At 32.9% G+C, this 112,500-nt stretch overlaps 10 protein-coding genes and 1 long non-coding RNA gene across 11 annotated transcripts; 8 read left to right on the plus strand and 3 right to left on the minus strand.

The window, feature by feature from the left end:
- Positions 1-1,028: 1,028 nt before the first annotated feature.
- LOC134256292 (ankyrin-1-like) lies at positions 1,029-4,404 on the plus strand. Its single transcript, XM_062738949.1, has one exon. The coding sequence runs from the start codon at positions 1,153-1,155 to the stop codon at positions 4,402-4,404; it is 3,252 nt and encodes a 1,083-aa protein (XP_062594933.1). The 5' UTR covers positions 1,029-1,152.
- A 5,213-nt stretch (positions 4,405-9,617) lies between these two features.
- On the plus strand, positions 9,618-10,968 carry LOC134256301 (cystatin-A-like). The gene is made up of 3 exons (XM_062738958.1): positions 9,618-9,823; positions 10,125-10,232; positions 10,555-10,968. The coding sequence occupies exons 1-3, from the start codon at positions 9,692-9,694 to the stop codon at positions 10,675-10,677; spliced, it is 363 nt and encodes a 120-aa protein (XP_062594942.1). The 5' UTR covers positions 9,618-9,691; the 3' UTR covers positions 10,678-10,968.
- Positions 10,969-15,638: 4,670 nt separating this feature from the next.
- On the plus strand, positions 15,639-16,602 carry LOC134256295 (uncharacterized). Its single transcript, XM_062738951.1, has 3 exons — positions 15,639-15,809; positions 15,977-16,087; positions 16,411-16,602. The coding sequence occupies exons 1-3, from the start codon at positions 15,651-15,653 to the stop codon at positions 16,540-16,542; spliced, it is 402 nt and encodes a 133-aa protein (XP_062594935.1). The 5' UTR covers positions 15,639-15,650; the 3' UTR covers positions 16,543-16,602.
- Positions 16,603-17,872: 1,270 nt separating this feature from the next.
- LOC134256290 (uncharacterized) lies at positions 17,873-20,825 on the plus strand. Its single transcript, XM_062738947.1, has 6 exons — positions 17,873-18,218; positions 18,391-18,423; positions 18,837-19,157; positions 19,399-19,743; positions 19,908-19,986; positions 20,125-20,825. Exons 1-6 carry the CDS (start codon positions 18,155-18,157, stop codon positions 20,729-20,731), a joined length of 1,449 nt encoding a protein of 482 aa, XP_062594931.1. The 5' UTR covers positions 17,873-18,154; the 3' UTR covers positions 20,732-20,825.
- Positions 20,826-26,668: 5,843 nt separating this feature from the next.
- LOC134256296 (uncharacterized) lies at positions 26,669-29,647 on the plus strand. The gene is made up of 3 exons (XM_062738952.1): positions 26,669-26,763; positions 27,618-28,939; positions 29,401-29,647. The coding sequence occupies exons 2-3, from the start codon at positions 27,739-27,741 to the stop codon at positions 29,604-29,606; spliced, it is 1,407 nt and encodes a 468-aa protein (XP_062594936.1). The 5' UTR covers positions 26,669-26,763; positions 27,618-27,738; the 3' UTR covers positions 29,607-29,647.
- Positions 29,648-35,296: 5,649 nt separating this feature from the next.
- On the minus strand, positions 35,297-49,493 carry LOC134256294 (NADP-dependent malic enzyme-like). The gene is made up of 13 exons (XM_062738950.1): positions 49,365-49,493; positions 48,728-48,869; positions 48,088-48,371; positions 43,468-43,543; positions 42,221-42,382; positions 41,970-42,073; positions 41,759-41,868; positions 41,488-41,585; positions 39,743-39,856; positions 39,544-39,655; positions 39,226-39,368; positions 38,596-38,766; positions 35,297-38,292 (listed from the first exon to the last, which is right to left on the minus strand). The coding sequence occupies exons 1-13, from the start codon at positions 49,424-49,426 to the stop codon at positions 38,044-38,046; spliced, it is 1,827 nt and encodes a 608-aa protein (XP_062594934.1). The 5' UTR covers positions 49,427-49,493; the 3' UTR covers positions 35,297-38,043.
- A 245-nt stretch (positions 49,494-49,738) lies between these two features.
- On the plus strand, positions 49,739-57,345 carry LOC134256300 (CUE domain-containing protein 2-B-like). The gene is made up of 9 exons (XM_062738957.1): positions 49,739-49,787; positions 51,398-51,491; positions 52,694-52,837; positions 54,278-54,336; positions 54,735-54,835; positions 55,182-55,349; positions 55,652-55,728; positions 56,050-56,110; positions 56,528-57,345. The coding sequence occupies exons 2-9, from the start codon at positions 51,409-51,411 to the stop codon at positions 56,672-56,674; spliced, it is 840 nt and encodes a 279-aa protein (XP_062594941.1). The 5' UTR covers positions 49,739-49,787; positions 51,398-51,408; the 3' UTR covers positions 56,675-57,345.
- A 4,752-nt stretch (positions 57,346-62,097) lies between these two features.
- On the minus strand, positions 62,098-65,173 carry LOC134256291 (molybdenum cofactor biosynthesis protein 1-like). Its single transcript, XM_062738948.1, has one exon. It carries the CDS (start codon positions 64,946-64,948, stop codon positions 63,776-63,778), a length of 1,173 nt encoding a protein of 390 aa, XP_062594932.1. The 5' UTR covers positions 64,949-65,173; the 3' UTR covers positions 62,098-63,775.
- A 214-nt stretch (positions 65,174-65,387) lies between these two features.
- LOC134256297 (coiled-coil domain-containing protein 191-like) lies at positions 65,388-71,124 on the plus strand. Its single transcript, XM_062738955.1, is given in 3 exon segments — positions 65,388-65,500; positions 68,078-68,604; positions 68,606-71,124. Coding segments are annotated over 2 exon segments (2,922 nt in total). The 5' UTR covers positions 65,388-65,500; positions 68,078-68,201.
- Positions 71,125-73,897: 2,773 nt separating this feature from the next.
- Positions 73,898-87,587, plus strand: LOC134256298 (uncharacterized). The gene is made up of 16 exons (XM_062738956.1): positions 73,898-74,412; positions 75,228-75,328; positions 77,801-77,839; positions 78,380-79,068; positions 79,231-79,257; positions 79,841-79,894; positions 80,517-80,650; positions 80,778-80,892; positions 81,695-81,789; positions 81,985-82,063; positions 84,207-84,359; positions 84,683-84,775; positions 84,876-85,067; positions 86,236-86,406; positions 86,657-86,876; positions 87,490-87,587. The coding sequence occupies exons 1-16, from the start codon at positions 74,204-74,206 to the stop codon at positions 87,585-87,587; spliced, it is 2,469 nt and encodes an 822-aa protein (XP_062594940.1). The 5' UTR covers positions 73,898-74,203.
- A 23,058-nt stretch (positions 87,588-110,645) lies between these two features.
- LOC134256299 (uncharacterized) lies at positions 110,646-111,707 on the minus strand. Its single transcript, XR_009989699.1, has 3 exons — positions 111,350-111,707; positions 110,896-110,992; positions 110,646-110,697 (listed from the first exon to the last, which is right to left on the minus strand). It is a non-coding gene; the product is annotated as an uncharacterized LOC134256299 (long non-coding RNA).
- Between the last annotated feature and the right edge of the window lie 793 nt (positions 111,708-112,500).

Here is a 112,500-nt window from a genome sequence, read left to right on the forward strand (position 1 = left end):
CAAGAAACCATTGAGAATATGAAGTTAACTGAGGTATTCATTTTTTGGATTAATCCTAATGAAATTTGCAATGTATATTAATTCAAACTTTGCTTCTTTGTAGTAAGGTTATATGCTTCGCTCCATTCTGTATCTCCCTAATTAACTTGCTTTTTGACAAGGTCAATTTTCAGATCGTTCAAATTTTTCAGACATCATTGGTTTTAACTATAAGTTCCAAACTGACAAAACTTTCAGGGATCATGGTAAATCTAAGAATGCACGCTACAAGATTTACTTTACGGATGCTGTGAATTTGAACTACATTTCCGTATGATTAAAATTTTTGGAGCAGATTCATTCTAAAGCACAAATAAGCATTCTGTTGACCATACTTACTTGAATGATACATCTAAGGATGCACACTTCCAGACTCGCTTTAAATGCTTAATTTGACTTCCTTTTCTAAATAATCGGCCAGGTTTTAGACTTTGGATTAATTAAACATATACTCTTTACTGATCAACCTCGCTTGAAGATACATTGATGTATAAAACCAGCATTGCTACACATGCAAGATTTGACCTTCATCTGGATACGTGACCAGGTTAAAGGTTTTTTGGATCAAGTTTATTCTTATGTAACTTCATGTCCTCTCTATACCAATCTTGCATGATTTATAAGGGACGAACACTCTCAAACCTACAGTACATACTGGTTTAACTAACATTCTCTCGAAAAGAGATCAGATTAATTTTTGGAGCAGACTCATTCTAGTGTCTAACTTCAAGCCCTTTGATATCAAAGCTTGAATGATTTTTGCAACTGCAATGCACTCTATCAGACTTACTTAAATTGATCCATAAGTATACCTCTGCATGAGTGATCAGGTTAAAGCTTTTGCATCCGGCATATTCTAGTTTATCGAAGCCCTATCTAGATCAGTCTTGTGTGGATTATAATCTAAGAATATTCATCAACAAACCTGCCTTTGTTGCTAAATTTAATTTTTGTGTTTTAATTAGTGATTGTGTGATTTTAGCTTGTAATCCTGCAAAAGAAAAGTCGCTCTTTTACGAAGAAACAAGACAATTTAAGGATGTAAAAGATGCCGTGGAAAAGAATAAATGCGTTCTTATCATTGGTGATTCTGGATGTGGAAAAACTGCAACAATGAAACAAGTGGCTTATTGCCTTGCTGAAGAAGACTTTGTGATAAAGAAAATTTCTGCTTTTAAAGATATAAAGTTGGATTCGGATGTTGACTCAAAAGTTGTGTTTCTTTGGGATAATGCCTTTGGAATGTTTGGTTTTGATATTTCTTTTGTGCAAGATTTAGAAAGTTATAGAGATCTTAACACATTGCTGAAATCGAAGTATTCGAAACTTATTATGACCTGCAGAACAGCAGTGTACGAGAAAATAAAGAAATTCAATTTTTCGCTTGTTGCAACAATTGTAGATCTCTCGGATATTGTAATAAGTCTGGGCATTCAGGAAAAAACAGGTTTACTTAATCATGTATGCGGCCATTACAAGGTGGCAGAAGTAGACAAGCTAACAGGTTCCAAAAGCCAGGCTTTCCCTCTTCTTTGTATGCTTCTGTCTGATTTCAAGGAACTAAGACTAAAATCATTAGAATTCTTTGACAATCACCAAATGGTATTTCTCAAATACCTTGATTCTATGCGAGAAGAAAGACAAGTTTCTTATTTGTTTCTAGTATACTGTGTATTAAAAGGTTCTTTTTCTTATCCTTTCGACAATTCAGATGATAGTTCAGAAAGAATAAGAATCGAAGCGGACTCATGTCATGAATATTGTAGAAATGGATTCTCTATTAAAGATATTGATGAAGAATGTGATCGACTAGTTCAAGAAACGCAATGGTTTCTTAGAGATGGGAAACATTACATCTTTAAACATACATATGTCTTTGAGATGCTTGCTTTTCATTATGGAAAAGATCATACAAACCGCTTGCTTAAATATATGGAGTGTAATTTTATATCAGAGAAATGTTTGATAAACGAGGAGATAGAGGCTTCATGTCATGAGGAAAAGCTTTGCGTTTTAGTGAAAAGAGAGAGTCTGAAAGAAAGAATCTTTACTGACATCAAAGACCTGAAATACCTGGAAGCATTTACAAATAAATGTTGGAATGATGAATTATTCTGCAGAATGTGTTGTACTTCTATTCAACAAATGGAACTGTCTGATTTTGAGATAACGTTTCTTTCCCTGAAGCCTATAGATCATCGTGATTATCGAATCGAAAGATCTGACAAAAAAGCAAAGAGGTACTTGTCTTTGAAAAGTAATGATTGTGAATGGTTTCGTGAGAAACTTTTGGAAGGTCGAACAGAAAATGTTATTGAGGACAATATTTATTATGAGGGAAATGTTAAAGCTGTGAGTTGGGTGATTGGATATGGGATTTCAAGTCTTCTTAAAGATATAGTCAGTAAAGCCAAACACAGCAGATATTGGATAGAACAATCTTCCAGTGACGACGTCGAACAAATAAGACTGTTACTTCTTGCAATCTTCAGTGAAGACTACAAATGTTTTGAAATCATTGTAAGATGTGTAGATATTCAAACCATCAACACCACTTGTTTTTCCTGTACTAATATTGAAGATGAAGAAAGTGATTGCCTAAATAAGCATAAAAAATTTACCCCACTGACTGCTTCTTGTTATATGGGCTTCACCAGCGCAATGAGGAAACTAGTCGAAATGGGGGCTAATGTCAATCTGAAAGATGAAAACGAAAGTACACCTTTGGTATTGGCATGCCGATTTGGAGTGTCTTCTGACGTTGAATATTTGATTGAGAAAGGTGCTTCTCTTCATCTTGGATCACCACAATTCCCACTGATTGCTGCAGTAATGGGCAAAAATGTCAAAACGGTGGAATTTCTTCTACAAAATAATGTAAATGTCAACAAAAGCAATGAAAAAGAGAAAACTGCTCTATATTATGCAGCAAAACTAGGGTCTTTAGACATAGTGAAGCTCTTAGTTGAACATGGTGCTCAAGTAAACAAAACCGACGAAGATCGAAAGTCTCCATTGTACTGGGTTGCTCAAAAGGGCCATTATGATATTGCAGATTTTCTAATAGACCATGGGGCAGAATGTGATCAAAGTGACAGTAAAAATAAATCTCCATTATATTGCGCGGCTAAGCGAGGATATCTAAAAATCATTAAGTTGCTTGTCAAAAAAGGAGCTGACATAAATAGGCCAACAACGAAGAACAGAACAGCACTTTACAGGGCGGCAAAGAGAGGATATTTTGAAATTTGTAAATATTTGATAGATAACTCAGCTAATGTGAATAAGACTGACAAAAAGGGGTACTCTCCTTTGTACTGGGCTTCTAAAAAAGGTCATGAAACTATTGTAGAGTTGTTATTGGCAAACAATGCTTTTGTTGACAGTCAGTCTGATGGTGGAAAAACTGCACTATACTGGGCGTCTCAAAAGGGCAGGTTAGATATAGCCACTTGTCTAATAAACAGAGGAGCCGAGGTAAATTTGACGGATAAAGATAATAAATCTCCACTTTACTGTGCATCAAAGCGTGGACATACAGAAATGGTGGAATATCTTATCAGTAGTGGTGCTGTTGTAAACACAAGTACCAAAAACTCCAAATCTGCAGTATTTCGAGCAGCAAAAAGGAATCACGTGTGTGTTTTGCAATTACTTTTAGCAAAAGGGGCGGATATTAACCTTTCCAACAAACAAAATGAATCTCCCCTTTACTGGGCAGCAAGGAGAGGACATCATGAAGTTGTTCACTCATTGTTAAGCGCGAAAACAGAGTCTGACGTTAATATGTCCTGTGAGTTGCAGCAGACAGCTTTGTACTGGGCATGTCAAAAGGGGTACTTGAATATTGTTATATCTCTAGTGAATCATGGTGCTTTTGTTAACCAAGCAGATAGACGCTGTAAATCACCGCTTTATTGTGCAGCAAAACGTGGTTTTTACGACATTGTTAAGTTTCTTATTGAGAATGGGGCCGATGTCAATACTAGGAACATGAAGAATCAATCTGCCTTGTATCGAGCCTCTAAAAGAAACCATGAAACCATTGTCAAATACCTCATTGACAAGAAAGCGGACCTCAATGTACAAGATAAGTATGGGGATACACCCCTTCATTGGGCAGCTACAAATGGGCACATTGAAATAGTAAAATTGCTATGTAAAAATGAAAGCGATATCAATGTTTCGAATAAAAAGAAACAAACACCAATCCACTGTGCTGAGAGAAGTGGTCATATAGAAATTTTCAATTATTTATCAGGATTGGATGCTGATCCTCAGCTTCCTGTCAAATATGCTCATCCAGCATTAGATATGTTTGAGGAGGCTGAACTTGATAATGCTGAACTCCCTATAGAGGCATAAGTCGAAATCATGCATTTGTATATTAAGTTTTAAAAATTTTAAAAAGAGTGTTGTGGAGTTTAATTTTGTCAAGTCCAATTTCAATATAATGCAAACAAAAAGTATTGTTATATACGTATTTAAGTGTCGGAAAAGCAGAGACTGTTTAAATCTATCATATCGTTTTTTTTTAAGTAAAATTTCTTTAATTCTGATATATTTTGTGTGTGTCAATTAAGTATCCTTGTTTCTTTCTGAATATATATCATTCAGATAACTTTATTTTTTGAATAGATAGGAAATCTTTTTATACTTATTTTTTAGGTTGTTCATTCGTTATTTTTTCTTCTTCTAGACATCTAATATGGTATTGGTTAACTAAAATTAAAAGATTAATTTACGATTTGCATCATGAAAAATAACAGTATATGAATAAAATTTGCAGCTTTAAAGTGTTATATCGTTTTTATCATATCAAGAAATAATAACATACCGTTCTTTAACTAGAGCATCGTTCAATGACCAAATACTTTTTTCAAATAAGAAAAATGGCAGTTACATACGAAATCAATCGGATAATCGATCCCCCGGTCTTTTATGACGAGTTACTAATGTTCAAAATTGACAATTAGTGCTAAAATACGTCCTTTTCTTTTGTATGCCCATGATCGAAAGATCCTAAGGGTATATTGTTTTTGCCCTGTCTGTTTGTCTGTCTGTCTGTTGTCAACTTTAACCTAGCCCATAACCATTGCGATGTTTACCACTTCAGAATAATGTTACAGGTACCATCGGTTAGTGTTTCACAAACACATTTTGTTTTGTTTGTTATTTTTTGCAAAATCGTATTCTTATTTTAATGGATAATATTTAATGATCGTGTTATATTATATTTTTTATTTTGAATTCATTATCTCTCTTTTTTTAATTATAAGGATAAGGTGGATTCCTTGTGACGACTCCAAAAATTACGCATTTCATTTTGCTTGTTTTATTTTCGGAGCGCCTTAACAGTCTTTTGCTGCTTATTACCATTATATTTATTACATTTTATACAAGTAGATTAGAACATTCATTGTCATATCAGCATTTGCAATATGTCAAAATCTACCTGAACAAGTACTGTATTTGATATTTCCTTTTTTTTTCTTTAGGAAGTAAACGATTATAATATTATTCAGTTATATTTGAAAATAATATATCTGTTGATACATAAATTTGAGTTTCAGATATAAATGTTGAGACAAATAAATACCTTGTGGTCATTATGACTCGAAGTCCCCTCATTTAGCTTTTGTTTGAATATGAATTATGAAAACATATTTTCAAATAAAAAAATGGAATAAAAAGTATCGTAGATATTTTGGGATGCAATATTGAACTTTAAATGAAATAGAGAAAACGAACAGAAACAATAGAAACAGGACCGAGTAAAAACAAGCGTCTAAAAACATCAAAGATTAGATAAAGTGGCTATATCGACCGGTTACACCCACTGTGTGCTTCTTGTCATGATCAGGAAAAAGGGAAATATAGTATTAAACATGTCAGCATATGACTTAATGATAGTTTCATTTCAACCAATACTGTTCATATTATTATTTCATCAACTTTTTTTGTCAATAGCTTGACTCGTTTTAGAAATTCTTGGCAGGTGTATTGCTACATATATAAGGGAAATTGACAATAGAAAATCATCACATTTGTCATAATATTTTCTTGTTAGCTTACCATTAAGTATTTTTCTAGCATAAAAATAATCAGAGTATGAAACGATGTGTTATACTGCAAAGTATCTGTAGCATCAACTTCACTGGATATGTCGATACAACTATTTTAAATTGGTTAAGCATTCTGATGTATCATAAAGTCGAGTCAAAGCCATATGAAGTGTTTTCGTCTTCTCTGTTATAATTCTGCTTCAAATGAGTACAAAAATGGAACTGAAAAAAAAAAAACGCGCGAAATTGGAATCATTGTGATTTCCGACGGAGTAGAAGATCTATCTCCAAAAACCAATAAATATTTTCGATCAGAAATTTAAGCAACTCTTTAAATGATAATCTTCAGAATACTTTTGTTTATAAGTGATGCTACTAAAGTAATTTTTATGAAGAAAACCGAAAATGTGCAAAAAATGTAGAAGATCAACCGAAAACAAACAATCAATTTTAGTTGAACGATTAAAATTGAACTAAACTGAACTAAATATCTGATGTATTACCAAAGTGTTTGTATTTTTATCACGCCACTAACTTAAACTTTTTTTAAAAAAGTTTTTTAAAACTTTTTGCAGAAGTTTATACCTTATAGGATGAGTTCACCTATAATGATATACATCAAAATATCTCTTAATCAGTGATTTTACGGGGAAAAAAATAAATGTCTCTAGAACAAATCACGAAAATATAATATGCGAAATGTAATATATAAATTAACAGTTACCCCCCCCCAAAAAAAAAATCATTTGTAAAGCTATAAAAATTCGGATAAAAATACTTAATTATTAATAACTTTTGATTTCGAAAGATTCAGAATTTCTGTATGTTCTTGGGGGTAAATTAAAAATTAAAGGGTTACAGTATATAAACACCTGCTAAAAGTTATTTTCCGCAATAAATTTTATCTCAGAAAAGCACATTAATTATATCTCCAACGTTTTATCATATACCATTAGGACAATTGGTCACGATATGTTTAGTTACCCCCGGTGGTCATCTGTTAAATGATACGTGTATTTTACCTTTAAACTCTATGTGTAGTTTCTTTTTAAGCGCTAAGCGCAGCGCAAAGCGCTTTCTGTCAGCGTAAATCTACTTCCGTTCTGGATCCAGCGCCACTATAAGCAAGTTAGATAACTCCGCTTGTTATGCTAAAAATATGCAACTGGAAATCCCTGACTCTCTTCCTGCTATTTTAGTGTAATGCTGCGTCACGAGCATTTCTAATCATAGAAGGCAATTAGTAAGGTTTAAGGATGTCCCACAGCTAGAAGATAAGAGCAGTTCTTATCATGCTCTTCTCTATATATTGTAGTTTATTTAAATCATGTCGGCACACATTAATTTGGTTCCACGTAGCTTACAATTGCTGTCTCTATGGCGCAATTACTTAATTATAAAACCAGTATATTATTTTTTATGTACATGCAATATAGTGCCTGAATATTCAATAAGTACCCGGTACATGATTTAAAACTCGGATGGGAATTTGATAATTTTTTAAATCTCAAACTGGAAGTGAGTTATTCAGAAAAAGAAATCGCATAAAATTGATTTACAATGTACTACTTACATAATATGGTACGTTCTATATATCCATATAAACTATAATTATTTTTTCTTCTAGACAATTATTTCAGGCACTAAAATAAGCCTTTCTATTAACATCTTGCACCATGCTGAGATTTATAAGTGAAGTTGATTTTCGCATCTAAGTATCAATTAGTAACAGACTGGAATGCATTTAAGGACAATCTTTTCTAATTAATGTCTATACTTGTGTTGTACATAAATTCGAAAGGAATGACAATTTGTAGCTGTACAGACATGTAGAGCATGTGGTGGATGTGTTTTCAACGAATCCACTCAAATAGTAAAACTTATTGCTCGGAATACATGTGTTGTGCTCTAAAATTGTGCGTGTAGTGTGCAGGATATAGCGAAAAATGCTAAAACTTTAATTAACGTTCTTAGCAATGGACAGAAATAGGGCTGATGAAATACTGAGCAAACAGTGTAATACTTGAAGTAGGGATCTAGGATTATATAGTTTATGTAAAGATGTGTCTCAGCTGTGTTGCCGATTCTTAATGAAGACTAAATAAAAACAGAATAAAATAATGTTGTATACCTTCATGAAGATTTACTAATACTTGAGATTAATACTGTATTTTCTTTCTTGGACTCTTGAATTATTAATCATTGAAATAGCAGAAAAATTATGAGCAATTATTTTCAGCATTCCTTTTTAACTAGCACAACAATAGATACTCAGTATGTTTTTCCTCTCAACATGTTTTGCATGGTAGTGAAGATGATACATACACAAGTAAAGAATGGTGAAAAGCACCAGGCGTCGGCAAAAAATACTGAAGCATTTTAAATTATTTCAACAATAGTCAAAATACTTTTGGGGGTTTAACGTATGACGGGTTTTGACGTATTTTTAATCCAAAGAAGAAAAGTGTAAAAATTTTATTGCAAAAACGTATCAATTACTAATGAGTGACACATATTGTATATCAACACAAATGTTACTGCAAATACATGTACACTATAAATCATATATTTGAAAATCAGAGATTACATGATAGCATCAAAATATAAATATAATTATATCTTTATACTAAAATGTATATTTACATATTATCTCTAACATAAAGGGCGTTAATTCTACGGATGTTAATTTCATTTACATATGACGTAGTTACAAAGATGATGCCAATCTTCAATTTGAAAAACCTGTAAACGCAGAATGAATTTGTTATTAAATATGATCACCAGAAGATTTTATCTTTCAGTGTTGCACGTAAATGTGAGGAATTTTAGCGATATTTTCAAGTGTTAACATTTTTTTCCAAATACAATATATACATTTTCCAGCGAAAGTATTGATTTCCCACAATTTTTTATTAAAATAGAAAATTTGATGTTAACACCAAATTTTCTATTCTAATAAAAATTTGTGGGAAGAAAGTATAGCTACATGTACATTTAGATTTTAAATTTGATCGGAAAACTCGATTACCATCTCGAAAGAAAATAATTTTACACGCAAAAATATTTTCTTGCAATTTCTTGTACAGTACTGTAGGTGAAATTGATTGATCTTTTGGCATACGAGGATAATGTATAATGCTTGAAAAAAAAAGGCATGAGACAATGTTGAATTTCATATCCAAACGGGGTTCACATATTCAGGACTCACAAACTTTTTGACAACTTGCTCGATCTAGCGCTACTGCACTGTCAAAATATCGCTAAGAATTCAATACAACAGGACATTTTAAATTAAAATAATTCTGACGAATTCCAAATCAATATACTTAGCGCTTCCCAGTACTTTCAGTACTTTGATTTTTTTCTCGTGGTTATTTCTAAATCGCTACTGTATATCAAATGTAAACACTTTACCAGCCACAGCACACAGCTGTGACCGCTAGGGGGAAAATCCCTTGTTTATTCACGGCGCAATGCTTTTTATGTGGATGACGTAGCTTGTCATATATAATCACGTGCATTTGTAATTCTCAAGTATATAAATAAATCGTCAGCTGTTTTCATCCGACCAGGACATTAGGACAAATATGGCGTACTTGAAACTCGGACTATGTTTGTGTTTACTTGGGCTTACCAATGCCCTTGGTGGTCGTAGGGTAGGGGGTATTTCTCAGGATGCCCGCCCCGTGGATCAAGAGATCAGAGAATTAGTTGATAGAGTGAGTACTCAGTAATGACAGTTGTTATATCATCATTCTAAGTTAAGTGGTGTTTACTACTGGCTTTAATTATTGTTCGGTTTATCAAATCATGTGTTGTGTCAGTGCAGATCAATAATCATTTTGTTGTGATAGAATGGAAGAATACGTCATTTTATGTACATGTGCACTCTTCACTGACTGGAATACATATTGATCAAAATAAAATTCGTATATCTAAGTCCTACATTGATTCATTTATGTTCACGGTTTTTTTGAAGAGTGTAATGATGTGTATTATGATAAAGTGTTTTTTTCCTAGGTGAAAGGGGATATACTGACACAGCTTCCTTCCAATGAGGAAAGAAGTATGTTTGAGCCAATTTCCTATAAAACCCAATTGGTAAATGGAGTCAACTATTTTGTTAAGGTTAGTATTCTTTTTTTTCAGAGTAATTAAAGTCTTTTTATTGATAGTTATATTAATTAAATAAAGTACATTGTAGGAAGTATATTCCAGAAATATTCGATACATACAGTGTATCCAATTTGTCAAGATCATAAATATCTTTTATATATATTTATGTATCAAGATTTTTACTTACATATAACATTTAAGCTGCTCAAATGTTTCTATAACATTTTTTATACGTATGGATTTGATAAAATAAATCGATTTTACTTTACTTTGATTTTGCAGATTGACATATAAAAAGATAAATGTATTTGAAAATTAATTTTTATTCTTTCAGATCCAGACAGGTGTTAACAGTTACATCCATGTCAAAATATACAGCAACTTTAGGAAAACAGATGTTTCCCTTACTGGTTTAGAAGTAGGAAAAACTGCCGAGGATCCAATCAATTATATCTAGTCTGGTTGATACTGAATATTCAGAGTCACAAAATCTCTCTTTTTCATAGCAAACTGTTTTATGGATTATTTTGCCTCCTCTAAGTTTAACTTTTGTGTTGTGTTATTTTTCTGATTTCTTTGATACATGTGAAAAATCAAAACAAGAAAAAAAACGACAGGACGCAGATAACTTTGTACTCAAAAAAGAAATTTTTAACATAGAAATCAAAATGACTGTGTTTCCAAATATTCAAATGTTAAAGACATGAAAATATAAAATAAATAATTTTTTTGTTTACAAGAAGAACAAGTGTTTTGTTGTTTTCTTAATTATGCTGCACTGATAAATATACATCAAAACACACGAAAATCTTTTCTCTTTATTGAATTCTGTTTTCAGTTACAAATTGAAATGTAGAATCAGACTGAAAGTGTCAATTACGTTCAGAACTAAAAATTTAAACTTGATGGAATACTAATTATTTTTTACAGCACATTCAAAAATCATCATTCATCTGCACATAAATTTGCATATGAAGGTACTTTTAAAATATGCATATGATTTCAATGGCCGTTAATGTATTGAAAAAATAAACTTTAGGAGATAAACACGGTTAAGATTAATACATAATTATCACACAGTTACAAATAATATTTTGCGTTTAAGGCAAAATACTAGCAGTACTTGAACAAGATCAAAATAAACATGAAAATATTTCGTACTCCAAAATTAATTCATATAACACATAAAAAATCTTCGAAATGTTTAAAAATATGTAAACATTATACAGCAAAAAATTTGAATAAATATATAAAACATATCAATCCGCTTTTTTTTAAATCACCAAATTTGATGTTAAAATAAAATATTTTTTATGTAACCTTTACGCATTCCCTGCCTACTTATACATTTGTCGTGACTTGGTAAATGGAAATAATAATATATGTAATCACTTCAGTATAAAATCCATGGCCTAGCAACCTGTACTGAATAGGTCATTCAACATTCTACCCAACGCTGGATTAAATATTTTTAACCAAGGTTAATGTACTAGTATCTATTATTAACCTTAACTTTAGATTGGAGAGATTGTAGACGAACTCTACTTATTTGTCGGTAGACTGTCTTGTTTTTTTTTAAACTGACCATACGAAGAACATGTTTTTGTGTATCAAATCAGCTGGGAGACATGCATCCCACTTTTAAGTGATAATGGTTTATTGCCATACAAATAAGGGAATTTGACGATAGAAGAGTTCTAATGTCTATCAATGAAAGATATGGAGATAACGAACAGTTTTCAAGTTCAAAAGTCCATAAAACAATACAAAATAGGAGCAGAGCAAACACGAACCTCCAAAAAATCAGAGTACATGAGCCAAATACAAAAGATTCTGAAATTTTCATATCATAGATATAACCTTCATGCAGTTAATGTTAATTTTAAAAAATGTTTGATGATGGACTGTACAGATTCGCATTTGACTAATTCAAATTAATTTTAGTAAAGCAGTTCAAAAGTATAACAATTTGTACAGTAATTTTGTTGCAGAATCTTGTAGATTCATTATGTTCATAACAATCAAAATTAGCAGGATGAATTTGCTAAATTTGGAATGATGAATGCTTCTCCGAGTGGAACATTTACTTAAATGAATTAGAAAATATCGAGGAAATGAATTCTGTTCTCAGGGGATGCTTGCTATACAATAAACAATTTCTACTGGAAAATTTGCGATGTCTTAGAATATCCAGAAAGATTGTTTGTCTTTTCGCAATTTTTCCAAAGGGGGGTATATGGAGAAAACGGCCTGTAATCAAGCTCAAAAGTCCATTAAATAATATAAATCAGGAGAGGAGCAAAAGAGACCTCAAAAACATCAGAGGTGATATCGGGTGCCATGGAGGAGCGAGCATTCCCTGTCGACGAGGAAACTTTTCAGGAAAGGTTTGCTACATGGATATTGTTCACTATATGATCGAGTACTGTATTCCATTGAACTCGAAATAAAAGTTACCAGGCTGACAGACCTGTCTCATGTTAGATATTTTAGTAAAAAGAAAGTCATTGAATGCGAACAAGAAACTGGTACTGGCCCCTCCTGACAAAGCAGGTAACAACATTGTCTTCATTGTAATTCTCATTATATAAATTGTATTTTAGAAGAACTTGGAATTCTACAAGTGGTAATCCAACTTATACTCATAGTTCCCTTTCTAAGGAAAATTTTTTTCAAAAGCATATGTCAGTTTTGGATATTTTTAATATCCCAAAGAACCAAAATAAATATGAACTACCAAAGCTTTATAAGAATCCCTTCAAACAAAGATACAAAGCAAGTTCCTTTATATGTTCAACCAAGCCTCTTTAATTTTTATTCCTCACTAAGATGTTAACAGTAGTGAATGAAAAACTTCAAGTGTATTGTGCAACAAATATACAAGAAGTTGTGTAAATTACAGGTGAATACTTAAAAATTCCAAGGAACTTTTGGACAATTTGAAATCACAAGATTTTACAAAAATCAACAGCTTAAAAACTTACGACTTTTCAACTTTATACACAGCCATTCCCCTCGATAAATTAAAGTCCAGGCTTTTTACATCATTAATTTACAACTGCTTTTGCAATAAAAATGGGAAGTCGCAAATTTACTTACCATGTCAATGGTCATTTGCAAAATTATTTTGTGAAAAACATTCTGATTGCACAAACAAGCACTCTGAAGTTGACATTTAAAAGATGGTTGAGTTTCTGATTGACAATGTCTATGTTGTTTTTGGAGACCAGGTCTTCCAACAATCTCATGGGTACCAATTGCGCCCACTATTTTTGTATTCATATGAAGCAGAATTTGTGCAAAATCCTAGGACACGTCTTAGGACACATCGTAGGAAATTTTCATAAGCATGCCTGCAGATCTTCTGGGTGATTATTTAAGTCATTATATACACACTGAATTATCGACGGATTTTACAGTTATTTCCCGATCATGACAAGATGCACGGGTGTGACTGGTCGGAAGGAGATGCTCACTGCTCCATGGCATCTGATCCAACCTCTAATGTTTTATATGTCCGTGTTTGCTCTGTTTTTATTTTGTATCGTTAAATTGACTTTTGAGCTTGCATATTGTTCGTTATCTTCAGTTATTTTATTTCTATGGGAAAAAAATTGGGGCACTTATATGAAATAAATGCATGATTTACCTGTATATTAAATCGACGAATAATTTAGTGAAAATTAATACCTTAACTTTGTAAATTTTATTAATTGATAAAAGGTGATTGATATCTCCAAACGTCGAATTGAAAGCCACAAGAAGTAAAAGGGTCATTTATTTATTTATTTATTTATTTATTTATTTATTTATTTCTATTTCTATTTCTTACATTCCTTAGAGAACTTACGATCACGTTCTTACTAAAGGTAAAACCTTTTCATTTGATCTTGTCGATGTTCCTTTCCAGTGTGACTTTATATTAGAATAAATTGTGAATGTTTTTTTTCCTAAATTATAATTAAAAGTGTGCAGTCTTTCAAATTACATTCCCTAAATTACTTTACTCTATCAGTAAAAAAGAATCACAGTTATGATAAAAAGTTTTTTATCTTTAGCCTGTGTTAAAAAAAGATGACAGAGAAAACATGTTGCTTGTTCATATATTTATTTCATCTTCGCTAGCCAAGGGTTTCTGAGACGCTTCTCTCCTTACAAACTTATGAGGAGAGTAGCGCATCAGAAACCCTTGGCTAGCGAAGATGATTATTTTTCAAATTTGGTTTTCTTAATTTCTTCGAAAAAATAATATAACAAATATAACCCTTTCATTTAGTCAATCCATAAGAATTATCGACTTCACAGAAAAAGCATAAAGACCTCGCACTTTACTGTGAAGTTGATATATTTATGGATCGACCTCATTAAAGGGGCATAGACACAGTTTCAGCAAAAAATCAAAATACTGAAAGCACTCATGGGAGTTGAACATGGTGTAAAATAAAATCTTTGATCGGGAGGTTAAGTGAGTGAACAATATTATTATTTCAAATACAGACAACTGTTTCAGATCTTTTGAGTTGCAACAATCTTGAGAAAGACATTCAGAGACATTGAATAGCCAAAAAAAATGTATAGGCCATAATGCCTGCCTGTCTACATTAGTCCTTTTTTATATCCCCTGCTTGAAAAGCGGGAGGGTATTTATTAATCGGGATTTCCGTCCATCTGTTTGTTTCGCTTTAGGTATACCCATCTCTTATCTGCAACTCCTTTTACACCACTTAACGAAATTTTCATAGAATCTTTATTACATTTTGCCGTTGTGCACCATCTATTACTTTTTCATCCTACACATATTTTGGGTTTCCCATTGCAAAACATGGACACTGATATTATATTCATATTAGAATAACGTTAGGAATAGTAAGCAGTAAAACTGGTTTAAAAAATGCAGTTAAAACTGTGCCCAAACCCCTTTAAAGAGCTATATTGATATAATCTTACTATAATGTTGTATAATAAATAATGGCATGTTTTTCGTAGATTTTTACCAGTTTTCTTGCTTTTGCTTTCATGTTTTTCTTTTGCCAGTAAGATGGAAATTTTTTGAAGTTTTTGTCATTCACAGAGTAATTAAAATTAAGCACATAAAATAAATATATACGTATTTACAAAATGAAATAGGAATAGCTCATTTTTCTTATTTAAGCCAGATCTATGTGCATTGACGGTGCTTATATTGTGCGGAAATAAAACTTTTTGCATTTGTCCTCGTATTTGCATTAATTATAGCATCTATCTTCTAATGCAATTTGGTTTGGCACGTACACAGGTTAACCTCGACAACAACAAAACCCCAGAGCAAAAACAAAAATGATTTGAATCATGTAGTCAATAGGAGATTGTACAACATATGCTAAATGAGTCATCATTTTTGAAAAACAATTTAAATGATGACAAAACATCTCAAAAACTCGGGCCTATTTAATGTCGTTTTTGTCGAGCACTAGGACAGATAAGAGCAATATGAGCTGGATTTCAGTCGGAATTTTCTTGCTGGGGCTGGCAAGTGCAGTTGGTCAAATTCCAGGCGGATGGACAGAGACTCAAATCGTAGATGAGTACACAAGACAAATAGTATTTCTGGTAGTGTATTTACAATATCTTTATATGACAGTATTCTAGTATAAAACATTACACAGTCATGCATTTTGAAAGATTTTCATTTTCATTTCAAAAAAAGAGCGAGAGAGATGTTGTTAAATCTCCTGTCTGTCTTCCTGTTTCATGGACTTTTCTTTAAAATGCTTTAGGTAAAGAATGATATTCTACAATCACTCTCTTCAAACGGGATCCCTGTCTACCAGTTCGTCCCCCTTCTTTTTAGGTCCCGTGTTGCTACTGGATCATTTTATCTTGTCAAGGTAGGTCAACAATAAGTACAAATGCTTTACATGGGTTGCAACAAATGTTTATTTTTCATTTTTTATCAACTGATGTGAACATTTTGATATAGTTTTACATATGTAATGTTATCGATAAGGTTAAATAAAATAGAGAATAGACAGCAAGTTTGATCCTAGGTATCTGGATAGACAGAAGTATTTAAAGTAAATATGAAGAACATTTAATATTTTCTTTTTTCCTTATTTAAGAAAATAATGATACCAATAAACTTATAAATGTACATTACAGTGTTGTCAATTTAATTTTGATATTTTTTTTGTGAAACATTGAATAATTTTAGATAAGAATAGGATACGGGCGGTACATACATGTGGAGATCTATCGCCATTTCTCTGGTACACCGACTCGACTAGAGGCAGTACAAGTCGGGCACACAAAGACGTCTCCCCTAGTAAATTTCCGCCCCTCGTGACGTCATGTGTCAGCATACTGAAAGTCTGCTTTGCTGATGTTATGAATAAAATTTTCTTCCAAGTTTAATATGTTCTAGTTTTTTATGCAGTTGCGTTACAAATGGTATAAAATTAATATACTATTTAATAAACAAATGAACCAATTTTCTTACTAATCTATAGGGGAAATATCTTTATTTGGAATAATTCCTTATTTACAACGGTATTAGTAATTGTGAATTTAACTTCATTTTCATCCTAAAGTTATTGATTGTTTTTAAAAAAGAAGACTGTTAATTCTGCAGTAAGTTGTTGGTGAACGCCCAGAGGTAATGTTGATAAATTACAGAACATATTTTAATTCGCTCAGAGGGATAGATATTTGAAATACAGTAAAACAATCATGTTACTCCAAACAATTCCTTATATTGCTATGTTACATTACATAATCTACACCACAAAACAATGCGCAATAACGTTGTTACCGGCCGCCAGGAGGCGGTCGGTTTAGTTGATATGAAAGTTTGAAGTCGCCGTGCGTTTCTGCGGAGTTACAACAATTTAAATAAAACAATTTAACATTTATATTATAGAATATTAAACAAAGACATTTTAAATGTTTAACATAAAGCACAATAATCATATAATCAAATTTTATAAATAATGGGGAGTAAATATTTCATCCAATCCTGATTGACAAACTCTGACATGACTGAAGTGCGGCGAATTTATATGTAGGCATAGTCTTAAACAAAGACCGCGTTGTATATCAACAATTTTACTTTCTCTTTTTAAACAGCCTAAACAGGATTGTTGTATTTATTTTAAAATGACGTGCATTTTTATACATTTCCTATGGAAAATTTTCAAATGATTTTTTAAAAGCACAGAATCTTACAACATTTTGGTCCAGGAGACTAGGATAAAGCGCGTTTTACAATGTGCCAAGCATTTTTCCCGCCACATCTCAACACCGAAACAAAGAGACTTGATAGAGAAGAAATGTATGGTGGATCTGAAATACAGTAAGAGACAATCATATTTTATATTTGCTGCGTTTTATTAATTAAAAGTAAAACAATAGCTAAGTTTAAACTTTAGTTTTGTACTTTTATGTAAAAACTACTCCAACATCAAACTTCTACCAGAGTTCGTTTACATGTACCAAACTATAGGTCTATGAACAGTTTACTTGTTACATGCATTATTACAGAAAATAATGTTCATGCAAGTGTTTCATGTCACGGGGATATTTATAACAGATAAATGTAAGAAATTTTATAAACAGATCACGCAAATTTCAGTTTTTTATTACTTTATCAAAGGAACAATCAATAACAATATATGTTGTTTTCTTTCTGTAACGGAATGTCTTACTCTACGAATAATGAGAAAGGGTGTTTCCTGGCCAATAAAGAACATAAAACGACCATCATAGAAGATCGCGCTGTCCCGTGAAGCCATAACGAGATGTGTTAATACCTAGTTAAATGATGATCACCATTTCTAACTTCACAGAATGCCCGTGTCGTGGTCCCTTGATTGTTTTGTTAATTACTTGTTCCATTTCCGGGGTTCGTGCAGGTATCGCACATTTACCTGTACTGCTCTGATATTTCTTGGACGCGGATAATGATGAAGGAATTCATTGTGCTGGGATTTGTGTATATATTTTCATCTTTTAATACGGCATCCGGTATGTTTTATCTGTAAATAATTTATTTTCAAAAAAAATAGATGCACTTGAAAACATATTTTTAAATTTTTTTTATTATCGTCCGTGGAATTTATTCTACATGTAGAATCACAAATTGATGTTTTCCCTATTGCATTGCTCATTTACATGTATATTGCTTATCTTATTTTAGCACAAAAATCCTGTTCGTCGAATTACATGAACAGTAAGTAAATTTTTAACGCGTAATGTTCATTATTTCACGCCTTTAACTATTTCATTTCTAAAACAGACATTTTCTTTTCGACGTATCAAGCATATACTTCTATTCAGAGATTAGAGATTGTCGGCCTTCGCACAATAAAATCTTGGCATTCGAATTCAGTTTTCGTCTTCTTTAAAAAAAAATTATGTATAATTACTCTAATATTCTATAAAAATGGATTTTGAAACAATGAAAAAAAACCTCAACTATTTCATGGAAAGACTTTAGTCCTTGTGGTTGTTTGACATGACTGCGTCTGATGGCGTTTTTTTTTTCTGAACAATCTAAAAACATTAACAAGTAAATTCTTAGACGGGGTTGTTCCAGGCTTGACTTTATTATTAAAAATAAATTTCTTTTCCTTAATTTTTCAGCCTCTCTGATATGTGTACCTGGACATACTTCTGGTGAAATGGTGATGCTTGACTTTTCTCCATTTGAAACTTCTGGAGCGCCTTCTTGTGACTGCAGCGTATACGTTTCTGCCGGAAATCGTCTGGAATTTAATTACGTATTTTCGCCGGGTTACTACGGATGTGGTTCCGTTATAACAATAACCCATAGAACGATGTCTACTATTCGGTGCCTGCAGGGCGCGGAATCGCTGACTGTAACACCGGGGGATTCCGTCACGGTTCAGATACTTCGTGAGAGGGAAACATTTGATTCAAAATATTGTTACTTGTTACGCGCTTGTAAGTTGTTAAGTCAGTAATCTAAATTATCTCATGTTGTATGATTAATATTAGAATTTATATATAACATTGTAACATCCATTTTGAAATACATTATAAATGCTTAAATATAAAGTTATTTAGAAGCGATAATACATTTGCAATAGAGCATGCAAAAATACTACTTGACGTTAGAGGTCTTTCATTTAGCTTTTTGTTTTTCTTGGTTATTCATGACTTACATTATCCTTTTATTTGACAGATCAAATCAGCGGACTTGAGAGAATTCCCGGATCTATTATTGTTGTTTGTAATCACCCGTCATTACCTTCTACCACGTTACAAACCACGACAGCAACAGAACGCGCCATTCCAGTCACCACCGCCACCAGTATAATCACACCACAAGCCGAGGATGACGTATCATCTACCGGAGTAGATGGTGGATTTACGATATCTGTATCAACAAATACGATAAACTTCACAAGTACAGCTTTAGTTACAAAATCAGTAAGCGAAGAGGTGTCCACATCGTACAACCATACAGACAGGACCGTAACAGGCGAAACAAGGCATACAGAAAACAGGCAACTGGCTCACTTTCCGTGTATGTGGGTAACGGGAAACTTTTTGAATTTGTTTCTGCGTCAGTTTAATCAAAAACTATCACAGATTCATTGTATATTAATATTCGAATAATTTGATCTAGAGTTTGTTTGTAAATAAAATGTCTATTCGTATAAACGTAAAAATTTTCTTCTTCTTTTACAGGGGAGATAATCACACCTCTCAGTATTATAATATTCGTCCTCATCGTCGTCGCCATCATCATCTTCAAGGTCAGACGAAGGTCAGTCTAAATACTTGTTTTATAAAAAGTTCAAGAATTTGTTTCATTCTAAAAACAACTTTCTTAAACATATTTTAAACTGGTTCAATTTGCATTAAAATAACTGGTTCATTTTTTAATTCTGTATTTCTGTTTTAGTCGATACATTAAATCCACATATAAACCGGCGGAGTCCAGGGCAACAAGCTGGGCCTTTAATCAACCTTCTCTAAACGTATCCCCTCCGAAAAAAGCTTCGAGTCTGAAAACCAATGTCGAGAAGACAGACAGTGGTGTTTACTCCACACTTGGGGAAAACGACAAACGTTCAACTGAATCAGTTCACAAAGCGGCGGAGAAGAACTATCGAGAGGTCAGCATTGATCAAGCAATTGTTGAATCCGAGGCAAAAACACAGCGAGAACAGAAAAAAGAAGGGATAGATAATGTAGGATTTATTGAAGACGAAGATTTCAGTGTCGAAAGTTCAAAGGATATACCTTCGAGAGGATCCTCTGAAAGTGATATTACGAATTTTATAAGTAAAATGTATGTCACAGATACGGAAAACCAGAATTATTTTCTTGACTATAAGGACAAAACTACGTGTAATTCCAGTAAAGAGGAGAATGCTGATATTCTTGATTCAAATGCAAACAGTGTAGTGTCTGAACAGGTTCCACAAACTTCTGAAAAGCCAGAGGTACATCCTCAGCTTCCTATTGACACTGGATATGTTATCATTGACGTTCTGGCTAGCATCTAGCAAATGTTGGATGGCGTTGCCGATCTGTCTACTAGAAGAAACACCATAATTTGTAGCTTAATCGTATTTGTAATGTCCAAGAGAACAACGTAAAGTGAAGTCGTTTGGCTGGAGATTCTAAAATACATTTTGTTGAATGTTGCATAAATTAAGTTATTTGTGAATTAAAGCTTCTTAAGAATATTACATGCATTTACAATATTTTTATGCTATACAGATTTTATACTGTCAGTGAAAAGTCCTCCAACTCATATGATATCTATAAGAATGAGAAGCTCTTCATGACTTGTGAAGATATGATAAAAATTCAAATTTAACAAATTGTGAGCAGAGAAAAACCCCCAGACCTCTGAGAACATAAACACATTAGACGTGGGATCAGGTGTCATAAAAGAGCAGGCAATCCCAATTGTCATCCACTTACAGTATGAAAATAATGATCAAACAATTTGTATGAAAAATGTCAATTAACATTCAATCCAACGATATCGTATTGGTACAAAAACAGTCTTTGTATCGACTGTAAAATATGCAAAACGATGACTTAAAAACAAAACAACTTACCTTTCAGTCGCCTGCCTCATTCTAGAAATTGTTCATAAGTAGAATACACCATTGAGTATCTAATCAAGTGATAGGCATACTAGTAATCCCCATATGCAATTGATGATGGTTGCTACACAAGTACGGGAATTTTTTTTATACAAAATAATTCCGTCGTGTAAATCATTAAGAATACTTTTTAGTTTGGCATCTACAGCTTCCTCTAGCTAAACATCAAAATATGAAAATAGTGTGTCGGTTTCTGGTGATGATAACTGTTGGAATATATAAAATCAGCATATGCTTGAAAATGAATATATCTTTTATTGATAAAATGCCATTTTTCTTTATATCTCTCTCAAATTATTCAATCTAAGATCTGTAATCATGATAATATACAACCTTCAAATAAAATAACTGTATACACTTTTTAAGCATACAGTGTATATTATTCAAGCAATTCTGGGCAACATGTGACGAGGAGCACACGGCGGGTGCGATCGGTCGGCACGGGGTGCCTACTTCTCCTTGGCACCTGATGCCTATGGCACGCCAAATTCACAAAAATGAGCAAAACATAGTTTCACAGTCGATAAACTAGGTTTATCGGTTGTAAACTATAGTTTACGGACTGTAAACTATAGTTAACAACGTTAATCTATATTTTACATCTGTAAACCATAGTTAACGCGATAATCTATGTTTCACAACCGTAAACTATACCTAATACCGAAAACAATCATTTGCGATTGCAAAACATAGATTATCTGATAAATACAGTTTCACGATTTGTAAACTATAGTTTACAAACCGTTAACTATAGTTAACGATCTGATAAATATAGTTTCACAATTTGTGAAACTATGATTAACAACTCTTAACTATAGTTTACGATTGTAAACTATAGTTTACAAACGTGAATCTATGTTTATCAACAAAATCTATTGTTAACGCTTTATCACAGACAGATAAACTTAAATTAACATTCGTAAACTATAGTTAACAACCGTTAAATATAGTTTTACAGATGAAAACTATACTTAACGAATCGTTAACTACAGTTTACGGTTTGTAAACTATAGTTTACAGTCGATAAACCTAGTTTATCAAATGTGAAACTAGGTTTATCTCATTTTTGTGAATTTGGCGTGCCATAGATGCCTCCTCCGATGTTTTAGAGGCTCGCGTTTGCTCCCCTTCAGATTTGTAATGTTCAATGGAGTTTTTAGCTTGAATACTGTTCGTTATCACCACATGTTTCATGATTAAATTAAGTCACATCTATTGTTGAGGGTCTTTCTATTGTTGCTTACTTACGAGCTGTAATAACAAACAGGAAATCGACTAGTAATCATTAAATAATTTATCCCTCTTTACTCGTATTTATGTTAGATATAGATGTCACCTGTTGACCTAGCGAATAACGTCAAGTTTGCGGTGTCGTTTGAGAATTCAGGAAGATCATAGAGTAAAATACAAACATCGTATACCATTGTAATCCTTTAAAGTCCGATTCTTTGAAGTATTTTCTCACGATTTTCAATTCCTAAACTAACATGTTTTTCAACATATCCGCGTTACATTTTATATCGTATGGGGGATCTTAGTCTTTGTTCTACATGATTTTTGTTAACATTTTATTTGTGTTGACAAAATAAATGCGCAAACTCAAAATGAGAGATAAATAGTTTAAATACCAAAATAGCTATATTATCAGTTAAAGGGCAACGAGGTCATAGGTGATCTCCAGGAAATAACATCTGAAGTTTCGAAAATCGGGTAAGTTTTACAAATTTTTGGATTGTTTTAATTCTTGTTTTATGACAACTTTCATGGTCATATTAATATATTCCATTAATTGTTGAAAGTTGATTTTGTTAGTCTAAGGTGGTGTATTTAGGACTGTTATTATTATTGTTGTTTTAAGGATACCAGGGAAAATTTATATCGTAAAAGATAATATCTCTTGAAAAACGACACAATTTCTCGTGAAAACGATGCGATGATATTTTCTGTCACTATAATCTTTTTTTAATGAAACTGATGTAATTGCCATGTCAAAATACTCCAAAAGTAAAATTGTTTGCTCACAAAAAGTTTAATTGTAATCGTATCTTGATCTGAAATTCAAAACATCAATCTAACCTTCGTGTACAAAATCAGACTGTCGAGTTTTTCTTTTCTGCAAAACAAAAAATATGTTATTTATGCGATTTATAGGGAAACCTAAAACATTATATCTATATCGAAAATATTCAGAGAAATATACATGTATATCAGTGCATTATAGTTTTCTGTATAATTCTGAACCAATTTTGATTGTAAACGAGGCAAGTGATATATTTCTAAAATATTGTTTAAAGCTTTAAACTTTCTATGGCAGAATTTTACCTATTTGCAGCCATTCTCTTTAATCAGTACAACCTTTTATCAGTTTAAATCCCATTTTTTGAAACTTTCATTGAAAAATTGAATCTATGTATTTTAAAAACTTCTTCATTTTGCAATATATCAGCATGACTCAAGTCATTATTTTCAAGAATTTATCAAATATTTGTTTGTACATGTTATCATCTGTCCTTAAAAAAATTAAAGCAAACCGCTGAAAATTAATTTCGTCTGAATAAAAGTTGAAAATAAAAAATATTTACCTCATGGCAAAAAAGAAAGATTCATAATATGCACCATTGAAATTAGAGATGATTAATCACATACATGGATTCAGCCCTGTGATTGCATTGCTTAGAATAACACTGAGAATATTTCTAATCAACGCTAATGAAAGCTTTTTAACCTGCATGTAAAGTATATATCTAATCAATTTCACTTTTTGCCTTTCCATGAGAGAATGAGGTTTATAGAATTTATCAACGACCATTTTTCATTACATTGAATTATTTATAAGCCCCCGCTTCTAATCAAATCTCATTCAATGTCTCCAATATTGAATTCTGTGGAAAATAAAATGCTTTTTAAGATCCCTCAATATGTAAGCCTTTAGACACGACGGTTATATATAGAATACCTGGCGAGTATATCAGATTGAGGTATTAATGGATACATTATTCTCCTGACGCTATGACAAAAGATCAATGCCTGGACACAGACGTTCAACTTAAATGGACTCGCACTTCTCTCATTGAGAAGTGCTTAATGCAATGCAAGATATGCGACGAAACTATGGTGTAAATAGAAAATCCATTTAACCATCATGATTTTTACTTTAGAAATTAATTCAACGGTCGATCAAAAATTCACAGTGACATAACGATTATTGAAAGTTGACAGGACCACAAGTGCTTAAAGGTTTTCTATACTTTATCATTGCTGGATAATCTGTTTTACGGGTATTTAATGTCAACTGAATTTTTATGCAATGTTAATTAATTAACCCCCATTTATATTCTTTATCTAAAAAGGCGGATAAATGGTTAGTTCGTAATTTTATGTAATCGTTTTATTTTTAATTTCAGTGACAAGTTCCAGTCAGTCAGTGTGTGCCTAGAATAACGTACTGGACGTATATATACATGTACATGTAAGTTACTTTTATAAAAATTTAAAATTTTTCTTTTTAGATTTTATAAAATTGAAAATAAAGAATTCTTCAAATCAAATTTATTTTAAATAGGTTACAAGATATTTTTTTCTAATATTATTGTAGTATAATAATTTTTATTCCTGAAACAAATTCTGAAATATGCTACATAAGGATAAATTTGTTTTTAAATGAACAATTAAAATAACAAAAAACTCTTAGTCATTGTGATAATATCAAATTTCCACTTTTACTATAAATATTCATCCAGCGTGAAAATTATCTATACAGTTTCAATAGGCAGATTTCAAAAACTTAAAACAAAAATCTTTGTCTTATGCCATACCAACTTTTCTATATATAATGTAAAAGTTCTCTTTATCTATTTGCATTGAATATTTTTTTCACGTTAATTTCTTCTTTGGTAACCTCTTTGTTATTTGGATTTCTTTAAAATTTTTAAGTACACAAGTCATCAACTGATGTTGAATAAAATCCAAAATAAACTGCATTACTTTTAAGTCTTGTCTTTCCACAAATTTTTATTTGCCATATTTTATTTTGATAAAAATTGCTGGAACGATAGCATTATGTTAAATAAATATGAATCATATATTTGTATTTTTCATGTGCTTGTACACATTTTGAATTTTTAAAAAGTTAAATGATGAAAGATGTGATATCATTTTGACATTTTTTTTCATTGTTAACCTCCTTCGACACAATATTACATGTACGTTTTCAAATTAAGTAACAATTCAAAAACATTAACATTTCTTATATGTATCTAATACTATTATTTTTATTGTATCTGTCTTCCTTACTTGCTCATTGAATACAATTCAATCGTTTAAAAAAAATAATTTTGCGAAGAATGTTGCATATTTCGCTGTGATATTCCCTCTACTAGGCAGTTGTAATACTACTTAGTATTTAATACATTTTATGAATTTAGTATTTAATACATTTTATGAAGTGTAAAAAATAATTTACAAATGCGAATTAATAAAATATTGTAATATTAATTTATTTGAAGAAAGATAAAAAAGTAATCTTTAAAAAGAAAGGTAAGTATTTAATTCAAAGACACAGAGGCATTTTACAAATATTTGTCAACTTGGCATACACCTTTAATGTTTGTATTTTAACTATAGACCCATTGGCGATCATTTAAAAATTAATTCATTTATAATCTACTTTAAAAGCTAATGTTTGTATATCACCGCTACATATACCTACTACTAATTGCAACATGTTAAGGAATTTAATAATCAAGCGGACACAAAGCAAGATGTAAGTAAATATTAAAGAAATCATATTTTCAAAAACAACACATATCTTATGTTTCATTCATGTGCACGTAGTTGATATCTCATTAATTGAAAATTTCAGTGATATGAATTGCATATGCCCCAACAGTAAGAAAAAAAAGAGCTTTAGAATTTTGAACAAAATTTAAAGAATATAAATCCTGTCAAGTAAGACAGCTTTCTAGAGGATATATTCTAACATGCAAACAGAAAGTAATGGACTCCACCAAGGGCTCTTTTATTGCTTTTTGACATACATTGTAACCTGTTAAATAACCTTTTTGAATGCATTTTTGGGGGTATAACAATACCATTGTGATTTAAAAGCCACATGAATGACTAAAGGGAAATAGAGGGGTATATTCTGCCATTGTTTTCACTGTTGACACGTTTATTGGATATTTGTGTACACTGTACACAGACTGCATTCAATTGTTCCCCGCCCTTTACTTTATACTTGTTAGCTATTCTGTCTTTGCTAAGGGTCAAAACTCTTCTTTCTTCCTAAGGTCATAGCCAGGTTCTCTGCAATAATTGCGAGTTTTCATTACGACACCTTGATCGTATTCTTTAGAAGTTCTGGCCTGGGATTAAGGTAGGAAGGCGATATTAAGACGATTTCATCCAATTGCCTCCCTACGGTATTGATAAATTCTTATCTCAAAGTCGATTGTTTTTCTAAGATTCAGGGCTGCTAAGTCGGTCGCCCTTTTTTATTTCATGTGTATATCCTTAGTTTTCATTGATCTTATTTAAAGGTAAGTTTTTTTTTTTTATTTTTGCAAGCAGATGCTAAAATCTCTCTCTCCTCTCTTGGTCTCTATCAACCTTCAAAAGTTCAAATAAATTTGTTAACTCTTTTATTTAGGATTTCTTCATAATTAATGAAAACAGTCATTGATTATCTAGGATCATTGAACATATACGTTAGGTAGAATTGTTTCATGGTACGGAAGTAGCAGCGATTTTCTTCCACTTATTGATGAAACAATTTCTGACTGCTTCCAAATTTAAAAACAATCTTTAGAGACAATCTTATTTTTTTTACTTTGAAAATAGAGATCGAGTGTAACTGTTTATTTCATTCAAAAATTGTCAGGAAATATTTCGTTAAAAATATCACACAATCGTTTAAAATACTATAAAATGGTTTACATCCACTATCAAATATCAAAGTAGGGGAAATGTCGCGTTTCAGAAAATTGTTCATTTTGTTCTTTAATTGAGGAAGTTCACATTATTAAATTATTTGTTAACAAATAATAATTGAATATCTATATTCAGCGGACGTGATTAAATTGCAAGTTTCGATTTTCTCTTATTTATAAAAGCAAAATCCATTTATTTACGTTGTAATTGCCTTTTATTTTGTCAACATATACAGTATACTTCAGCATAAGGTCTTTCATTATATTTGTCATTGCATTTGTTATACCCTGATTTAAATGCACATTCCTAACATGATGTTAATATAGTGTATTCCCTTTACTTGCAGATTCCATGATTTTTGCCTTTATTTGTTCTGCTGTTGAAGACGGTCGATCCTGATCATAAACCCAAATATTTACCATCGATTAATGCCACAATGAATACATAAACCAAGCTCTGAGTAAATTATGAAGTACGATCAAACAAAACGTAAAACAAAAGGCATCGGAAAAGTTAAACTTCTTGAAGAGCGAAAGAATTACAAAAACAAAAGAAAAGGAGATGGTCAACAGGTGCCTGAGACTGAGGATGGTAACCAAGGAAGTGACGTTGAATGCTTCGATGACGACGAGGAGGCAAAGGAGACATCTCAACAAAAAGAGGGGTACCTGCATGACAACGTGGCTACTTTAGCTTTGCAAAATGTAAATTTTCCTCGCGGAATTCTGTGCAGTGGATGTTCCAAAATCGGCGTTTATGACAAAGATTTAAATGATGTACAACGCAATGCTGAGCAACTGAAGGACAGAGAAAGTGATAGTCGGGAAAAATGTTCTATTTGTCAAACTCTGGGGACAAAGGTCAATCACCAAGACAACATCCGATCGTCTGTACTTTACTCTCACGAGTTTTATGACAAGTTTTCTCGAGACAAACGTCCTGCATGTTTGACCGATTCTGGTGAATCTATGACAAGGGAAAATTCGACATTAAAAATTGAAAGTGCAAGACTGCAAATAGGAGATAGAAAAAATGACCGTCTGCAAAGGGAAAAATCAATAGATCATACAGAGCAATGTAGATCTAGTAGAAAAATGTCCGTAAATAGTGTTAAGGCCTCAGGACAGCAACAGCAAAAGATGGAACAAGGTGGACAGGAAACCACCAAACTGTCGTCTGCAAATCCAGGAGGGAACGCATCAAGTAGTGTAAAAGATTATAGTGTTCTTAAAGTGAAACAAACTTCAAAGGAAAACAAAACTGTTGATAGATCTCAAAAATTTGAAGAGTGCAATAAAAAGACAACGAAAAACGAACAAATACCTGAAAATGTACCAAGTAACGGTAACATGCTTCCAGATCTTGTAAATAAAATTACATTGGTAGATTCAGAGAAATGTGAATACAGTGAAAAAAGTGCCGTTCACACGAAAAGGAAATGTCCAGAGGAAAGATCGGTTAAATGTGAATCGCCAGTTCCAACATTCCAACAACCAAAGAAGATACCGAAAACTTCCGACAGTCGGCGATCTTTTATTTTGGCAGCCACAAGAAGACATGCGGAGGGATTTTCTAGTTTATACATGAAACGCGCAATGAAAGGAAGTACTGTTCGCAAAGATGCCTGGAAAAATAATGGGGACATTGAACATCATCATCATCACGAAGGTGAGTGAGTCTAAAAACTTTTAGACTTTAGTTTTTAAACTTTGGAATTATATATAATTGAACAGCATTTAAGCACTAGCTGTTTTTTCTATACAAATCAGACGCGCACACTTTCTTCTTGTATTGCATTTTATTCATTTATTTCAAATCAAAACGCATTACTTGTTCACATGGATAATTCGTTTTGTATAATTTATAAATTATCGCTGTTTTAGGGATTGTGTTTCAAAACTACGTATGTGTAATGTAGTAATTATCATTACAAAATTTTACAATTCATAGCAACACTAAAAAATTGTTGTGATCTTATTTGTTTGCAAGTCCACAATGTACCGTATGTCATCGACACGTCTTTTAGTATACATTGTCACCCCTCCCCCCAAAAAATCATTTACAACATGAAAGATTATATAAAGAAACGTCTTTGACAAGACCATTATTTTTACAATGTATCGTTTCAGAGAAGTACACTGTTGAAAGCCTCGGTCTGACTTTTGGAATTCCGGAATTCAACCTTCGCTTGGCGGGACGAACCGTGAAGAAAACTTCCGGATCACCAAGAAGACCGGAAAGCCACAGATCAAGTGCGAGTTCGACTTCCCAAACTTTCTTACCACCTATTGGAGAAACACAGAGACATTCTTTTTCTCTTAAAGGATTTGGATAAATCCAGGCAATCTACTTTAGTCATGTTCGTTGTCAGAATAAAGTGTAAATAAATAATAAAGTTAATTAAATTCAGTATCGAATTTTCTTTTCTCATATTTTTAAGCCTTTTTTCGCGTCAAGCAATTCTGGAGTAACATGCAATTAATATGATAGATAAACGTTTCTAGTCTGTTGCAATTTACATGAACAAATCATAAAGTTGGTATAATGTTGATGTTAGCATGTTTCTCTCGTAAAGATACATTTTATTAAAAGGTAATTAAATGAGTACACCCAATCAATAAAGACAATTTCCTTAATAAATTCATTCTGCTATGCAAATTTATTGAAAGTAAGCAGCAAAAATATTTAATAAATGTATACAGATGGAATAAAAGCAAAAACATTTTAACAACTTGTCCTTTCATCAGAGATAAAAGGGAAAGTGGAACTCCTAACTCTTTAAAGATGTAAGGATCTGATAAAGGTCGGGCTGCCTTTAATGTATCTCTTTCGTACTAAATGACTATTGCCAGAATTCTTTGTTTTATTGAATTTTATTCTCTTTGGTTATTTCTCGGTCGCTAGGTTTAAATATGCAAGGCATTAATTTATTTTCTTAGCCTGTCATCTCTAAAAGATTTTACTTTCAATGTGACACTTGGAAGGAGAGGACATTCTAAAAGAATTCACCGGGTTGCTGAGAGACTTCAGAAAGCGAACGTTTCTTTGGGGGTAAAGTTTCTCTTTTTAATTTACGGTAGTGGGATTTTAATGCGCTATTCCCATGAACTTGAGACTGGAATTCCAACAAAGGAGGAACCAATTGTGTTACATTACATTACCCGTAAAGTGGTTACTAGAGCCTTGTTTACTTACGAGAGACGATTGTCCGTTCTTGTTTATCCTGACAAATTAAAAACAAATACTTTTTACATTATATGTATATGAATTTGTTTCCCGTTCACAAAAGTTATATCCTTGTTTGTTCCCTGCTGAACTTTCCCGTGATTTGGTTGGCTATACAGTGCATTATTCACCTCTGCGTACACAATGGTCAGATATTAAGGGATTTTAGTACATCTATTTAATTCGCATTTCATACCACTGACATCAAATTTAAAATTCGGTTGTGACAGACATTTTTGTTTGCGTCCTTATAACTGTGGTTTGTAAATTTTTATCTTTTCGATTTTTAAGTGACAAAAAACAGGGGAGTCCTTTTTCTTAATCTTGAGGATTTGCCGAGATTAACGGTGTGTTTCCTCTTTTGTATACCGCACGTTCAAATAACAGACATATATATAATTCTACGGCCGTTTCGTAGAGTGTCATTTCGTTAACTTGGTACAGAATGAACAAACATGTTGCTTTCTAATCTAAGTAAAGGCCTGGCAGAAATAAGATCCACGGGCTATGGCGAAAGGGTGGAAATCACCACCGAACGTGACAGGAGCAGACGATCTAGTCGCATCCCTCACGAGAGACTTCGAAGAAATTCTCCAAATAAAGTCCCAGATGTTTCAGATGCAACCATCAACAGGAACAAGTATCCTCTGAGTCTCCCAAAGACGTTCACAACAAGAAAAGGACCTTTGGTTTTATATACGGATAGCTGCCAGCCATCTGTTTCAGAGGGCGACATCTGGAGCAGACAACAAACAGAATCACACAATTTAAACTCCTTGAAATTAAATTTTTACCTCCAAAGTGGCAAATCGTCTGGGAGTAGCGGAGCCAGTGTCTCTAGAAAATTACAAGCACCGACTGTTGTGTCGTTTGCTGAGGCTGTCCTTAACTTTGATCATTCTAAAATTCGAAACAAAAACGGTTTAGCGGGCAGTGATGGATATAAAAGAAAATGACGATATTGGAAGAAAAGAACATACATTGTAAAGCTTTCGAAACTTGGTGCACATTGTATATACGCTGGGATCTTCATTGTATAGAATGTAAACTACCAAGCACATCTAGTTATACGATGTAGTGACATGTACTTGGTTACAGTATTTTAGACATTATTCATGCTTAAGATTTTAGAATAGTTTCATGAGATGAAACTTCTATCAAAACATGAAATTCGTTCCTCCGTATTAAGTGTTTAGATTTTTTAAAAACAAAGTTGGAAGGATTTACTGTTTTACCTCTGTATTATCAAAACACATAACTTAATTAGCATATGGAACTTTAAAGAGAAAGCGTGTTCCATTAGTCAAAAAAATCTTTTATTTCTATAAAAATACATAGATTTACTCAAGTGAAAATTTTATTTAAATTATTTTGTTTACGTCTGCTATATGTTTGCAAGGATTCATAAAACTTTTCCTTCGATAAAGTGAAATTGGAAGGATTGATATTGCCTTTTTTGAATTAGCAATTCTGGATATGAAAGACGATGTATTGATTTAAGAAAGTAAAAATAACTTAAATGTTGTTTTCCGTAAGGAAGGAGTTTTTTTTATATAAATATATCTGTTTGTGCTTTACTGTCAGCAAGTAATGCGGGAAAAGATGACTGTGTTCTCGATATGGAAAACAGGACGTTTACAAGATTCGGAGGCAGATCTTCTTGAGTAAGGAGTGTGACTGGGATTTTTCCCTTTGGATTTTTATGTTTTTGCTTACTTTTTGCAAATTTCCAGAATGTTTTATTAATATTTGCACTCAAGAAGAAGTTTGTTTAATGTTTCTTTATTTCAATTTTGATATATTATGAAGATAAGTTACCTGACCTTAATACTTATATCGCTGCCAGAAAAACGTTTACATTTATGGGTATGATAACATCTCTAAATTTTTTAATGGAAGGTACAAAAACTTACCCAAAAACCGAACTGAATGCATGTTCATTTTGTAATGCACAAGAAAAATTAAATGATGAATTTCATTTTGTTTTGTTGTGCCCGACATTTTTTGATATACTTAAAAATAAAATATTATGCCTTATAATTATAAAATCAGTCAAGCAGAAGCTTTGTAAAAAATGCTGAAAAAATCATTTTAATTGATGAGTTTGATATTAATGGTAAAAATGTTTGTTAATATTCTTATTCATACCAATTTTTCTTCAGACTCTCTCTCTCTCTCTCTCTCTCTCTGATCTATACCTATACCATACATTTACAATTAGTTGTCAATCATATATACAAGACTGATTACAATTAAACAGCATTTTGTGATGAGAGACTCTTTAATAAAATACTTTCCTAAGATCTGTGCATAGTTTTATAACGTTTGTTTTTATTTAAGACAGTTTTTTTGTACATTTCGTGTAATAATGCATTTTTGCTGATCATATAAGGCTGATCTTAATAGGCCTAGTTTTACATTATCCTATATTTGTACAAAAAAAAAATGACTATATCTCCGTGCAAAAATTCTTATTTGAAAATCAGTTTGACAGGTAAATTGAATCTCTCGATTGTAGTCATCAATCCGAAGTTTTAAAATTTTTATTAAAAAACCTCCTGTATATATTTATTTTGATAACATGATGATGACATAAGTATAATTGAAAATGTTAAATATAAAACTCTTTCTGGTAGAAAAAATCGTATATTGTCAATTTTGAATTGTAACACTTGATGCACAATATGTTTGTTACCTTTTAGATATTAACTGTTCAGATAACACCACATGTTTCCTTTACTGAAGGAAGAACATTAAAAATTGAAAAATACAAAGCACACCTGCATGATACCTTTTTGTTAAAATGTAAATCGAAAAAATGATTTCATTTTCAATATAATCAAATATTTTACCACAGGGTTGGTATCCTGCATTCATAAACAAGATTGAAAATCCTCCACAATATTTTGATGTCAATTTTGAAGTACTTGAAAAGAAGATTTTAAAACCTATATACTTGTAAAATAAAGCGGGGGTCATGAAAACAAACGCAATGTGTTTGTTATCTTTCCTGGCCCAGTGGTTCTGGAGATGATTTTTAAAGATTTTTCCTATATATTCCTATGTAAAACTGCGGGGGTCATGATAACAAACCACATGTTTCCATGAGTTTATCTTTCTTTGGCCAGTGGTTCTGGAGAAGAAGATTTTTAAAGATTTTTCCTATATAATGTAAAATTAGAAATTGAAAAATACAAATTAAGGACACCTGCATGACACTTTTTTGTTAAAGTGATTTTTAAAGATTTTTCCTATATATTCCTATGTAAAACGTACGGCCATTTTCTGCCCCGGGGGTCATGTGAACAAACTTGAATCTACACTTCCATTTCAGATTTCATTTTCAAGATTTTTATCTTTTCTATATATTCAAATATTTCCATTTGAACAAACCTACCACAGGGCTTCCACAATATCATCTTTCCTGGCCCAGAAGAAGATTTTTTAAAAAAAATTTTTAACAAATAAATTTGGAAAAGGGTGTGGCCCTATTTGAACAAACTTGAATCCCCTTCACCCAAGGTCTTTGTAATGTCTTCCTGAGAAGAAGATGAAAATGTGAAAAGTTTACAACGACGACGACGACAACAACAACGACAACCCCGGACCAGAAAAGCTCACTTGAGCCTTCGGCTCAGGTGAGCTAAATATAAAAAAAAAATTAAAAACAAAAAAAAATTAAAAAAGAGCTTACATTCAATTTAGAAGTTCTTTTCGCTCTTTCTTGAAATTGACATAAATCTGTAATAAAGTAATAAAATAAATTACAATAATTTAATAAAATTAGCAATCAGCAGGCCCATAGGCCACAAGGCTTTCCCGGGTCCTTTTGGTTCTGCTTTCATTCTGAACTCCACCTTATCCCCTCTAGGGCATTGATTTGAATATCAGAAGATGCTTGCATATAATTATATGTATCACTAATTTATTATGTCCAACAATTAATTAGTATGAAATTCTGGCCCCACTTACCCACGGGGGGTCATAATTTGAACATACTTGAATCTATGCAATCTTAGAATGCTTCATTGTAAATACGTAAAAATGATGAATCATAGCCCCCCTCCCGGTTCTTAAGATTTTTATCCCCTCGCAATGGAGTTGAAAAGAATAAAATAAGGCACTTGTGCGTTAGGGTGTGTGTGTGTGTGTTAGGTGTGTGGGAGTGTGTGTGAGGGAGGGTGTGTGTGTGTGTGTGTGTGTGTGTTAATTTGTCCTTGTGCGAAACGGGGTAATTCGTATCGGGATCAATGTTGAATGCTGTTTTTCTGGCAGCGATAGAAGTATTACGGTCAGATAACTTATCTTCATAAATATATAAAAATTGAAATACAAGAAACATCAAACTTCTTTCTGAGTTCGAATATTAATTATACATTCTGGAAGCAATTAACATAAAAATCCAAAGGGAAAATCCCTGTCACACTCCTTACGAGGGGATGCTCCGTTTTCATCATTTTTCTATGTAAAACGATCACAAAACCCAAAAATAGAATCATCCATCCCTTACACTTTGTTATAAGAACATTAATATTGTAATGTATGCACTTTCTGTTTCTGCAAGCAGTCTGACTTAATACATGTATGTATTACTTTGCAAAGCTCTCCATTACACTGATCTGCTGCTTTTTCTATCTCTTTTGTAACTTAATTTCATTTAAAATTTGAAATTTGACCAATCCTTATCAATATCTTGCAAGCTTATTACATACATGTAAAAAAGACTAAATTCACTTGCAGATCAAAAAATCACATACGAGTACAGATTAAATTCATTAAAAAAGAAAAAACAATCAACAATATAAGCTTTGTGTTTTATTACAAAACTAAGCAATTTGCAAATGTCAACAATAATCTTATCTGAACTTTATCCTCTAGTACCCTTAAATAAAATCAATTGGTTTTTTTCTCATGATTTATATTTATGTTCACAACACATGACCATTCTAAGTTCTATTTCTTTTTAAACAATCCCTGTGGCTATATAAAGTGATGACTAATTTACAAGGCAAGAAAAACAAGAAATTTTTTTTTGTTATCCTTAAAGAAGCACTAAAATAAGCACTGTCTCTGTATTATTCTGATAAAACAACAAAACCTTACAAAAAAATAAAAACAACAGAAATAAGAAAAATTGTAAATATTGTAAAGGCATTTCAAAAACTAACATTGAAGTTCTTTTTAATTTACTCAACATATGTGAATATTAATGGAGCAATGGAAATATCAACATTAGTTAAGGTGTACAATTTCTTTTCTTATCATTCAATTTCTTATAAAGCTGTTTTCCTTCATAGTAAAATTCATACTTATTCATGTACATGTATTTAAAGAACCGTGTTTCCATGTTATTCAAAACAAACCCAACAAAAAGCTGACAGTGCAAATGAGTGCGACATCTACAAAACTGGAAGCAAGTCTTGTATGATTACAAAAAATTACAGTTCAACTTCAGTATCTCGAACATCGATATCTCAAATACCATGGATATGTCAAAGTGATTTGAAATTCCCAGCAACTTATTCTTTAAGTATTTCACCCTTGATATCTTGATTCAGCAGATATCTCAAAGTTTTTCATAGGTCCCATCGAGTTTGAGATAATGAAAATTTGACTGTACTTGCTTACTGGTTGAATGAGGTTCAAATTATTCTCCAGTTCACATAATGCTGTGGGGTCTTATGTTTAAATAATTCAACATATATATGGACAATACAACAAAACACTACAACCTAATAACACTCTAAAACACAAAGAACATGTAATCATTCCATACCCCTATCACCCTCATAAAAATCTTAAGATTTACTTGCTTTTACCAAGGCCTACATATATTTATAACCAAGAATCAGTGCAGTCACAAAATATAGTTTCTCAGTAATATATTGCTAAATTTTAACACTTTTTAATAAGGAAAAAATCACTCTTATAAAATGATACAGGATTTACATTTGATTCAGATTAATGGCTAATTAATTAACTACTCACCAAAAGAAAAAAAAATGTTAAAAGTCAGTAACACTAATACAATACTAACAAATCGTAGTGAGATTCCTACAGTAGTTGATCCTGTGGGTGTTAGATAACAGCCAATGTTAAGGTTAGTAGTACCTTAATACTGAGAAAGATGTCCTGGGAATACTGAATGTAAATTTTTGTCCTTCTATTGCCTTCCAACAGCCAGTCTCACTCAGTTCTTGTCATACTATCAGTAGAATGATACAGCTAATCTACTACTGAATTCTACACACAGACATACAAATCAGGAAAGTGTAAAATACATGCTAGAAGACAGTTATATGTTCATAATTTTTTCTTTACTCCCTACAATGAAATTTATTTTTGTTCATTTTGTTTGTCAGAATGAGATTGCTCAGAGGGATAAATTTCATTTAATCATGTATAACATTTAACTTTCATTTTTATTTTGACCTATTTGGCCCAATTTTTAGTAAATATAAAATTAGTACTTGGCTTTTATATCCCTTGACACCAATGTTAGTTTGGCGATCACTTTGGCAGTGCTTGAATTAATAATAACTTAGAAAAAAAATCAATACACATGTTTGTCATATTCCTTCTGATTGTATCCTGTTAATATATTGTAAATACATATTGTTTAATGTGTATCTTATTCTTCAAAGTACATCTATCTATTAAATAGACATAAACTAAAACATGCATATATATACACATTGTTAATTTGTTACATTCTTAAATGACAATTAACAAGAATCATCTACAGACACAGAAATTGCTTCATATTACATGTAAACCGGTATTCACAAAATCTGGACACACATAATTTAGTTAGATTTACAAAACTTGAATTTTGAATATAAAGAGAAAATGACCTAACTTGAATCATTATGCAGAGTTCTCAGAATACCAGCATCTCAGATCTTTTAATAATAGAAAAAAATTATTTATTTTGACTGATGCTCGAGTAAAATTATGCCAGAACAGTATGTCAGATGGTCGCGGAAGTTTGATAAAAATTGAAACACATAAAAGCAAAAAGACATTTAGCATGGTACATATATAGAAAACAAATACATGGTAAGCATATCTGGTACTAAAATAATTCAAACAAATTGTTTACACAGACATATTGTTCTCTGGTCACAGTAATGCATTTCAAACATGTCACTAAAGATGAACTCTTCAAAAAATATATATGAATGGAAACTTTTGTTAAATTATTCTACATGTATACTTTAAATAAATCTTACATCATCACCAGCAATATTGTTGTTATGGAACTAATCACAGCACAAGCAAACCAAGTCAATGAAACCATAGATATGTTGTAAGTTGAGTTTGAAACAGTTATGACAAAGGAGTATATTGTAAGAACTAAGAAATACATTGCAAAACAATATCAACAACAATTATATTATTTCCTTCAACAAATTTGAAACCACGGTGGATAGAAACAAATAAACATAAACTAATAACACTGTGCTTTCCCCTTCACAGGTCTAGGTAATTCTTCAATTTTTTATAAATAAATTTTTTCTTAAATTGTTAACCTAAAATGTTTACATTTATTTTTCTTCTGGTTTTGGCCAATCCCAGGTCTCCGGGACGAAGCATTCGTAATCCGTAGAGTAGATATTCTCCCGAATAAACGCCATTTTATCTTCTGGCTCGGGGTAGTATGAGGCGATTTTCTCCTTATACACTTCCTCCGCAATAGACGTGGCGATCTGGATGGAGCACTCTCGGATTGTCTTCAGTGGTGGGTACACGCGACCTTCAGCAAGGTCACCTTCTGTCACTAATCCCGCCAAGGTCTGCAACACAAGTATTCTATTAGCTTTTCATACATGCTCACTAAATCAAAATTCCAAACAACATTAACTACAAAGTATTCAAATTTTGATGTCACTTGTTTCATAGAACTTTTATTTTAAAAACTGATTTCAAACATTCCATACTTCCTTCTTAAATGGCTTTATATTATATGCAATATCACATCTCTGAAGATTATATCAATTCAGCCAAGCATACCAAAGTTGACTATGACAAGTTTAACTAAGCCTGTTTCCTTTCCATAATGAATCCTTTCTTTTTTAAATGACTTTGGAGCTGATTACCTGAGCAGCTGTTAGGAACACTTTCTCTGAGATATGGCGGATTCCACATGTAATGGCTGCCAGTGCCACTCCAGGGAAAATATAAGCATTGTTTCCTTGACCCGGGACCATGACCTTGCCATCAATAAGTACTGGGTCAAAGGGACTTCCACTGGCAAACACACATCTGCCCTGAATTCAAAGAAAATCAAGCTGTCACTTTTTCATCAAGATAGTAAAATTTTGATTCAAATTAAATGAACTATTAATAAATTTCCATACCAGGTTCTTCAGTGATAAAATTTCTACAAAAGTATTCAAATGTTAAGGAAAAATCTATCAGTAGTACATCTATCTCTTTGAACATTCTAGTGTCTTTTGGTAGGATGTTATTATTGAAATACTCTATGTTATTATTGAAATACTCTAATCATTTTACAGATTTCTCGAAAGGTTTGCAACGAAAATACAACAAACTTTAGAATCTCAAACAATATCTTGAATACCATGGAGTGAGCTGTAAATCCCATTCTAGTATTGTATCTTTGATATCTTGAATCCCCTGACATCTTTATTTTCCTTTCCTTCTCACTGACTTTGAACTTATAAGATTTGACTATCTATGAACTTTGCTGAGTGTTTTTGACTTACGTCGCTCCATTTATAAGCATCCTCAGCGGAGCATTCCGACATACTTGTTGGGTTACTAAGAGCGAATATGATTGGACGTTCATTAAATGCTGCCATGTCTCTAACAATGCCCTCTGTAAAAGCACCAGGTACTGCAGCTGCCCCTAATTACATAAATAAACATGAGTAAAAAAGTAATTTGACACTAAAATTTCTTTGTTACAATAATTAAGATCTTATTCAATAGTAAAAAATAATAAAAACAATAGGGTTTACATATTAAAGTTAAAAGCAGACTTTAATTTCAATTGCACTCCATGTATAGAAAACATTGATTACCTATAATAGCGGTAGGCTTGACTGTTTTTACTGCCTGTTCTAGCGTGTCCACTGGAGGGTGATCCTTAGCAAAGACTGCCTTGTGTCCTGTGATTCCACCCTTTGGCCTGTCCTGTAATTACACACCAATTGTCTTGTTATTTGACATATGGATACACTTGTAGGTACATGTATATTTGAAATAATTGATTGATGATACCTTAACGAGCAGACCCCTGGAGTCCACCAGCCACATTTTACCGTCCGCTTCCTCTTTACTTGCTCCCTCTTCCTGCATGGCTAGGGAGAGCAGGGTGGCAATACCTAAATTGGCCTAAAACAACAATTTATAACGTAAGAGACATGTTTTCGTGTCAGAATTCTGTGGTCCTTTGAAATATAAAATGTTGGGTTTTTAGAAATTTTTGATTTTGTGTTTGAAAACATTTACTCAATGATCTAGTTTAAATCTTAACATTTTTGGAGGACATGAATTTGTGTTTCTCTTCACGTCACAAAAAAAAAATAAAGTGCAACGCCACAGCATGATACGCCCGTCAAAAAATTACACTTAACTTAAACAGTTTAGAGAGCAAGAAAATCATGTAAACCTTGATTCTAAAATTTCCATGATTTTTTTCTAGAATTCCTTAGAATATTTGTTTATCCATCCCCTTTGGTGTAGGCATTAATCATAACAAATTACATCATTGATAGATTTCTATACTGGTTGTATTAGACCTTGTCAAATGCCCATAATATTAAACAATATCAAATTAGTCTTAACAACTTAATCTATACCAAATTAATTTTGAAAATAAAAGGCTGGCCATCAAATGACATAAGCTATTTAAACTGACCAGCAGTTCTTCTGTCTAATTCCCAAAGGATACAGATAAGAAGATGCTAGCTAGCCTTCCTAAATTGAATTTTTAAAAATTAATCTTTGACTGGATGCTTGTCAAAGTCATTACTATAGATGAATGAATCTGCACTATCTACCATAAAATATTTTTAAAACATAAAAATACTCAATGATTTTTTTTTTTTAAATTCAATGTCGGAAAGGTTTTAATATGCGATTTCTATGGAAAATGGACATGCTGATTCCACCCCTATGAAATTAGTTTTTTAAATTAATAATATTATATAATATCAGATTAGTTTATTATGCAATATCAATTTAGTGTTAATTACTTTTCATCAAAATCATTTTAAAACTTGGCTAGCCAACAAGAGCTATCTTTAATCCAACAGGCTTACCCATCTGCCCAATTCCCAAAGGGATATAGATAACACCGATGCTCTCCAGTTAGCTTTTTTAATAAGGATACAGCTAAATTTTTACATTTTTTAGGATTATGAAATTAAAAATTTACAAGACTTAGTTTTTTAAAAAATTTCACTTAAATTAAAGGTCACAGTGACCTTGAAATAGGTCGCAACACAGAATTTCTACCCAAGATGTATACATTTGCCAAGTTTGATAGTTCTAGGTCTTATAGTTTTCTAGTTATGAGCCGGACAGGATTTTTCCATATTTGGCCATAGCACCTTAATTAAAGGTCAGAGCGACCTACTTTTTGCGCGCGACACACCGTCTACCCAAGAAGTATCAGTTGACAAAGTTTGATAATCCTAGGCCTAATAGTATTGAAGTTATGAGCCGGACAGGAATGGACAGACGGACAGACGGACGGACGGACGGACGGACATGAAGCCTATAACATAATACGTCCCGTCTTAAGACGGGCCTATAATGAAAATTATGTCCTATAAGTAACTGATTTCACAGAATCATTTATGTTAATATTCATATCATATTGAAGTCAAATTTAGACTCAATTTTCATTTTACATTATTCCCCACTAATGATGCTAGAATTCAGTTATTTTCTTTCCTTTTGTTTATTTTTAAAAAGACAGCAGAAAGAAATTATCAAATAAAAACTCAGACAGAATTTACCTCCCCCGCCCCCTGGAAGAGGAACACATTATCCCTGAGTTGTCTGCCCGTGATTCTTAGGGAGGCGAAAACTCCGGCTGCTGCCACTGACGCTGTCCCTACAACCAAAAATAGACAAATTCTACTGATCTTAGCTAATAAATAAACATCATCAAACAGTTAACTAAAGGGACGCAAATGGTACACCTTGTGTCATGTAGAAATGCCTTATTAAACAACTGAAAGTTTAAAATATTTGACACTTTTTCTTGCTTTTAATATGACTCAGTACCTTGGATATCATCATTAAACATGCAGAACTTGTCTCTGTATTTCTCCAGGAATCTGAAAGCATTGTGGTTCCCAAAGTCTTCAAATTGGACAAGTGTATCTTGGCCATACCTAGATAAATACAGACAGTTAATAGTAAACACTTAAATAGTCTGTGATTAGTACATTGAAAGACGACAATATTTCTATTCATTTTAAATCTTCTAAAGTACCTTTTTCTTACTGCCTCCATAAATTCATCAATAAAATCATCGTAAACTTGACCAGTAGCTCTCTTCTGACGCAATCCAATGTACAGTGGGTCATTCAACAAAGCCTGAAAAATTACATTTCTTGAATAAAACGACTTCAAAAAAGCCATACCATACTGTATATTAAACGTACTGTAAAAGCTGTCTGCAGTATACATATATGCAAAAAAAACTGCAGTAGTAGAAAAAAAAAACAAAAAACAAAGCAATACCTCATTATTTGTACCCACATCCAACATAACAGGTAGGAGCTGCTCTGGAGGAATGCCCCCGAGGGCGGTATAGAGGGCCAGTTTACCCACAGGAATTCCCATCCCATAGGCCCCAAGGTCACCCAAACCTAAGATCCTCTCCCCGTCTGTAGCCACAACTGCCTGCAAGATAAACCCACCTTGTTTAAAATCAGCATCATATAAATCATACATGTAATGAAGTATATAGACAGTTTTATAAGCATATGCCAAGCCAAATTAAATCTGTTGGGCATTGAATTTCATTGATGTCCAGAAACATTAAATGTATGTGACGTAGTAAAGTAGTCATTCGATTTCAGGATTGTATTGTATTTACAAATGAAGACAATCAATTTTAAACACATCAAAGAGGAAAACAAAGGTGTAAAATGAAATCTGACATCTATCAGTGATATGGATAGGGAATATGTTTTTCAGTATTATCTATGATTTAATTAATTTACTATGGTTCATTTCCAAGAAATGAAGTTATGCTCAGAAAGTTAAGAAAATAAATAAAGGAAGTGAAATATCAACAAAGGAATTGATTATATCAACAAAAGACCAAAGGTCCACAAAGCTCACGTGAATCAATCTTCTCTTCCCTACTAATGAACATGTATATGTAGATAAACAAAAGCCCTTATGGACAAACTTATGAAGCTTTAATTTACAGTATATAAAATTTTAATCCCCAGATATGATCCAGTTCTTGCCAGTGTAATGGTCTGGGACATTAATATTGACCTTGATAGCTCAGTCAGTAGAGCACCTGACTAGTGCTGCAGGGGTGCCTGGTTTGATTCCGGGTCCATTCACACATCTTCCAATTTCCTGTTACCTGATTATACCCCAAATTTTATTAGAACAAATGTGCATCAACATGCAATAATGGGGTGATAAACAATTTGGCTACTTCTGGCCATTTGTTTTCTAGAAGATGTGAAAAGTTAACACATGACAGATGATGGACAAATGTTGATCAGAAAAACTCAGCTAACAAGAGCTATATGAGCTAACAAGATACTTGTACTTCTAATTCACACTTAGTCTATCAATAAAAGGCCTGTGACAAGTGTGTTAAAGCAGCATTAATTTTAATTATCTCATTGACCTTCAATACCAAAATAAACCTCTCTCTCTTTTTTCTCTCTCTTTCTCTTAGTGTAAATGTGTCATTAGATGTGATCATATTAAAGATGAATGGATGAAAGTTTTGTTCTTGCCTTAACATCAAGCTCAGGCCAATTGCAAATCATCTCATAGAGATGTCCTCTATCATTAATGGACAGAAACAGACCTCTGAAAGAAAGGATTATCAAACAATAGCCAGAAAACCAATCCACAGTTATACACAGTGGACATAATCAATCATTATAAATATCAAGATCACCAATTCATAGTTATTCACAGTGGATGACGATGTAGTTTTTTACAAATTGTACACATTGTGGATTTAGTACAAAAATGTTTTACTGCATATAAATTGCATATCATCTTTTTTTGGTAAAAGTTTTGAAATCAACTTCTTTTTGGTCTTACATGCTGTTTAATAACAGAAAGATTTAGTAATCTTTATTGAAATGAGCCGTTCCAAGCAATAACCCCCCTTATGTAATCTGACAGAATTTTACGTCACAGTAGAAAAAGCGACGTCATAGTTTTGCAACAAAAACTGCGATCAAAATATATCGCGCACTGACTGCTTTCCAACTTCTTGCTTTGCTTCACGTCACATAATTTTCTCCGTTGTGCTTTCTGCATATTTTTTTCATGACTTTATCTATTTCATAACATATCTGACTCTGATTGTTGTCAAACTACATATGCATTACACATTAAAACGACCTAAGAATATCCTGATAAAATACATATAATTTGTCAACACTTCGACGATTATTCTGTTCCATGTACAATAAAAATTTTCTGTTAAACTAAATTAAACATGAAACTGTTGTTTAAAATTCAGATTTATGACTTTCTTATTCAACAACGACCAAAAAAATAATAATTACGTGGACGTGCAATGGTGATATTGAGTGTAAAAATATTTTTTTAAAAGTAAGGAGGAGTAGTTTGAAATCTTGTTTTTTAATCCGAAGTTTTGGCGAAAATTGATTGGACTTAATCACATGTCAAGAAAAAGGCACAGGAATTAACACCAATCAAAATGAATGACAGAATTGTTAAACCACACCAATACCAGATCTAATTAAAATCCGGGGTATTTTTTTTTTATTTACTGTAGACCCAGAACCTCTTGGACGAAAAGTGACACTAGTTTAGCTAACAAAGCAACATTAATAGAATAGACGTTTATCCGATATTCTCCCTTTTGTAATGTGTTGAAAAGATCGATTACTTGTTAATACTGTTGTAACCCTCCCCCACCCCCAACCATCACCACCACCAACCCCCCCCCCCCCCGGGCATCATTTATACATGCTAATATTAACAGTGAAAATATACATTCGGAAAAAATGTGGACAGGGGCCCCATGCTACCCCCGGAATTGATTTTTTTTTATGTGCATGATTGTATATATAATCACAATACTAGTATTTGTTCACCTGAGTGTAAATCTAATGCAAATAAAATACATTTCCAAAATATCTTAATCAGTTTGGATTTTCCCTATCTACATTTCGTCTAACATTGCAAGAAGTAATATTCGTAATTTTCACCAGGAAGATCACATGCAGGTGAACATAACCTTTTTTTCCACAATGCTAGATATTGGAAAATCAGAGAGCTATGAGTATTTATCATATATTATAAACACTTTTGTCGAATGATTTAAAAAACGTTCTGACATGTTTTTTAACGTATGTGCACGGGAAAATATTAAAGCGTTATCATTTTAAGTGGACCTGTACCAAGACAAATCTTTGACATTGTAGAGGAAAATGTGAAAAAAATAAAATGAGAAATAATAGTGAAGTTGAGAAGGGGTTGAGATTCCCTCAGGAGAAAATAAAATGATGGAACTCGTTGTATAAAAATGCAATTTTAAATTTGCTGTTCAATTTATTATCCCTAAACAACGTCTGTAATGATACAGAATTTCAGTTTGAAGTGCTTAATGAAAGATATGTGTGAAAAAAAAAGCCATTAATGATGTTGGTACCACGAAGTATGCATTGAGCGGTCACCCATCCAAGGGTTAAACAGGCTCACCGTTGCTTAACTTGCCTGAGATAGAGCGAGACTACCACATCACCAGAAAAGCTATCTCAATATAGCGAGGCAGTACAAGTTCGCTACAAATGTTAAACACAAAAGTCGGAAATATCTTGCATAAAAAAGGTTTCTAGATAAATTGTCATCTTTTATCCTTAGCAGTGAAACTAAAGGTGATGACCCTTTCTCAATATTTAGATTAAAATAGATTGAATGTTTGTATGTTGTATCTCCAGATTTTTCAGAACTCATATGGAGACGCCACCACTTGCCGGTGGAGAGCTGCAAATATTGTCCTATACATGTAACAAGCATTCAGGGCCATTGAGCAGTGAGGGATCTTTTTCGTGCCAGCACTCACTGCCACACGGGGCCACGGTTTATACAGGCTCATCCGAAGGACCGGTCTCCATGTAAACTTAACTAGAAGACTAACAAAAGTAACCTACTCAACACCCCCCTTCACTTTCAGAGCACATGGACTTCTTGTAAGTTGGTAAGGAAGGTCAGATATTCGAATATTTGATGTTTATGTAGTGACAGATAATGGCCAGCATTCCTCCCCCTTCTGCACACAATGGAACTTCTGTGTATGTGTGTAAAATGTTGGGTAGACTGGGATAGAATATATTTTACTAATATATGACAAGCATTTTATTTAAAGACAGTCCAATATGCAGATTTCGCACCTAAAACATGTTCTCTTTTCTATAAAATTCTTTATGTTTTTTTTTCTATGAAGACGGTAATCAAATGTTGTAGATTTGTGTCTATATGGTTCAAGGACAAGCTGCTCTAAATACTAGTAGACCCCTGAATTACGTTTTTCTTTGTCTCTATTTTTTTTTTCGATTTTGACAAACTGGTACATATTCAGAGGACCTTCATGATATATAAGTGGTGACCTGTGAAACTTGCCTCATAACAACCTTTTTTGAAACTGTGACATGCATGTGTTTTTAAAATTAAGATCGGATCGCATATTGAGAAAGTATAACTTTCAATTTCATAGATCTATGCGTAAAGCATGAGAGGAACGACTCTCATAATTTTGTTGTTAGATATAGATGGGGCTGTATGTTTGGCAATCTTCTATATATATATATATATATATATATATATATATATATATATATATATATATATATATATATATATATATATATATATATATATATATATATATATCAATTGTACTGTAGAAAATATACAATTCTTTAAAAAGCTTAATCATATGCCTTACCCTTTTTCTCAGTTTTTCAGGTCTTGTTTTTATTAGTTATTTCATAATTTGAAATCTGGAAAGAACACATTAACTATTCATCAATTACAGATTTAACATGTACATGTATACATGTATATCGAGTCTACATTGCCTTTATACTAGTACTTATATATTTATTCTTTCATTGCCCCCTCCCCTTTTCTTTCTTATATTTTTAACAAATCAGGAAATAATTAAGCAAAGAAAATGCAAATGTAGTTGAGCATTTAAAAAAGGATAAATGGTACTCATCATTGTACATTGATAAACCATACTTTACAAAATCCTTATGTTGTGTTCATTGATGAAAGCGCAAGCCCCTGCCCCTTAATGCTTCTCTTAGTCAATGTTTTGAAGGCAAAGGTTGAACAAGTACATGTAGAATCGGTTATAAAAAATAAATTAATGGGATATAAAATATTTTTGTTGTTGTTGCTGGTTTTAAAAGATTTCGGCTGAACTTAAGCAGTAAAATTGAAAGTGAATTTTTCTTAATAAAAGACCTATCAATTATGTGTGATGAATTCAGCGAATAACAGGACTATTTGAACTCCATTAAAATATTTTTAAATAATTAATATCAGAAAAGAACGAACTGAACGTTTTTTTTTAAGAAAAAACAAAAAAAAATGTTTACAAGAAGTTAAGCAATAGTCAGAACGGCAACACAATACGAAGTTATTGCGTATAAGTAGTTCGTGTTTTTATTACGTTGCTATATTTAACGTCGACGTCGCTACAAGAAAAAAATTTATAAAACTTGACGTCAGCCGTATAAATGATGCATTCTTTGAATACCTGTAAATCCGTAACGGAGCAAGATACACCTGTAATATTTACAGGTTATATTCACCTAAGGCTCTACATCATTTTTCAAGAAAAAAGTCATTTTCGAAAATTTTTGCCATAAGGGGGGTTTTTGCTTGGAACGGCTCAAATAATATATGGATTGTCTTGAATACATATACAAGTACAACATTTTATAAGTAATTGCTATACTGCATATACACTTTTATGTAAAAACTGTAAATATTTTCAGTGTATATTGCGATACAAAAATGAATTGCCACATTTACTTTTTATTATTAAAACCAGTACCAAGAAACAAGAAATACGGACGGAGATACAATGTAACAATGCTTTGCTTACATCAGTGTGATACTGTTTTACTAATTAATTACTATTTGCTTCATGACTGTTAAACATATGTTAAAAGTATTGTGTATGTATACAAAGTACATGCAATACCAGATATACCAGTAAACGAAATCTTACTCAGTACTGCATAGATATTCCTCAAATTTCTAGTACATTACATATTTTCATTCACAGAATAAATGTAGTTTTTGAACAATTTTTAAAACCATAAGAAGAAAGCTAGTATTCATCTAACTGTACCCACCTGGGTTTTCTGTAGATAGTGCCATACAGTTGGCAGGCTTTTCCTACAGTAGGAGTGTAAACAATGGGCATCATTATATCTGTGTGTTCCACAAGGCAGCGGTAAAACAGCCTCTCGTTTCGCTCAGCCAGGGCATTGAGAAAGATGTAGCGGTCCACGTCCGTGGCACGAGAGCGGAAGTTGACCATTACTCGCTCCATCTGTTGGTCCTGAGAGATGATGGCTGCTGGGATCAAGCCATGTATTCCCATCAACTGTCGCTCTTCTAAGGTGAATGCTTGACCCTTTCAAAAAATAAAATGTTGATACATAGAAAAGAAATAATAGCTGGTAAATTGCAACATATTTAATTTACTGAGAATTCATTCAGGAATATGATAATTTTTTAACAATTCATATGAAAATAATTCATATATATATATCTAAATTAAAAAAGACCATACGATCATCTCATTAATCTTGGTTGACAGCTTGCCCAGACATTTAGGACTAAATATCTTCATTAAATGGATCAGTCAAAATTTCCAGGTGTGTGAATACTGAATAAAACAGCCTTGTCTTTCACAGTTTCATTAAAACTGATAAAAGTCTTAAATACACTGAAATATATACAAAATGTTGAACTGGCATTTATACAAACCTTGTTCAGTTTGGGAGTTCGAATAATATCAATCCCCCTGACCCTAGAATGGTTGATGAGATCTTTCTTTAGAGTTGGTATCTTCCCATGTTTTGATGTCACTGCAGAGGTGTGGAAGGCACATACCATTGGCTGACCAAATCTGTGAACAAGTGAAAACATAAACTTTCACGAACAAAGTAGGTAATTGAAATTCAAGTCAATTCCACATCTGCCATATTTCTCACCTACAATTAAGATTTAAAATCCACTCCTGTCGATAAAGCTATATTTTTTTGTCCCCAGTAATTAATTCATTTCTTTCATAGTATAGTCTTATGTATTTAATGGAATCTTAAGGATTATTTCCTGTACTTTAATTTTCAAGAGGAACATAATACATAATTGGAAAGACAAACAGCTGATCAGCAATTATGACTGACAAAAACAAATTCAGCAAAAACGCTTTTTTTCTAACAGGCCAGCTAAAAATAGAATTTATAATCGGTAAATGTCTTATGTTATTAAGTATCAAATTTCTTTGAAGGTCAGTTAATTATCATTGAATGAATTGCAAGGTCAGCAAGTACTCTCATTAATTTCTTGCTACATCAAAGAAACTAAACTTCACTTTAAGTGAATTGATTTATTTACTTACTTTCCCTTCTGTAAAATTGACAGAAGTTGGCCCTGGACCCTGAGTGCTACCTTAGAACCCATTTTCTCCGCCTACCAACTTGAACTTCTCCTACTCTTCAGGGAGACGCTTCACAGTGTCGAAATCTTTCGAATGTTTGTCGGATTGCATAACGTTCAAAACCTTTAATCAGTTGATTCAAAAATGTCCAAAAAAAAATTTAATATTAAATTCTGAAAGAAAAAATTTTTTAAAAATATACGTATATTTCATTGAACCCTTTTACTAATCTGTGAGTTAAAAAAAAATTGCCAGGTTTTATCCGGATTTTAAGAAGTTGACTGTTGTTAGTCTCAATGTTAGAACCTTTCAATAGTGTTCCCGTGTAAACAAAGCTGTTAATTTTGAAGGCCTACGAACAAAATCACATCAATTTATACAAGGGTAAAATACTTGCAAATATAAAATCTTAAGAAATATTTTTTTCTCTGTGCAAAAATACAACATTTAATTTAATGCATAAATTCATCAGCAGAGAAAAGAATATTTGCATGGTGGTCGTAGCGTGCTGGAGCCTAAAACATGTAAAAACTAAAAAAAAAAAAAAGGTTGGGACTAACAGGTCTGGTACAATCACTAGATTTAGCTATGTAGCTTGATTTATCTACTTAGCTTTATTTACTTACCTGAGGTAGCTTTATTTAGCTACCAAATCAATTTTTTTTATTAAAAAAAAAAACATTTTTCTCAGGGTGTGCAGAAAATTTCATTTTGATGCATTGATCATTTTTAACTTTGAACTCATCTAAAACAATTCATGAAAAAATCACTCTTGAAGAAATGTCTTTTTCTGCGCAATTGCAATCAAAGTTCTGAAAGTTTTGGGGCTATGTATGACAGTTAGAACACTTATTCCTTGAATGAAATGACAAAGAAGTTCAGTTCCGGTTAACATGATAATAGGTCGGTAATTATTCAGCACATTGTGAAGCAAAAATACTCAGTCATGCCTCACTGCACGTAAGAGAGAGGACAGTTACCCAAAAAATGGAATTGCATGTTTTGCTCTAAATTGTCCAAATGCAGCAATGTATAAAGTATCTCTGCTTTGGATTGTTTTTTTTAAACCTCCCTAATATAAGTATTAACATGATTAATAGTCATTTAATTGCGATTTTTTGTCTCTTTTTAATAAAAAGAAAAAAATTGAAAAGTTGCATTGAAATAGCTAAACAAAGCTACCTGAGATAGGTAAATTAAGCTACGTAGGTAATTCTACCTTTGTAGCTAAATCTAGTGATTGTACTTGACCTGACTTATCCCTCAAATGGGACAATGTGGGATATACATCATAATACATGTACTTCATTTTCGAATATAGTAGCCTAAATGGGATTATTATTTTAAATGATTTGTGCGTGCACATCAAAAAAATATATTAGTATATTTTGAAGCAAAGTTCCTTTGACAAAAGTCTTGGGAATATTTTTGATAAATGATTGAAATTTTCTAAGTAAAAGTAAAATTTTATTCTTTTGCTTTTTAATTACTCTCATTTATAAGGCATTTTTTGCCATTGATTGACTTTTACCATTAGATTATGTTCCTCAAAAATACCTAATTTTTGTATCAGATTAAATGATATCTTGAACATGCAATAGCATACTCTATGAACTGGGACTGGTTTTGCAAGAGATAAGATGGATACTGCAAAATATTTTCTGTAGAAATTTATCACCTTAGTCCTACCAATATTTGCTGCAATAGAAACACAAAAATAAGAAGATGCAAGATTTTTTTCTTTCTACAAAAAAAGTAAAAGCTGAAAATCAACATGGTGGTGAGGTTGAAATTTGGAAGTTTCTCACAAGTGTATGTACATGGTATTCAATATAGAGTCTGCATGGTTCTAAAGTAATAAATGTAAAGACATAAATAGATCATCAACATGTAATGAGAAGGCACAAGTAAATTTATCTTCTTTTAATACTAGTTTTGACTAAGACAGTTGTCATCAGTGCCTGTTTTTACAGAATTCCTTTCTATTCTTGTAGGCATTGTTTGGATGGCTACTCCAGGAAAGGAATTGGTAGTCAAAGGAGAACTCGGAAAATTTCTACAGAGTCATGCACTGGAGGATGGCATTGGGTAAACTACCGTATATCCGGTTTTTTTTGGCGACGATCTATTTTTCGTAATTTTTGCGACCATTTTTAATTCGCAAAATATAAAACATGCAAAAATTATGTCAGTTATAATGTGACATAAAAACATTACCATTTTAAACAAAAAAATCTTAAATCGTAAAAAATAACTTACACAAAATAAAAACTGTACTAATCTACCCCCTTTTCGCAAAATTTCCAACACGCGAAAAAAAATGGATATACAGTATTAGGCTTAAAAATTTCTTTGTGAAAAGTGAGAAAATGGGTTTTTTATAGATTAAACTCGGTATTGTTTAATGAATGAAAAGACAAAACAATTAATTATCAAAGTATTGAAAGAATTGAGAGCCAGGCTTTAATTGCTCGAGTTTATTGTCTGATGTGGAATTAGTACGTATTTAATTTTTTTCTGTTTGGCCATTGATTTTTAACAGGTAGAGTTTGTATAATTATGATTTAAAACAATATCCTGTATATGTACTAGTAATTAAAATTAACAGTCCAGACCCCAAGATATGTTATGGTTTCAAACAAACAGTACTTTTATCGCCAACTACATGAAGAAACACTGATACATGTACATTGTCAAGCGACTTCACTCATGTTAATTCTTAAAATTTCAATTTACTATACTATTAATTTGCTTAAAATCAAAACGGAATATAATCACTATCATAACATTGATGAAAACAATATGAAACATGACACTCTTCCACAATTTCAATATTTCGAAAAACCCGTGCTATTGAAAATAGTTCGTTTATTTCATGATTATTCCAATAAAGCAAATATCTAATTTCTCTTTCAGTTTAATTCTCAAGCAAAAATATCGATCATTAACTTTTCCAAGGATTGGGATGTTAAAAATATTTGTTTGTATATCGTCTCGCAATGGAACTATTTTGTTTATCGGAAGTGTCTGCTTTGACTCTGTTTCGTATTTGTTTACTGTGCTATTTATAGTAAGACAGTTGATCATGATGCCTAGAGCCAGGACTTTGCTATTAGCAAAGCAGGCTAATAAATTCCTCTTGAGGAGACACTTTTTAAATATCAGTTTAACTTGTTCAAATATTCTAATCTAATTAATACTAGACTAGTGTCACTTTAAATTAACAATAAAGAAACTATGATTTCAAAATTATTACAAATGTTAAAGGTGTACTTTCTTCATTTTTTCAGAGATATAGATGAGATAGTTTTGAATTATGTCATCAGTATTCTGGAGGATCTGGGAGACGACAGCAATGCAGAGGAGAATATTGACGTGGACCAGTTTATTGAGATGATGGAGGCGTACATTCCAGGATTTGGCACTATTGATAGGTAACTCAATTTATTTAGGATATACATGTATAAACCCAATTACCTGAATTTATTTTGTTTAGTTGAAAAAAAAAAGAAAAATTGATTCTAGAGTATGGTATATAATTCATGCTAAGAGATAAGATACATCATGCATGTATTTGTAATTTTGTAAGAATCATACTTTTATCTAAGTTTTGGCTTAGCATATATATGAATTCTAAGTGGGGCATTCATTTGATGTATGTATTATAAGTAATAAATAAGCAGTAAACATTTGCATCAATCCTAACTTGAGTGTATGATGCTAATGTCAGGGTTATCCCCAAGAACTGAAATAGAAGTAACATTTAAAAAGTAGAAGTGGATCGTGGGTTCCTATGCTAATGGGGAGTTAAGGAGGAATACCAAAATAACTGGGGGATAATATCATTATAGGAGTGGAAATTCCTTAGCTCCAGGATCCTAGGGACAACCCTGCTATTTATAAATGTAGTAGGATTTTAAGTTGAAGGCAAATACAAATACAAGAAAATACAAGGTGAAAAAACAAGAAACTCATGATAACAGGTTTCTTCTTTCATGATTAAAAAGTTTAACTGTAGGCCTAAACTTGTATCAAGATGACAGAAAAGTATATCCAGAAAAAAAGATACTGTATAATCTCTATTAACCACCCCTGTCCCTATAAGCGCCCCCTGTACAGTGATTAAAATCATCTAGAATCATATCAAAAGTCTGCCAATATTTGAAGAAAGTGAAAATGAAACTTGTTTATTATTCAATTTCTCGGTGGAAAATGAATTACTTAGCATAATTTGGGTAGATTATCTTCACTTAAGGTCAAGATCTAGTAAATGAAAGGTGCCTACAGATTTATCAAACTTGAGTAATAAATTCCTTTATTAATGCTTTACAACTTAAGCTTGGTCAAATAACGTGTTTCGGGGCATAATTTGTTGATAAACAAAATGAAAAACTGAATTTTAAACTTTCATTTTCAATGAAAAATTAAGAAAACCAGTCATGAATATGGGAGTTTTTTTCGTATTCGGCAAAGGAAATGTATCCAGATTTTTGCCTACAGTCTTCAGAAAACGGTAATTAGTATTTTCATGGTTTAAATTATCAAATTTGAAGTTTACTTTTCATATGAAATTATGACATTAAATATTATAAAGAGATTGATTATGACGTCAAAATAGCACCAAAAAAACCACCCCTTAAAGTAAAAGTTAGACATTATTTTAGTGCTACTTTGTATTTATTATTTTTTTTTTTCAAAAGTTTTTTTTGAAGTTAAAATATGACATTAAATATTATAAAGATAATTCTAAAATAACCACCCCCTTTTCACAATTTTCTAAGCGACCGGGGCGGTTAAAAGGGATTATATGGTACTGTGTATTTGTATTGTACAGGGATTCTCTTATATCATTGTTTTGATTTTCCTTTTTTCAGTGTTAAAGTTTGTGAGTGGATGTTTGAACTTTCTAACACTATTACAAGTGACGATCAAGGTAGGTGTAAATTTCTTACCTATATATTTTCTCTGTTAATGAATTAAAGAGCATACACCAAAATTATTTTATCCCTCTGAATGTTTGAATTCAAAACTTTTCTTTTTAATTTTAAGATATTTTAGCATGTTTAGCAGCTTTTATAAACAAAGGATTATTTTATATCTAACAAAAAATTTTTTAACTTTTGAAGATATCTTTAAAAAGAAAAACCTTTGGGGGTATAATTTGAAAAACGATCTTTTTTATGAATGTTGAAAAACTTTTTAAAATTAAGTTTGCATAAATTTGCATAATAAATTTTTTTCTAACAGTGGGAATCTAGGATTCATAATATATATTTGGCATAAGCTTTTTCTGTGAAGACTTGCTGTTGACTGTAATTTTATTCATTTTAGATGTAAATGAAAATGCTGTGGCATTCAGTTGTAAGGGAGATAATCCAAGCAATCAAATATCAAAGGAAGAAACCACACCAAATGAAGTGAATGGGAATATTGTAAGAGAATGCATCACATTTAACAGATCAATTGTTATCTTCATTTATCTCAATATCTATATATTTTTAACTTGAAATAACTTGAAATACATGTGCTGTTTCAAAACCAACTTATGTTATTCAGCTTTAATAAGATGACAGAAATATGACATTTTTCATATGGTTATACAGAGTTGAGAAAGCAAAAAGTTTTATATAGTTGGTCATACTTTGAATTTTTCTTTTAAAATTATTAACATGAAGACAGAGGACAATGATTTTTACAAGTCTCTGCAAGGAAGATATTTTTGGTAAACAAAATGATGTTATTTAGACTAAAGGTTTAAATTTACTCGGATGGTTTTAGGTGGATGAAGAACCAGACGAAGATGTTAAGATGCTCCTGGAGATGTTCCCTAACTCCTGTACACTGGAGATAACCCATTGTTTGGGGGTTGCTAAGGGAGATCTAGAGTCTGCTGCTCAGCTGGTTCTGGAGAGAGAAGAGACGGGAACCAGTATCATGGAACCAAAGGTCAGATTCAGAAAATGTTAACGACTCCTATTAATTTTTTTCACATGATTGTACAGATAAACTGACTCAAACGAGTGTATACATGACAGGCATTTGACGTTTTTAACCTTTCTTTTCATAAATTTAACCTTTCTTTCATTTATGAAAAGAAAAGTTAAAAACGTCAAGTGCCTTTGGTATACATGTACATGTAGCACTTTTTTTAATGCAATATTGCCTAAATTCTTTGTTCTTGTGATTAGTTTTATAGAGAATATTAGTACTTTAATGTTAAAAAAAATAATTGATTAATTTGCATTTAGGAAAAAACTAAATCTACCACTAGGAATGGATTGATGCTGTTAGATGACAAAAAGCTGAAAAAGCAGATGATAGAGAGGTATGAAGGGTACATGTAATTGTTGTGTGTAACATTTAATCTTCAATGCTAAATATTGCATAAGTTTCAACACAAGCTTTGTTTCATTATCAGCTGGAAATCTTCTTGAAAAGCAAAGATTATCCTCTGTATAAATCTGATAAAATTGGCAGACATTACAAAATGATGTTATTGTAGTTTCACTGTAATTCTAAGTGTATGAATTATATTCAGTGTATGTTTTCACCTCAGGAAGACATCCTTTGATATCAGGATGTATTATTTTTTAAATGTAAATAGAACTGATTTTCAATAGAGATGATCAGTACAATATAATTTTAGGTATGGGTATCAGGATGCTGATGAAGACAAGAGAACTTTTAAACCCCCACCCCCTAAACAGGTACATTGTATTGTCATCACTTCTTCAGATCTTTCATTGTAAATATGAATTAGATTTAGTCTGGATTGATCAATTCTTGCTTTTCTGTTCAAAAATAAGAAATGGTCAGGACTTAACAGAATGTTGAACACATTTTGGTGCCTTTTTATGTGCCCGTAATCAAGGATTCAGGGGTATATAGTTTTTGTCCTGTCCATCTGTCTGTTTATCTGTTTATCAACAAAAACTTAAACCTTACCCATAACTTTTGAGTGGGTGGGGCTTTTGCATTTGTATTTCACAGATAAATTTCTTGTGAAAAGACCTTTCTTTTTTTATACTGGTAAATTTTTTGAGGCAGTTTTAATACAGCTGAAATTTAAAGAATTTTGATAAAAAAAAATGATATAATAAATCTGTATTCCTCTGTTTTCATAGGAACCCAAGAAGATGGTACGTTACCTAGACGGCCGTGTTGTGAGCACTAAGGGAGAGAGATTTACTGAGATTAAAAAGGACGAGACAGAGGAAATGAAAAAGACATTTATAAATCTTAAACCTGCAAGGAAGTACCGATTTCATTGACAGACTCTGTTTACATTAGTGGTCAGGAATCTCCAAATGTAGTCCATAATCAGGTTGTCATTTTTAATCATAAGTTGTCATGTTCTCTTTTTGTGTTATAATGTAATCCTTGATTATACATTCCCCTGAAACACACTGGCTGTGTTAATTTAAGAATTATTTTTCATTTATCATAAATTAAGAGTAATGTTAAAGTAGTTTCAATTTTATGATAAGCTAAATAATACAAAGTCAGTTCACATATAATTATTTTTTGTAACACAGATGTTCCACACTATCATAAAACTTCAACCAATTCTTGCCATTATACTTTTTTTACATTCTAAGAGGAACAAGCATGAACAATCTGAACAAGCTCCTTGATAATTGTGTATTTTTATCATATTTATAGCATAGTTTGTTTATTTCAAATATGTTACACTTTTAACTTAACATATAAATAAGGGTGAAAATGGATGAACAACAGCATTGATAATAACAAATAATAACCAAAGTACTATTTAGCTCCATATTCTCATTTGCCAACAAACTTCTTTGGGCATTCATCCATCTGAAATATACATTTAAAATTGATTACCGGTAATCTTATTTTAAAAAGGCTGAATTCATCTTTAAGAAATATTCTGCCTTCAGTTTAATCTGAATTTTCTGTACCTTAAAATTCTTCAAGAATTTCTTTGGCAATTTATCTTTCATTTTACAAATATGTATAATGTCATCTTTCACTGTTCATTCTCACATTTTTACAGCTGTTTTATGTCATATATTCTGCATACATTTAACCAAGTATGAATGATCAAGATATTTTGATATCAATAGCTTCTATCTTTTGTTACAAATGAGTTTTTAAAGATATGTAGAAGTAGACGTGATAAACTGAAATATCTGTAACTAAGTCACTTCCCTTTATTCCCCATTTTCAAAAGGTGAGTTATTTCCCCTGAAGGGAACTCTTTTACTGTGTTTAATACGCATGCGCTATAAATAAAGTCACTTCCGCGGACGTTCTTGATGTAAACATGTTCATGGTGTATGCCTCTGTCATATGGAAAAATGTTATTGTGTTTGTGAATAAAAAGAAATCTTAACTGATTCGTATTTTTTTTAAATTGCCCACTCATAGTCTCTTTCTGGATTTGTATTAATCTGTGTAGTACTATAATAAGGTGCTGTGTGACCCCCCCCCCCCCCTTACAAACAAAAAAGAAACAAATTACTATTAAAATGCTGATACATATTCGAATAGCCCTATTAAAAAAAAACTACGGAAGCCCGTTGGTGCCACGTACAAAAAATATTTTATCTGGCGGCCGCCACATATATATCTGGCGGCCGCTACTTATTATTTGGCGGCCGCCACTTATATATCTGGCGGCCGCTACTTATTATTTGGCGGCCGCCACTTATATATCTGGCGGCCGCCACTTATTATTTGGCGACCGCCACATATATATCTGGAGGCCGCCACATAAATTATTTTGCAAAAGGTGAGTGTTATTTGGTTAAGAAGATGGATGGTGACACAACCGCTGCTTATTGATAAAAAAGTAAATGATAGAAAACGAATTCTGAAATATTAAAACACCATTCTTGGAAATCCAAAATGCAAAACTTTATTTTATTCTCAACCAATCATAGCTTACAGCAAACACCATGTTTTATGTCCGTGACCCCTGATGAGGCTTCTTAATAATCGAAATACTTGCATAATTTAAATCCAATATTAATCTGCTCAATGCAAAAACATATCTACTAGAAGTGTGGATTGGAGTGTTGGTTCATAATAAATCTCTTAAAAGTTTGGTTGATTGATGTTGCTATTATAATTTTTACACTTTATCCACCTATAACCACACATTAAAACATGCGCGTGCATCAGGAAGCCAGGTGTTACCTGGCGGCCGCCATATAAATTATGTGGCGGCCGCCAAATAATAAGTGGCAGCCGCCAGATGTTATATAGCGACCGCCAGATAAATAATGTGGCGGCCGCCGGATAAATATTTGGCGGCCGCCAGATAAATTATGTGGCGGCCGCCAAATAATAAGTGGCGGCCGCCAGATGTTATATAGCAGCCGCCAGATAAATTATGTGGCGGCCGCCAAACAATAAGTGGCGGCCGCCACATATTATATAGCGGCCGCCAGAAAAATATTTGGCGGCCGCCAGATGTTATATAGCGGCCGCCAGATAAATTATATGGCGGCCGCCATAAAAATTATGTGGCGGCCGCCATATATTAAGTGGCGGCCGCCAGATATATAAGTGGCGACCGCCACATAATTATCTGGCGGCCGCCAGAAACGGCCGTGGCGGCCGCCAAATAATAAGTGGCGGCCGCCAGATAAAATATTTTTCGTACGTGGCACCAACGGGCTTCCGTAAAAAACACAAACAAAAAAGCTAATTTTCGGTAGTGGATGTTCTGCAGACGGATCATCATTATTTACAAAATGTGCGGAACAAATTTTTAGTTATAAAGTTTTTACGAATTAATCTAGCCTGCTGCAGCCATATTTTCATTGTATCTCTAGGAATTTTTTGAAGACTGATGACATGTCCATCTACAGTTTTACCTCTGAAATTGCTGCATATACAGCAGTAGTTCGTCTTCCGCTACCGATACCAAGAAACTGCGTTTTTCTGATTGTATGTCATAACATAGAACTTTTACTTACAAGAACACATTTGGTGACAATTAAAGGCCTATTTCATTTGAATTTCTATTTGTAAAATAATTGATTCACTATTTAGTATTAAAACTTTGAATGGAATTCTAAATGAATAATTTAATCTCATGTGCTCATGTAACGAAGAAAGACTAATTAAAATAGCATCGACCTGAATTCATGTTACATATGTCGTATAAAGTCTGAGCTGCATTTAATCAAAGTTTTAGTGTAGGATCTAAGCATATGTACATGTATATTCCCGAGTAAAATACACATTTTGTTTTAGATCAGAGAATTGAGAGCAGAAATACGAAATTGATACAATAATTTCCTAGCGTATTTCTCGTTAATTAACTGAAAACAATCTTCTCTCAAGTGTTATTTATTTTTTTAAAATCCTTTCAGTGTAAGTACATGTATTTATTTTTATAAGTTATTCTTTTTTGGCAAAGTGTGTAAATAAACAATATCAGAGAGAGAGAGAGAGAGAGAGACTCCGTGTAACTGACATACATGTACATCTGTGAAAAAATAGATGTACCGTAATTTTATTGAATTCACAATTAAAAATTCTAATAATAATATTAATTTTCACAACTTTGGTTCATTTTCAACTGTTCAACCCATTTACATATTCTCTGTACCTGTACGCACGGAGGGGGGGGGGGTGCAGACAAGGGTTTTAGCCCAACCCCCACTTTTTTCCCAATATTATTTTTCATATTGAAATTGTTCATTGATAGACAGGTTGTCAACCCCCCCCCCCCACCCCCACACACACACTCAGTTTATACTACAGTAAAGTTATATAAGGGAAATGTAGTATTGTATGCCAAGGAACTGGTACTGAAAAAAGTATTAGCTTTTTCAACTTTGGGCAAGGTTTTTCTTTGCTTGCCAACTTTTCCAGGTAAAAATAAAATATTTCTTTGGCTGTTCCCCCCCCCATTTTTAAAGACGATGCTAGGTGCCTGGCTAATTCGTATAGCTTTCTAAAAGGGGGGGGGGGGGGTATGACCCTTTATAAAATAATTTATTATCTAAAAAAAATGCAAACCGTTTCCTTCTTTTAAAATTTTTAAATACAGCGTGTAAGTTGATCACTATTTTGTTGGATTATCGTAACATGTAGTCCGCGGAAGTTATGCTAGTGTTGAAGAGTTCCGATTTTGAGGGGAGATAACTCACTTTTGAAAATGGGGAATTGGGAATTTTTGAAACTCTCAGCATTCTGTCTAGTCATACTCAATGAATTATGCTTTAATTTTTCTTTTTTACTTAATCCACTCATACAAAGATAATGATTATACAAAATTACAATGTAGTTTTAAAGTGACTTGACATATCAATTGTTTTGTTTAAAAGTGAAGATTACAATGTTTACTGCATTTGGGATACCCCAGTAGGTGACCTGTAAGTTTCCACATTCAGAATGTATTCTGAAGATTATCATAGATATTATTTTTTATGTACCAGAATTTTGTTAAATGACGCAAAAAAAAAAAAAAAGAGAAAATGATTTATCAAATCATTTCTATTGCACACCCTTCCCACTAAATTAATATTTTTTGTGTATCAGTATTTTTTGTTGAATGATGCCCCCCCCCCCCCCCCCCAAAAAAAAAAGATTTATTAGATCATTTCTGTTGCACCCCCATCCTACTAAGCTATAATAATAATGAAAATATACTTTCTTTCTTTCTTTACTAAATAAAGAACCAGACTCAAAATACAAAATACAGTTTAAATTCTCAGTTCCTCCCAAACAATTTTGATTTAATTTAAAAAAAATATATATATCACATACATATACTGTACATTTTTATTAACTCTCATATCTATGTTAAAATAAATTTTAATTTAGGTCTTGCAATCATACAAAATTTTAAAAATATCTTTCAAGGTCTGACAGTTGCAACTAGCCATTATATGCATTTTATATACATGTATTTTTATATCAATTTGTTGAATTATTTGATGCAAAGTTGAAATAAATGTTTGAAAAACTTGAAATCTTCTGTATATATTTAAAACTGCATGATTTGGGGAATTTCTCATCCTATTTCCATGGAGTTCCTTCTTTGTTGTAAAAAAAATAACAACGCCATCATTCAGTTTACATTTAGTTACAAGTGATTACCTTGTTCTTATGAGCGATCTGAATTTTTCTTTCCTAAGGATTATCTATGAACATTTTCTTTAGTTCCAGATATATAGAATTGAAGGGGAGGGGGGTTCAAAGACAGTTCATCTTCATGACAAGAGGTTTACTTTGTCAATCCACTTAGTTTCCAACTTTCCATTCATTTTCGTCACAACCATTGCACATACGGAAATGAAATTTGGTATGCAGATTTATCAGATAAATATCTAGGTCAAGTTCTGTTTTGGGTACGATTGTGCCATTTTTGACAGAGTTGTGCCCCTTGGACTTATAAAAATTCCAATTTGCGGGAGGGGGGCATAAGTGTTTTACAAACATCTCGTTAACCTAGCTTCAAACAGAAAACAAGAAATGTATGTTTACTTTCTAAATACCTGGTCACTCTATTAAAAAATCTTTTGTCACATATTAGCATTAGAGTGGTAGTGTTCATCCCTAGATGCATCATTCATACAAATTTGGTCCAGGTAAGGTTTATAGATACTTGAGAATTGACTGCTCCTAAAACTAGGATGCTGATAATTTTGGCGCAAGGGGTATACAGTGACAAAACTCGCAGCTTGAGAAAAAAAAACACACACACCAATGGACTTCTACTTTCTGTTTATTGTAAAAATATATACTCACCATCACAGATATAATGTTACAGTGCTACAATTTGGAATGCCCCAACATCAAAAGGCTAATGCTTTAAATTCAAATACATAATATCACTTATAATTTTACAAGTAAACAAACATATAATTATTGATATATAATCATATCATTTGAATCATAAATACATAATTTTACATTAATCAGTAAAATGCTTAAAAATAGATGATAGTCATTCTCTAATATAATACCATTACACCCTTTATTAATACTACTTTGTAAATACATAATTTTAAATGAAATTTCAACACTCTGAATGAGTTTCACAGAATCATAAATCTATGACAGAGAACATGTTTAGCGATAGGCAAGGCATATAAGGATAAAAAAAAACAACAAAATTTTAATTGCAACATTTTTAATTTTGAAAGCTAATACACTGTATCTCAAACAATGTCTTGTGTATTTTTTTTGTATTTGTAATGTCTTCTGTGCTCAAAAGTTTCACATGCCTTCTAATAACTAGCCTAAGTTCCATTGTAGATATTGTAACAGAGAAAAATATCAATCACTTCACAAAGTAATGGAATATAGCATAGGCAGTAAAACGTATACTTGAACATGTAAAAGAAATTAATATCATTCTCCAATAGTTATTTGGGAATTAAAAAAAATCATAAACTTAGATATACATCTAACATTTCTACACGTCAAGTTAAATAGAGTGCCAATACTGAAAAAATTAAAGTCGTATATTCACTCATAAAAAATGGAATTCAATTAAACATTTTCACAGCACCAAGTATCAGTTACACGTGTATATCAGGGATGTATATACTAAATGTTAGTATATACATGTACATAACATTATATGTCTCTGCATGGTTACGTCCTTCAAGGCGAGTGGTTTACAAAATGAAACAATGTCATAACGCTGCAGAGCTAAGTATTACAAAGGTTATTAGGTCACAAAATAAAGTTGTTATCAACTATAACTATGTGAAATTATATTGATAGCTGGAATCAATATGGTCAGCACCTTAAAACTTTAATTTGGATAGATCTTTTTTTTTTTTTAATCAATTAAAGGAAGGTACAGATTTAAAAAAAAAATAAGTTATCTGTTTCATGCCTGCATAAAAGTCAGCTAGCTCATTCATAAGTGGATTGTTTTTCATTTTTTTTAAAGGAATTCAACAATTTAATCAACTTACAACATTAGTAAGAAGGATTTTTGCGAGAATCAATTTCATATATCAGATAAAAGTTCTATTGTATTCACCTCTGATACAATTTAAAGTATGTTGGAATTCTTCTGAGAATGTCATTGACATTTAATTGATATTTAAATATTGATTCAGATTGTTATTTAATAAATATACATAACAAAATATAATAATATATATAGAATATGGTAACCTTACATGTTCCTTTCTGCATGAAAGAATCTTAAGATAGTTCCAGTTCTTGCAAACAATAATGGTCAAAGATTAATACAGATTAGAAGAAAAATTCAGCTCCCAAAAATATGACTTATATGCAAGTATATACTAACAGATATATATAATTTTTAATGCAACATATTGATCTATTTGTAGAGCTGTTTATCACAGAATTAATTGTGGCAACAATCAATTTCACAGTTCATGTTATGGAGTTTTTCTCTATCCTCAACCTCCTATTAAAATCATAGGCCTGTTTTTCATTTTAGAAATGTTCAACATCCCTGCATGTTGTTTCTTCTTGCGTTTGACAGCTTCCTCGATGACCTGCCAGATTTCCTCTTCCCCCGCCCCTCCCCGCAAAGCATCCCTCAGGGAAACCTCGGAATTTCCAAACAAACACACCTTTAAGTTTCCATCAGCTGTGACTCTGAGTCTATTACAGGAGCCACAAAAATGCTCACTCATGGAGGTAATGAATCCTATCTGTCCCTCAAAACCTGGTACTTTGTAAGCTTTGGAGGTATCATTTGCCTGGTCACTCATTCTTTGGAGATCTGGGTAACTTGTTTTAATAGTGTCAATCATTTCCGCATAAGACACCATCTTCTTGAAATTCCATTTGTTTCCATCAAATGGCATGTATTCAATGAACCTAATATCAACGTTCTTGTCTTTTGTTAGATTGACAAAGTTAACTATTTCCTCTTCATTGACACCTCTCATAACTACACAGTTCACTTTTACTGGACTGTAGCCCAAATCTAATGCAGTATCAATACTGTTCATCACACGCTCCCATCCCTTTCTCCTTGTAATGAACTCAAATTTTGCTGGGATTAAGGTATCTAAGCTTATATTTATTAGATTAAGTCCTGCTTCCTTCAGTTGAGGTAATTTCTTTCCTAGGGTTACTCCATTTGTTGTGATTGCTATGGTCTGCAGACCATATTCATTTTTGAAGGAGTTGATCCCTTGAATAATATCTACAAGATCTTTTCGTACTAATGGTTCACCTCCTGTCAAGCGAATTTTGTTGACTCCTTGCTTCATAAACAGTTCTGCAATGTGTATAATTTCTTTGGTAGAAAGTAACCTCTCCTTCGATGTTAAATCTACCCCTTCCTCTGGCATGCAGTATTGGCATCGAAGATTGCACCTTTCACTTATTGAAATTCTAAGATAGTTATGATGTCTTCCAAATAAATCTGTTAAAACTGAAGTTTTCTTTGACTTGGATTCAAACTTGGAAAGTTTTTCTTGTTCCAAGCAAGTGGTATGTTGTGTACGTTTCCCTTCTATTCTAGTTGATGCCGTGTGACCTATTCGCGTTTGAATATTCCTAAACACTTTGAAAAATTGTCCCCTCATTGTTGAATTGCAGTTTTGTGACAAAACCATCAGAACTCCAGTTAAAATATAGGACAACCGAAAAATCTAAATTTAGGTCAGCATCTTTTTATCTCCTCTCAGCTTCGTTTCAAGTTAAGCCATCAGGGGCCTATAAAAGAATGGTCTTTTTCAATGTCAGTAATGATCAGGCATTGGCAAATTATCGAGTTTCTCTTTTTCTGCACACATGCAGCTGAAATGCACTATGTCAACAATCACCTAGGTCAAAGTGAAAGTGAAAGTTGCTAGTAAAGATTAAGTCGTTCATAAAATATTTCGCTCATTCAGAAATTCAATATTTAAAGAATTTTTACTCCATATAAACAGTAAATATATCTATTGCAAAACTTTTATGGTTCTATATGCTTTCCTTTTGTATCTTCAAGATGAATAAAACTCTATAACTTCTCAGTTTAATCTACTAAGAACGAGTAGGACACTAGGTGTCGCTTCTGTATGCCCGCCATGAATATTTTGTTTAACTTGGATCCACAATGACGAAAGGCACATTTTGTATGAAACGTTCTAGCACCTTTCCTTAAAAGCAAAAGAGAATATTTGGTAAGGATGGTAATTTGTAGATGTGAATGAAATACAATAGTTTTTATTTCTGTGCTTTTGGAAGGCGTGTGTAAAATAATTAAAATTTGAAATTCTTCAAACTGTCATCTGGCCAAAGATGTACAAATGAAGTTGAAGCAGTGCAGAAGTTATATGTGATTAGTTTAAATGTTTGTTTTCTACATTATAAAACCTATTTAGAACATGTAATAATTTCATTGATCAATATCATGAACACTGAAAAGATCCGAGGTGTCAAGTATAATGTGGAGGAAATTCGAGTTCTTTTGTTTATTTTGTAGCGCACTAGCTGCAAAATACTGTAGCTCTCTGCTTGGGGACAATCGGAGAAATAAAGCAGAGAGCTACAGGTCCAAGTATTGTAAAAACTTTCAATTTTCGCAATTGTTTCATGGTCTCTCACTTTGGGCTATATATGACGTACTACACAAAAATCTTGTTACCTCTGTTATATGACCCTGACCTTTAAAACGCTTTAAAAATAGATGAAACATGCGGTGTTATGTTAACAGGTCTGCAATTTAGTGGTACAATGTTGAAACTAGTTATTTACTTGCACTATTTACTGTGTTGGTGTTAATTTATATATTTGCGATTTTAATATATTTGATTTACCTACATAGCTTTATTTACCTAGTCTTGAAAGTGGACTTTTTATACCAAATATTTTTTGAATTCGAATTTTCATTTCGTTTACACATTCTTCATTCAATTTGCCACATGCAATTCATTGAAATACATTTCCTGTCTCTTCAGAACTCATTTTCTTAATGTTTTATGCACAGATTAAAAAGATAATGACATAAATTGTTTTTCAGGAGAAAATTATTTTTTCTAATAAAATTAATATTAGATTTTGTGGGGTATTTTCACTGTGTGTACTTGTCTTAAGAAGACGCTCATCATTTGACACTGACATTTCTGAAATTCTGTTATTGATATACTTGAAATAAAACATTTCACTAAAATTAGACAAAAGCTAAAAAAATCTTTTAAACATATTTATGATATCAATACCTCCATCTGGATATTTGACATCTACATTATAAGTGTGCTGAAATGAAATCTAAAATAAACTGTTGATGTAATGATAGTGTACAATCACTAGATTTAATTTACCTACCTGAGGTAGCTTTTTTTAGCTAAAAAATTGATTTATTTCTATTAAAAAGCATTTTTCTCAGGGTGTGCAGAAAATATCATTTTGATGCAGTGATCATTTTCAACTTTGAACTTATCTGAAAACAACTCATGAAAAATCTTTCTTGGAAAAATGTCTTTTTCTGCGCAATTGCAATCAAAGTTCTGAAAGTTTTGGGGCTATGTATGACAGTTAGAACAGTTACTCCTTGAATGAAATGACATTACAAAGAAGTCTAGTTCCAGTTAACACGATAATAGGTCGGTAATTGTTCAGCACAGTGTGAAGTAATCATACTCAGTCATGCCTCACCGCGCCCAATAGAGAGGACAGTTAACCAAACAATGGAATTACTTATTTTGCTAAATAGCTAAATAAAGCTACCTGAGGTAGGTAAATAAAGCTACGTAGGTAATTCTACCTATGTAGCTAAATCTAGTGATTGTACTGCACCTGGTTAAGATTGATATATCCCATTATGAAGCATGTATTTCACAACGCTCCTTAATACAGTTTTATACTTTATCTACCTTTGAACAGTCCAAAACAGCTCTTTATGGTTCTAGAACTGATTGTGGGTTTAAAACCAGGTTTTACATGTCTCTGGTTCAAATAATTCCATTCTGACATCCATGTTGAAGATCGTGTGAAAAATCATCTTTCAAAGAAAATATGCTTGCCAGAAATAGAAGTAAAATATATGGTAAATATCGTATTTTAAAGGCTGAAAAAATACAAAATACAAGAATAATACCCGAAGTGAGCGACCAAAAAATCGGTGGTGTAAATCGAAGATTTTACAATGCATGGATCTGTAACTCTCTGCTTTATCTCTTCGAATTTTCTCAAGCAGAGAGCTACAGTTCAGCAGCTATAAATTTTGATAGTGCGTTTTATCATAATAGTCACCAGTCAGGATTATAACAAACAAAAGCAAGAGATAAATAAGATCCAAGGTATATATGTTTTATATTGTAATCAAGAAAATATTTAGCCAAAGAAATGTGTGTTTCCATTTGTTTGTTACTTCTGAGTCCATATAGGTTTTATTTACAATGGACAAGATGCATGAATTTTATACTGAATGTTTTTATAAGTGTCTTAAAATTTATTTACATTGCATTTGCCATAACTGGATGTACAAATATATTGAATTTCTCCCCTACCACCAAGTTGACTGATTTACTAGTATTAATTATGAAAGAAGAGAAATAGATTTTCAGAAGATGTGATTTTCAGGTATGTATTAAATTTCTGCCACAATGTTAATGTAAGAAGATACCTATTTTGTAAGATTTTTGAACTGAAAATTTGTGAATTTCCATTTAATGATTTTGATCGAAGAACAAAAGGAAACACACATTTAATGGGCAAACAGAAGAAAACTAAATAGTTTTCATTTTCTTTCTTTTCAGATTACAGAGGATATCCAAGGATTCGTTAGACATAGCTGTTCATTTGATTGCATAATGCAAATCATGCCTTAAAAGATGTGAAACTACTTTCATTACCACAATTCTTTATCAACTTTGAAAGAAAATGTCTGAGAAATACCATAAAGATGGTTTATACCGATGGAAAAGACAAACAGACAATAAAGTGTATTCCAGATCACAGAAAGTGGCCACCACCAGTGATATTCAAAACTGGATTCAGAGAGTCGAAGATGCCTCACAAAGAGCCGCAGAGAGTGTATTTCAGGGAAAACCATCGAGGCATCAGTCGGGGAAACGATCTGCAGTTCTACAGACTGTGGACCAACTACGGGAACATGACACAGCTCTGACGGAGGCCCAGGATCTTCTGTCTCAGTGGATGGAAGACAAAGTCCGTCTAGACGTGGATGACAGCGGAGGAGACGTCTACACGGATGATGCTCTGTATCAGAGAACACTGGAATCTAAGGTCAAGAAGGAATGGGATCACATGCTGGATAACAACTTTCGAACCGGTTGACATGCCAAGAGTAGTGAAAGAAGACAAGTCTGATCCGTATGCTTTTCTGGATAAAATGGATGAAAAGGAGGCAGTGGATTCAATCATTGAGCATATGTTGAATAAGAAACTAGTGAAAGAAGCTTTTACAGAGGACCTTGGGCTGGATGAGTCGTCAACTTACAAAGATCCCAGAACGAAAATGGAGCTCCGACATAAACAGGTGAAAGAGAACCGTGAGAAAAGAGAAAAACAGTTAGAGATGAAAAGGAGGGAACAGCAAGCTAGAAAAACAGCTCAAAATCATGCAAAATTAATGATTATGAAGGAAGAGAAGGACAAACTAATTAAGGCTAGACAAGAGGAGATGAGTATCAAAAAAGAAATGGCTCGAATAAGGAAAGAAATGCAGGAGGAAAGACAGAAGCAGAAAGAGGCTAAAAAAAGTGAAGAGACTGAGAAGAAAACTGTGATCTCAGAAGCCAGACTTCTGGTTGATCAGCAGAGAGAAAAAGAAAGAGCGGAAAGACTCCAAAAACAATTAGAAATGGAAGAAAGACAAAAGGTTCTGATCCAGAAAATGGAGGAAATGGAGATTCGAAGAAAAGCTAATGAACTGAAGATTTTACATAATTGTTTTAAAGCCTGGTACAATGTTGTGTTAGAGAGACGGTTACAGATTGGGAAAGCCAGGGCTCTATCTGATTGGAAGCTCCTCCTCAGGGCCTGGAATGGATGGAGGTCTGTGGTGAGGTCAAAGAGGTTAGAGATGGAAGCAAGGCAGCATGAAATTGATGTGATCAAAACCCACAGAAACAACCAGAGAGCAGAAAACCACCACAGAGTTGTATTACTTAGGAAGTATTTTTTGGCCTGGCAGGTGTGGGTTAACCAAGAGCAAGAGAGGAAAGAAATGAAAAACATGCAAGAGGAAACAAAGAAGAAAATGGCAGTATTTCTAGAAGCTGCACAGGAGGGGAAGCTATGGACAGGAGCTCAGGATGACACTAGTGTATCTCAAGACTTAAAAAAGGTGAATGTGGATGATTTTTTCAACACACAACCAAAGCGACCTTCCAGTGCTTTAAGTACAGTGTCCTCTGATACGAACATCTCACACAAACAGAAAATATCTCCTCCAAGCAGAATTCCTACACAGGCATGGCAAATAAACAAGAGACATTTAAACTTAACTCCAGAAGAAATAGGAAAGCTAGGAGGAGAAGGAGAAAATTTGGCCGATCAGGAAAAACCAACAGATGTACAAGTCAGGAAGAGGTTTGGAACACAGCCATGGATGAACACCAAATACATTACCAATAACTTTGAAAATCGACACAATTCTCAGCAGAAGATCATTAAAGAACAACAAAAGCAGCTACAAGAACAGAAGAGAATGATAGAGGATTTACAGTTCGCTCAACAGAAACAGATGCTTCAGCAGCAGGCAGACACTCAGAAGGAAATTCAAAACTTGTTAGATAAACAGCCATTATCAGAAAGTGTGTTGAAAGAGAGAGGATGGCTCTCAAAGCAGCCAGAGACTAACAAATCTGAGACAAGTGTAAAAACTCAAGGAAATAGAGAAAACCACAGACACCCACCTGAAACAGATAGATCTAGTGTAAATGATGGTGAAAGAACAAGTAGATCCAGTGTTTCCTCAGCTACATCCACTTCTGTCAAATCCAACAGCAAGTATCTAGCCCTGCAGAAAAAGATGGATGAAAGAGCAGCTGAGAGGGCCAGACTGAAAATGGAGAGGGAAGAAAAAAGGAGACAGATGGAGGAAGAAAAATTAGAGAAGCTGAAAGCTGAGGAAGAGGAACTCATCAGAAAGGAGCAGGAGGAGAAAAAGGCTAGGATTGCAGCAACCCAAGAGAAAAAGAAACAGGAGAAATTACGAGAACAGAGAAAACTGGAACTGGAAGAGAAAATGAAGAGGCTGACTGCCTTGGCAGATGAACACTATCTGAAGTCATTGCTGAAATATAAGGGGATGCTTAGGTTTAAAAAGTTGGTGGAAATGGCAAGACAAAATGAAGTGAGAGCTGTGAAGCACTGGAGAGAATGTTTGAAGAGGAAAGTTCTGAGGCAGTGGAGAGATAATGTGGAAGACATTCTGAAGGAAAAAGAAAAAATGGCTGACAAAATGTTTGAGTATTTACTGATCAAAAGATGTTTCAAAAACTGGAGACTGGTGAAGAACCATGTGGAAATTCTTGAAGGAAGGGCAAAACGTTACCACAACAGAAATCTGAAAAATAAAATCTTCCTAACATGGCGTGAATGGGCCCAGCAGGAAAAGATAGACAATATTGAGAAAGAGAGGAGAGCAAGGGAGCATTGTATCTGGAGTTTGAAATCCAAGTACTTTCATAAGTGGAGAAGACATCCAGAAGAACTGAGGAAAGAGAGGGAGCGAGAAAAACGGAGGAAGGACATGAGATTGACAGTGGCCGCTCTCCTCCCAGACTACGAGGGGGTAGGGAGAAAAAGTCAAAATGTGAAGGAGGATGTGGATTAAGGAAAAAATTATCATTCCATTCAATAATGTTATTTGTTCAATGTTGAGTTTTTTGTAGTACATTACAGATTTAAATTTATAGTGCATAATTTATTTAAATCAGTTTATAAAGTGTACATTTAATGTCAATTAACCAGATTCAATAGTTATGAAATTAGTTTGTAAAAAATGAAATTGGCACATTTTTATGTTTTATAGACTTCAGAGGAACTCTGTAAATATGATCAATCATTGTGGGCATTATTTTGCATTTTGATTTAAGATTAATTGCACCCCTTACATACAGGAAAACTGTAAATCTATCTGTCTAAATTCAGGCTGTTTTGTTACCAAAATATGATATATATTTTTAGCTCACCTGAGCCGAAGGCTCAAGTGAGCTTTTCTGATCACATTTTGTCCGTCATCCGTCCGTCTGTCCGTCCGTCCGTCTGTCCGTCTGTAAACTTTTCACATTTTCGACTTCTTCTCAAGAACCACTGGGCCAATTTTGAGCAAACTTGGTACAAAGCATCCTTGGGTAAAGGAGAATTTAAATTGTTAAAATGAAGGGACATATCCCCTCGCAAGGGGAGATAATCAAGAAAAGACAAAAATAGGGTGGGGTCATTAAAAAATCTTCTTCTCAAGAACCACTGGGCCAGTAAAGCTGAAACTTATGTGGAAGCATCCTGGTATAGTGTAGTTTTTAAATTGTTCAAATCATGACCCACGGGGGAAGGGCGGGGCCACAATGGGGAATCAAAGTTTTACAAAGAAATATATAGGAAAAATCTTTGAAAATCTTCTTCTCAAGAACCACTGGGCCAGAAAAGCTGAAACTTATATGGAAGCATCCTGGTATAGTGTAGATTCTAAATTGTTCAAATCATGACCCCCGGGGGAAGGGCGGGGCCACAATGGGGTATCAAAGTTTTACATAGAAATATATAGGAAAAATCTTTGAAAATCTTCTTCTCAAGAACCACTGGGCCAGAAAAGCTCAAACTTATGTGGAAGCATTCTGGTATAATGTAGATTCTAAATTGTTCAAATAATGACCCCCGGGGGATGGGTGGGGCCACAATGGGGAATCAAAATTTTACATAGAAATATATAGGAAAAATCTTTGAAAATCTTCTTCTCAAGAACCACTGGGCCAGAAAAGCTGAAACTTATGTGGAAGCATCCTGGTATAATGTAGATTCTAAATTGTTCAAATCATGACCCCCAGGGGAAGGGCGGGGCCACAATGGGGTATCAAAGTTTTACATAGAAATATATAGGAAAAATCTTTGAAAATCTTCTTCTCAAGAACCACTGGGCCAGAAAAGCTGAAACTTATGTGGAAGCATCCTGGTATAATGTAGATTCTAAATTGTTCAAATAATGACCCCCGGGGGAAGGGCGGGGCCACAATGGGGAATCAAAGTTTTATATAGAAATATATAGGAAAAATCTTGAAAATTTTCTTCTCAAGAACCACTGGGCCAGAAAAAGTGAAGCTTATGTGGAAGCATTCTGGGTAGTGTAAATTCTAAATTGTAGGAATCATGACCCCCGGGGGAAGGGCGGGGCCATTATAGGGAATCAAAGTTTTACATAGAAATATATAGGAAAAATCTTTGAAAATCTTCTTCTCAGGAACCACTGGGCCAAAAAAGCTGAAACATATGTGCCCATGGAAGGATCATGGGATAGTGTAGATTTCAAAATGTCTAAATTATGATCAGTGGGGTAGGGTGGGGATGCATTATGTATAACAAGGGTGAAATCTGGTAAAGAACAGAATGGTCAAAGCTTCTCAGGTGAGCGATGTGGCCCATGGGCCTCTTGTTTGAAGTATGAGATGCATGTTTAAATATGAAACTGATTGACAGCTATACATGTGTTGTATACAAAAATGCATTTAAGCATGCAGTTTTTACATCTGGTTTATAAAAAAAACATGAGTTCTGTGAAAATAGCAAGTGGATTCTCTGCAATGAATGTCAGAGCATATGTTGTTTAATTTTATGAAATTTAATGTTTATTTGGCCCATTGTGCATTAAACAAGCTCAAAGGAAAGGAATGATTTAACATGTTTGGGAACATTTGTCTTTTCTTTTTAAGTTTCATTGAATACAGATATAGTAGAAACTTGAGTAATAGAACTATTGTTGATGAATAGAAAGTCTAAGGGAGACAATATTTCTCCATTATACATGTATTATCTTCAACAAAATCTTTTTTTTCTTCAAACTACAAATCTCTTGAAGTTCATTAAAATAAGATATTTTCATTATCTTTTTGAATTCTTTTTTGTACAGAACACTTCATTTGTAAGTCTAAACAGCTATTGACTCGACTTTTACAAAGACTAGTTCTTTGAGAAGGTTTCTTTATTAAGTTCCAAGTCGGGTATTACCATGATAACAGAAAGCCTTCATTTTTGTGAGTTCGTAATACATGTACTCTGTTATTTTGTTATTAAAGAGGATAAGAAGCATATGTTTTGATTCTCTTTTTGGAATTTCATTACCAAAATTTCGTTGACTTTCATGTAATTCTGATGGCAACATTACTGCTAATATTTTGATAGCTAAAAGATTTAAATTGGCCAGCCCCCGAGGTTATTGTAGTGTTAACATAACTTATCAGCAGGCACACGTAGCAACTTGCTTCCAAGTATGGGACTTAGTTTTTTAAAATACCAGGAAAATTAACAGAGGATTTTAAAAATGCTCTGAGATGTTTTTGTTTTATTAGCAGTTCAGTGCATTAAAAAGCTTATCCTTACTATGTTTTAAATGGGGTCAATGAAATGAAGTTTAAAGGAATTTCAAAACATGTCCAGCGTCATGAAAAAACAAAAACATCAATATTATTTTGTGTGAATGGTAAAGATCATTAGGGAAAAAGTATTTCATCCATTATCTCTTGAAGAGGGGATAATCCAAGAAAAACACATCTTTCAAAGAATTTTATCTTGACAATTATGTCAACTATTCAAGGGACCATTCACTTCAATGAATAGAGGAGACTCTCACTATCTTATAATGGCATATATGTCTGCAATGTTGAAAATTGGCTTTTAACAAAACGATCAATTATCAAGACATGTTAATAGAGGACTTTGCATATACTTGTATGTATATACATGCATGCATGAATGATTGGGGTTATAACAAGACAATTGGGTCCTTTAAATTTGTACGTACCAATACTTCAATCATTAGCTCAATTCTGAGAGGGGTTAAAGGTTTGTTTGGTGAACTCAGTGTCGACAAGTTTATAAGGGAATTTTATGAACATGGTCATTTCAGAAGGTAATTAAATCTTAATTAATCATATGTAAAGAAAGGGGTTAGAGAATAATCAATGCAAAAGTAATTGTCAATGAATAGATTGTAAAATTTCAATTGGGGATATCATTTTTAAAAAATCTGTATTTTCCAGCACATGCATGTCATGTTCAACTGATTTTGAATATACATACTGTACCCACAACATCGTGACATATAGAGCAGTATATAGTTTGGTTTTATTTTTCACAGGAAATGATGAGCAAACAAGTTGATAGTGTTAACACAAATTATGTGATATTGTTTATTGATACAACAAAAGTGAAATAACGCATATCCTGTGCAATGTTTATCATTGCTTATCTAGAATACGTATGAAGAGAGTGTTAAATCAGTCGCACATTCTGGAGTGTAGTATGAGTATGTCGCTTTGTAGCAGGTATTGGATTTGGCCTGGCATTTATTGGGTAGGATGAGAGGATAGATTAAGGCTGTTCTAACATGGGCCCTCCACTTAACACGTTCTTAAGATCAAGGGAAAAGTTAAACACCCGCTATAACAATAACTTGTGAACAATGTGTATTGATAAAATATCCCATGTCCTTTAATAATTGTCCACTGCAAGCTTGGACACATGAATATTGCCGTATATAACATGGTTTGGTAACTTTCTTTTGGGGGTAAAAGTCAGGCGGGTTTAATTCGCTAATCGCTGTTTTCAGTCTGTGGGATAATCCCACTAAGACCACACTCATTTAGCGATGAGATCAGCGAGACTGTTAACAGAGGACTGATGTCCAGTGTCTTTGTTTCATGAGTCCTTGGTTTTAATCCCCAGGTTGTGTAATGTGAAGAATTTTCTGGTCCCTGGTCACTCTGGATGTACTATAGCCATGTCATGGGCGGGATCAGGAAACCCCATACAAAGTAATGTGCCAGGTAAGATGATTATTTTTTCTCTCTTTTTTTAATAAAATGTGTAGATTAGTTATGAAATATTTAATACTGTGAAATCACAAATTTTTGTGGGGGGTTAATTTTCATTGTTTTCAAGGTATGAAGAGACCTATGAATTCATGCCCACCATGAAATGTAAAATAATTACTCTACAATCATCCATGATATCAAATCCCCACAAACCAAGAGTTTTTCCTTAAACCACAGAAAACTGACCCCACAAAAATATGTGATTTTACAGTATGTATATATTAATTGATTAATGTTCTGTATAATTAATATATGAAGTAATGTAAGTTAGTTCTTCTTTATCAAGTTGAACTTGTATATAAATACGTGTTATGGGTTTTGGTAATAATTAAAATTTTAAAAAGTATTTTTAAAAAATATTTGCTAAATTTAAAAAAAAAATCTCTTTTTCAAATTTTTTAGGATTTATTAAAGAAATCTTCAAAATGAAAGTATCCTTCTAGCATTTTAAAAATCTACTGTAACAGTGTAGTTGTGTGAATCAACTCTCAAAAATGAATATTTTAGATGTATGAAATAAGTGAGAGTATGTTCTGAGATAAATCAATAATTTATTCCAAGATCAGTTGCTTATGTATTGCTTTATAAATTGAAAAAGTAAATACATGCATTAAACCTCTTTCATTGTTCACAACAATGCCTAGTTATATATATATACAAGTCCTCCTTTCTGAATATATCATTGAGATAGCTATTCTGAATATGTTTGTTTTTTAAATTTTAAATACCATGCAGAAATTGTCACCTGAAGTATTGTAGACACTTGCCATTCTTAGGTCTGTAGGAATGTTTGACAGAAAATCAAAAAGAGCGACTTGATAATAATACCCTCTTCATTGCTTCTGTTTGACATATTTTATGAGCTAGGCTTTTTGAAAATTTGTTAACAACTATTGAATGTTGACCCTTATTTTTACCCCCTAGTTGTGTCTAGGGTCCATTTTTCTGGTTGAATTTTGATAAATTAATCAATAGTGAAGATTGACGTATCTTAAAAATAATAGACGTCAAGATCGAGTTACATGGATATTTTTTGTCTTCACAAAATTAGAAATAACAACTTCTGTATTTTGTACTGTTTCTGCATGATTTGTAGTAGCATTTCATAAATTGTATCAAAGAAACCATGATATTAATGTTTAGATATTGACTTTGTTGTCATTTGAGCATTTTAAATCCATATGGATGTAAAGTTTCTAATACTTGTATATAAGGCCATAAAACAACATATAGGTTAATCATCCACTATTATCTTCCTATGGAGTATATTTGAGGCCTTTGTACACAATGTACCGAGGAGATCTGCGAAGTTCTGCATAGAAAATGATGATGTTTATCTCGGTAATGATAAGTAATGGCCCTTTAATGTTTAAATTTCCGATTAATTGAGATGTTTGCCTTGAATTGTGTTGTCCCTGTATGTGATTAATTTAGCTCTGTTGGTTCATTGCACAAGAGGGTAGGGAACTGTGATCAATTTCAGGTAAGACAAGATTTTTAGAAGCAGATGGTTGTCTTTGATTAGGCCTTAGTTACCTGTCCATATGTTTAGAAGTAATGTATAATCATAGCATTCTGTCAGGTATATTTTTTACTAGAATGATGCATTTATAAGAGAGCTGTACAGATGTATTCAAGAGGCTGTTAGGGGGTGGGGTTGGTGCAAAAATCATTATTAATCTCAAGTCCACTCACAAGCTTGTGCATTTGTACAGCCAACTTGTGCCAATATTCACCAATATAAGTTCAATAATCCTATAATATTGATTAAATCCAGTAACATCAACATGATCAAAGCAAACGTCTTATCCATAAACTGTGTTATATAGCCATTAAAATTAATCCCTTTCAAGCTTATTGCAGAATTTGGTCAAATATGTTATGCATTGCTCTCTTTTAGTTTTCTTTTCAATGAAATGAACATTAAAGACAGTGTTTAGTATGTGTTGCATATAGGTAAATGGAAAGTAAATATGACTATTAATCTATTATGCAGGATTGCTGTGAAATAAAATGACAGGCATTGTTAGCTTTAAAAAATATTAATGCAGCACAGAAAAATAAACTAGTGAACAATATTTCTTTGATGTATCCATGAAAAAAGTGTAATCTAAAGCTGAATTCCTGAGAATATACAAAATCCATCAATGATACCTTTATTTTATATAATGGGCCATAGTAAAAATATAATTGTCATTTAAATATCTGGATAAAATGTAAGCAGCTTTATTAGAATATTTAAAACAAGAAACAGAAACAGTGAGAGAAATAAGATGGATGTGATAAGACAGTATTTTAGTGAGTCTTCGCACGTTTAGAGAATACAGTTCTAATGTCGGGGTTTTTAGGATTAATAGAGACACCTTTTCCTTACAGCTTGGATAACATATGCCACTTAATCAGAAATTCCTGTTATCATTTCAGATTATCAGAAGATGCTACAGAGTAATCTTCTATCATCAGGTATGTGTTACTTCTTATGTGCACTTCTTATCAGCTAAAACAGTTTGTTCTGCAGAACATATGTTTATACATCAGTGATGTCATTCTTTCATGTAAAACACCATCTTAGCCATTGTGTGACAAGAAGAGTTATAAAAGAATCACTTTCAAACTGGAAAAGATAGTCATTTCGTTTCCCCCTCCCTCAACACACATATATCAAAGAGAACTGAAGACACTGGGGGGGGGGGGGGTGTTAAATTTTCAAGGATTGATTAAAAATGTTTTGAGGAGCTTTCAGGGCTTCAGTTTTAATGTATGGGTTTCTCTAGTTTATTCTTTTGATGTCCATTTTCTTTTCATTTGAAAATTGGTAATGCAATATCAAGATATTAATATAAAGCTAATATTGAATAAAAAAAATAACTAAGATATTGGTAAGTGTGGGAGGGGGGGGGTTTGGGGGAAAAATAGAAGGGTATCACATATTTAGAGTAAATTGCTTCCACACATATATTTTGATATTTACAGTACATGTATGATATTTGCCGTATCTTGTAGGCTGGAGTAGCAGAGGAGGATCAGACAGATACAATAGTTATTCCCACCCCAAGAGTCCACTCTCCCCCACCCCCCAGGACTCCCTCACAAACGGACTCGGTGGATATTCCGACTCGGTCCATCGACCTCATTATCAGTCATACAGACCATCTAAGTACGGAATAACAGATTCAACATATCTAGAGAAAGACTTTAAGGAACTGTCGGCAGAGGATACTTATAGCTACCCAAAGTATGACAGCACGGTCAGTAAGGATACGCTAGAGAGACCAAGATATGACATCAAAGACACGCTTGACCGCCCTCACAAGTATGACTCCTCTAGTGAATTGTACCAGAGAAAGTACTCCAGTTATTCTGTGTCACATGGAGAGGACATTGACGGTCCAATCAATGACAGTAATTGGGCCTCGCCCCCTAAATCTACCCCCTCGGATATTCCGAGTTCTGTCTACACAGCACCTGTGAAGTCCCGGTCTTCTGTGACTGATGGAGCTGATTATATCAGGGACAGTAGGAAGTCCTCAACTCTGTATGAGGATAAGTATTACTCTGACAATGATGCCGTGACTCGGAGCTCTAAATCTCGCTCCAGGTACGGAGGTGATTTGAAGTATATGACGGGAGATTTGAGGCAGTGGCAAAGAGGACATATGGACACATATAAAGAAAGTTCCCCAAGTACCCAGGTAAAACTTGCTCTGCTGTATTGGAAAGGGAAGGGAGGGATTACCAGTTCAACTGTCAGTTATCTGTAGTGACCATTGAAATGGCTATGATTTTTACTGATTGCTATATATAGCAGCATGTACTATATCATAATTTATGTAAATTAAACACTGTACTTATAGATCTGGCCAAGTATAACTAGCACAATAGTAAGTATAGGGACTTGTATGTATACTGACATCTGTGATTGCAAAACTATTTTTAAAACTATAGTTTTTGTATAATCATGATAATGTGTTGCTCATGAAATCATCACAGCCATAGTAATAAAACTGGCTGTGTCTACATCATTCATTTCTCAAAATTCACCTCAGAGTAATGCATTCTCACGAGTGCTTTCAGCATGAGATTTGACAACCAATGAAATTCACTGATTGAATGAAATACTGACCTTTAACCTCATTCCAAGTCACTTCTCTTGATTGTGTTTTTCATCAAATATATATTGAACTACTGAAAAAATTAAGGAACACTATTCAGTTGAATGCACATTTACCAACATTCACAGAATATATAGGCATGGAAGCACATAATTATATGCAGGCTTAATTGATATGAAAAAATAAGATTTAGATATTTAAATGTAATATTCAAGAAACACAGGAAATTAAATGAATAAAAACATTAAAAAAAGAGAAAATTTTTGAAAATGTAAAAAGGGGAATAACTCTTAACTTTAAAAAAGAATTTAGAAGTCAAAAGTCTGATGACTAACTGCCATTTTATCCCCAGCAAAGTTCCTTAGACTCGCCATACTGGACAAATACCAGAGGCTTCACATACAGTGTAGGTATCAGTACTATCAGTACACTGATTATCACTGCGAATCTGGCTTTATTCAGTATTGTTTAATTTCACGTAAAGGAGATTAATATAGATTGGATTTAGATTTTTATTTTTACATGTGTATACTTTTTTTTCCATTGAAGGAAAGGTTTTTATTTATAAGTTAGGTTGATGCTTTTTATGTTAAGGTTCTTTTAAAGTGTGATTATTTATTTCTTTAAAAAAGTAAGCAATTTTATTTTATTTAGAACTTTAAGTAGTTTTGGGTTATTCTTATTTAGACCATTTTACATTTTATCGGGCTTTTTTTTTAAAGAAAAATTTTAAAAGTAGATTTGGCTTTGAATGAAGTCCTTGTCTGGTTTTAGTTGTAGAATTGTAGCAGTTTTTGGACTGAAAATATCTTTATATTTTAAAAAATTAGCATTAGACTAGTGTATTTTAAAACATGGTGAATAATTTTACATCACATGAAATGCATGAAAAAAGTTAGATGAAAAGTGGAATTGTTTGCTTTACAGTAACTAATAAATAATCCATTTTTTAACATGTATTATAACATGTATATTAACTTTTAATAACTCTCATAAGTTAACATTTATATTACAATCTATTTTTTCAGGGAAATTCTAAAGGTGAAACCAATGGAGGCTTTGACTCTCTGTTTAAAAACATAGACGATAATCCCAGGAAGTGGGCGTCGGTCAGTAGAGCAGCTGATGACATCATCAAGGAAAAGGACACCCTCATTGAAAAGTTTGTCAGCTTTTATTTCAAAATTCAATTTTAAACAATGAAATCTTCATTTGTTGATTTTGTTCTTTTCTAGGATTTTTTGTGCAAAAATTATTTTTTGATGGAGAAATGGAAATTTTGTTTGCAGGTTGAAGATGCAGGTGATGAGGCTAGAGGAAGACAACAAGCAGTATGAAGGGAAACTCAAGAGAGCAGTACTGAATGGAGAGGGGGGAGAGGGGGAGGCCTATAAACAAATACAGGTAGGAGTACTGAATGGAGGGGGGGGAGGCCTACAAACAAATATAAAACTGAATTTAAACAAATACAGGTAGGAGTACTGAATGGAGGGGGGGGAGGCCTACAAACAAATATAGGTAGGAGTACTGAATGGAGGGGGGGGAGGCCTACAAACAAATATAGGTAGGAGTACTGAATGGAGAGGGAGGAGAGGGGGAGGCCTATAAACAAATACAGGTAGGAGTACTGAATGGAGGGGGGGGGGAAACTACAAACAAATACAGGTAAGAGTACTGAATGGAGAGGGGGGAGAGGGGAGGCCTACAAACAAATAGGAATACTGAATGGAGGGGGGGGGGAAGGGAGGCCTACAAACAAATACAGGTAGGAGTACTGAATGGAGAAGGCAGCAGAGAGGTGTGCTACAAACAAATACAGGTAGGAGTACTGAATGGAGAGGGGGGGGGGGAGGGAGGCCTACAAGCAAATACAGGTAGGGGGATAGAAAAAATACAATTTCTAATTAGCTTGGGGTTGGTGTGGGATACAAACAAATACATGAAATTTTGGGGGTTGGGGTGGGCCTGGGTATGAGTATGGGGGGAGGGGTTACAAACAAATACAGATAGTAGGGGTTGGCAAAGGCAGCATGTGGAGAGGTGTGCTACGTATAGTTAGAAGGGATGGGAGGCATACAAATAAATACATATCAATGTATGTATGATAATGAAATTTTTTTTGAGCAGATTTAGAGTTTATGGCACTATAAAGCATTTCTTCATATACAAGGTTATTAATATGTTTTAATGTGCAAAATAATTGTAGGAACTTGAACTCAAGAATGCACAATTAAAAGCTGAGAATGCAGAAATTAGAACCAAGAAGAATGCCGAGTTGGATGAGTTGGAAATGAAATTAGGGTAAGATAATAACTGCTTCATCAGATATAGGATCTTGATTGATATACTGCATTTCAAATTTCTTGAGCATTGAACTGCCAATTGATTGTTACCATAATTATATCTATCTTCTTAATGCCTGCCTGCATATCAGGCTAGAGCTGTCATTTACATGTAAGAAAACATACAGCAATTTTCTCTTGTTGTGCCATGCAGGGCCACAGAACAGGAAGTAGACCAGCTGAGGGCAATCCTGAGGAAGCGAGGGTCAGGTCCAGAATACTCAGACTCACAGGTAAATTCTCCAGAATACTCAGACTCACAGGTAAATTCTCCAGAATACTCAGACTCACAGGTAAATTCTCCAGAATACTCAGACTCACAGGTAAATTCTCCAGAATACTCAGACTCACAGGTAAATTCTTAACCTAGAAATTGTTGTTGTTAGTATTAAAATCAAGAAATAAGCAAAGAACTGATGTTCAAATTTGAAACCTGACTCATGTGTAGAAAAATGTGGTAAAATGCAGCTGATGGCCATCAAATAATTATTTGGTGGCCGCTAGATAAAATATTCTTTCTACCTGGCACTTACCGGCTTCCATACAAAATACTTATTGGTAAAAGAAAAAAAGCCTACAAGATAGGATCAGACTTTAAACATTTTTAAGGTAATGTCTAACATATACTGTAGTACAGTAAACATGGGACCTGTGAATTTAATTCGCTATATCCGTAATTAGTTATATCCGTATAACGAATTCGTATAACCATATAGAGCGAATTCGCAATATGCATGTTTTCCTTCAAGTATTACTACCAAATATGTTAGGAAAGCAAATATTACGAAACATACCTTTGATAACTAAGGTTTTATTATGAACTGCATTTTATATACAAATAATTTAATTTTATTGTAGTTTTATGGTTGATTTCCGAAAAGGAACGCATAACATTTTGTATAAGAGGAAATACCTGACAACCAGCATAAGATGTTTGATCAATCACAGTCCTTGGGAGATGGAAAAGGATTTAATGAATGTACCTTTAATTTCAAACAGTTACTCGATCTTACCTCATGTAAACAAGCATCATGGCTGCTATCTATGTATCAGTTTTTACCTCCTAGCTTCCCATCACTTCCGTTACTAGAGGAAAGCGGTAAATTTGAACTCATAAAAACAACACAATTCTACATCCAGTTGAATAATTATTTTAAAATTAAATTTGGTTTTTGCCTTCAGAGGAATTTTTAATAATTTTTTTATCCATTGCATTGCATGAATCAACATTTTTAGAAAAAAAAAGCCAGTTCAATTCATCAAATTTTGAGATCTTTGAAAGTCTTTTATAAACTATGTAAATTTGATATATCAGTACACCCGTAAATTCACTATATTTGTTCGTTATAACCATAAAATTTTACATTGCCAAGGACTAGGGTTTGACTGCTCAAATTTATGAAAGATGGTAAATTTCAAACTGGTCGTGTAAATAAAATAAATGAACTTATATATTCTTAATCAATTCATTTATTGTCGATGAAAAAATAAAATTGAAACGTTTAACCACATAAAATCAAATATAAGATGTGATGTGTACCATTTTCCTAGAGAGAAACAATAAGCTATTTATAATTCACGGAAATGGCTAGTTAGTAGTTACGATTGTCATTTCAAAGTTTACGTTTACGACATCGGTAAACCATCTAAAAAGATAATTAATTAACTAAAATTTTTACTATACTTTAATCTCTCTGAACATTTTTAATGGTATCAATATTAATATTGGATAAAAGTTGATCAAATTAGGACTAAACACGACAAGCCACATGTACAGTGTATATGACCTAGTTTTCACGTTTCACATGTGCTAGAAAATTTCGTTATAATTTAGATATGGATTCTTATCATCTGCAAAGAAAAAAAGAATTATAAAGTATTTTGTACTTTATATGAAGTATTTTGTATTTATATATTTTTTCTCTAGTTTGGTCAGGGCTAGTGGTTAAAGGGTCAGGTCTAGTAAAAAATTGCCAGAGTAGCAGGAGCTAGTATTCCAAAAGCTTAAAAAGGTAGGGCTATAATAATTCGCTATATCAGTATTTCCTTCCTACTAAACAAGTTTTACTGTGCAGTGGAACTTCAGATATCCGGATGCTTCAGTATCCGGATGATTTTTCATTGGAACAGAATTTTTTAATGTTATTTTGTCTTGTTTAACTAATTTTTTACACATAGAAGAACAATTTGACTGGGAACCATCATGTGAGGCTCCACTGTAATAATAATATACTGGATAAATTATGTTATAATCCATGTTTTCTGCTGCTAGGGCAGAAATGTAAATCAAGGTGGAAGATACAGTATTAAGATATTGACTTAAACTCTAGGCATTCTTAGTTCTCTGTGAGCAGTAAATATAATCTTGTGTTGTAGTTTTATGAGCTGGAGAGAGAGAAGGAGGACTGGAAGAGGAAATACCTGGAGATGTTTGATAATCACAGTCAGATGAAGGAAAAGCTGGACGAATTACAGAGTTATCTGTCAGACCTCCCCACAGTAGAGGAAAGCATGAAAAACGTCCAAGAAATATCCTTTATCACAGATTCATTATTGCCTCTAGAAGATTTCTTTATTCTTTTTATATCCATTGCATGGCATGAATCAACATTTTTAAAACCTCAACTTTAAGTGCTTCAGTTCTACCTGATTTTGATATCAGTGTTTGTCTCATACAATAATTTCTTGCACAAACTGTTTAGAGTGAACAGATTTATGAAAATGGTAAATTTAAAAACTGGTGAATATTAATCATGTAAGCATAAAATCAAATTTGAAGATGTGATTCTCTTGAAGATTTGTAGAACATTGTCATACAAATTAGTTACATGTATCTCCTTAACTGAGGCCACCTTCAGAGTTTAAGGGAGAAGACCCAGTTTCAGGAGGGCCGCATTGAAGAGCTCCAGCAGAGATTTTACTATTCCCGAAGTCCAGATACAGGAGCTGGCAAAAGGTAGGACATAAATTACTTATTGTATGTGAAGTATCCTTTCAACAAATTTCTTGTGTGCATGCTGCATTGATATATCACAAACAAGAAAGAAGGGACTTAATTTACTTCTGAAATATTTTCAGGAAAAAAGATTGGCTGGGCAAGTAGCTGTTGTTACGGGGGAGATAGACAGGATAAAATCTGAGGGGGAGGGGGCGGAGCTTCACAGGTGTGAGGAACAGCTACAGAGGGTCAAACATGAGAATGAACGTCTGGCCATAGACCTGGACAAGGCTAAAAAGGTAAGGCTTAATTAACCTTGACAAGGTTTAAAATGCTAATGAGAAGTCTTAACTCCTACATGAAAAAATCATTTTGCAATTTCCAAGGTCCAGGGCAGACACATGAAAACGAAAATCAGCATTTTTGACTCATTTTTCGATAGTTGCGATAAAATCTAATCTATGGATATCGCGTATCAGCAATTGTCTGTGGTAGAATACTATATCTAAAATTCTACATATTTAATCCCTTTCACATATATTGGTCAGGACTTTTATTCAAAACATGTTTAAACACAGTGATTACAGTACCCCCCAAAAATTGAAATATTCTGCAATATATATATATCTTTAAATTGATTTACGTTTTTGACATTTTGTGCAGATAGTCAGAACAAAATAATTAAGAAAATGGAATTTGATACAAAATACTAGTACATTAAAACCTTCCCAAATGTGAAAATGATACACTGTTCCTGTATTTCAAGAGATCTTAGACGAATAAAAGAGAATATTTTTTTCATTTTCAGTTTGAGGAAATGCTGTGAGAATTTCTATGTCTGAGTCACGATTAAAATATTAAGACTTTTATTCGTAATTATTTTGTTCAGTTTCACATTTGACTTTTAAGATCTACAGTTTTCGGAAATTCTGTAAGAATTAGAATGGATACATTATCAATTTTCAATTAAAAATTATAAAACACAAACAAATCTTTTCGGAAGGGACCATTCTTTATGCCTCTTAATGTATGTTATCTCAAACGCATGTATTACAGCAGCAGCACATTTCTCCACGACTTCGCTCAAATATTCGTTGTCCGCGACGCCATTACCTGACACTATCGATCTTATCAAACTTCCTTGAAAAAAGAGCGCACTCAAGGGAAGCTACTCTAGATCATGGAAATAGTTGCGATAAAATCTATGGATATCGCGTATCAGCATCGGCAAAATCCTAATGACGGAAAATTCATAGCCGGCAAAATTACTCGTACAGGCGGTTAACTTTGCCGGTTGCCGGCTCTTATTGAAAACACTGATATATAAAAAAATGATAGAGTTTTGATGAATTCAGAACTGATTTCAGAACTATTTTGTGCCTAAGTTAGGTATTGGGTAATTAATACAAGGTCTTACATATATTTAATTAATCTACATGGATTACTAATTTTCTTGTAATTCTTAAGCTGTTGGAGGTAAGTCACCGTAAATTGCGACATTCGGAGGTGAAGCATCAGAACGAGGTCAAACAGCTACAGGAGAGACTGACCCACGAGGAAGAATCGGTGGGGGCCCTGAGGGGGGACTGTAGAGTAAAGGAGGAAAACATCAAAAAACTCAAACGATCCATGAAAGAGGTAAAGAGTAATAGTGACTTTAAGTTAGATTATTGCACAGGTACATGGTGTGATTGTACATATTGTAGAATTTATTGATTAAAAAATATCGGCTTTCGTAAAATATCTTTTATTTCAAAATTTTGCGGAAAGGTTTTTTTACACAATGGACATTGATTCTTATTCTCTAAGTATGAATACCGCAGGTGATTTATTAAAGATTAATTAGTCTATAACAATAAATTAAATGTTAATATTTGTGATTTTGTAGCTGAGCAGTAAAAACCAGGACTTGATGGAACAGATCCTGATCATAAGGGAGCAGCTGAAAACTCTGGAGGAGCAGGTGGCGGATGAGAATCAGAAAATCCAGCGTCAGTTTACACAGGAGCTGAGTATGTGTTACCACGAGCTACAGTCACTGGTACAAGTCTGTGTTCAGCGAGCAGAGGGAAACGATCCAAACATGTCCCTACTACTGGGTGTCCGAGGTAAGTGGGGGTCAGCATGTAAGATTTAAGAGATTTAAGGTGCCATACTGTATAAGGATGAGTTTAAAATCTTTTATCCTATTTTTTGTGAATTGCAAATTTTTTTATTGGCGTAGATAAGGGAGGTATTTTTTTAAGAATTTTACTATACATAAGAGATTTATTCACAGATATACATTTCATCTCTGTTCATAGGTTTTGTGTTTCATTGCTTATATAGTAGGCAATGTCTTCAAAAATCCTATGCCAAAATCTCTTTGACAGGTAATATTTCATCATTTTTTGTGGAACTCAATACCAACTTTTTATTTTCTCTACATATAAACAGCTACCTCAAAACAGTTGGAGACAGGACAAGCAAAATTTCAATTTTATGTAGCCTAAAGATAGCTGGCTACACACCCTGGTTTAAAAGCAATAAAATGGCAATGATTTAAGATGTCCAGAAGGTCTTTTTAACTTTTTTTTAATTGGAGCTGAGGGCAGTTAGATACTTGAGAGGTTTCTCAGTGTTCAAATCTTTTTATAATAAAAGTATCCTTGTGTTATTGACAGATAATATTTCATCACTCTCTCGAACTTATACACGTCTTTATTCTCTTTTTATAAACAGCTCCCTCTGAGTTGGAGACAGGACAAGCAAACAAAGAGCAGGAGGCCCACACCCTGAAGCTGTGTTACACAATGAGAGAAAGTATGCTGAGGACCTAGGGGACAATATGAACTGTGTCACCCAATGAGAGAAAGATCAAGGATCTAAGTGCCCTATTTGTAACAAGTACACTTAGGATCTTGAAGACTATAAAAAGTGATACTCAGTGAGAAAGAATTCCAAACTGCCATAACCTAAAAGTGTTTCCAATCAAGCCATGCCTTAGTGGTCATTTAAATTGACCAGTTTCTAGGGTATGAAAAGCTTTTTGATAATCAGCTGCCATATAGATTTTTGCTGGAAGTCAATGAAATTTTGGTGTGTTGGTTTTGTCCTCAAACATAAAACTGACAAGGGTATTTTGTTAAAGTTTATAAAGACTGCCAACATGCTGGTTTTTTAATATATTGAAATTTATCATTGTTAACCAAAGCAGCTTTAGGTCAATTTGTTGGGAGTCGAAGCTCAATTGAAATGTCATGTCAAGGCTACTGCATAGTGTTGTGATGATGGAAGATTTGTCTTAAATACATGTGTCCTTTCATGTCTTGAAATCCTAGTCTTAAATGTCAACTGTCTCACATGTTTTATGAATGTTTATGTTGTAATAGTAGCTTTGTTCTCAATGCCAAAACCTATATTTTGTATCAATCATATGGAGGGTAATATTATCACATGCTGCATTCCATATACTTTATCGTTTTATTTACTGTAATATGTCTTTATGGTGAAATCAGAGAAATCCATCAACAATATATCAAAGTATTTTTTGAATTTTCATGAATTTGAACAGTGCACAGGTAGAAGACGTGTTTTCAAATCTTTTGAAATAATAAATTGTATGCTTAAAATTAATAATTGCATGAATATTTTTTCACGTGTTGGTCATTTTTTGTGTTTTGTTGGATTTTCATCTTAAATCTTAACATTTGCCAAATACTTAAAGATATATAGGTATATATCATATGCAGACATAAAATATATGCATCTTTGATGTTTTTTTTTTTTTTTGAGAGTGTCAAAATAATTGATTATGCATTGAATGTATGTACATTATTTTGAGACAATACTGTGTTGCCAAATTTTCATTGGTTGACAAGTGCCATAATGTGTTGTTGTAAATATGACTGACATTCTGAGCTAGTAATACATGTGGATATTTATAGGAAATGAAAGGCAGAATGTCTTCATTGTAAATAATCAATATTCATGGCCTTTTTTCTTCTTTTTTTTTGTAAAGGTATGAAGAATTTATATATAGAATACATGTATCTCATAGAACAGTTTAAATTCATGTTGATACACCCATAGTATAAGGTATTAGAATGAAAATTTATAAAAAGGCAAGAGTTCTTAGTTGTTAGACTATGTTGTCATCATGATGATTTCATGGCAATCAAGAATTTCATACCAGAGAAATATAATATATCATTCTATGCTTTCTATCAATAAAAAAATTATTTAGCATCTCCATTTAAAACCCTTTTGAAATTAAAAGAAAATCATATTCATTGGTACATGTATAGCAAGCTGTTCAAAATATTGGTGACACTGATTTATAGTAAATAGGTTCAATGTTTTTAATTTTTTTCAGTTGAATTTATTTTTGGTATGTTCTTAGCATTTTATATTGATGCAGGGTATGTGATATAATTGTGAACTGACTCAGGCTGTAAATCTGATGCTGGCAGTGTATATTATACAACAACTGACTGCTGATTTCTTTACTTGTGACATGGTTAGGAATCCAAGGTGAACTAATTTCTGCCATGTCCATACACTCATAGAAAGCCATAAACAATCCCGGCTTAAATTAACTATTCAGGTATTTTATTAACTTTTATACCATGTCTGTTTTACTGTGATTCTACGAAAATATACTCTACAATATTTTTCATTGTGATATATGAATAGAAGTTACTATACACTCAAACTCATCCTTCTGTCAGTATCATCTCAAATCAGGGTGAATGTGAAGAGGTACATTTTGAAAAAGGTTGTTTTTGACAAAGTGGAGGACATTAGATTTTCTGATTATTGAATGTGTATAGTTTTGTGAAGAATTATTAATGATAAGTACAGAAAACTGAGAGTTCATTGTGTACATGTACATTCCAGAAAAAGTGTAATCATAATCATCCTCATTTAACTTTCTATTAGTCTTTGAATGTCTTAGAATTTCATAATTTCTTATGTGATATAATGCCAAAAACCAATGTTTCGAAATATATTTCTGTCAGAAAATACCAAGAAATAATTAAATCAGTAACATATATTTTCAGATACATTTTTCATATTGTGGATTATAACTTCAATGTTAAGTTTTCGTCATTATCATATGGAAGATGTGCAATGGAAACTCAGGGAGATTTAATCATTGTAGAACTGTGTGTAAATATTTGTAGATTTGTACAGTTCATGTCTCAGTGTTATTGTGTTCAGTATTTGTGTGAATCTCAAAAAAAAAAAAAACCTCTGTCCTCTCAGCTGCTGTAGAAATGTATATAATGATTATTTAAAACATTAAAGCCTTACTCAGAGGTAAAGTGCTAAAGTAAAACTTAGGGGTAAATTTCTTTACATATATTTTAAGTTTACTAGTTACAGAATGTAGTATGTTGCATGGATGGGGCAGAGAAAAGACATCAATGTCATATTTAAAAAGTTCAACAGCTGACAATTTGATTTTTTTTTATATTTAAAAACTTTTAATTTTAGTACCAGTATGATTTGTTGAGTTTGGCAATTGAAGTGATTAAATTATATGATATCATCCATACTGTAGCACAGAACTGCAGGCTGGTATTGTAGATGCTAGCTGGAGTGTATTTTTATTAAAGGGCTGCATGTTTCAAAGGCCCCTGACTTGGATTTATGTCATTATGTGTCTTGCCTTTTCATGTGAAAATAGTTTATTATTACTTATTGATATAAGTTCAGTAAGTGTCTATCAGTGTCTATTGTCTATCATTCATTTCTTGTAATTGATAAGTGTGTAATGTAACATTTGCTGCCCCTGATTTAATTGATGTCAGTATTACCTGAAATCACTGCCACATTTTGAAGTATACGGATTGTCTTATATTTGTGTGTTTTTCACAGCAAGCATAAAAGTTGGTTTATATTAGTTTGTAAATCAGTGATGATGTGTATATATTTTAAAAAATAAAAGACTAAAATCGATGTCGTAATTTTTGTGTTTATGTAATGTTTCACTTGTAATATTTGTAATGTGCAGTGATAGAGAGAAGTTTTTCTTTTAGACTGGATGAAGTCTTTTATAGTCCTCTATTCCACTTAATTTTATCTGATATATCCCTTTTAAATATATCTAAGCAAAGAGAAAATAATTGTAAAACACCCATTTCATATTTGTTTATTTTACTAGAAAAAGTTATGGTAACCTAAGAAAGCTATTATGCAAATATTGATTGGGGTTAAGGGCATCAGTGATGAAAAGAAAGCATTTAACATAAAGTTAAGTCATAACTTAATGCAAAAGTTTTATGACTATTGCATTAATATAAGTAAAATAGACTTGCTAAAACTTGTGCTATTCAAACACTCCGAAAGACAGTGAGACTGGAAATTTACAAAATGAAAATTACGATCTTTATAACTAATGAAGGACAAAACACCCTCCCCCCCAAAAAAGTGGACAAAATCCTTTAAACAACCTAATTCAGAGAATCTCTGTCCCCGCTCAAGAAAAAAGAGCGTGCGCGGTTAATTTATGACCTTGGCCCTTGACATCAAAAGCAGCAGGGGTCTTTCTTGGGTCATTAGGAGTTGCAATTGTGTAAAATTTCATTGCAAAAGCCCAAAGGCTTCTAGAGATTGCATTGCATGGAAACGAAAGTTTCCAGAAAGTACAGACAAAAATACAGATGGGTCGGACGGACAGACAGACCGAAATTAATATCCACAATTTTCAGCTGGAGACAAAAAACAAAAGTCAAAAATACCTTTTAAATAAAAAAAAAATCTTTTGAATTATTGTTACTAATTAGCTTTTACCAAATCATTTGCAATATTTCTGTTGTTCTGTTATTGATTTATTTAAACATATTTAGCGGATCTTTATTATGATATTTTTATTACTAAAGAATAGAAGCTAAAATCTCTCAATGTTGGAAAAAAAACGATTATGTCAAAGAAATATATACAACAAAATGGCCATATTAATATTTTGTGTAAAACGGTTCAATGAATCATGGGTAATTCCCGGAAAAAATATACTTTCTTTTTCTCTACTGAGAAGTGAGAAGGAAACTTTTTTTTATTGAAGCAGTATGGCGAGAATAGAATCATTGACTCCTTCAGAGATATTTTTCAGTCAGGATTCGATTAAAAATTGTTTTGGGGATGGCACATGTCATCGTCGTAAGTTAATTGGAGAAACACTTGATGACATATTATCGAGTGAATGCAGTACTAGTATCAGGGATATTCCAACCATCAGTGTTGTGAAAAGATATGGAAGATGGGTAACTGCAGACAACCGACGACTCTGGGTGTTCAAAAAGCTTCACAAACTTGGAAAATGTGATAAAATAACTGTTTTAGTTACTAATTACTTAAATCCAAAGAAAAACGTCATCCAATCTACTACCAGAATCAGGCAAGGTGGAAACCCAGGGGGGTCTTTATGGAGGATTTTGGAAAACCAGATTAATGCTGGCATCAGTCCTGTGCAACAAAAGAGTAGCAGTGAAGTATTTGGCTTTTCTACCCAGAGAAATGTTTTATTAGAATTCTCCGGAGTTCAATCTCAATCTTTTTGTGAGAGAGAAACGTTATCAACTAAATCATTTTCTTATGAAAACAAACCAGCTGATTACCATGGTTTCGATAGCAGAGCTGGTTATTTAAGTGAAGCTTTTCCTGTACCTGTGGACCGAACCTTACATACTCATTCCGAGAACAGCAACCCTTATAATATGGTCCACAGAGGCACAAGCTCATATCCTGGCTCTTCAGGTCGGTTTTACCAAGGAACTGCAAAGCAATTAATGCACTCAGACGAATCGGTACGTAGCACACAATGGGGTAGCTACACTTTTGAAAATGTCGGAATTTCAAGTCGCACTAATTTTGACAGAACTCCTCAGGAAGGCAATTCTTTGACTGCAACTGAAGCAACTAGAGGTGGTGCTTATGATTCTAAAATTAGTCATACACAACCTTCCTATGTACAAGAAAAACTCCAAAGTCCCCTTGCCGACAATTACGAAAAGGTCGTTTATCTGAATCCATTGGATGTCGGGTTTGCTGGTAAAAGTATAGTGTCATTTAACGGAGAAAACATTGGAGAATGGCTAGATGATTTAAGTGAGCGTTTCAACGCATTATCCATGAAGATACCCTTGAATGTTTTTGAGTATCAAGAAAAATATTACTCCAAAGAGGTACAAGAATTGTTAGAATCACAAATACTTCACAGATTGACTGGCAATACACAAATTTGTGGTGCTCGTGTTCCAAAGCCAATAGACGTTTCAATTTTCCATCTTCATGATTCTGTGTGGTCTACTGACAGAATAGGTGGACAAAAGTGGAAAAGTTTCGTTACATTGAACAGCTTAACCACAAAGAAAAAACTAAGCATTTCTCTTTCAGAGATATTCTACACTAGAAGTTCTATTTCAGATACATACAGAGGAAGATCTATTGCTAAGGGACTCGTTGAAGTTTTCACTTCCGGAATGAGCTGCAATGAGTTGAATGTGATGGAATATGAAAATAAATACTATGCTTTGGAAAATAAAAAGCTTTGGATTTTAAAACATGCTGAGAAAGCCATAGGAAAACTAACGATAAGCTGCAATGTTAAGATATCAATCGATTATATAATGTTTCACAGCTTTACACTTAAAGGTATAACAACTGTCGATTTTCAATTGTCACGTTTTAGGCATACAGATGAAGAAAAATTCCTCTTGGAGTATATTCACAAATGTGACTCTTGCAGTTTTGCAAATAGAAGATCAAGCCTCTGTGCTGGCATAGGAACTCGACTCTTTCAAGAGACCCCCAAACACCTGTCGATGGACAACCCTGTATGTAGCACACAGTGGAACAGCTACACGTCAATTTTAGACAAAAGTCCTTATCCCCAGGAAGGCAATTCTTCGACAGCAATTAAAGCACCTAGAGGTGACACGTATGCTTCCAAACAATGTCAAACAACTTTGGAGCAAGAAAGAGACCAAAGTCCCCTCGCTAGGAAGTACGAAACAATTGTTTATCTTAATCCATTGGATCTTGGATTTGTTGGTAAAAGTTTTGTGTCATTTAATAGAGAGAAATTTGGAGAATGGCTAGATGAATTGAGCGAACGTTTCCCTACATTATCATTGAAGATGCCCTTGAATGTTTTTGAGTATCAAGAAAAATATTATTCCGAAGAAGTAATAAAATTGTTAACTTTACAAATACTTCATAGATTGACTGGCAATGTACGAATATGCGGTATCCGTATTCCCAAACCGATTCATGTTTCAGTTTATAGTCTTCATCACTCAGTGATATCTTCTGACAGAATAGGTGGAGAAAAGTGGAAAAGTCTGGTGACATTGAATGGCTTATCAACAAAGAAAAGACAAAGCATTTCTCTTTCAGATATATTCTACACTAGAAATTCTATTTCAGATACATACAGAGGTAGATCTATTGCTAGGGGGCTCTTTGAAGTATTCACTTCCGGAATGCGCAGTCATGAGTTGAATGTGATGGAACATGAAAATAAATACTATACCTTGGAAAATAAAAAACTTTGGATTTTAAAACATGCCGAACAAGTCTTGGGAAAATTAACAATAACCGGCAATGTTAAGATATCAATGGATTATATAATGTTTTGCAGCTTTACAGTCAAAAACATAAAAACAGCAGATGTCCAGTTATCAAGTGATGAACATTCTGACGAAGAAAAATTCATCCTGGAGTATATCAACAAAACGAATCCTTACAACTAGACACACCTGTCAGAACATATATCGTATCACATTTCTCAAATGATTTCGAATAGACTGCTTTTATTTAGTGAATATCATAATGAAAGCATTTCCAAAATTCAAATTTCTGCAGCTGTTAGTATAAACCCTTACAAAAAAATGTATAATAGTAATTATAAACTGTAGTTTACAAAGTTGATAAAAAAATAAAAAAAATAACTATAGTGATAACTTAAATGAATATTTTGATTTATAGCTCTTATATTGATGTGTATAAGTTTACACATGTAACTCTGTAGGTCTTGTTTGAAGTATTTATGATTTACTAATATACAGGAGACCAAGTAAAACAATATTCTTCTGAGAACTGTTTAGACAGGAGGAATCCTTGTAAAAATTAAATTTCGAAAAATATCAAATAAAATACTTTGTCTGTAAAGTGCGTGGATTGATTGGTTGTTATTTCACGTCACATTTGAGAATTTTTAACTCATGTAAAGATTTCATCATTTACTGGCGAAGGGCCTTCAATTAAATATACTATACTAGTATATTCGGCACTCAGGGCCTTTGAATTGTGAGGGCTCTTTATCGCGCCATAGCCTACCATGATACGAGACCTCAGTTTTGAGGAACTCATCGAAAGACTCGTGACTTTCACTACTAATGCGAAGAAATTAGTGAAGAAATTCATTATCTATGTATATATCCCAGGATTGATGCGACTCGGTGAACGAGAATAAAATCCGGATCAGGTGCATTCTTTAAATTTAAAAAAAAATCTTTGAATATTTAAGGCCGGTATACACGGTAAGATTTGTATTATAAGATTTGTATTATAAAACAAAATCTTACTGTGTATACACTCTTAATCTTGAAGGGGAAAAGGACTTGTGGAATATATAAAGCAGTGCATAGTACGGTGTTAGACACTGCTATCAGAGCCACATCCTTCATTTTTATTACTTTGACAGAGAGAGAAATATGGGGCGAAAACACGTTGGAATACGTAGTTTATTTACAATCTTATAAGATATGCATTAGCGTGAGTACAGGAAAGTATTATAATACAAAAGTATTATACATTGTTATAATACTTGCATTATACTACAAATCTCATCGTGTATACCGGCCTTTACATGTATATATTTTACATTTTGACATTGCACTTTGACCTACTTTGCAAACTTTTACCAAACTTTAATCATGACCATGAAAAACACAGACCTCCAAAACATCAGAAGTGGGATCAGGTTACATTGAGGAGTGAGCATCCCCTGCCGACAGTTACAGCTGCTGTGTGCTCCTTGTCATGATCGGGGCATAACGGGAAAATCCGTCGACAATTCAGAGTTTACATAATGACTTAACAATTAGCTTGAAAAATGTCAGTCAGCATTTGACTCAATGATAAATTCTATGTGCTGAATGGTTTAAAAGTAGTTAGTGAAGCGGAAAGCTGTTTTCTTATATTTTTATTATAGCGAAAGTTATCGCCCTTATCATTTTTTATTACCTATAATATGCCTTTAAAATAAATACTCAATTTGTGTTTTAATTAGTTTATAAATTAATTATCACTAAGTATTCTGTATGGTATTAAGATATACAGCTGTATAGGGTTTTTCACTGGCGATTGAATGGAGAGAGGTTCTAGAGGTCAAACTAGAACAACCTTGTGAGTAAATGTAAGTGTGCGGAATTCCCTGCTTATATTAAGTGTGTGGTCATCCCTGCTTGTCACTGCGCAAGGGCAGGTGTGCGGTTATCCCTGCTTGTCCGTTGTGGAAGTGCGTTGGTGTGTGGACTTCCCTGCAAGTGTCACTTGTTCGCTACCAGTAAAAGCCATATATACGCAGTACCAAGTCATTAAGACTGCGCATTGTACATATTTGCAGCACCTCAGGGCTACCCGTTTCTATCACGGGTACGAGCCCGCGGGGTTTACAGGCAGTGACCTCATTACATTAACTGAACAATTAACGCTAAAAAGATCTAAAACTGGATGTGGCAATTTCTGTTATCATTTATTTTGAGAAAACAGTACATAACTAGCCGAAATTTTCCATTTCTATCTTTATGTCAAATTCTTGGTGTTTTGTTAAAGTGTCCTATTTATTAATTCACACTGGAACACTCCCTCTGCTTGGGGGTATTGGTTGCATTGTTGCACATCGGAACACTCTCTTTGCTTCTGGGTATCGATACCAATGTTACAAATTGGAACACTCTCTTCCACGAACATGAAATATGAAATTAGATTGTGCTTATTGATAGATCGTTGTTGATTTATCTAAAAAATGAATTGAAAGGAAGCATGAATGTTATTTAAAAAAAAAATATTAAATCAATACAATTACAGATTGGCCAATATACATATTGACCATATCATTCAAGAAATGGGGGATTAATTTCGCGCCCTATTAGGCTTCAATCTTTTGTCAGGTTTTACTGCAATATTATGGCCAAACGTCCATGCGTTTTCTGCAGAATAACTGTTTTAATGGGTTACCTCGATCTGTATATATACCGGTATTTGTCTAACTAGAGTATATTTGGACCAATGATGCAGGCAGGCGCTTCCTAAATGCACGAAATTTCATGATTCTAACATTTTTTAAAGTATGGACATTTACCTATTCATATTATTGCATAGTATTTATAATATATATATTTTAGGAAATAGCTCTATTAGTGGAAAAGGTTACTATCAAACTATTATTTTTTCCAAAAAAAAAATATGCCGCTGGAATATAACCTAATCCCGTGTATTACGATGCATCACCGTGTTTCGTAAGGATTTTAAAAGACTCTAATTGCAGTCATATCGCAAAGGGGATTTACTGTTGTTGGGTATTGAAATATACAAGTTTAAATTTAGCAGATATAAAAAAAAGCCAAAAGCTTAATTAAACAGGTCTGAAGGTATTTAGTCTTCTGGAAACACACTTAAAATAAACATTTGTTTCATGGTATGAGATGGATAGATAAGAACATATTCCTTTATTAACGCTGGTCCCTAAAATATACTCAATTAGGCACTTAATCTTGAAACATAGCTATTGAAATATAGCAATTAATGAAAAAGAATTATTACCATCGGAAATATTTTTCAGTCAAGACTCTATTTCAAATAAGTTTGGTAAAAACACAGATCATCGGAATAAATACATAGGAGAAACCCTTGATGATATTTTGTTAGGAAAATGTAGTATTCATGATTCTGGACTTAGAATCAGTGTGAAAAGGAAGGAGGGAAAATGGGTGACTGCAGACAATCGACGGCTCTGGATTTTTAAGCAACTGCAAAAGTTAAGAAAATGTGGTAAAATTGTTGTGAATATAATCCATTACTTGGATCCAAGAAAAGATTGTATTCAATCCACAATCAGAATTCGGCAAGGTGGATATGCTGGGGGACGTTATTGGATGAATTTGGAAAAGAAGTCAAAACCTGAGAGCAGTTTTGTTCAAGGATATCAAAGTGATGAAGCTATTCCATTTTCTGCTCGGGAATGTGTTTCATTAGAACCCTCAAAGACAAGAGACCCCTCTGAAGTTCAATTTTTCCGTGAATCATATACTCCCAATATGATATTATTTCCTTCAACTGAATCTTTACTTAGTAATGACTACAGAGAACAGAATGAGAAGAAAAGCACCCTGTTTTCTGAAGAGCCCTTTACCATACCAAGACACTCATCTGCACCTATTCAATGTACGAATAATAACCGTTCCAATAATATAAAAAGACAGACAAGTCCCTGTTCAGATTCTGAGACCCTGTCCTACCAGGAGCCTTCTAAATATTCATTTCCTATTGAAAAAACTTTAAGTGTTAAACATAAATCTATGCCAAAGACAAAGATTGCAATGGAGGCCTCTCATTCTCAAGATATCTCTACAACAAACTCAGCTGTGACATCTTTTGATGATCACCCTATTTTACATTCAAAGTATGGTTATAAAGACTCGACAAAAATTTTGTCATCGGAAAAGTCAAATGAAGTCTCGTATGGCGTTTTGAAGCAAAATTACACACAGAAAGAACAATCCAACAGTAGTTTAAACGCAGCAACCAGAGTAATACGACCAGGCTCGGAAACCATAGTTGTACGACCAAGCTCGGAAACCAGAATAACACGACCAAGTTCGGAAAACAGAGTATTACAACCTAGCTCGGAAAACAGAGTATTACAACCAAGCTCGGAAACCAGAGTAAAACGACCAAGAAGCGCTGTAAACTACCAGAAAACTCCAAATGATTCGTTGCACAAAAGTAGAACTGTGCATCGTTCACTGAGAGAAAGTAATATGTCTGAAAAGGTAACTAGCTTTAGTCATAAAAATGTAGGCACAAAACTTTGTTCCGTAGGAAGTAATTCTTTTACAAAAACTGACGTGTCAATATGCGATACCTATAGTTCCATTGAAAACCCTGTAGAATCTGCTTCACTTCAAGGAAAAGTAAAACATTCCCTTGCCAAACGTTCTGGGGCACCTATCATTTTGAATCCATTAGATATCAGATTTGCTGGTAATATTTATCTATCATCAGTTGAGGGAGAGTTTTTAGGAAAATGGTTAGATGATTGCATCAATACTACATCATTCAGGACCTTGTCCATGTTGTCCATGCATGTGTTTAAGTACAAAGAAAAATTTTATTCGAAAGAATTACTTGATTTGTTATTGTTACAAATGCGTTATAGACTTTATGGAAATGTACAAATTTCCGGTACAATTATTCCAAGACCTACGGACATTCCAGTCTATCAACTTCATGATTCTATGAAATCTTTACACGGAATAAGTGGAAACAAATGGAAAAGCTTTAGTACACTGAATGGTTTACCTACAAAGAAAAAGGTGAATATGTCTCTTTCAAATATCTATTACACCAAGAATCCCATAACCAGTATGTTTAAAGGAAGATCGATAACAAAAGAATTAATTGAAGTATTCACTTCCGGTATGCGCAGCCATGAGCTGAATGTAATGGAGTATGAAAATAAATTCTACACTTTGGAAAATAAAAGGCTTTAGGTTTTAAAACATGCAGAGAAAGTCCTGGGCAAATTAACGATAACAGGAATGGTTAAAATATCAATGGATAATATAATGTTTCATAACTTCACCACGATAAAAGATAAAGAAACAGTAGATGTTCAGTTGTCAAGTGATTTGCATACAGACAAAGAAAAATTTATCCTGGAATATATTCATCGAATGGAGAAACCTTCAGAATAGTTATCAATGTAATGCCTATAAAAGTCGGATATAGAAGTGATTCCAGGGTGTTGATTTACAGATACATGTATGAAACCTTTTTAAACCTTAGTTTATTATTTATATTTTTCTCTATTGAATGAAAGTTATACTAGATTTGCTTTAGCATAAATCATCTGCTGGTATATATGTACTTGGATGAAGAACACTGTCTGATTACATTTTTAGCATCTAGCGATACTAGTATAATCTTCCATAAAAAAAGATGTACATGCATGTACAATGCCGAATAAAATTATATTAAAAGAATCTACAAATGCTGAAGAAAATGAATTATAGAATGAAATCTGTATTCTTCGGGGAAATGTATTAACCGTGGTTTTTCAATTTATAGATCACTTAAGTCTAATACAAAATATGCAATTACATATCGAAAGATATTATTCTGAGAATTTTAAATCAATTTTTTATTTTTCGATTGAGAGGCGTGTTCGTGTTTTATTGCTAAAGGCATTCAAATATGCTTTTTTTAACATACAGGAACATTGAAACATATAATGGAGATAACGAACAGTATTCAAGATCAAAAGTCTATAAACTATTACAAAACAAGAGCAGAGCAAACTATGACCTCCAAAACATCAGAGGTAGGATTAGGTGCCACGAAGGCATTCCCTGCTGATCTGTCACACCCGCCTATGCTCCTTGTCATGACCGGGGAATAACGTAAAAAATCCGTCGTCAATTTAGTATATAAATAATGGCGTAACAATTTGTATGAAAAACGTCAGTCACCATTTGACTCAATGATAAATTGCATTTGCTGACAAGGTCATTGTATCGACCATAGAACTTATGAAATAATGACTTGAAACGAGACAGCTAATATTCAAATTGCATTTGCTGACAAGGTCATTGTATCGACCATAGAACTTAATGACTTGAAACGAGAGAGATGATATTCTTGTTTCATCAACTTGTTTGCACATGTCAATCATTTACCTCGTTTTAGAAATTGTTCATACGTAGAGTATGCTCTTGCGTATCGAATCAACTGAGAAAAGTTATATTCCAGTCTCTTGAATCTTTATTATCTTTGCTTTAGGAAGTAAAAGAACTAAAAGATGATGTATCTGTCTGTAATTAAATATAAACATCTAATAATCCAGCATTCAGTTATGGAATTGGGAAATTGTTTTCTGTAAGCGACTATGTATGGAATACACAATGTAATAACAATAGCCGTACAAGGAAAATTCCTCATACGTGCATATCTTACTATTGTACTAAAACCCACCTTTTCTATTCATCATTTTTCATAAAAGAAGATGCAGTCACAAACAAAACCAGGCCGAATAATGTTAATATAGGGCTTAAAAATTCATGGAAATTAGTATTCTTTGAAATGTTAAACAAACGAACTATTGATACTAAAGTATTCCGAAGGTGTCGTTTTCCTTCACTTTTGTTTGAAAATAACCAAAATGATTGTTGATTTAAGGTCAAGATCAAGTAAATGTCTTTAGACTAATAGTTTGGTGTTAGATGTATTATGACGTCAGAATCACTTTCAACTTTCTATTTCCCGTACTTTACAACTCTAATAGAATTATGTAGAAAATAAAGTATTTTAATGGGATTTGATTCGAAACCACATGAAAAGCAGTCCCGATACCTATATTAATTTTGACATTATTTTGAAGAAAAGGACAAAAACATACAATTTACTGTTTTGTGAAAGACGGTAGGCAATTCGGATACATTTTCTTTGGCTGATATGGAGAAAACTCCCATATCTATGACCAATTTTCTTAATATGTCATTGGAAATGCCAGTTTAAAATATCATTTTTCCATCTTGTTAACGTACAAATTATACCAGGAAACACCTTATTTGACCAAGCTTAAGTTATAACGCATCATTGAAGGAATTTTTCATGAGTCTTGAGTTTTCTTTGTTTTCGTTTATAAGCTTAATTTGATCTATATTTATTAAGAGTAAAAACCAGTTAAACTTTAAACGGAAGAGCCGTTATTTAGAACAAGAAATCGAAAATGTGAAAAGAAAACAGACGGAATCCTGACAAGGAACGCCAGGTGAACAGAAAACATGACTGACGTACGTTCAGGTCAGCTTTTTAGAGGCAAATGAAAGGCGTCCTAAAAATAAAACAGAACTATATCCAAATTTCGATTTATGATCATTTATTCTAGGAATAATATTAGTAGTTTCGGTTTCTAAATATAAAAATCAAATACTTATCAATTTATTTAGTATATAGTAATTTTCTCCGAGTCGGGAGTGGGCAAGCAACTGTTAGTTTTAAGATGGTTCCATGTTTCTATCTCTTCTCATGAATACTGCATAGCGTTCAACAGGAACTGAAATTTAGATATTTTACAAAACTACATCGGGATTTGTAAACCAAAATCATTGTAGACTGGTTTGTTTGTTGTTTAACGTCCCTCTCGATAATTTTTCACTCATATGGAGAACCATTTTGACCTAAAAGTATACTCGCACTCAGGGCCATCGAGTTAAGTGAGAGATGTTTAATTTTTGTGCCATCATCTACTGCGACACGGAAGGTCAGTTTATACAGTCTCATATTCAAGGGAGATAGGCTGTAGAGGTGTAACTTGACTGAATTCAGTATTCAGGGATAGTTAGAGTAAAAACATTTTGTCATGTTTTGAAATAAGAAATAAATATTTGTAACATGTGTATATACTTTCAGTTTCATTATTTACTCTAGTGTAAATATTTGAGGATCATATTTTTCTTAATTTGAATTTAAGATTTAATATAATAAATACCAATATATCGGTTTTAATATTTAAGGATGTTTTGTTTGCCTTCATAAACAATAGTGGCAAATGAATACATGTAACTGGTCACCCTTCGACTTACTGATATCTTCAATGACGATATAAAGTGTGCGACACATGTGCGTCTCAAAACACTCTGGTCTTTAAATATTTAAGATACATCAGAATAGTGGTTTCAGAAAATCACTAAATAACTAATCTTTTCTAACTTTAGAATATGATGAAAAAGCCGTTATACTATGGTATAGACAAGATAAAATATTGTTAGATTTTACATTAGTTATATTTCATAGGTTAAAACATTACAATATTTATTTGGTATTTGACCATACAAAGTAATTCTTTATGGTAGGAAAAGGAAAGTAGGGTGGATTTTTTTTATTGGTTAATGTATAGTACATGAATATTGATAATTTAATTCAATTCATTTTTTCAAAATATATGATTTTAACCCAATGTCAACTTTCTGGATTGGTATTTCATAATTTTACATGATTGCTTAATTTCAAGTTAATATGTACCAAGGCACTGAAATTCTCGTTAAAATCTCCATAATTTGAAATTAAGATTAAAAGTATATGAACAAAACAACTCCTTTATGTTTAGTATACATTTTTTCTTGGCATATTATTGAAGGTTTCATGTTTTATGAAGAAAATTATAGCGGATAAATACATGTTCATACAAATATTTCTGTGTTACTACTCATTTTGTTTCTTAGGGGGTGTTAAGTAACTTTCCTAAGTGTTAAAGGGAACGTTTGGTCAGAATTAAAATTTTTATATATAAAACTGTACCTCTCATATAAAAAGAAAAGCTGCATCTAACCAGACTGCGCTGCTGATAACAGCAGTTAAATTGGATTTTAATAGCTTAATCGGAGCAGCATGGGGAAAACCTTATCATGGCCGCTGCTGACGTAGAGCAGACAGATTAAATGCCAGATGGCTAAGAGTCAATGTGTTTATGACTGCAGAAAAATAAAATTCCTTCTTTCAGATATAAGCTAATCTAAGCAATTGTTAATTTATAGCAATTAAATTAACATCCTTTGAGGACACATTAGAACTTTAAAAAGTTTTAGTTAAACTTTTGTAAAATAATACAACCTTTGCAGCTAAGTTTTTAATTAAGGTTATTCAACCAGTTTATGGCTTTTTATTATTAATTCCTTCTTTTATTTTCCTAAATTCTGAAACACTAGAAGCATAGGAATGTGAAATTATATTTACTATAATATATTCATATCCAAAATTAAAATGCACACACTTAATTGGCACATTTTCACAACTTGATTATGCCATGATAGTGTTTACACTTAGAGCGGAATTGCCTGCAATACGTCATAAAAGTGAGGATTGTGGGAAATATTTAGCAAGCGCGATAACTTTATCTCTCAACATGGCAGCCTCCATCAGCCAGTTTACTCATAACTTTGATGTCTTATTACTAAATAATTAAGTTAAAACAAATGGCAGTAACAGGTAAAATTCATTATTGACCATTCAATGAATGAAATATCAAAAAGTTTTTTTAGACCAAACGTTTCCTTTAATGAAAATGTTTAGTCCTTATCTTTTCTAATATAAATAGCACATTTTGTTGTCAGAAATAATATACTGAAGAAAAAAGAAAATATTCGAATTTTTTTTTACCTCATGACCGAGAATTATGAAAATTTGTCAGATGAGAAATTTAGTTACTATGTACCAAAATCTGAGTTCAGAATTACTCAACCGTAAAATGTATGACGTCACGAAGGGGAAACGCTAAAAAGCCCAAAACACGTGCATTTTGATGACGACGAGTTTGTCAACAAATCTTGTTGTACCATTTGATGCACCCGAGGTATACACATTGTTTTTCAATATTTAGAGAAAATATGAATTTCTTGCAATTTTGGTACAGTTTACGGAAGTTCCACGGGTCTGGTTTTCGAATTGCCTAATTAATGAAAAAGGCAACAATTAACGGGTAACTGAACAGTTTCTTGTAAATTTTTCCCCAGAAAGGGCCTGGAATGGTTTTTAATCAACAGTGACGATGACGTTAACGCAAAACAGAGTCATGTTACGAGCGGGTTAATCATCCAGCCATCTCTTAAATCAAAGTAAGACATAGTGCCATAACAAGTAATGCCATCGTGATTCTAAGATTAAAATGTTGAAACTAGAACTTTATTGCTGTTAATATTTATCTGAAATGTTCATAATTAGGGAATAATATAATGATATTGTTTATGATAGTACCTTTAAGATTCTACTTATCATATCTCTGATGTATTTTGAAGTCTATTTGCTCTTCGTTTATCAACAATGGTAATTTCCATTCCTACGTCGATACGATTTATCCTGGTGAGCTTGAGATAAAGGTACCAGTCTAACACATCTGTTTCATACTGGGATATTTTACTTGAAAAAGACGTTAATTGTAATCGAACAACCAAGCTATATGATAAACGTGATGACTTTAACTTTTCTATCGTCAACTTCCCTTACATATGCAGCAATATACCTTCATCATCTGCATACGGAGTGTATATATCTCAATTGATTCGATATGCAAGAGCTTGCTCTACGTATGAACAATTTCTAAAACGAGGTAAATTATTAACAACCAAGTTGATGAAACAAGAATATCAGCCGTCTCGTTTAAAGGCATCATTTCGTAAGTTCTATGGTCGATACAATGACCTTGTCAGCAAAAACAATTTATCATTGAGTCCAATGCTGACTAAAGTTTTTCGTACTAATTGTTATTCCATTATTTATACACTAAATTGACGACGGATTTTTCTGTTATTTTCTTATCATGACAAGGAGCACACGACGCGTGCAACCGGTCAGCAGGGGATGCTCACTCCTCCATGGCACCTGATCCAACCTCTGATGTTTCGGGGGTCCGTGTTTGCTCTGCTCCTCTTTGTATTGTTTTATGAACTTTGAGATTGAATACTGTTCGTTCTTTGTCCTTCTTACAAATTGTATTACTTAAATTAACATGATTTCTATTCGTTCTGAACATTTTTTAAATTGCAAATTCTATTCATTATACTGTGAAATCACACATATTCGTAGGAGTTTAATTTTTGTTGTCTTCGAGGAATGGAGAGACCCATGAATTTATGACCACAATGAAATGTATTACAACTACGGAGTTTTCCAACCACTAAATTTAAGTCCCATAAACCAATATTTTTCCTCAAACCGAGAAAATTTGACCCCTCGAAAATATGTGATTTTACAGTATATCGCACTACAAGTTCAAACTAACTTCTATGTGTATCAATTACCTGACGGTTACTAATAAAAGTAAATATTTTTTTTATCACATGAGACCTGGTGACCCATTTTTTAAACTGCTTTAATCTAAGGGAGAAAAAGAAAGTACAAGTAAAAGTGTGGTTAATGAAGTCGGATTTACGAGAAATCGTATTGGACTAAATAACATGTTAATATCAAAAGAGGGCAGCTAATGTCCTCCAGTAATAAATATAACAATTTAAATTTTTGCTGTAAAATCATGGTGGTTTCTTTTTCATTTTGAGTGATTCATAACTATTGTTTTTTTTAATCTTTCGGTTTTTTCAATTAATATTGAAGACCAGAAGTGTCTTTCAACTACTAAGAATATTCAAACGAAAGATAACAATATCGTATTGCAATAGAAATGGAACAAATTTTAAAAATCAAGAAGAAAAAAAGGTTTTTTGAGGAAAGCAAACTTTTACAGCTGGTTCAAACAATAACATTGAAATTAAAATATATCACTTATTTACATGTGTGTTATCTCTAAGTCTACTACTACGTACTGCATTGTTATCTGTTGATCGTGCTGCATGTATTGATTTATCAATGAACATTTTCCGAAAACCTGGATTACATAAGTTTAAACTGGTTACCATGCAGTCGATTGGATGTTTAAAATAGATTTGGAAAAACTAACGGTTTAAAAATAGGACTTGTATTGTAATATATATAGAGATATAAGTTTGTCTACAACTTACAACAGTAACATTAATCAAAATGCCTTTAAAGGAGTTGCAACCCTCAGAAATATATTTCAGTCAGCGCACCATTGCAAGCTGTTTTAGAGAAGAATCCAGACATGCAAAGAAATCAATCGGAGAAACTTTAGACGATTTAGTAGTGGGACGCTGTAAAATAGAAGATTTCCCCAAAATCAGTGTGGTCAAGAAAAATGGAGTTTGGGTGTCAGCAGACAATAGAAGATTGTGGATCTTAAGACAACTAGAAGCTTTAGGACTGTGTGAAAGAACGAAAGTGAAAGTTACAAAATATCTTGGTCCTGACAAAAATGTAATTGAAGAAGTACAGATTCGCGGGAACCCTGGAGGAGTGATATATACAAATATAGTAAGTTTCAAGTGCTGAAAGTTTTAAATCCTGTATTTTCAAAATGTAGTGTAATTTTATTGACAGAAGATAACTGTATCGAGTGATGTAACAACCGCAATACAGTATTTAACTTTTTTTTGCTGTATTGTGCCCAAAATGTCATTCTGCTTACAACCTTTACTTAATAAATTCTTTGCACGTTCTTTATAGTCAGTAGTGACGTACTCAATTTTAACATTTGCTAAAAAGAGTTTCTTTAAAAATCTTCTTTTTTTTTTACCATATGCTTAAAATATTTAATTTTAATGACATAAAAATTTACGTAATTATTAACCCAAATCGATTCAATTATTATGAATTCTTATATTATTGTAGTCTCAGATTGTTCATGAATGGAAGAGAGAGAGAGAGAGAGAGAGAGAGAGAGAGAGAGAGAGAGAGAGAGAGAGAGAGAGAGAGTATTCTGATTCTGATGTTATTGTGATTTTAATTTGTGAATTTCATTTTACAGGTATTCTGTCATGACGTTAGGAAGATAAGAAGACAAACTGGATAGAGAAAGACATGTTGAACATGTTTTCATCGTTCTAAATTATATTCTATGAATATTATATATATATTTTGGTGCTAATTGTTTTTGTTATATTAAAATGACAGATAAAAATATGAGTTTATTTATCGATCTTTTCCATATAGTTAACCTTTTCTTCAACCTGCAAAATGTAACAAACCAGACTTTGTATTATATGTAAACGCTTTGGTGTGATCTTATAGAAAGGCATGGAAATAAATAACCTTCTAAATGACTATTGATTGATTGATTGATTGTATACTGTTTAACGTCCCTCTCCAGAATATTTCACTGATATGGAGACATCACCATTGCCGGTGAAGGGCTGCAAATTTAGGCTTATGCTCGGCACTTACGACCTTTGAGTAGGGAGGGATCTTTATCGTGCCACACCTGCTGTGACACGGGGCCTCGGTTTATACGGTCTCATCCAAAGGACCGCCCCATTTAGTCGACTTTTACGACAAGCAAAGGGTACTGAGGACTTATTCTAGCCCGGATCCCCACGGGGCTAAATGACCATTGAATGATACAGTAAAAGATGGTTATAATAAGTTTACAGCAAAACGAAATGAATTCCTTGTGGACTTAAAATGTCCTGTGAACTGAACTAACATAACGAATAACGTTTATATAATAAAACAAATTCTTCCGTTCCTGGTTTTCCCCTACTTTTAAACGTGCTTTTCTCTATCTTTATTTGATAAATAGTCCCCCCCAAAAAATGCATAAAGCAGTTTGAAATGTAAATAAAACAAAAAGAATCATACTCAAAAGTCCATTGGACTACACAAATCGGGCTCAAAGCAAACACAGACCTTTTGAATAGGAAAGGTGCCATCAGTTTTCATAGAAGACAAAGGATCTTCTGTTGACCAGATATATTATAGCCGTGTGTTCTTCGTCGTGTTCGGGTAAGCAGAAAGATACGTAGAAAATTTAGTTTGAAAATAATAACATAGCAATTAGTATGGAAAACGCCACTTATGAATTGTCTTACAGACATTTTATATTTGCTAACAAGGTCATTTTATCGACCATAAAACTTACAAGACTGCTGATACTCTTGTTTCATCAACATAAATGATACCAATTTACCTCGTTGTATAAATTGCACATACGTAAAGCATGCTCTTACGTATCGAATCAACTGAGAGTTATAGATTAAATATACAGGTGAAGGTATATTGCTGCATATAAAGAAAGGGAAGCTTAGTATTGAAAAGTTAAATTAATTGTATATTGTATATTGTTTAACGCTGCAATGGAGAAATTCTCACTCATATAGAGACGTCATCGTATGCCAGTGAAGGGCTCCAAATTTAGACCTATACTCGGCCCTCAGGGCCACTGAGCAGTGAAGGTTCTTTATCGTTCCAACGCCAAACGTGACTCAGGACTTACGTTTTTAAAGTCATATTCAAAAGACCTGTGACTTTCACTTCTAGTGTCGAGCGTTTGGCGAAGGAACAGTCACTACCTGTCGCGAACAAGAATCTAACCTGGGTCTTCCGATCTCAAACCGAACGTCTACCACTAGGCTACCGTGACTGTTTAAAGTTATTACGTTTATCACACAACTTGGCTGTTCAAAAACCATCAACATCTTTTTCAACTAAAATATCCAAGTATGAAACAGATGTGTCAGACTCTGTGGTATCTTTTATCTCAAGGTCACCAGGATATATCGTATCGAAATAAGAATGGAAATTGCCAAGTGTTTGCTTCTTTTCACTTTAAGAATTTAGACAATTTCTGTTTTATATTAATACAAAAATAGGTCTTATAATAGGCCTTTCAACTGCCCTAGAGGTCGGTATTATGAACGATAACTCACTACTGAAACTTGTTTAGAGCAGGCTCGGGGTATCTAACTGTTTACATGCAAGGCAGTTTTTAGCGTTTCCCAAGTGTATCTTTGCTCTCAGCAGAATCCAGTGGTTTTAAAATTTAGCACCAATGTTAAACTTATTTACTGTATTGTTGGGGACACCGGTTTACTGCATATAATTAAAATTTTTAATTAAAATAAAAAGTGAAATCTACCCTCCCTCTCAGTTCTAACCTATAACGAGGTAAATTATAGTGTCATTTATGTTGATGAAACAAGAATATCAGCAGTCTTGTAAGTTTTATGGTCAATAAAATGACCTTGTTAGCAAATATAAAATATCAGTAAGACAATTCCTAAGTGGCGTTTTCCATACTAATTGCTAGGTTATTATTTTTCAAACTAAATTTTCTACGTATCTTTCTGCTTATCCGAACACGACGAAGAACACACGGCTATAATATATCTGGTCAACAGAAGATCCTTTGTCTTCTATGAAAACTGATGGTACCTTTCCTATTCAAAAGGTCTGTGTTTGCTTTGAGCCAGATTTGTGTAGTCCAATGGACTTTTGAGTATGATTCTTTTTGTTTTATTTACATTTCAAACTGCTTTATGCATTTTTTTGGGGGGGGGGACTATTTATCAAATAAAGATAGAGAAAGGCACGTTTAAAAGTAGGAAAAAACCAGGAACGGAAGAATTTGTTTTATTATATAAACGTTATTCGTTATGTTAGTTCAGTTCACAGGACATTTTAAGTCCACGGGGAATTCATCTCGTTTTGCTGTAAACTTATTATAACCATCTTTTACTGTATTATTCAATAGTCATTAAGACCCGTGTGGATCCGGGTTAGAACCCCTTGCTTGTCGTAAAAGTCGACTAAATGGGGCGGTCCTTCGGATGAGACCGTATAAACCGAGGCCCCGTGTCACAGCAGGTGTGACACGATAAAGATCCCTCCCTGCTCAAAGGTCGTAAGTGCCAAGCATAAGCCTAAATTTGCAGCCCTTCACCGGCAATGGTGATGTCTCCATATCAGTGAAATATTCTGGAGAGGGACGTTAAACAGTATACAATCAATCAATCAATAAATAGTCATTTAGAAGGTTACTTATTTCCCTGCCTTTCTATAAGATCACACCAAAGCGTTTACATATAATACAAAGTCTGGTTTGTTACATTTTGCAGGTTGAAGAAAAGGTTAACTATATGGAAAAGATCGATAAATAAACTCATATTTTTATCTGTCATTTTAATATAACAAAAACATATAACACCAAAGTATATATATAATATTCACAGAATATAATTCAGAACGATGAAAACAAGTTCAACATGTCTCTCTCTATCCAGTTTGTCTTTTTATCTTCCTAACGTCATGACAGAATACCTGTAAAATGAAATTCACAAATTAAAATCACAATAACATCAGAATCAGAATACTATCTCTCTGCCTCTGTCTCTCTCTCTGTCTCTCTCTCTTTCTCTCTTCTGATCTATCGAAGTGTCTCTCTGAGGGCGTTGGGTTCTAATGACTGTGATACTAGAACATTTTTAAAAGATTATTTCATTCAAAAGAAATACTTACATGTATATATTCCCATGTGTTACGTTTAGTTTGCGTTTAAATGCATCTGTGACAGACCTCCTAGCAGTTCCTCTAAACATTCATGAACAATCTGAGACTACAATAATACAAGAATTCATAATAATTGAATCGATTTGGGTTAATAATTACGTAAATTTTTATGTCATTAAAATTAAATATTTTAAGCATATGGTAAAAAAAAAGATTTTTAAAGAAACTCTTTTTAGCAAATGTTAAAATTGAGTACGTCACTACTGCTATCTATTTAGAACGTGCAAAGAATTTATTAAGTAAAGGTTGTAAGCAGAATGACATTTTGGGCACAATACAGCAAAAAAAAAGTTAAATACTGTATTGCAGTTGTTACATCACTCGATACAGTTATCTTCTGTCAATAAAATTACACTACATTTTGAAAATACAGGATTTAAAACTTTCAGCACTTGATACTTACTATATTTGTATATATCACTCCTCCAGGGTTCCCGCGAATCTGTACTTCTTTTTCAGTTACATATTTGCCTGGACCAAGATATTTTTTTACTTTCACTTGTGTTCTTTCACACATTCCTAAAGCCTCTAGTTGTCTTAAGATCCATAGTCGCCTATTGTCTGCTGATACCCAAACTCCATTTTTCTTGACCACACTGATTTTTGGAATATCTTCTATTTTACAGCGTCCCACTACTAAATCGTCTAAAGTTTCTCCGATTGATTTCTTTGCATGTGTGGATTCTTCTCTAAAACAGCTTGCAATTGTGCGCTGACTGAAATATATTTCTGAGGGTTGCAACTCCTTTAAAGGCATTTTGATTAATGTTACTGTTGTAAGTTGTAGACAAACTCATATTTCTATATATATTACAATACAAGTCCTATTTTTAAACCGTTAGTTTTTCCAAATCTATTTTAAACATCCAATCGACTGCATGGTAACCAGTTTAAACTTATGTAATCCAGGTTTTCGGGAAATGTTCATTGATAAATCAATTCATGCAGCACGATCAACAGATAACAGTGCAGTGCGTAGTAGTAGACTTAGAGATAACACACATGTAAATAAGTGATATATTTTAATTTCAATGTTATTGTTTGAACCAGCTGTAAAAGTTTGCTTTCCTCAAAAAACCTTTATTTTCCTCTTGATTTGTAAGAACTTGTTCCATTTCTATTGCAATACGATATTGTTATCTTTCGTTTGAATATTCTTAGTAGTTGAAAGACACTTCTGGTCTTCAATATTAATTGAAAAAACCGAAAGATTAAAAAAAACAATAGTTATGAATCACTCAAAATGAAAAAGAAACCACCATGATTTTACAGCAAAAATTTAAATTGTTATATTTATTACTGGAGGACATTAGCTGCCCTCTTTTGATATTAACATGTTATTTAGTCCAATACGATTTCTCGTAAATCTTATTGAATTAACCACACTTTTACTTGTACTTTCTTTTTCTCCCTTAGATTAAAGCAGTTTAAAAAATGGGTCACCAGGTCTCATGTGATAAAAAAAATATTTACTTTTATTAGTAACCGTCAGGTAATTGATACACATAGAAGTTAGTTTGAACTTGTAGTGCGATATACTGTAAAATCACATAT

This window comes from Saccostrea cucullata, unplaced genomic scaffold, assembly GCF_032062105.1.
Source record: "Saccostrea cucullata isolate Sc308-1 unplaced genomic scaffold, CSIRO_AGI_Scuc_v1 ctg1579, whole genome shotgun sequence".
Taxonomy (NCBI): domain Eukaryota; kingdom Metazoa; phylum Mollusca; class Bivalvia; order Ostreida; family Ostreidae; genus Saccostrea; species Saccostrea cuccullata.

Excerpts from the sequence above, each read along its gene's own strand:
- LOC134256292 (XM_062738949.1), top strand. The coding sequence starts at position 1,153 with ATGAAACAAGTGGCTTATTGCCTTGCTGAAGAAGACTTTGTGATAAAG.
- LOC134256301 (XM_062738958.1), top strand. The coding sequence starts at position 9,692 with ATGGCGTACTTGAAACTCGGACTATGTTTGTGTTTACTTGGGCTTACC. Across the intron at positions 9,824-10,124 it reads TCAGAGAATTAGTTGATAGA|GTGAAAGGGGATATACTGAC; the intron begins GTGAGTACTCAG and ends TTTTTTTCCTAG. Across the intron at positions 10,233-10,554 it reads GAGTCAACTATTTTGTTAAG|ATCCAGACAGGTGTTAACAG; the intron begins GTTAGTATTCTT and ends TTATTCTTTCAG.
- LOC134256295 (XM_062738951.1), top strand. The coding sequence starts at position 15,651 with ATGTCGTTTTTGTCGAGCACTAGGACAGATAAGAGCAATATGAGCTGG. Across the intron at positions 15,810-15,976 it reads CAAGACAAATAGTATTTCTG|GTAAAGAATGATATTCTACA; the intron begins GTAGTGTATTTA and ends AAAATGCTTTAG. Across the intron at positions 16,088-16,410 it reads GATCATTTTATCTTGTCAAG|ATAAGAATAGGATACGGGCG; the intron begins GTAGGTCAACAA and ends GAATAATTTTAG.
- LOC134256290 (XM_062738947.1), top strand. The coding sequence starts at position 18,155 with ATGATGAAGGAATTCATTGTGCTGGGATTTGTGTATATATTTTCATCT. Across the intron at positions 18,219-18,390 it reads ATCTTTTAATACGGCATCCG|CACAAAAATCCTGTTCGTCG; the intron begins GTATGTTTTATC and ends ATCTTATTTTAG. Across the intron at positions 19,158-19,398 it reads TTGTTACTTGTTACGCGCTT|ATCAAATCAGCGGACTTGAG; the intron begins GTAAGTTGTTAA and ends TTTATTTGACAG.
- LOC134256296 (XM_062738952.1), top strand. The coding sequence starts at position 27,739 with ATGAAGTACGATCAAACAAAACGTAAAACAAAAGGCATCGGAAAAGTT. Across the intron at positions 28,940-29,400 it reads ACATCATCATCATCACGAAG|AGAAGTACACTGTTGAAAGC; the intron begins GTGAGTGAGTCT and ends GTATCGTTTCAG.
- LOC134256294 (XM_062738950.1), bottom strand. The coding sequence starts at position 49,426 with ATGGGTTCTAAGGTAGCACTCAGGGTCCAGGGCCAACTTCTGTCAATT. Across the intron at positions 48,870-49,364 it reads TCAATTTTACAGAAGGGAAA|ATTTGGTCAGCCAATGGTAT; the intron begins GTAAGTAAATAA and ends ACTTGTTCACAG. Across the intron at positions 42,383-43,467 it reads GGCCTGAGCTTGATGTTAAG|GCAGTTGTGGCTACAGACGG; the intron begins GCAAGAACAAAA and ends TTTATCTTGCAG.
- LOC134256300 (XM_062738957.1), top strand. The coding sequence starts at position 51,409 with ATGGCTACTCCAGGAAAGGAATTGGTAGTCAAAGGAGAACTCGGAAAA. Across the intron at positions 55,350-55,651 it reads CCAGTATCATGGAACCAAAG|GAAAAAACTAAATCTACCAC; the intron begins GTCAGATTCAGA and ends ATTTGCATTTAG. Across the intron at positions 55,729-56,049 it reads AAAAAGCAGATGATAGAGAG|GTATGGGTATCAGGATGCTG; the intron begins GTATGAAGGGTA and ends ATATAATTTTAG.
- LOC134256291 (XM_062738948.1), bottom strand. The coding sequence starts at position 64,948 with ATGGTTTTGTCACAAAACTGCAATTCAACAATGAGGGGACAATTTTTC.
- LOC134256298 (XM_062738956.1), top strand. The coding sequence starts at position 74,204 with ATGTTAATAGAGGACTTTGCATATACTTGTATGTATATACATGCATGC. Across the intron at positions 81,790-81,984 it reads GAGTTGGAAATGAAATTAGG|GGCCACAGAACAGGAAGTAG; the intron begins GTAAGATAATAA and ends TGTGCCATGCAG. Across the intron at positions 86,407-86,656 it reads TCAAACGATCCATGAAAGAG|CTGAGCAGTAAAAACCAGGA; the intron begins GTAAAGAGTAAT and ends GTGATTTTGTAG.